This window comes from Macaca mulatta, chromosome 2 (genome assembly GCF_049350105.2).
Source record: "Macaca mulatta isolate MMU2019108-1 chromosome 2, T2T-MMU8v2.0, whole genome shotgun sequence".
Lineage (NCBI taxonomy): Eukaryota > Metazoa > Chordata > Mammalia > Primates > Cercopithecidae > Macaca > Macaca mulatta.
This window is the reverse complement of record NC_133407.1, coordinates 7,275,184-7,394,884: the sequence shown is the minus strand read 5'-3', so window position 1 is coordinate 7,394,884 and position 119,701 is coordinate 7,275,184. Positions and strand designations below refer to the sequence as shown.

Genomic DNA, 119,701 nt, shown 5'->3' with positions numbered 1-119,701 from the left:
CTTTTTATATGTTGCTGGACTGTTTACTAGTATTTTATTAGGAATTTTTGCATCTATATTTATAAGAGATGTTCTGTAGTTTTATTTTATATGTCACTGTCCAGTTTTGATATCAGTGTAATACTGGCCTTGTAGAACGAATTGAAAATGGTCTCTTCTAAGTTTTTGAAGAGTTTGTAAAGGATTGGTGTTAATACTTCTTTCAACATTTGGTAGAATTCAATAGTGAATTCATCTGTAGTTTTTCTGTGGGAAGTTATCTTGAAATACTGATTCAATCTTTTTACTTCTATAGATCAATTCTATTTCTTCTTAATTTGGTTTTTCTAATTTGTGTCCTTCTAGGAATTTATCCATTCCATATAGATTTCTAATTGTTGGCATTCAATTATTCATAATATTCCTTTATAACTATTTTGTCTCTGTAAAGTTGGCAGTAATATCCCCAAACTTGAAATTTGACTATATTTTTTAAATCTCTAAATATTCTGTCTCATCTTTATTAAGAAGAGCCATGAGATATACAGACATTTCATCCAGAAGGGGCTTTGATCTAGTGCGTGAGCATGGCAGCAGGAATTTTCAAACACAAACATGCTGTAATGTGGAAGTTTGGTCTATTTTCAAGTAGTATCTTCAATAGTGGTTGAAAACATGGGAGATGCCTACGTAGAAGTGACGGCCTGGCACAGTGGCTCATGCCTATAACCTCAGCACTTTGGGAGTCCGAGGCAGGAGGATCTCCTGAGGTCAGGAGTTCAAGACCAGCCTGACCAACATGGAGAAACCCTGTCTCTACTAAAAATACAAAATTAGTCAGGCGTGGTGGTGCACACCTGTAATCCCAGCTACTCGGGAGGGTGAGGCAGGAGAATTGCTTGAACCTGGGAGGCAGAGGTTGCAGTGAGCTGAGACTGCACCATTGCACTCCAGTCTGGGCAACTAGAGCAAAACCCCGTCTCAAAAATAAATAAATAAAACAAGTGAGTAGGGGATTTTGGTCCAGCCTGAGGATTTCAAGTCAAGGACTAGACATACCGTTCTATACTTGTATCACATGATGCAAAATAAAACATTATTTAGAATCATTACTTAAGGGGAAACCACTGAGCAAGGATTCATCTGAAATATAAAGGCCCTGGTAATAGGAAGAAAGCAAAAACTGGATTCAAGCTCCAGGGTATATTAGAAGATGCAAATTTAAATTAGCAGTGCCTTTGTAAGGAAAAAAAATTATCTAAGCCTAAGCATGTTGTAAGCAGCAGGAAACCAGACTCTCAGAATTAAGACCAGAAAAAAACTGTCAAGAAAATGATTTGTGACTCCATTTAAAGGATGGACTCCTTGGCCAACAGGAGCTATGAGCTGTGATAAATGTCCATGCTCTCACCTTCTTTCTTCAGCTTCCAGGGTGATGGTAATTCTAAAAAAGTTCCATCCTATCAAGGATCAGGGTCTCAATATGTATTCTTCCAATCTTCTCAGGAGATTTTATATTATCAATTCCTTTTATAGCTTACGTCTTTAATCTCTCTTTCTACATAATTTTCCCAACTATCATTAAGAAAAAAAAAAAAACTTGGCCATTACCCAAGTGTGTTGGCGGGCGCCTGTGGTCCCAACTACTCAGGAGGCTGAGGCATGAGAGTTGCTTGAACCCGGGAGATGGAGCTTGCAGTGAGCTGAGATCACGCCACTGCCCTCCAGCCTGGGTGACAGAATAAGACTCCATCTTAAAAAACAACAACAACAAACCTTTTGTCTCCCATCTTAAAAGGAAACAAAACACCAAATAAATTTTATTAGGACACTCATAATCTTCTACCTACTATGTCTAGTCTTTCCATCCCGTTCAGGCCAAACTTCCTAAAATAATTTTCTGCCTCTAATACTTTCCACATATTTACTCTTCAACCCATTTGAATCTCACTTTCACCTTTCCCTTCACTGAAATACTAAAATAGCCTTTTCTAAAAATCTTATTGCTGCTAAATTAAATAAGCACTTATCTGTCCTCATTTTCCAGGGTATCTTTGTAGTGTCTCCATTGCTGACAACAACCTGCTCTTTGCAGAACTCCCTATTTTTCTTGTTTTCTCCTACTTTGCTGGTTATTCTTCTTCAGTTTCTTTTACCATTTCCTCTTTCTCTGACCTTTAAAAGAAGAACTTTCTCAGGGTTTGATTCTAGATTTTCTTTTATTATCGTGCTTCAATATATTCCTAGTAGATACATGTGTTTAATCATCTTCTACATGTCAGTGACTCCAAAAGTTATACCTCTCTCCCCACCTCTTTAGTACCACACCTGTGCATCCAAAGACACTTTCCCATCTGGCTTTCTGAGAAGCTTCTCAACCATGTCACAAACTGAACTACTCATTTTTACCCTAATATATCATTTATTTTTCAGTATTCACTATCTTAGAAAATGGCATGGCCATTTACCCAGTAATTCATTCAAGAAACTCTTTCTTCTCTGTTGCCTCTTCTTTTCCAATCAATCACAAAGTCGTCAATTAAGTCTCTTATATATTTCTCAAACTTTTCACTCCTTCTATTTTACCAGCTCCCTAGATTAAGAAAGTATCATCTTAAACACCTGCACTGCTGAAATATCCTCAATAAGAAGTCTTCTCATATTCATTGTTTCTCCCCTTCATTCTCCAAAAAGCTGTTAGAGTAATCTTTTGGAAATGCAATGATCAGTCTGTAATACTACCATTTAAAATCCTTCAACTGTTTTCCATTACCCATAGAATAAATATTGTGAGTCATAACATGTTCTAGAAAGTCCTACATTACCTGCCTTCACCTACCTCTCAATCTCATCTAGATCTGTCTTCCCCTTTTCATAATTCAACCACAAATACCCTTCTTTCAGTTCTTCAAAAATGTCAAGCAACTTTCTGCCACAAGGACTTTGCACCTGCAGGGAGGCATACTCCCTTTCCCCAACTTAAACACACACATACACACATACTCCATTTTAAGCCTCAATTAAAGTTGTTGCTTCCTCAACAAAATCTCCCCTGATTTCTCCAGATTAAGCGGGTCATCCTGTCAGAGCCTTTCACTCCACTGTGTACATTTCCTGAACAGCTCACATCTCAACCGTAAATCAATTACTCTGTTTTTGTACAGTGTCTCTCTCCATTACACTATAAGCTCCAATATGCCACTGTGTATATTTACCTTGTTCATGATTGTGAACATATGGTTACTATCTCCAGTAACCACAATTCCTGGTCCATAATTGCTTGCCCAGAAATATCTAAAAACTAAACAAATGAATAAAGAAATAGAGTAAGAGAACACTTGTGGTTCTGTTTGTGCTTCCATGTCTCTCCTTATCAAACTATTTCAAACCCCACCTGCTGGAGGGAAGTCTCCTGACTATTTTACACACAAAAGAGGTCTTTCTTAAGAAAAGCGGGAGGATGAGTGTCTCCAAAATTAGGCAGGGCTGGGAATTTCAAATCCAGAATCTCATTGCCTAGAGGAAAAGATAGCAAGAGAAATCGACGGCTGGCATATTTAGCTGTTTTTCTCCTAAATGGAGGAAATAACTGGCGTTGAGCAAGAGAGGTAGAGAGGAATCAAACATGACTGTGATTATTTGATAGTCAAATTAACTAAAAATAGATGAACACCTCAATGCATTCATAGAACAGGCAATAAACTGTAATGATGCTTACTGCGCTTGGGAAACAATGTCAGTATCTGTGAGAAAGAACTGGAAAAAAAAAAAAAAAAACAACCTTTTCTTTAAATGAGAATAACTTCAAATGAAGAGCCTTCCTCTAACTTCTGTGCCTTCTCTCCTTATGTGTGCCTTTTGGATTTGGACTGTGGATTATCCTAAAAGTTTTGTCCCTGAGAGGTATGCGACTCACAGAGTAATATTAATACTTCTGTCCTTGGCCACTTTCCAAACTTTATTCTTATTAGGAACTAATTTCTTGAGTCTCATCTGCTCTTCTCTCACTTCAGCTTTTTCTTTTCTTTGACCCTGATAGCTGGTTTAGACCTTGCCTCACTGTGCAGTGGAGAGAGGAGAATGCTTTCAAGAGACCATTTCTTTGTTCAAACAATTCCCCTTGTCTAGAAGATCTTTATACTTCATTTAGCCTACCTGGAAAACCCATTATTTTAAAAATCTGAGATCCAAGGTCATATTTTCCAATAAATAATTCCTTGATCCTCTTTTTGGGACAACATTAATTACCTCTTCTTTCATATTCTTATAGCTTAATATAACGTGTTATTTTACCTGTTGCAATATATTTGTTAGTAATTAAGTCAAAGTCTGGGTCTCCCTCTAAATTCTGGGTGGCTTGAGGACAAGGATAGTAATTCCTCATTTTTCATTGCACTACATAACTTCTAGCCTGTGGTGGGGATTAAAGGAGAAAATAGATAATAAAATATTTAGCACAGCACCTGGCACATAGTGTTAGTTAAAGTGCATAATTATTTTATCATTATCCTAATTTAATCTCTGTTTACTAAGCAAATTAATTTTTTAAAAACCTTATTTATTGTCATAATGCACCTAAATCAATGTTTACCTTGTCATTCAACAGGTTAAGTGTTCTTGGTTACCTACTTTAGAAAATAAATAACACTTTCTACTTCTATCATATAGCATTGAGAATTCCATGCACTGGACTTCTGTCTGTAACATGCAAGATATTTAGGCTAATTACATCTGAGATCCTTTCCCTTTGAACACTCTGTGCAATATTCTGATGAACCCTTTCTTATCATCCACTGTTCTCTAGTTGTAGCGTATATATTCATTTTTTTACTTTTTAGGGAAAAAAGGTAAGTCAAGATTCTTATACATTCAACACCCAAGGTAGTACCTAGCACAGTAATAGACCCACAATAGCCTTGTGAAAAACGTATACATCGAATTCCAAAAAAAAGTCACTGCTTTAACTTGGAGACACAGTTTGGATTTTTGCCCCCACCCAAATTTTATGTCAAATTGTAATCCTCAATACCGGAAGTGGTTTCTGGTGGGAGGTGTTTGGATCATGGGGGTGGATTTCCCACTTGCTGTTCTCATGATAGCGAGTGAGTTCTCATGAGACCTGGTTGTTTATAAATGTGTGGCACCTCACCACTCTCTCTTTCTCCTGTTCTGGCCATGTAAGATGTGCCTGCTTTCCCTTTGCCTTCAGGAATGAGTGTAAGTTTCCTGAGGCCTCCCCAGAGCCATTATGCTTTCTGTAAAGCCTGCAGAACTGTGAGTCAGTTAAACCTCGTTGCTTTATAAATTACCCAGTCTCAGGTATTTCTTTATAGCAGTGTGAGAATGGACTAATACAGAAAATCAGTACCAAGGAGTGGAACTGGGTAACAAGAAGAGGTTGGAAGAGTGTGGAGGACTCAGAAGAAGATGTGAAGATGAGGGAAAACTTGGCACTTCCTAGAGACTTGTTGAATGGTAATAACCAAAATCTTGATAATGGTATCAATAGTGAAGTCCAGGATGGGGTGGGGTCTCAGATGGAAATAAGGAACTTATTTGGAACTGGAGCAAAGGTTACTTTTGTTATTTGTTAACAAAGAGGTTGGATGCATTATGCCCCTGTTCTAGGGATCTGTGGAACTTTGGAATTGAGAGTGATGATTTAGGGTGGCAGAAATTTCTAAGCAGTAAATCATCCAAGATGTAGCCCAGTTGCTTCTAACAACAATATATGCTCATATGCACAAGCAAAGAAATGATCTGAAGTTTGAACTTACTTTTGATTTTTTTTTTTTTTTTTTTTTTTGAAGCGGAGTCTCACTCTGTCGCCCAGGCTGGAGTGCAGTGGCACGATCTTGGCTCAGTGCAAGCTCCGCCTCCCGGGTTCGCACCATTCTCCTGCCTCAGCCTCCCGAGTAGCTGGGACTACAGGCGCCCGCCACCGCGCCCGGCTAATTTTTTTGTATTTTTAGTACAGACAGGGTTTCACCGTGTTAGCCAGGATGGTCTTGATCTCCTGACTTCGTGATCCGCCCACCTCGGCCTCCCAAAGTACTGGGATTACAGGCTTGAGCCACCGCGCCTGGCGGAACTTACTTTTTAAAGGGAAGCAGAGCATAAAATTTGGACAATTTGCAGCCCAGCCATATAGTAGAAAAGAATACTGTATTTTCTGGGTAGAATTTCAAGGCAGCTACAGAAATTTGCATAAATAAAAGGTAGGCAAATGCTAACAGCCAAGAGAGTGAGAAAAAGGCCTCCTAGGCATTTTAGAGACCTTTAGGGGCAGTGCCTCCCATCATATGCCCAGAGGCCTAGGACAGAAGGATGGTTTTGTGGACCAGGGCAAGGGCCCCAATGCCCTGTGCAGCCTCAGGAAACTGCTCTTCACAGCTCAGTTGCTCTAGCTCCAGCCACATCTAAAACAGCCCAGGTAAAGCTCAGGCTGCTGCTTCAGGGGGTGCAAGCCATGAGCCTTGGCAGCTTCCACGTGGTGTTAAGCCTATGGGTGCACAGAGTGCAAGAGCTGGGGCTTGAGAGCCTCCACCTAGATTTTAGAGGATGTATGGAAAAGCCTGGATGTCCAGGCAAAAGCCTGCTGTAGTAGCAGAGCCCTCTTGGAGAATCTCTATCTACTAAGGCAATGCAGAGGGGAAATGTGGGGGTAGAGCCCCCACACAGAGTCCCCACTGGGGTATTGCCTAACGGAGCTGGGAGAAGAAGGCCACCATCCTCCAAACACCAGAATTGTAGATACACCAACAATTTGTGCCCTGCACCTGGAAGGGCCACAGTAAATCAACACCAGCCCTTGGGAGCAGCCACCGGGGCTGAACCCTGCAAAGTCACAGAGATAGAGCTGCCCAAGGCCTTGGGAATTCACCCCTTGCATCAGTGTGTCCTGGATGGGAGACATGGAGTCAAAGGAGATTATTTTGGAGCTTTAAGATTTAATGACTGCCCTATTGGGTTTCGGACTTGCATGGTGCCTGCAGCCCCTTTCTTTTCTTTTTTTAAAAAATTTATTTTTTTTATTTATTTTTATTTTTTATTTTTTATTTTTTGAGACGGAGTTTTCACTCTTTCGCCCAGGCTGGAGTGCAGTAGTGCAATCTCAGCACACTGCAAACTCTGCCTCCCAGTTTCAAGTGATTCTCCTGGCTCAGCCTCCCAGGTGGCTGGGATTACAGGCGCCCACCACCATGCCTGGCTAATTTTTGTATTTTTAGTAGAGACAGGGTTTCACCATATTGGCCAGACTGGTCTTGAACTCCTGACCTCATGATCCGCCTACCTCAGCCTCCCAAAGTGCTGGGATTATAGGCGTGAGCCACCGTGCCTGTCCTATAGTCCTTTTCTTTTGGCCAATTTATCCCTTTTGGAATGGGAGTATTTACCCGAGGCCAGTAAATCCATTGTATCTTGGAAATAACTAACTTGTTTTTAGTTTTACAGGCTCATAGGCAGAAGGCACTAGCTTTGTCTCAGATGAGACTTTGGACTAACTTTTGAGTGAATATTGGAATGAGTTAAGACTTGGGGGACTGTTGAGAAGGGATGGTTGTATTTTGCAATGTGAGAAGGATGTGACACTTGGGAGGAGTCAGAGGCAGAATGACATGGTTTGGATCTGTGCCGTCACCCAAATCTCATGTCAAATTGTAATCTCCAGTGTTGACGGTGGAGCCTGGTGGGAGGTGATTGGATCATGGAGGTAGAATTCCCCCTTTGAGGCTGTTCTCATGATGGCGTTCTCATGAGATCTGGTTGTTTAAAGTGTGCGGTAGCTGCCCCCTCTCTCTCTTGCTCCTGCTCTGGCCGCGTTAAGATGTGCCTGCTTTCTGTTTGCCTTCAGGTGTAATTGTAAGATTTCCGAGGCCTCCCCAGAAGCTCTATGTTTTCTTTACAATCTGCAAAACCATACACTAATTAAACCTCTTTTTAAACTAAATTACTCATTCCCAGGTATTTCTTTATAGCAGCTTGAGAAAAAACTAATATACTTGGTATGGTTACTCTTTGTCCTCTATAAATCTATTTTTGTGTGCATTCCATTTTATCACTTTTTCTTCTTTTATTTGTAAAAGTGACTTACTGCCCTAACCAAAATACGTCACCTTCCTTTTCCTGCCTAACCCAGCCTGTTCCTCTTTAGGTGGATTTCAGCTGTCTTTCTGGGTGGTGAAACAGACTCCAGAATCTGCATAAGCTTTAGTGAAATCGGAAAAGATTTGTCTCATTCTAGCTGGTGGCCTAAAGATTTGAATGGAAAACAATACAGTAGTTCAGCCATCCCTGGCTTTGTAAAATGCCACTTTGCTCAGTCTTCGTTGAGTCATAATGCTACTACCTTTTCTTCCACAAGTTTCACCGTGTTTCTCACCACAAGGGTGTTGAACGTTTCACTGTGAAGATTCTTCAGTGTTATCAAAACATTGAGTATAGATGAAGTTAGATACTGAACAATCTGAATTTGTTTTATTAACTAAATTTTTGGTAATATTAATACATCTATGGAACTAGAATACATCTATTCAAAGAGCAGTGCTCTAGAAAGATGTCATTATCAAAATGAGATTTCTTCCTCTGACAGAATCTGTTAGATGGAGTCAATATTTATGGAGTTTTTATCCTGCTTGTGTCAGAGGCATTTGGAACAGAGTGACATCATTTGAATAGGGGCTGGGTAAAACTAGGCTGAGATCTGCTGGGCTGGATTCCCAGCGGGTTAGGCATTCTTAGTCACAGGATGAGATAGAAGGTCAGCACAAGATGCAGGTCATGTAGACACTGACCTGACAAAACAAGATGCAACTGAAAAGCCGGTCAAAACCCACCAAATTCAAGACGGTGATGAAAGTCACCTCCAGCCATCCTCACTGCCCATTGTAAGCTAATTGTAATGTATTAGCATACTAAAAGACACTCCACCAGCACTATGACAGTTTACAAATGCCATGGCAACATCTGAAAGTTACCCTACATAGTCTCGAAGGAGGAGAAACTCTTGGTTCCTCGAATTTTCCACCCCTTTCCCAGGAAACTCATGAAAAATCCACCCCTTGTTTAGCATATAATTAAGAAATAACCGTCAGCATAGCCCACCAGCGGCCCTCAGGGCTGCTCAGCCTATGGAGTAGCCATCCTTTTATTCCTTTATTTTCTTAACAAACTTGCTTTCACTTTGCTCTGTTGGCTCACTCTTGAATTCCTTCCTGGGCAAAGCCACGGACCCATGTGGCCTCCCAGGCTGAAACTCAATTCTGGGTTTCAACCTGTGACACTTGTATAATTTATAACTCCTGCCTGGATATAATGGTTTAGCTGAGCTCTTCGTTAAGTCCATTAACTACTGTCACAAGATAAACTCAGATTTATTGGCACTACTGGTTGCTTTGCTAAGACATGGAGGTTGAGAAGAAAGGATTCTTCGGAAGGTAGAGGTTGTAGAAACTGTTGGGACTAGAAAAATGATGCCACAGAGTATGGCACTTTTGTTATGCTGAGTGCTTTGAACTGAAGGAGAAACAAAGTCTCTCCAACCGTCTATGTTCCCCTAGTCTCTTGCTCGTCTTTCCCGCCCAAAGCAGGCGTGAAGGACTCTCTCTGAAGTTCCCTTAACTCACTGAGGAAAGTTCCTCTAAAAGGAATGCAATTGTCATGAGCCCCCTCCTTACAATATCATCAAACAGGGAAGACACTAACAGGAAAGGAGAAAAAAGATTGACGCCACCTATTCTTCTGTGGACTGCTACCTGAGAAACTTTATCTGCATAAAAACAGCATTTGTTCCTCGTGTGTTTCTTCCCTTCAGCACCCCATAACTTGTGGCCACCTGACTCCGGAAGTCCCAATCCCCTATTTCTTTTTGTAGCTCAAGATACCATGTAAACTTCAACCACCCAACTCTTCTGGGAGTCTCATACTTTGTGGGACCGACGTGCATAGTCATATGATAAATTTGTGGTATCTTTTCTCCTGTTAATATATGTACTGTCAATTTATTTCACAGACTCAAATTGTCAAACTTTCAGAGGCTGGAAGGAAAGTTCCCCTCATCCCTATAAAACTATCAATTTTGTTGTCTTCTGAGGTTCCGCTCCAATCATAGCTTTAATATGAGATATCACTAGCAGACATCCCATATGTCCCTTTGCTCTGAACATTTGCTCTGAAAAGGAAGAATTCAAGATAAAAATGTGAGCAGTAGTATCTGGAAACACATTTCCTTCAAAAAAATAAAAAATAAAACTCACTGTTAATTCACAAATGCCTATTTATCCCCACCATGTGACTATCAGTGAACTAAATGTTACAAGGTTTAAAATCATTCCAGAAGTCGTGTTCCTTATTGGAAAGAGCCTATCACTAGGACTCAGCATGCCTAAATGTAATCTGTGGTGCACTACTCACTAATATGACATTGGATGAGTTCTGATGTTTTTGTCTTGTTTCTCTCCCGATGTTTTTCCTAGTATTTCAGATTGACAGTACAATGAACAGTTCTCTGCAGAGTACCATATATGGTTTTGACCAATGTTCATGCCATTTAAGATTAGAGTCTGGCCACACAGATGTGGTCAGGCATAGAACAGGATGAGGCACACTTAGTTAGGTCCAGCTTGGTCCCAGACTCTTCACTGGGAAAGGATATATTGCAGATGAAAGATTCGGCTGGTGGATTTTTTATTTTTTATTTTTTTCTCTGAGATGGAGTCTTGCTCTGTTGTGTCAGCTGGAGTGCAGTGGCACAATCTCGGATCACTGCAACCTTCACCTCCTGGCCTCCAGAGATTCTCCTGCCGTAGCTGGGATTACAGGCCTGTGCCACCATACCCTGCTAATTTTTGTACTTTTAGTAGAGGTGGGGTTTCACCATGTTGCCCAGGCTGGTCAAGAACTCCTGACCTCAAGTGATCCACCCACCTCAGCCTTGCAAAGTGTTGGGATTACAGGCATGAGCCAACGCACCCAGCCTGGCTGGTGGCTTTTAAAGGAAACCCGAAGCAAACTTCATCTAGTGAAAGATCAGAATTTGAGAAATAAATATGCTGGTTTCCTTGATCTTCACTGGGGCAACTCTGAAATATGTTATTCACTATCATCCCAGTTCCCTAGTGAGATTATGTTCCAGTTGCCCACATTGGTAACTAGCTAGTTAACATATTCTATTGGCATTTTTCCTTTCCCAGGTACGTTTCTCCTACTCACCATTCTCTCCCAGTATTTCCTCCCAAATAAACTACTTCTACTTGAATCCTTCTGCTTCTGCAGAAAGCAAATTTATACAATGTGAATATAATGCTCTCATATCTTCTTTAACCTCAAATTCTATTGTACACAAACTCACCAAACACTAGCTATTTTTATATTGATTTTCATTTTTTCTTTTTAAACTTTTAAGTTCAGTGGTACATGTGCAGGATATGCAGGTTTGTTACATAGGTAAAACTGTGTCATGGGGGTTTGTTATACAGATTATTTCATCACCTAGGTATTAAGCTTAGTATCCATTAGTTATTTTTCCTGATCCTTTCCCTCCTCCCACCCTCAACCCTCCAATAGGCCCCAATGTGTGTTGTTCCCCTCCATGTGTCCATGTGTTCTCGTTATTTAGCTCCCTCTTAGGAGAACATGCCATATTTGGTTTTCCTGTGTCAGCTTTAGTTTGCTAACAATAATGATCTCCAGCTCCATCCATGTCCCTGCAAAGGACATGATCTTGTTCTTTTTCATGGCTGCAGAGTATATCATGGTAAATATATACTACATTTTCTTTATCCAGTCTATTATTGATGGGCATTTAGGCTGATTCCATGTCTTTGCTACTGTGAATAGTGACAATAAACATATGCATGCATGTGTCTATATAATAGAATGATTTATATTTCTTTGGGTATATATCTAGTAATGGGATTCCTGGGTCAAATGGTATTTCTGTCTTAGGTCTTTGAGGAATCGCCACTCTGTCTTCCACAATGGTTGAACTAATTTACACTCCCACCAACAGTGTATAAGTGTTCCTTTTTCTCCAGAACATCACCAGCATCTGTTATTTTTTGACTTTTTAGTAATAGCCATTCTGACTGGTATGAGATGGTATCTCATTGTGGTTTTGATTTTCATTTCTCTAATGATTAGTGATATTGAGCTTCTTTTCATATAATTGTTGGCCACATCTATGTCTTCTTCGAGAAGTGTCTATTCTGGTCCTTTGCTCATTTTTTAATGGGGTTGTTTGTTTTCTTGTAAATTTGTTTAAATTCCTTATAGATGCTGGATATTAGACCTTTGTCAAATGCATAGTTTGCAAACAGTTTTCTCCCATTATGTAGTCCGTTTATTTACTCCGTTGACAGTTTCTTTTGCTGTGCTGTGCAGAAGCTCCTTAGTATAATTATATCCCATTTGTCAGTTTTTCTTTTGTTGTGGTTGCTTTTGGTGTCTTTGTCATCAAACCTTTGCCCATGCCTGTGTCCTGAATGGTATTGCCTAGGTTGTCTTCCAGCGTTTTTATAGTTTTGAGTTTTACATTTAAGTCTTTAATCCATCTTGAGTTAATTTTTGTGTATGCTGTAAGGAAGGGCCCAGTTTTAATTTTCTGCATATGGCTAACCAGTTATTCCAGCACCATTTATTAAATAAGGACTTTTTGCCCCGTTACTTTTTTGGGGGGGTCAGGTTCGTCAAAGATCAGATTGTTGTAGGTGTGCAGTCTAATTTCTAGGTTCTCTATTTTGTTCCATTGGTCTATGTGTCTGTTCTTGTACCAGTGCCATGCTGTTTTGATTACTGTTGCCCTGTGGTACAGTTTGAAGTCACTGAGTGTGATGCCTCCAGCTTTGTTCTTTTTGCTTAGGATTGCAGTGGCTGTTCGGGCTCTTTTCTGGGTTCCATGTGAATTTTAAAATAGTTTTCTCTAGTTCTGTGAAGAAAGTCAATGGTAGTCTAATGGAAATAGTATTGAATGTATACATTGGTTTTTCTTTTCCCTCACTTACCATTTAAGATAAAGGAAGACTACATTGCTTCAAAGACATAAAAAGCACAAGTTAACTTCAGAGACATATTTAACTGGCTCACTATTTTCATCATTTATATTTAAGTATAATGAGGATTGAACCCTCACATTTCATAATTTTCAAATAATCCATCATCTATTTTGTAATTTATATTTATCATTTTAATCCCTCCTTCCCAAAATTTAAGTCAAGCATACAATAGCAACCACATTTCATTTTACTTTCAGAAATTGCCTAATACAGCATTGATAATTGTTCAGAGACATTGATAATGGTTCAGAAGACCGGCCTTGGTGTTCTTAAGCTGCTCTAACACCATGTAGTTTACCGTGTTAAGGAGAGGAATGGTAACTAGGGGAAATTTTGTTTTGTGTTTTTTTGTTGTTTGAGATGGAGTCTCTGTCACCCAGGCCGGAGTGCAATGGTAAGATCTTAACTCACTACAAACTCCACCTCCTGGGCTCAAGCGATTCTCCTGCCTCAGCCTCCTGAATAGCTGGGGTTTCAGGTGCACACCACCATGCCCAGCTAATTTTTGTATTTTAGTAGAGATGGGGTTTCACCATGTTGGCCAGGTGAACTCCTGACCTCAAGTGATCTGCCTGCCTCAGCCTCCCAAAGTGCTGTAATTACAGGCAGGAGCCACTGCGCCCAGCCAGGAGGGCAAATTTTGATGTTTGGGCTTGCTACAGATTTTCTCATTAACTAATCCCCTCCAAAACCGTGGTTCACCTCTGGCAGCACATAAGAGATGGGTTACTTACAGGAATGAGAGTACAGCCTATGTAATTAAACAAAAGAAAGGTTTTAGGAAATACGGGAAGAGAAGGAAACAGCAATATTCACTCCCCAGTTTATTAGTTAATGAATGCCTAGACAGGCTCTGAGTTACTTTACGTATGCAGAGCTCTGTTCCTAGCATTCTGTGTGAATACAGAATCATACATTCTTGGAAACTGAGGGTACTTTGAATCCTTAGCTTGACATTAAAGATTCTCCATGACCCAGCCTCAATCCATCTATACTTCTCCTCACCAATTGAATTTCCCTAGGCCCTTCCTATTCTAGTACCTAGCATCTTAACTTGAGACCTTTAGAAAGAAAAAAAAAAAAACTGAGGCAAATTTATATGCTATTGCTTTACTGAAAGGCACAAAGAAGCATAAGAGGAAAACGAAAAGTGGAGCATGGACAAAGGAAAAGCAAACACAACATGATGTATTTCTGTGCTGGCTGCAGTCTCACATATAAACAGTCGATTGCTGAGTCCTGCAGGATAAATTTGGACTGGCCATAAGAGATCAGTGCACCTAAGAACAGTTCATGATGGGTAGGATGTTCAAAGGATTCTCTCTTGCTTCCATCTCATCTTTTGTGACTGACTGGTCTACCTCATGGAGTGTTAACTTTCCTGCACTTTCAGGCTGTATTATTCTCCTCCCTGTTCTAGGCACCCAGCAGGGAATATGAAATCTCCTCAAGTTTGTTCTACCAGTACACCATTGCAGTGGCCTCTCTTCTTTGTCAGTCAGCACCTTAGGTAGGGGCTTTCTCTTCTCTTCTCTTCTCTTCTCTTCTCTTCTCTTCTCTTCTCTTCTCTTCTCTTCCTCTTCTCCCCTCCCCTCCCCTCCCCTTTTCTTTCCTTTCCTTTTTTTTGAGTCAAGAGTCTCACTCTGCTGCCCAGGCTGGAGTGCAGTGGCACAATCTCCACTCACCACAACCTCCGCCTCCTGGGTTCAAGTGATTCTCCTGCCTCAGCCTCCTGAGTAGCTGGGACTTTAGACACACGCCACCATGTCTGGCCAATTTTTGTATTTTTAGTAGAGATGGGGTTTCACCATCTTGGCCAGGCTGGTCTAAAACTCCTGACGTCATGATCCGCCCACCTCAGCCTCGCAAAGTGCTGGGATTACAGGCGTGAGCCACCACGATGTAGGCACTTTTCTTTTGTGTTAGTGGAAAAAGTAGAAACAGTTGGCCCTTTATCACAATGCATATGGCGAGAGCTATCGCTATAACCTCAGTGGCCTGGAATCCAGGCAAGTGTTAGGGCTAGGAATAAAGGTAGAGTTGAGCCACATGAATACGTCCTAAGTGGCAGGGCAGCTTTCACAGGACTTTGGATCTACTACAGAACCTTCTCTTGTACAGGGCCACATTCAAAACAAGCAGTCTTTAAGTCACTCAGTTAGGCAAAGTAGTATTACCAGTTGCTGTATTACCTTAACAATTCAAAGGGGTTCACATGCACTACATCTTTTTTTGTTCTTTAGGGGTTTTAAGATGAAGCATCATATTTATTATTTTAAGGCAAAGTTTCTCAATCTTGTAATTATTGAGATTTGGGGTTGGATAATTCTTTATTGCCAGGGGGCTGTCTTGTGCATTGTCTGATGTTTTGTTGTTCCCCTGGCCTCTATCCATTTGATGCCATGCCCCTTCTGTGATTTCTGACAGCCAAAAACGTCTCCAGACGTTTCCAAATTTCTCTTTAGGACAAAATCATCCTTGGCTGAGACCCACTGCTTTAGATGGAATGACTAAATATGCCCAAGGCCATTATCCCTGAATCTTTATGGGGTTTATTTCCACTTTCTACTCTATGTGTGTCTTACTAGGATATTGAGGATACTTGCTACTTCTTAGTTATGAGACAAATCAGAATGATCTTATCTGTAGAGTGAACCAGTATGATATTCAACAGAATGTAAAAACGATCAACATGGTCAAGATAATTGAGGACTATATTACAAAAGAGGCTAGGACCATTAACATAGTCGTGTAAAAGCAAACTATATTTGACCCTCTATCCTAAAGGGATCACTATTTTAATAATAGCATACCAAATGCCAGTAGGTGGGTTAATGTGCTTCAGTAACAATAATACATTTGCTGATGAAAGTCAATTCTGAATGGGTATCCAATGTTTCTGCATCTCTTGTGAGCGCAGGAACTGGCTTCCTTGTTTTGTTTTGTTTTGTTTTTTGTTTTTAACGGAGTCTGGCTCTGGCCCAGGCTGGAGTGCAGTGGCGCCATCTCAGCTCACTGCAAGTTCTGCCTCCCCGGTGTTCACGCCATTCTCCTGCCTCAGCCTCCTGAGTAGCTGGGACTACAGGCTCCCGCCACCATGCCTGGCTAATTTTTTGTATTTTTTTTTTTTTTTTAGTAGAGATGGGGTTTCACCGTGTTAGCCAGGATGGTGTGGATCTCCTGACCTTGCGATCTGCCCACGTTGGCCTCCCAAAGTGCTGGGATTACAGGCGTGAGCCACTGCGCCCTGCCTCTTTGTTTTAGACTGTGTTTTCAATTTAATATTTTCAAGTTTATGTTTGTATTACAAACAGTCTTGGAAGACTGATATGGTTTGGATCTATCTTCCTACCAAATCTCATGTCTAATTGTAATCCCCAGTGTTGGAGGTGGGGTCTGGTGGGAGGTTATTGGATCATGGGGGCAGAGTTCTCATGAATGGATTAGCAACATCCCCTCTATGCTGTTTTGGTAATAGTGCGTGAGTCAGTTATTGTGAGATCTGGTAATATAAAAGCACGTAGCACCTCCCCTCGCTCTCTCTTCCTCCTGCTCCAGCTGTATGAAATGCCTCGCTTCCCTTTGTCTTCCGCCATGATTGTAAATTCCCTGAGGACTCTCCGGAAGCTGATGCCACCATGCTTCCTGTTCAACCCGCAGAACCGTGAGCCAATGAAACCTCTTTTCTTCATAAAATCATCCAGTCTCAAATATTTTTCTTTTCTCCTTCCTTCCTTCCTTCCTGTCTTTCTTTCCTTCCTTCCTTTCTTCCTTCTTTCCTTCCTTCCTTCCTTCTTTCTTTTTTCCTTCCTTCCTTTCTTCCTTCTTTCCTTCCTTCCTTCTTTCTTTTTTCCTTCCTTCCTTTCTTCCTTCTTTCCTTCCTTCCTTCCTTCTTTCTTTTTTCCTTCCTTCCTTCCTTTCTTTCCTTCCTTTCTTCCTTCTTTCCTTCCTTCCTTCTTCCTTTTTTCCTTCCTTCCTTCCTTCCTTCCTTCCTTCCTTCCTTCCTTCCTTCCTTCCCTTCCTTCCTTCCTTCCTTTCCTTCTTTCTTTCTTTCTTTCTGTGTGTGGCAAGGTCTCACTCTGTCACCCGGGCTGGAGTACAGTGGCATGATTTCCACTCACTGCAACCTCTGCCTCCCAGGTTCAAGCGATTTTCCTGCCTCCGCCACCCCAGTAGCTGGGACTACAGGTGCACATCACCATACCTGGCTAATTTTTTTTGTATTTTGGTAGAGATGGTGTTTCACCATGTTGACCAGACTGGTCTTGAACTCCTGACCTCATGTGATCCCCCCGCCTCGGCCTCCCAAAGTGCTGGGATTACAGGTGTAAGCCACTGTGAGCGATGTGAGAATGACCTAATACAAAGATAGAGATAACATCCCCTTTCAAAACAAATAGTAGGTTTCTTTAGAGGCCAGAATAAGAAAGATACATCCCATAAGGCAAAGGTCAAGCACACTTAATGCCCATTATAAAAGATTAATGATCCCTAAGTTTGAGATCCCTATCCTATAACAAATCCTATTTAGTGTGCAAAAATCATTTGACCCTTATACCAACTTCAGGCCGTTTGAACTGACGTTTGGGAAAATGGTGCCATTGTTGATTCTCTGGCCATTGCTATTTCTGTGAGTAATGAATTGTAATTTGTCTCTAACCCAAGAATCTCATGTTTCATCCGTGAAACCGTGGCAAGCTAACTAACTTGCTTGCAAGTGGAATAAAATCTCAGATCCTTCATAGTTCTTGGCATCTGATGTAGTAGCAATGATCAGAGTGATAATTTGGTTAAAGTTATAGTAGCTTCCTGCTATCTACTATGATCCAACTCTCTTTTACAGAGATCGAACAGATGAATTGATCAGAAAAGTGCTGCTAACTTCCCTGCATCTCTTAAATATTTGACAGGGGGTCACATCTCTTCAATTCCTTTGAAATATATTATTTATTATTTGTTATCTTTAGGGTCGAGACGTAAGTTTCAGAAGCTGCAGTTGGCACTTTAAGTTGGCTTTTATTACAAAGGTCAAAGAAGCAACATAAAGGTTCTGCTAGTGTCTAAGTATGTCCATCCTGATTATACATATCTCGGCTATGGAAATAACTATAAGGTAGTCTATAGACACAGTGAACCCACTGAGCAACAGACTGGGATCAAAACTCCATTTAACACCTGTCCTCTGTAAATGCCCTTCCTCACCAGGTGTCTAAGATGACATTTCAGGTTCCCTGATAGCACTCAGTCCAGTCGTCACACCTAACAGTCTTTTAAAATCACCTAGGACAAGTTGCCTTGTCAAAGAGTTACAGGTTTCTGTGGGAAAATTTGGAGGAAATTTATTTGATGTACTTGCATGTATCTAGTTCCCCTTTCAATCCATAGGACCTAGGTCTGTGAACAGACTTAGATATGAAAACTGAAAGGGCTGTGATTTTCCGAAGTGGCATTCAGAGCAGATTGATATCTCTCTTTCTCTCTGTCTCCACCTATCTGTCATCCCGAGGAAATCCATGATCTATTGGGCATCACCATAGTTCTCTGATAGCCAAGGTTCTCTGATTGCCACTCCTGTATTTCTGCGCATTAACTTTGCATTTGTACTTCCCGTGGTACTATTCCAATGGCCTGTACCATTCCAGAGGCCCACTTTCTTCATACTTATTAGATAGCCTAGTTCTATAGCAGCATCTTCCACTGATGAAGGCAGCTACCACTGAGCTTCTCAATGATTTCAGCGCCTTCCTCACCTGTGCATTCATTAGTACCTTAGTGAGATAGTATCCTTGGGCGTTAGGTGATATTTGTCAGCTGTGGCCTAACAAATCCTTTCAAACATTTCCACTTCCCTGAGTCCTCTGACATTCCGCAGTAATGTGGCATGAAAATTTTGACATTTGGCCAGGCACGGTGGCTCACACCTGTAATCCCAGCACTTTGGAAGGCCAAGGCAGGTGGATCACCTGAGGTCAGGAGTTTGAGACCAGCCTGTCCACCATGATGAAACCCATCTCTACTAAAAAATACAAAAAAAAAAAAATTAGCCAGGTGCGGTGGCATGCACCTGTAATCCCAGCTACTTGGGAGGCTTAGGCAACAGAATCACTTGAACTTGGGAGGCGGAGGTTGCAGCTAGCCGAGGTTGCGCCACTGCACTCCAATGTGGGTAACAGAGCAAGATTCTGTATCAAAAAAAAAAAAAATGGCATCTCCACTTCATTTACTCTAAGCCATCACCAATGCCAGGCTTCAAGAAATCATCACAGCAAATTCTTGGGCTGTGCTTCCCTACTCAGGTTGTTATAAAAACTTGATTCAGAGTATCAGCCCTGGAGGCAATGAGGAATGAGAGTCAAGGATCCTGAGGACACCAAAAGTCATATTGCAAGTCATCTGCTTTGAGTGAGGTTATTACATGGTCTTTATGTTGAGCTGCTTTCTTCTGGCAAGTGGACAGGACTGATTCTGCTGGCTGTGAGAGCTCAAGGAATTTAGAAGTTCAAACTCCCCAAAAATCTTTATTTCTGGCCTCAGGGACCCATCAGGTTACTCACTTCTTTTTTGCAGTTCTTGTAACTTTGTAATTATAAACGCCCCTGTACAAATCAATTGCAACAGCCACTTGACTTTCTAATGCCCTTCCTTCTACCCACACCTCATTCTACTTAACCACAGGTGAAGTTTTTAATAATTATGATTCATTACAGGCCAGTAATTTTGCCACTTCACTTGACAACAGAAATGAAGTGAGTCCTTGTGACTTCCAGAATGTGGCTGATCTAACCCCAAAATGTCATCTTGAGGATTGGCTTTTGAGGCCCCCTCCTCTCCATATATCAATTATATTTGCCTGGGGCTATAAGAAAAGAGAATAGGTGGCAAAACCTACAAAGTGCTAACGCTTTATTGGGAGTTGTGAGAGCAGCAGGAGTAAAGAGAAAAGGATAATGAGGCACGAAAATGAATATAGGTGATATTTTCTTTGCAGCCTACATTTTTATGGGAAGTTCAAGGTCATAGGGTAAGTGTATATTTAACATTAATAACTGTCAAACAGTTTTGTTTTATTTTGTTTTGTTTTTTGAGATGGAGTATCACTCTGTCACCCAGGCTAGAGTGTAGTGGCATGATCTCGGCCTCCCTGGTTCAAGCAATTCTCCTGCCTCAACCTCCCAAGTAGCTGGGATTACAGGCGCCTGCCACCATGCCTGGCTAGTTTTTGTATTTTTAGTAGAGATGAGGTTTCACCATATTGGTCAGGCTGGTCTCCTGACTACAAGTGATCCACCTGCCTCAGCCTCCCAAAGTGCTGGGATTACAGATGTGAGCCACAGTGCCCAGCCTAAACAGTTTTTTAAAATGGTTGTAACTTTAACTTACAGTAATGTGTGAACTCTGGTTCCTTCCCTTTAAAGTTCAACTCCATTTTGAGACTAGCAAAGCACATTCCTTGCTGGTCAGGACCCACATTCATGGGATGTTATAGTAAAGGAAACAGCCTAATGATACCTGCAAGGAAACATTCCTACAATAACAAAGTCCAGGTGTCCCAATATCCATAACAATATATGTTTGTGAGATAATAACAGTTATGCTTTGATGTGCTCACACACCAGACTGTCAAAGCCAGGTCTCTTTAAGTCAATAGAGTAATAAATTTGTCATACTGTTTGGTCACCTGCACATAGACACAGCTTAGCTTAGTTTTTACATAGATAAGACCCCTATATATGAGAAACGTAAAACTAAGACAGTACATTCCTCCACTTGCTTTTTTTTTTTTTTTTTTTTCTGTCGCCCAGGCTGGAGTGCAGTGGCGTGATCTCGGCTCACTGCAACCTCCGCCTCCCAGGTTCAAGTGATTCTCCTGCCCCAGCCTCCTGAGTAGCTGCGATTACTGACACCCACCACCATGCCCAGCTAATTTTTGTATTTTTAGTAGAGACAGGGCTTCACCATGTTGGGCCAGGCTGGTCTCAGACTCCTGACTTTAGGTGATCCACCCACCTCGACCTCCCAAAATGCTGGGATTACAGGCATGAGCCACCACACCAGGTGCCTCCACTCGCTTTCTGAGGACACCCTTCTCTGTAATGGAGTAGCTTTTAATAAACTTGCTTTTTCCACTGCACTTTGTGACTCTTCTTGAATTCCCTCCTGCACCAGTTTCAAAAACTCTCTCTGGGGTCTGGTTCAAGACCCCTGTTTCCAGTGACAATTCATTCCCTACTCTGTAGATTCTACTTTCTGTTAAGCCTCATGGAGTTTCATGTTACATATATGCAGTACAGGCTTTGACCAAGGACTTGGGAGCCCCTGTGTGCAGCTCTGTCCTCTTTGGTAGCCTACTCCAAAAGGTCCAATTGGGTCAGCAGTCCTGCATTCTGTTCTTTGCCTTCCCAGAGAGACCCTTCTTGGACTCTACTTGCTTCGTAAACGTTGGGAAATAGGCCCCAAGTACAAAGTTGGCAAGAGTGTGGGAGGCTAAATCGCATGTGTTACTCTTCTCTCGTGGGTCATTGTGATATTGTGAAACATATATTTGGTCTTTGACCTTGTTTCCTGGCATACAACTAAAATCTTTAGATTGTTTTGTATGCTAATGATTGAGTAATGGCAAGCAGCCCCTGTGTCGCTTTAGGAGTGTGAGTGCAAGTTCAAGGGTGGGACTGGTAATCAGAAAAAAACATGTCATGGTTACAGGGTTGATATTTTCAGGGCCACCCCACAACCTCCAGAGATGGGGAAGGGACTGAAGGTTAAGCTCATCACCAGTGGCCAATGATTTATTCAATTATGTCTACATAATGAAGTTTCCATCAAAACCCAAAGGAGTGGCTTCAGAGAGCTTCTGGATAGCTGGACACATGGAGGTTTCTGGAGGACGGGGCTCCCAGGGAGGGTGTGGAAATTTTGTTCCCCTGCTCACTTGCATTGCCCTATGCATCCCTTTATCTATATCCTTTTGTAATATCCTTTATAATAGACTAGTAAGTGTGAGTGTCTCCCTGAGTTCTGCATGCTACCCTAGAAATGTTGTTTCTTTTAGATTGAGTTTCACTCTTTCGTCCAGGCTGGTGTGCAATGGCGCAATCTTGGCTCACTGCAACCTCTGCCCCGTGGGTTCAAGTGATGCTCCTGCCTCAGCCTCCTGAGTAGCTGGGATTATAGGTGCCTGCCACCATGCCCGGCCAATTTTTGTATTTTTAGTAGAGACGGGGTTTCACCATGTTGACCAGGCTGGTCTCGAACTCCTGACCTCAGGTGATCTGCTCACCTCAGCAGAGTGCTGGGATTACAGGCATGAGCCACCGTGCCTGGCCTATTCTAGAAAATTAATCAAACCCAAGAAAGGGGGTTGTGTGACCCCTGATTTATAGCTGGTTGGTCAGAAGCACAGGTAGAACAACCTGGGACTTGTGGTTGGCGTAGGAAGTGGAGGGCAGTCTTGGGTACTGAGCCCTGAGCTGCTGGATCTGATACCACCTCCAAGTGGATAGTGTCAGAATTGGATTGGAGTTCCCCCAGCTGGTGTCTGCTACAGAACTAATTGCTTGTGTGGTGTATAAGGAAATCCCTTCACACGTTTGGTGATGGAAGTCTTCTGTTTAGATGATTGTTATTGTGGTGTGAGAGTGGAGGAAAAACAGTTTGTATTTTTTCCACTGCCAGAGTCATGCCAGCTATTGCCTAGTGCTTCAGAACATTTGTCTCATATGTTCTCTCTAGCTTTTTCATCATTTTTGGAGAAGAAATTGTTTAGAATTATTTATTCCTTCTTGGGCAAAAGTTCAAGTCTAAGTATGTTTTTAAATTTTATTAGTTAGGTAATATTTCCAATGAAAAATTAAATAGTCACCAATGTACCACACTCAGATTCAAGGTAAACATGCTTCCATATTTGTCTTTACGTATATAATTGAAACATATTCTTTTGGTTATCTGTTGCTGCATAATAGAGCACGCTACAGCTTATTAGCTTTATACATTAGCATGTGTTTATTTATTCAAATTTCTGCAAATTGGGTAAGGTCAGAGAGCTCACCTTACCTCTGTCCCACGTGGCTTCTCTTGCCATAGCTCAAGTAGGTTTTGAAGATCAGTTTCCAAAGTGGTTGGCAATCAGCTAGATGTCAGCTGTCAATTGGGAGCTCCATTGAGTATGTTGGCTGGGGTGTTTGTTTTCTTCCGCATAGCCTTCCCATATAGCCAGTTTCTTACAGCATATTAGGATAGTCTTTTTTTTTTTTTTTTTTTTTTGAGATGGAGTCTCCCTCTGTGGCCCAGGCTGGAGTGCAGTGGCACCATCTTGGCTCACTGCAACCTCTGCCTCCCGGGTTCATGTGATTGATTCTCCTTCCTCAGCCTCCCGAAAAGCTCGGACTACAGGCATACACCACTATGCCCAACTAATTTTTTATATTTTTAGCAGAGACAGCATTTCAGCATGTTGGCCAGACTGGTCTCAAACTCCTGACCTCAGGCGATCTGCCCAGCTCAGCCTCCCAAAGTACTGGAATTACAGGCATGAGCCACCACACCCGGCCAGACAACTGACTTCCTTAAGAGCATGAGAACAAACAGAAGTTGCCCGGCCTTCTTATGTCAAGGCTTATAAGTCTCAGAATGTCACTTCTGCATTTTATTGGTTAATCAGTTACAGGCCCAGCCCAGGTTCAACAGGAGGGGAAATCGATTCCACATTTTGATGGAGGGTTATAATGTCGTACGGCAGGAGGGCATGTGTGATGAGAATCAATGTTGTGGTCATTTTTAAAGCAAGAATCTGTGACATGCATTTTCCTACATTCTGTTTTCCTTTCCTCCATTCTCAGAGGTAGCTACTGTAATCAATGTCTACATTTCCCATTTATATTTGTATAGTTTTACCAGACTTCTCTCTAGCACTGAACGCTCTTCATACTTTAAGCATTTTCCACATAGGGCAAAACAAAATCTTGAGGAAATATCGCAAATCTGAGATCACAAGAAAAGTAGCCTGTAGAAAAGGAATTTCCTAAACTATAGGCCTACTGCAGAAAAATTGACTGAATTGTTCATCCTTTAAATTGGGTTCCAATCTTTTCCAGCTTGAAGATCTACTTTTATTTATTTTTATCTTTTATTTTTGAGATGTGATCTCACTCTGTCAGCCAGGCTGGAGTATAGTGACACAATCTCAGCTCACTGCACCCTCCACCTCTCCAGGCTCAAGTGATCCTCCCACCTCAGCCTCCCGAGTAGCTGGAAGCACAGGTGCACACCACCATGTCTGGCTAATTTTTTTTATTTTTGGTAGAGATGGGGTTTCACAATGTTGCCCAGGCTGGTCTGGAACTCTTGAGTTCAAGCAATCCGCCCACTTTGGCCTCCCAAAGTGCTGGGATTACAGGTGTGCCTGGCTGCTGTGCCTGGCTGAAGATCTTTTAATTAAGATTTCCTCCATACATAGTTTTTTTTTTTGTAACTGTTGGTTGAAAAATACATAATTGCAAATCACATGATCTTAATAATATTTGTAAATTGTATATGTATTAATCACAGCTGCAGTTGTATTCATTGAAAAATTCAAAATATGCTTTATGAAAAACTTTTATATAGTCTGTAGATAATTTTTGATGCACATATACATTTGTAGAAATTACCATAATAACTCTATCATACAAGATGTTTGTAGCTAACAGGTTAGGAAACTTATGCCATAGCTCACACTTTGCTGAATTTTCCTCAGTGTTAGCTCATAGCCCTCCTTGCATTATGCTCCTTATACGAATCAGTACCTGTGCCAATATGTTTACTATCCCTAGATATGAAAACTGCTCTCATCCTACTCTAGTCCCTGCCAAGCCTCTTGGCAGAGATGCCTTTGCCCTGACTCCACATTGACCCACTTTATCATTGTCTCTCGCCTACACCCTTATGATAGCCATAGAAAATCTCTCACATGACAATAGCTATTGATAATCTATTTCTTATTTTACTTCTTTTTCAAACTGGACATTTATCTCTAATAAATAAATGGCTCATAAAGAAAAATTAGACTTCACAACATGTAGGTATAGCAAATGTGCCCTGAGGGCACAGCAGGAGATATCTCTTTTTAACTTAGTTGCTTCTCTAAATATTTTAAATTACACCTTCTGTCTATTAAGGTATACATTCTTTTTTTAAAAGTCCTTTCTTAAAAACTATTTTCGACTGAGCACAGTGACACATACTTGCAATCCCAGCAATTTGGGAGGCTGAGGCGGGTGGATCACGAGGTCAGGAGTTCAAGACCAGCCTGGCCAACATAGTGAAACCCCGTCTCTACTAAAAATACACACACACACACAAAATTAGCCAGGTGTGGTGGTGGGCACCTGTAATCCTAGCCACTCGGAAGGCTGAGGCAGGAGAATCGCTTGAACCTGGGAGGCAGAGGTTGCAGCAGTGAGTCGAGATCATGCCACTGCACTCCAGCCCTGGCGACGGTGCGAGACTTGGTCTCAGAAAAAAAAAAAAAAAAAAAAGCCACTATTTTTTTTAAAAACCTTACTTTTTGGAAAAGTATTATTTAATCAGCGTAGTCCAGATACACTTCAATTATTCTTTACCAAATGCTTTATCCAGCAATTTACTCAACACATATTTCATGAGCAGCTATTACGTGCCAACACTATTCTACGTACTGACAATTACAGTATTAAATCACATAGACAAAGTTTCAGTCTTTGTGGTAGATTGGACAGACATACAATATTGGCAGGAATAACTGACCTGGAGAGAAAAAAAGAGTGGGCAAGATATGGAATGACAGATTGGGTTGCTATTTTAGATAAGATCAGGGAAAGTCACTAGGAGAAAGTGACATTTGAGCAGACACTTGAATAAAATTGGAGGAGTAAATCACGCAGTTAGTGGCATAGGGGGCCTTTCTAGGAAGAAGGACCAGTTAAGTGAAAAGGCCTTGAAGCAAGACTATGCATGGCTTATTCAAAGAACATCAAGTTGGTCAATACGAGGGCAGGGCGGTGAGAAGGGAATGAGAGGAAGCACAGGAGGTGACTTTAGCAGATGATGCTAACCACTTTAGAATGTATTCTGAGAAGATGAGATACCACCCAAGGTTCATGTACAAATCCATGATATGCTGTGGCATGCTTTAAGATATAAGTCACTCTGGCTCCTGTGTCAGTAAACTCCAGGGAAACAAGAGCAGAAACAACACATTGCGAAGGAGGCTACGACCACAATCCAGGTAAGAGATGATGAGGGTTTAGACCATGGTGATAGCAGTCAGGAAATGAGATGTGGAATTTTTGTTTTATTTTAAAGCTTGAGTTGACTGAATCTGCTGAAGGATAAATGTAGGGTGTGAAAGAAAGTAAAGAATAGATGACTCTAAAGTTTTCGATGTGACGACTGTGTGAATACAGAGATGAAGTATACAAAGGAGCAATAGGTATTGAAGAAATCACGAGATCAGTTTTGGTTATTCATGAATAAGTGCTAATTAAATATTCAAATTAGTATGAAAAAGTAGTCAATTGGTGCTATGGTTTGAATGTGTCTCTCCAAAATTCAGGTATTATCAATTGATAGTATTAAGAGGCGGGGCCTATAAGAGGTGATTAGTTCATAAGGGCTTCTCCCTGGTTAATGGGATTAAGACTTTTAAAACAAGCTTCATGCAACATTATTCCTCAAAAAATCCTCCAGGGTAAGAATAGTTAGGAAGTAGAAGAAGTTTGAGAACTGGAGTACTGTCTGAATCCGAAACACTGTAACATTTAAATGTTTGGAAAATGGGGGCGGAAACACTCAAGACTATGATAAGAAATGATATAAGTGTGTGTGTGTAGGCGGGTGGGGGGTGGTTAGTTTTCGCGTACAGTACAGTGGCAGTCAGTTGCCTAGCTAGGAATTCAAACTGCAGGTAATGTAACCCAGATTGTTATCAGAAGGCTATACTCTAAAGGAAGTTATAATAAGACCTTTAGCTATTTTTAAAATCTTAGATTTATAATAGGAACTCTAAAGCATCATTTAATGAATGCAAGAAATAGGTTTTCACTAGTAAAATTGTGGGTACTCAAAATATGTGGAGCTCTATGAATTGCCTGAAATATTTCAAAGAAATTCTACACTTTTATTTGGACAAGGTATAAGCGCCAAAGGAGCTTTTCAGCCTTTACTTTTTGCAATGATTCCCAAGGCATGATTCCAAAATAATGTCTGTGTTTTCACAAATCTTTTATAGACTGTGTAGTCAGAATCCATAAATGATAGGAAATTGGGACTTCAACATTTTTCAAAACTGTCTTTATGATTTCTTTGTATCTATCTGCTAATAAATGTGTATGCATACATATAAATATGTGTATATATGTTATATAAAAATATATGTGACTAGGGTCAGGCTACGCCTGTAATCCCAGCACTTTGGGAGACCGAGGTGGGCGGATCACTTGAGGTCAGGTGTTCAAGACCAGCCTGGCCAACATGGTGAAACCCCTCCTCTACTAAAAATACAAAAATTAGCCTAGCATGGTGACAGCTGCCTGTAATCCCTGCTGTTTGGGAGGCTGAGGCAGGAGAATTGCTTGAACCCAGGAGGCGGAGGTTGCAGTGAGCCAAGATCATGCCATTGCACTCCAGCCTGGGTGACAAGAGCAAAATTCCCTCGCAAATATATATATATATATATATATATATATATATATATATGGCTATGTGTATATGTACATACATTCATTATGTATGTATAATATATGAACATTCATATATAATGTATAAATTTGATTTCAGACATACTTTTTTTGTAACCTGGTAGAAACATTTTAGGTAGAGTTGATAGCCCATAACTATTTCCAGTAATTGGCAGATAACACCATCTAAAAGAAACTCAAGTGTAGAGAATTCATTGACTTAGGTCACTTTTCCACAATGTGGTCAGTGATTTAGAGTTGTCTTGGGAGATAAGAAAAACACAAAATGAAATAAAAATAACAAACCAAAAGCAAAACAATGTTTCAGACATGAAAGTAGAGTCATCTTGGTTAAATGGTGACAATTAGTCAATAAAAGGAGAATGAGATTGATCTCTGTGTCAGCAACATGGAAGTCACTGCTAATGTTAATAAGAACAGTTTGTTTTTGGAGTGGTGTAGATAAATGTATGATTAGTATAGATTCAAGACAGAAGGAGAGAGTAGGAAGTACAGACCATAAGAATAGACAAATATTCCAAAGAGATTTGCTGTAAATAGGAGCAGAAAAATATGATAATAGCTGAAGGGGACTGGAGCTATGGCAAATGTTTGTTAAGGTGGAGGAATTACAGCAAGTTTTAGAGGAAAAAATAATGATGCAGTAGAGAAAGAAAATGTGGGGAGTAATATCTTTGAGAAAATGAAGAAATGGGGTCTCATCAGGGCTGTTGTTCAACAGACATGCACAACCAAAGCAATAATGACTGTTAAGATACTAACATACTTTCAGGACAGTTTGTAAATAATTGCTCTTCTGAGCCCTTTGAGTGCTCCCGTCTCCAACCTCCTTTCCCTTGGAACTTCCTGAACCTGCCCACCATCCAGAAACTATAGGGTAATAACTGGAACCAAAGAAAGCCCCACAAACTGCTTTGGTGCTATGTTCGTGCTTCTGCCATTCTGATTGTTAAATGTTTTGAATATCACTCAAATATCCAGTGTCCAAATGAAGATGTCAGTCTTAGGAGAAGTAGATGGGTTGATAGATTTGGAAAGGGTATGATGTTGAGGTTCTCTGTTTAGTGCTCTTATTTTATTTTATTTTTATTTTTTTTTATTTATTTATTTTTGAGACAGACTCTCGCTGTCGCCCAGGCTAGAGTGCAGTGGAGTGCAGAGTTTCGCTCTGTTGCCCAGGCTGGAGAGCTAGGCTCACTGCTACTTCTACCTCCTGGGTTCAAGCGATTCTCAGACTCCCGAATAACTAGGGCTACAGGTATGTACCACCATGCCCGGCTAATTTTGGTATTTTTAGTACAGATGAGGTTTCACTATGTTGGTCAGGTTGGTTTCAAACTTCTGACCTCAGGTGATTCACCCACCTGAGCCTCCCAAAGTGCTGGGATTAGAGGCCTGAGCTACCGCACCTGACCTCAGTGCTTTTATTTTCTCACAAATCTAAGACACTAAGAGTAAAAAGAGGCTAGGGACCTTGTAGGTATAAGGGAAGAAGGTGTGCTATCAGTGTGTTTTGGAATAGGAAATTAATTGATCAGGGCAATATGTAGAGTTTATAGTAGATTAGCCATGTTTTGCATATTGCTATGCAAGTAGAAAACAGGAAGACAGTGACAAGGGAATTGAGGGTATTGAGTAGGGAGTGATTATCAAAATGAACTGTCAAATTTAAGCCAATTAAGAAGAAAATGGGTATAGGGTCAAGTGAGAGGCAGTACCAGGGTGGTAGGGCAAACAGATTATAGGTTCTTGTGTAATTGAAAAATTGTTGAACTGGGGTACCCCTAGGAGTGAGTTGGAGAGATAGAAGTGGTACTTGGAAGACATTTGAAATTGACAAAGGATGAGTTTTTAGTAACGACAAATTCTAATGAATTACCCTGAGAGGAGTTGGTGGAGACGGTGCAATGGCTTGAATGTTGTGCCTTCCAAAACTCATGTTGAAATTTAGTCACCAACGTGGCAGTATGAAGAGGTGGAGACTTCAAGAGGTGATTGGGTCATGAGAGCTCTGCCCTTATGAATGCATGAATCCATTGCTGAATCATTAATGGGTTATCATTGGAGTGGGACTGGAGGCTTTATAAGAAGAAGAAGAGAGACCTCAACTAGATCATTTAGCCTCTTCACCATGTGATGCTCTGTGTCACCTTGGGTCTCTGTAGAGATTCTCCACCAGCAAGAAGGCTCTCACCAGATGGGACTCCTTCAATTGGAGGCATTCATAAGTGTAATAAATTCATTCATTTTCTTTACAAATTACCAGTTTCAGATATTCTGTTCTAAGCAACCAAAAATAGAGTAAGACAGATGGGATAGGGTGACATGGCTTGGCTGTGTTCCCACCCAAATCTCATCTTAAATTGTAGCTCCCATAATTCCCACATGTGGTGGGAGGGACCTGGTGGGAGATAATTGAATTATGGGGGCGGGTCTTTCCCATGCTGTTCTCCTGATAGTAAATAAGTGTCATGAGATCTGATGGTTTTATAAAGTAGAGTTTCCCCTATACAAGCTCTCTTGCCTGTAGCCATGTAAGATGTTACTTTGCTACTTATTCGCCTTCTGCCATGATTGTGAGGTCTCCCCAGCCATGTGGCATCCATTAAACCTCTTTCCTTTATAAATTACCTGGTCTTGGATAATGTCTTTATTAGTAGCGTGAGAACAGGCTAATACAATGGGGTATAAGCTCATCAGAATAAGGAAGTCAAGGCCGGGCGTGGTGGCTAGTGCCTGTAGTCCCAGCACTTTGGGAGGCTGAGGCAGGTGTATCACTTGAGGTCAGGAGTTCAAGACCAGCCTGGCCAACATGGTGAAGTCTCCTCTCTACTAAATATGCAAAAAATTAGCTGGGTGTGGTGATGCACTCTTGTAATCCCAGCTACTTGGCAGGCTGAGGCATGAGAATTGCTTGAACCTGGGAAGTGGAGGTTGCAGTGAGCTGAGACTGCACCACTGCACTCCAACCTGAGTGACACAGTGAGACTCCGTCTCAGAAAAAAAAAAAAAGCTAAAAATAAGGAAGTCAAGGAAAGAGAGATCAGGTTACCAGAAGGAATGACTCTGTATGTTTATGTATACACTGAAATTATCAAGTGTTCTGTGATGACAGACAGTGAGAAAAAAAGGTCTCATCTGTAAGGAATAAGAAGTTACCCAGAAGTGTACAGATAATTGCCATAAGGATATGTAGTAGGTGATAGAATTTGATGATATGAGCTTTAAAGAAGTTGAAAATATTTAATAATAGGAAAGACATATGTTCTAAAAAAGGCAATAAGATAAAAACAACCATGGCACCTCCAGGTCCAGTGGGGTCTGGGGTACATAAGAAGGCACAGCCTCCAATTTAGAGGACTCCTGGAAGAGCAATGTCCCCAGGTGACACCTGAGTTCCAGTAGGAAAAGAAGGGAAAGGGAATAGTTACAAAGGAGATATGAGGAATTTTGTGAGTAACTGATTATGAATTCCATAGGGCAGAGTGAGGGGACTTGAGCAACTGGGGAAATGTTATATGAGAGTCCAGACAAAAATGCCTCAAGGCCTGGAGTAAAGAGGCCTAAACAGGATGGTTGGATTATTGTCCTAATAGTCTCTATTATGAGCTGAATTATGTCTCCCTAAGATTCACATGTTGAAACCCTAGCCTCCAGTACTTCAGAGGGACCACACTGCAGACAGGGTCTTTAAGGAAGACATTTGGGTTGGCCCTAATCCAATCTGCAAACTAAAAATAGTGATTTCAGAAGAAACCAAATGTTCTGACACCTTGATCTTAGACTTCTAGCCTCCAGAACTGGGAAAACATACTTAATAATTTCTGTTAGTTAAACCATTCAGTCTGTGGTATTTTGTTATGGCAACCTTAGAAAATTAATACAGTCTTCTTGGTGAAAGTGAATAACAGTTCTAATTACATCCTCATTTTTGGAACTGCTCTCTTAGATGTATTATGCTGATGAGCTAGGAAGCAGTGGGGGCCAAGGACATGGACAATTCCTTCCAGAAGTATAGTTCTGTGGGTCCCCTTTCCTGTTTTGCCAAGGTCCAGTGTAATTTATTCTTTTGCCTATATTGTTTCTTAACTTACTTTTAATTTGTGATTCTTACTGATAATGAAATTGGATAACTATATTTATTTATGCAACAAATATTTATTGAGTGCCTATTATGTGCCAAGCACTATTCTAGATACACGGATATTAGGGAATGAAACAGATAAATCCCTGTCCTCACAGAGCTTACCTTCTAGTAGCTCTAACTAGGGGTTGCCTTTGTGGAATTTGATAGTTTTCAAACTGGAGTTTTCATTTCTTATGACCAATGTTTCCCTACTCCAATCCAAGTATTCTATTGTTACCAAATTCAATTTATAAAAGTAGAAAGTGTATCATGTAACTATCCACCTAGAAAAAAAACCAATTGATGCCTCCACATTGCCTTATAAATAAAATCCTTATTTCTCACTATGGCATTCAAGTTGTGCTTTGATGCTGAATCACTTGTTTGGGATCTGACCCAAATTAGGGGTCTGTATCCTTCCTGAGAATCCTTATGCTTTCTTTTTTATTGCAAAATGGACATTTCAGGACACCGAAAGATGTAAACTTGTTACAGAAATTCACCATATGTTCATTCCCTATAAATACTCAAAAGATACTAGCTCTTCCCCGTGTGACTGTCAGTGCTTTGCTAGAAGTTGCCTACTCTGTAATGCTGAGCTCTAATTGTTCGCTCAGCCTGGGGGCCTATACGGAACAGGTGTGGAGTAGGAGGAGGAAAGCCCAACCATGCGGTGGATTTCCAGGTCATCTGCTCTACTACCTGAAAAGGACTCCTGGTTTTCACTACTTTTTCTGGTGAAAGCAGCTGATTCTCTAAACAATAGTTGTGGCTATTATATATGTTTCCATTTTTTTAAAATCTAGACCAGTAATGTGGATATTTTAATGCATATCTTATTGTAAGCGTATCATATTTTTAAGCGTATCTTACTTTTGGCATATCTTACTGTAACAGTCACAGTTTAGGTAGGAAACAGGAGGTGCACTGAAAGTGATTTTACTGAAAAGAATGTAATGAAGAGACTATTTACAGAGGTATTAGCTGGGTTAAGAGAACTAGGGGAGGCCGGGTGCCGTGGCGTATGCCTGTAATCCCAGCATTTTGGGAGGCCGAGGTGGGCAGATCACTTGAGGCCAGGAGCTCCAGACCAGCCTGGCCAACATGCCAAAACCCTGTCTCTACTAAAAACACAAAAAATTAGCCAGGCGTTGTGGTGCACACCTGTATTCCCAGCTACTTGGGAGGCTGAGGCACGAGAATCACTTGAACCTGGGAGGCAGAAGTTGCAGTGAGCCAAAAGGAACTAGGGGAAGCCATTACACTCTAGGCCTGAAGGGGCACTGGAAAGAAATTGTATTATTATTGACCCATGAGAGCTGAAGCCATGGAAAAGAGGCCTCTAGACAGGCCTTGTAGTCATAGAGGGACAGGACTGTGGCCAAAATTTTGGGTTAAAGGAATGAAGCATACCCTGATATTTCTCTCCTTCCTTCTTTTGATTTTCTGCCAGTGCTTCCCATTAGTCAATCACAACAGGAAGCCACAGGTCAAGGGGGCCTAGTGATTTATCTATAGGCTTCCAAGGGCACGGCTTGGTAGAGAGGTAGAAACAACAGATTTGGGGAGGGAAACAGCAAATACTGCTATTATAAATATTCTCTAGACCACAGGAAGTTTAAAAAAAATCACTAGATTGCAGGACAATTAAAAAATCCCTATAAATCTACCTTTCTATTACCACTTCCTTCTTATTCCCACATTTAACTTGCTGAGTGTTATCTCTGCCCAGCACTGGGGTGGGTAAACGTTTTCTGTAAAGCATATTTTAGACTTTGAGGTTTAAGAGGCAAGGTTGAAAATATTATGTTCTATTTATGTAGTGATTTAAAATGTAATTATTTGAACATATAAAAAAGAGTCATTCAATTAAAAAAAAAAAAAAAGAGTCATTCAAATTCAGTGGGGTAGATTTGGTCTGTGGGCTATACTTTGCTACTCTCTGGCCTTGAAAGTCTTCTAAATTTTTGCTAGCTTAAAATCCACCTACTTTTCAATGTCAAGTTCAAATAAAACCTCCCCTATGTGGCCTCTCATATTGGGACTCTGAGCTGTGAGTGACAGAAAATCAACCATTACTAGCTTAAGCAAAACTGAGGATAAGTTGAGAGTTTGCTGGCTGTCGATCCCAGAATCCAGGAGCTGCGGAAATGCCAGCTGCTCTGGGGATATTCTGCGTTGCTGCTGTGGTAACATCAGAACCTGCCCTCCTCATCTCCCTTTCTCTTCTCTTTGCTTCTGTCTTCAGTTTGGCTTCATCATCTCCTAGAGGCAGACTTTTCCACAAGAAATAGAATACATATCTCTTTATGTGCCCAGGAAAGTATTCTGTTTGACCTGTCTTGGTCATCCAGCCACCCTTTGATGGACCCATGTCGATGGAGGAAGGGCGAAGAGTGATGTGGTAGTGTCGAGGTTCAGACATGGCACACGTTTGGGAGAGAAGCTCACCTCTGAGGAGGGGGGAAAGAGGCAGTTTCCCACAAGGAGGGTGCATTCTGTTGCCAGGAGATGAAACAGGAGAGGCTGTCTATTTCGGAGAGAGAGAAATGTCACAATTACAGTCCAGTGTGTGCAGCGCTGTAACAGAGATAAGTCTGACGCCTCGTTACCACCCGCAGTACCTAACATCACACTTGGTAGACACATTCATGCGATTTTGATGAATGAATGACTCAGTTCTCCCAGCTGATTGTGTACACACTCTACTCCACACTGGCCCGGAATTTTATCAGCTGCTCTTTATTCTGTACGTTGTATTCGGGGTTTTTATGGCCATCTATCATCTCTCTTCTAATTTCGGGCGCCAAGAGAGTGTGAGACAGAGGCAGGCATGCAGTAAACATCCTGTGTTAATCTCAGTCCCAGATCCAGACCACAGAACGCTGACTCCCCCGCTCCCGGGAACGATTGTGTTTTGGGTGACCCGTGTGGCCTTTTTGTTGAGGTCTTTAGGATACAAAGCCCCCACCTAAAGACGCGACCCTCCCGTGGGAGGGGGGCAGGGCCCGGGGGCGGGAGCACAGCGGGGCCCCAGCCTCAGGCGCGTCACTGAGCACAAAGGAGACAACAGAGAGGCGGCAGCGGGCGCTGATCTTCGCTCGCCAGCCACTTGCAATTGCGGTTACAGACCTGCAGCTCCCCCTCCCCCACCCGGCCCGCCCGCCCGCCTTTCTGTCTCCTCTCTCCCTCCGTACTGGACGGCCCCGGCCCATTTCCGGGCTCCGGGTATTTGGCACCGATTGGGGCCGGGGACGCGGAGCAGGTGGTCGCGGCGGGGCAGCGTGGTGGCGGCGGGGCAGCTGGGCCGCCAGCCTGGTGCGTCGGGGACCGTCTCCCGCTGCTTTGGTCACCAGCCCCTGCCCGCCCGACCCGCTCCCTTCTCCGGCCTGCGAGCCCTGCCGGCCGGACTTTGCGCCGCGTCCGGCGCTGCTGCTGCGCTCCGGGGCCCCGCTCGGCGCCGGCGGTGGCCTGGAAGCCGCGTTAAAGGGGCAACCGGGACCCCGGCCCAATATGGCTGAAGTCAGCATCGACCAGTCCAAGCTACCTGGAGTCAAGGAAGGTAAGGGCCGCGGAGGGAGGGCGCGCGGGACCCTCCCCTCTCGCAGCCCGAGGTTCTCTCAGGTCAGGGGCGTTGCCGTTGCGGCTCCCGCGGCCCTCGCCCGGCGCCCGTCCTGCGTTGGCCTTGCCTGGACGTGAAGGGAATTGAATTCGGGTTCTAGTGTGGGACCTTGGGCAAGTCACCGACGTTCCGAGCCTGTTTTTTCCTCCAGGGGGTGGTTGAGGGGGACTAGCACCACCCCCAGCAAGTGGCTGTGCCCGTGTTCTCGTGCATGGCAAAGCCTCGGTGAACGCTGAAGACCTGGGTAAATCTGACTTACCACGCTTCTTAAAAATCGAGGCCCAGCCTGGCTGGCTTGAAGGCTGGGAAGTGGGGAGGGGTTGACGTTCGGTTCCGTGTGGAGCCTTTGTTTTGAAACATGACTCTTTCCCTCCTTCTCTCCCTACTTTTCCTAGGCCAGCGTCTGGCTGGCTCACTGACTTTCCCACCTTCCTCAAGGTTTAAAAGTTTAGTCTTGGCTGTGTTCTGCGTGGTCGGGAAGCCACTATAAGCATTTTCTTACAAACAAAACAAAAAACACGGGGGAGCAGGGGACTGATGATTTTGCCATTGCTTTTTATACCAATGTCCGGGAAAATTGAGATTTGATCGGTACTGACCTGGTTTCAGCTGACAGCAAGTAGCCTTTTGACTTCCCTTCTCTGTTTTTCCACCAGCTGCCTCAGGACCTAGCTTTTTTTTTTTTTTTTTTTTTTTTTTTTTTTTTTTTACTGAGATCTCACGTGCTGGATCGCCTTGTGCCTTGAGTTATCTTTGTTTATTCTTTGATCCTAGGAAGCATAGACGTTCCAGAGTGCTACTGCAGACCCCTACGTTCCAAGGGCTTGCAAAGTCGGCTTTTGTTGGGAATGTCATTTGTTTCGACTGAATACTGTAGCCTGAGGTGACGTGGAGATGTGGAATTGAAAATAATATTTGCTTTCTTGGAACTGCTTGTTTTATTGCCAGCTTAATTTGACTCAGTTGGTCTTGTGTGTGCTCAGGCCAGCCCAGAAATCTCAAGAAAATTAGGGACTGCTTGATGGCTTTCCCAGAGTTTCAAGCACTAGGAGACTAGTGACTAGTGGTCACTGATTTGATGTAGAATTTCTAATGGGCCTAGTTCGGTCTTGTTGTTCCAGAAGGATGTTAAAGCTTAGGCGTGAGATTTTAGCGTTAACACTTTTCTACCTTTCTGTCCCAGGTGTGGCTTTGATGAAGAGTTAGGGCTTTCACCTGTGGAAAACAGTTTTCACTCTGCTGTCAAGACTGAGGAGCCTGAGTGATAGGAAAGGCAGATCAATACTTTGAGAGTTCTTATCTTAGAGATTGTCTGGTTATCCTTTGCTTTTGGATATAAGGGGTTTTTTTGTGTGCGTTTGTGTTGGGTTTGTCTCTAGAGAAAGAGTGATCCTTGTGCAGTGTGTAGTGCATGATGAGTAGAATGAAAATTGGAGTTCAAACAAAACCTGGTATGAATAGTATTAATCATATAGTGCTATGATTTTATCCAATCCCCTATTAATTTGAGTGACCTGGAAAAAACATAAAACTGTTTATATACATTTGTATTACTCTTAGGTCTTCTGATTTCTTACCAAGACACGAATGATTTATTTTAACGTATTGTTTCTCAAGGAGTTCCACAAATACCTTCCATCTAAAAATGCAAGATTTTCCCATTTCCACACTCTAGAGTCTAATACATTTAAATTAGCTTTCATTTTGCGTAATACGGTGTTTGGCGATCTCTTTTATGTAATCTGGTAAATTGGTAAGGAAATTTAGTGTGGCTCTTTCATTAAGTTAGAATTAAATATTTCTTACTTTTGAAGATGGTCAGGAATTGATGAGATCACTGTCTTTGTAAATATCTGACTTTTCTGGTTCCAAGATCATCAAAGGAAATGATGTATTATCCTAGGAATGTCCTATTAATGGTGGTGAAGTTTTTGATCTGAGAAGTGTTCAAGTCAAATAAAGTGTATCCTTCCTTAATATGACTCTTAATTATGGCCCAGTTACTCCCTAACAGTGTCTTTATCCTAATTAAAGAGAATGAAGCTGGTGCCCCTGATAGGGTAAAACATGCGCAAACATTGAGACTGTGGTAATACTGAAACTCCAACTGTATTTGAGAAGTGTTAGTAGTAGTAATTAGTTTAATATTCTGATGTAGATATTTGAAGCCCATTCAAAAAAATTCCTGTATCTGTTTACTCCTTAATTTAAACTTTTGGTAGATTTATATACAATTACAATTTATATTCAAGTTGGTATCGTGGGGTATATTTCAATAGAGATGACGAATAAAATAGTGTAGTGAATGTGTGCCCCTTTCCATTGCTGTTTAGGAGGGGATGGAGCACCCTGTGACCTTTTGTTGTGAACATTTCAATAGAGGTCGTGGGTAGCAGCTGACATTAGGGTAAGGAGATATTTAAAAATCTTTCCTAGGTTGAAATCTAATGCTTGCTTACTTAGTTTTTAAGGAAGTCAAAAATACTCATCATTTGGACAGACTTTTTGAAAATACACACGCACATCTATGGTAGTATTTATACCTTGTTAAATCTCTTAAACTGGGAGACGAAGGGAAATGGTTGAGTTCATATGTAGGTGAAAAGAATCAAGTCAACTAAGTGTCAGCACATCCTTTTTTTTCTAGTTAAAAGTATGTTTGGAACGTCTATATACTTTTTGTAATGGAAAACACTGTTGCCAATATTCAGGAATAATACTCTATTTCTTCTGAAACATTTGAGGTTCTAGATGTGAAATAATTTCCAGCCATTTTAAACTTCAGTAGATCTATAACTGAAATGCAAAATGCAATTTGCGAATGTTAGGGAAAGGAACAGTCATGTTTCAATAATATTCTGAAAGTTTCTTAGTTTAGAGTTCAGAGTTGAAAATATATTTTTCTAAAAATGAACACTTTTAATCACTTGACAAACTTATATTTTTTGGGGGGGTCACTTTTGGTTGCTGCTTTGAATTTTTCTTTTCTGAACAAGTAATCAAGACTCCCTACTTTACTTTTGCTCTCCAAGTTCCTGTATGGGTAAATGAATTGTCCACTTGCCATAATTTTGCCATTTAGCCCTCTCTAACCAAGGTGTTGATCGAAGCCTTTCTAGACATTTTGGCATTTCATCAACTTCTTTCCAATTTCTTAAGCATTAGAGCTTTACCACTTTTAGCCATGCAGTGCATGCTTTCAGCCTCTCCTATTTTCTCCAAGTGTTAATCTTTATTTTTCTTTCCTTACAGCAGTTCTCTCAATCTCGTTTTTTATGTTCTATTCTTTAGGTGGAAAGTTCTGCTGGCTCAAAGTTGGTGAACACTGTGTGTATTGGTGTGCATGTGTCTGCTTAACATGTGAAATCAGTTTACCTAGGAGTGACTTACTTCTTGAAGTACAGGTAGCTAGCTATTCTGGGAGCAAATCCTTTTTCTTTAGCGAAAGGTACAATTTAATACATTTTTAGAAATGTCTGTAAAAGGAGACATACCTAAAAAGCACTCATTTATTTTAGGTTCAGGACACTCCAGTGGCAAAATATGGTAAATTAAGTTAATGGCATACATCCAGAACTTCAAGGGGGAAAGACATAAGATTATGTCTGGTACAGTCAGTTAACCCAGTAGTCTAAGAAATTTAAAGCTTATTACATGCACACTAGGCATCTAAACAGATGGCAGTGTCCATGAGATGTACGTATATCTGGCTACAGGGCAAACTCACTTTCCCTGTTTTTCAAAATTCCGTAACAGTTTTTGTTTTGGTTGTTGCTTTTTAATGAGACCCTGGCTGGGTTTCTTTGAGCTAGGAGTTTTGTGTCTTAGTTATCTTGCTTTACCCTCATTTGGATGAAGGTCTTTTATGTAGTCAGCAACTATTCAGTAAATATTTGCATGTGTGAATAAATGAATGAGTGAATTGATGAATACATTATTATTCTCTGTTGGTTTAGGAATCTTATCTCTGGCATAATTATTTTGTATTCTTTTTCAGAGTATAAGCTTTTAAAAGGCAGAGATAATACCTTTTAAACCATGTGTATCACTTATCATTTATACCAGCATGAAATTTATAAAAACTTGGATATTTTTTCTAATTTTTTATGGGTATGTCTTATAAGTAGAATTCATTCAGCATAGATATGTATTACATAGAAAAATTAAGGAAAGTAATTTGTTGCTTTCTCTTCTGACTTTGGAGATAATCATTAAGAATAGAATTTTAGTAAAATTTTCTAAATGCTGGTTTTTGTTTTTGATTTTTCCTTGAGTAAGAGGTTTAATTTTTTGTTCTAAGTGCAAAGCAGTATCGCTCAGTTTGGGAGCAGGAAGGAATCTTACATGATTTGCATATCTGCTGTGTGCCGCGCGTTGTGTTGAGGGTATTTCCACAATAAAAAACATTTTCTGTGGCACATGAACATGATCTTTGCTGGGGTATGGAATGCATGGAGTTGTTGAGAGAACTTTCTGAATTCATATGTGCACCAAAAATGGCTTTCACAAAAGGGAAGAAAATAGTTCATTGCCATATGTAGACTTGCAATATTTTTGAATGACCAAGGGAATTTTCAAATGGATGTAACGGTTAATTTGTAAAATACATATATTTTTAAACTAACAGGTACTTAACGGACAGCTCACACGTGGGAAACCATAGTTAATTGGTACTTTAAAAAGAGATTTCAGAGTAGAAAGCCTTAAAAAACACTGTTCTAGGCCAACTTCCTTGTTTTCCAGATGAAAATCTGAGGGTCAGGGCGGGCAAGTGAGCTGTATTAGACCACCGAGGATGAGTAGATAGGAATTGGCACGTTGGGGCCTAGAATTAGAAAAGTTTAGAACTGTGAGTAGTTACTTACACAGCTTATTCTTCCCTCCTTTTCTTTTTACCTACCTTCTCTTTTCCTTTTCCTTCTTCCCTCTCTTCCCCTTCTTTCTTTTAAATTACTCTGTAGATGCATAAGATTCATTTCTGATGTGTTTCATTTATGTGATATGCCATATGTTTAAGATAGTAGAGTGAAAATAATAAGACTTTTTCTGAGGATAGTTATTTTAAGGGTAATGTATCATATGGATGCTGAGTTAACACAGGTTTAATTAAAATTTTTTACAGCTTTTATTTTTGATTCAGCAAATGAATTACTGAGTGAACTATAGGAAGTCACACTTTTGCCTCACTGTTTTTTCTACCTGAAAAATCTTGCAAAAATGCATGTCTTCTCTGGTATGTTCATTCTAAAGAGGCTAATATTTAAAGGTAGAAACTCTAAAATTAAACGTATTGGAGAAATAAAGTCGTTGGCCATGGTCTTTCCTCAGCCCTTGTTAGGGACATAACAGTTTTTGTTGAGATAAGTGAATTTTTCCTCAGTGACAAAAAGCATGTGATACTCTACCATTCATAAAGAAAACAGTTATGGAGACCACCAAACCTAAGCAAATGCTGCTTGAAATCCCGGTTCTCCAAGTACAGAAGCATATTTAGAAACGAATCGCTTTGACCCATAGAGGAGAAAACAAACATTAAAACAACTATATTTGCTCTTTCAGAGATAGCCACTGGAAGTGCCATTGGATTAATGTTTTTAACTGGTGACTCATTTAAAGGGGTCCTGTGCTTCAAAAATGTAAAACCAGGATAACCTAGATCTTAGATAAGACCCACGAAGGATAATTAGTTTTTATATTTAGAAAGACTTTGGGGATTACTTAGATGTTTGATTCTAGAATGTTCCAGGTGTTTGAATTTAAAAACCAGCACAAGTGTTCTCAGATGTTACTTTTAAAAGGACTGTTAAGCAGAAAACAATCATTATTTCCTTTTGTTATTTCGTTAAAAAAGCATACACACATACATTAAGTGTGTTTGCGTATAATAGTTGTTAGCCTACATTGAGAAAAAGGAAAAAAAAAACAAAACAGTGAAGACTTTCTAATAAACCAGAACCAGTGTATTACCAGTCTTGTTTATTTATCAGTGGTTCTTTGCTTTTTCTTTGTCGTTTTAGTCAAGTTCAGTGAATCATTTACATACAGTAAAAATTCCTTCTTTTTTAGTGTGTAGTTCTGAGTTTTGACAAATGTGTAGTCTTGGAACCACCACAACAATCAAGATACAGAACAGCTCCTAACCCCGAAACTTCTCAACCCCTGTTTCATGCCCCCACCGGCCACTGATGTGTTTTCTGCCCGTGTAGTTTTGCCTTGTCAAAAATGTTATATAAATAAGATCATATAGTAAGTAGTTTTTTGAGTCTCCGCAAACATACTGTTTATCCATTCACTCATTGAAGAACATTTGAGTTGTTTTCAGTTTTGGTGGGTGTCAGTAAAGTCACTCTCAACATTTGTGTACAAATTTTTTTTTGTATCTGTGTGCGTGTGTATTTGAACATAAGTTTTTGTTTCCCTTGAATGGACTTTCCGGGTTATATGGCGAGTGCATGTTAAAATTGTCAAACTGTTTTTCAAAATGGCTGTACCATTTTGCATTCCCACCAGCAAGCTATGTGAGCTCCAGTTGTTCTGCATCCTTGCTGGCATTTGATATTTTCAGGGCCCACTTAATTTTTTAAATTTTAACCATTTTAACAGGTGTGTTATATCTTATTGTGGCTTTAATTTGTATTTCCCTAATGACTCATGATGTTATACCTTTTTTCTTGTGCTGATTTGCTTTCTAATATTATTTGTTGAAGTGTTTGTTTCAAATTTTAGCTCATTTTAAAATAGACTGTTTTCTTATTATTGAATTTGGATGTTCTTTACATATTCTGGATACAGTTCTTATTAGATATACAGTTTGCCCATGTCCGTGGTTTTAAAAACCTTAATTCAATATCAGAATGATACGGGGGATGTAAACACCTTCCTAGCCCTAGTTGATATTAGCTAAATCTCTTAGAGATGGTTTCAGGAATCTGTAGTTTTTATACACAGACTATGTACTCAGACTTATGCACTGGCATTTGGAAAATACAGAATGAATATACTGTGGCCACCTCAATACAGGGATCTTCTCCTAATTTTTTGCAGTGACAGCTCATTTATCTGATAAAGAATGAGCAGTAATCCTCTCTCGTAGTTGGAATTTGTTGCAGGGACCTACAAACTGCTGCCACTTGTTTTATATAGCAAGGTAGTTCAGGATGGCTTTTATATTTTTTAATGATTCAAAAAAATGTTTTGTGATGTGAAAATTATATGAAATTCAAATTTCAGTGTCTGTAAGTCAGTCTACTTACATACTATAGAGGCAGAGATGAGTAGTTGTAGCAGAGACCACATGATTGGCAAAGCTTAAATTTTTTGCGACCTGGTACTAGACAGGAAAAAAAAAAAAAAAGATTTGTTTTGGAGCCATTTTCAATGAAACTTTCAAAAAACTTTCTTATTTAACCTTTTTTGGACAGTTCATTTATCGGTCTAAACACTGTTTATCATAACTTTGCTTTAATATAATGATGCCCTTGGGAATTATTGTTGATTGAACGCTTATGACAGCCTATTTAATTTTTGAAGTGACTTCAAAAAGTACAGACTTAAATCATTTTTCTTTCTCTCTCTTTTTTTTTGAGATGATGTCTAGCTCTGTCGCCCAGGCTGAAGGGCAGTGGCGTGATCTCTGCTCACAGCAACCTCCACCTCCCAGGTTCTAGCGATTCTCCTGCCTCAGCCTCCCAAGTAGCTGGGATTACAGGCGCCTGCCACTACGCCCAGCTAAGTTTTGTATTTTTAGTAGAGACAGGGTTTCACTGTGTTGGCCAGGCTGGTCTCAAACCCCTGACCTCATGATCCACCCATCTCGGCCTCCCGAAGTGCTGGGATTACAAGCATGCCTCTTTTTCTAAGAAGAAAAAAATTACACTCCCGGTAAATTTCTAGGGACTTTCAAAATCAAATGTAGGTAGAAATCTTATGTAAAATAAGATTATGCCGTATGCCAGCTCTGAGTAAGGGTGTGTGGGGCTTTCAGAAGTTCATGAGTATTCAACAGATTCAACCACCTTAAAATGTTTGCTTATTTTATTTTATTTTTTTAGCTTACATTGTTGGCCCTATATAAAACTTATTATAGATATTTGTGTGAATGAAGTATCATTTCATCTTTTTAGAGACTTGTATCAGAGGTACCTAGGCTGATATATCACCAGATTTTTCGTCTTGCCTGATGAGCATTTCCAGTCCTGATACAGCTCCTCGGTGACCAAATACCAGGGGAGTCTCCCCTGGACTTTTTTGGCTTTTGTTTTTCCAATGAGTCATAAAGGCTTAGTCATTTTCCATTAACTTCAGGAGTTTTAACTGCATACAGTAAAACTGTGAATGACTTATAAGGATATCTTTCCCTCTTCACTGCTTCCCCATCAGCAACAAATTCTGTTTTGTTTATTGACTATGGAGAAGTCCATGATTGACTTTAAGTATTATATTCACTAATTTTTGAGTAGCATCTTCCCACCAAATACTTTGAAAATATTAGATTTTTCTTTTTATGTTATGAAGGTCTGTGTAAATATAGCATATAAGAGTTGACAAATACTGTGAAAGACTCTTTTTGTCTAGATGGAATTCCTGACATAAAAGAAAGAGAAAGATAGAGGCTCACTTAATGTTCCACGTTCTTCCCATCTGTACATCTTGAGTTTGCCTTAATATCTGGATCAGTAGCTGTTTGGGAAAGGGCTATTCATGCTCAATGACTACATTTATAGATCGCTTTCTGGCTTTTCCTAGAAAATACTTTCAATTCTGTCAGTGATTGCTGGATTCTAAGTTGACATGTTTGCTTCTGTTCTTTTCCCAGCATTCTCTGGTCAGACCTCATTATTTCACATTGGTCTTTGGTGTATCCACAAATCGTTCCTTCTTTTTATAGTTTCCCCATTGAAGCTCCATAGAGCGAATCTTTGAAAGATCATTTTGCCTATGTGTGTATGTTAAAGGGGACAGACTGTAAGTGGAGACAATGGTTAGGGAGTTTTACTGTGCTAACCCCTGAATTCCAGGAATTTGGTTTCCGTGGCACCCAAACTCCCCAAAGTAGAATGACTATTGGGACTTAAAGGCAGGGTCACCAAATAATTTACAAGCCAAACCTAGATACTTTGTGAGTAAAGAGGGATGAGTCTAATAATTTCAACAGAATAGGTGTATTTTGGTGACCACCCAAGTGAAGGGGACTTTGCTGAAATACCACAGGAAGTTGGATATGATGACTGAGCAAAGTCACTGTTACAGAACTTTCTGACTATGCAAATATAAAGTTTTAATTGGCTCTTAAAACCCAAAGGGTACCTGTCTCCCATAGACTGTCTTGAGGTTCTTAATTTATTTTCTATTTCATAATTGATTACTAAATGAAACATATAATCTGCCCTATAGAATGTAGTTGAAATCATCGGGATTTTATTTATTCGTATTTAGTAGTCACAGAGTTTATCAGAATTCTATTTGGATAGCTTTTTTTTTGGTTCCCAATTTATAGGTTCCTCTATGTATTCCCCAAAAATGTGGGGAACAGATGTTGAACCTATTTGTGCAATTGAAGGAAGGTAAGAAATGGACACATTTCTGATTCCTCCTACTTGGCATTCATTTACATTTTAAATAGAAGTGTAACAGGCCACCTTTTTACTCTCTGCATTTCTGTTATGCATCTTTTCAGTAATTGAGCTCCTCCCAGAATTATTTTGCAGTATTTTCTTTAGTTTACCAATACATTAAATAATTTATGCATATTGAAATCTATCTTAGAGTATAAAATTCAAGTTCAACTGAGTAACTTGTTTGTAAAGGGAAGTACTTTGAATGTGGATTTGTAAGACCTGGTTTCACATCTCTTCTTTACTACTTATTAGCTGTAAGAACTCGGAGAAGACAGTATCTCTGAGCTCCAGTTTCGTTATCTGTTCATTGGAGATAGTATTTTATGTGCTTTGCGAATTAACTGAAGAACTGGATATGGAAACATTTTGTAAAATGCAGGAGTATACATTTTCTTTTGATGTTACTGTTCAAGTTGACCTGTAAATAATTCCACTTTGCTATCTTCCACACCATTGATCCTGTGAGCCCTATTAACTGTCTATCTAGAATTTCCTTCTTCAGTGTCCACATATATCCTACTTCTGTCCTACCTCCAACCCCTGGCCTCGCTCAAATGCCGTTTCTCTGTAAAGTCTCCTGCTTCTTTCCTGTGTATCTCTCCAGCCCTCCCTTAAGTATTTACTTCCTTAAGCAACATGTCTTCATGCTGTGTATCAGGCTGCTATTTCTCTCAAGAGGAAGCTGATCGCTGACTGATCTCGGTGTTTCTTAAAGGTCCTCACACATAGGAGCTATTCCAGAAAACTTAGGAAATATCCGATAATTTGTTCTCAGTGAGCACGCTATTCGAGGTAACCGAATTAATGACATGAGAGTAAGAGCTATGATCATTTGCATGAATTCCCTGGCATAGGAGGCCAGGACAAGGAGCAAGTGTTTTGTTTTTTGTTGTGTGAGTTGGTCCAGCTCTCAAATTTCTGTAGGAAGTTGATTGGTGTTGCGATGGACAACTCCTGAAGTCAGAGTAGTCTCCTTTGGAGGCAACAGTCTTCCTTGTTTAAGGATTAATTTTAGTTCTGTAAGACCCTAGTAATCTTTGTACACGTTCTAGTAAAGTGATATTGTCATTTTGTTGCTCTTACTAGAGTATTCAGTTAGTTTCTTAGATAGTATTGGGCTCCATCAGAATTTTTATGTGTGCTATTTTCTCTTTTAGATTCATTTTTAGATAAAGGGGGGAAGACTCTTACACAGTTTAAACAAGTCGAACATAGCGTGTATTTTTAAAATTCTTGATATAAGGGGAGACAATTGTGAAGAATCTGAAAGTTTTGGGTTGGAAACAATGAATGTACAGATTGCAAACTTGTCTTGGTTTATATTGAAAAGGGGAGAGAGCATGAGCAAAAGAATGAGCTGAAGCCTTTTTGCTTTGGGGATGATATGTTCAATTTGTACTTATTTTAGAATGGTCTCTTTCAGGTTCATATGGTGTATTAGAAGTTAACACTGGTTAAAAATATGCAGTGCTATGAAAAACAAATGTATGCTTCAAGGGAGTTATGATACAAAATTTTCTGAACCATCTAAATAATTTTGATATGAAACAAGTGAGGCAAGTGATTCCTTTATAGCAGAAAAGGATTTGGACAGCTCGTCTTCCTGTTCACAGATACAGGCTGCCCCTGATTTTCTTTCATTTCCTCTGCAGAGGTTATTACGTGTTAACCAAGCAAACTGTAGGTTGTACTGAAGCCAATTTCAGTAGCAATCGTAGAGAAATCTAGGGCATTTAGAACACGTTCCAGATGAACATAAAAAATTTGCTGATCTTCAAGAAGCCTTCTGAATATGGAAAGTGTTGACTTTCCCAGGCTGTACTCTGATCATCTGGCCCCAGGAAAACCTTTTAGTAAATGTCACAGTCCACATTTATATTCATTGGACAGTTAGTGACTGATAACATGGTCTCCTTTTACTCTGATAGTGAAGACCCTGTGAAAACTGTTAGTTGAAACAGGAAAAGCTCATCTTTTTAAAAGGCGCCAGATTGAACAAAAGATTAAAATTTATGGTTAAATATACTATACAGATGGATAGAAGCAGGTATTTGTTATCTTGGATGCTAGAAATAGTGAAATCAACAACAATGAAGAAAGCAGTATTTGGTGTAGGTGAAAGTTAGCATGACAATTACCCTAGATGAATAGGCTTTAATTATTACATTTTTACATGATGTGTAATACTTGTATCCAAGAGACAAATGTCTATCACTAACACCAAATCAACTACATTTCATTCTACCTTATTTTTAAGTTGGATAGATTCTTAAGAGGTAATTTAATCTGTCTCCTCACAGGTCAGGACATGAGGCTCTGATTTGGAAAGTGACTTGTCAAAGTTCATTCACTTGATAAGCTACTGACAGAGCCAAGACTAAAACTCTGACAGGTATCTGGAATTAAGAGGGCTCTTTATACTATAATTTACTTTTGCCTTATATACTATGATAAAGTCCTTATATTTCTGTAAATTGGGCAAGTAAATCTATATTACATTTAAGATGCTAAAGTGTCATGGAGATGTAGCAGCAAGCTTTTACTACAGCAACTCAAAATACAGAATTAGGAAACTACATTTAGATTTAGCTATGCCAAAAAGTTTTAATCTGCATGTTAATATGCTGGTTAGATTTTGGCCGGCTACACTTCTACTCAACAGTTTTCCTTCATACCCTTCTTGATGGTGATAAATGTGATGATTCTTCTATTTCAGTAAACTATAATTATATAATTTTCACATAGAATTCAACTTTCTAATCTTGGACATTCAGCTGAAAAAGTTTGGAGTGGCGGAGCTTATTAAACATTTTAGACATTCTGATTTCCGCGTAACTCAGGTGGACAATGTGTATAGGAAACATGTTCTCCCTCAGGTGGACATATGAGGTTAGAAAGAGCTTTAGACGTGCAGTAAGCTATTGATTATATTGTTATTCCTTGCCAGGAAACATTGCTTCAGATTCTATTTCTTTTTCTTCCAGAGACAGGGTTTCACTCTGTTGTCCAGGGTGGTGTACAGTGGTGCAGTCATAGCTCACTGTAGCCTGAAGCTCCTGGGCTCAAGTGATCCTTCTGCCTCAGCCTTCTGAGTAGCTAGGACTTCAGGCCCATACCACCATTCCTGGATAATTAATTTCTTTTTGTTTGTTTTGTAGAGTTAGGGTCTCACTATGTTGCCCAGGCTGATCTTGAACTCCTGGCCTCAAGTGATCCTCCCACCTTAGCCTGCACTGGGATCATTTCTGCAGATTCCTAAGAGCAAGTACTCACTGCATATTCCAGCACAGATTTTAAACAAGTGACTAGATCTGTGTTAATCAGTGACTTAGTGGGACCTCACTAGAACTAATACCTAATAGAAAATAACTAATTACAAGGATTTATTAACTTTGATGAGGCCAATAATAGGCTCTATTTATTGAGCTGCTGCTTAGTGAGTAGCAGATGCTTTCTTTGGCCCTTCATATACCTTATCTAATTTAGTCCTCACAACATTGATCCTTATTTTACAGATGAGGAACCTGAGGTTCAAAGAAATTAAATACTTGTCCAAGGTCTTTTAGCCTGTAAGTAAGCAGTATTTGAGTCCTGATCCGGACTCAAAATACTCGTAAGTACTTCTTAAACACTTAGCAAAATTCAAAACAGATCCAGGTTGTTGCTCTGTATATTCTGTTTATTTGTATATTATTGAAGTCTTAGCATCCTCCTCACTGGAGTCTCTCAGTATGACTGGCAGCAAAAGGTTTTGCTTTTCTATTCTCAGAGTGCTAGCTTGTTTTCAGCCTTTGTTGGGAATAGAGAACTATCAAGAGTTCACGTGTAACTTAAGTACCCATAAGGGGAATATAAATTTATTTCTTAAAAAAAATTACCCCACTCTTGTGAAACTACTTGGAGAGCCAAAGTCGTTGACAGAATCACTTATTAAAATCTATGTGTAACGCCCTGTTACCTATGTGGGGATTTTCTGGATGTACTTTGAAACACTGGCTGGCTTCCTCAAGTCTACTGTGAGGTCACCTTATTCTGTATAGACTGTATTTCCAGGGGAAGAAATATTATTTTAACATAAACTTACTTTTATTAAAATTAGGAAGACATAGCTCCTGATCTTCCGTGGAAGTGTCCCTCTAGATTGTATAAAACTGATTTGATTCTGGGAATGTACCCATGGTCTCAAGGTATCTTTTAGACAAACACATTTCTAGTCAGTGAACATGGCCAGTTACTGAGCATGTGGTGTCCTAACAGTGGAATTGCAGAAATTTCAAGACGTACACGTTTGTTTTCTGTTCCTACCTTATGATTTTCATAATCCAAGATTTCTAGAAATGTGTGTAGAGTTCTGACAGATGGTTATCACAATGGCATTGTGAGCATTGTGGTTTGCTTTATGGGAGCAAGATTTTAAGAAATTATTTTACCATGCCTGTTTATCCCGTGATTCTATCTAAAGTAAAGTTGTTGGGGAATTTTGAATATTGCTCTCATTTGTTTAAAGTTGAAATGAATTTACTAATTCTAATAAGAATGTGCTAGCCAAAGTATCTAGTTGCAAAAGAGAATTGGAAAATGGAAATATGTGACTCAAAGGATAAATAGAACTCGCAGTAGCTGGTCCTTAAGGAAGCTCTTTTGTCATATGAAGCCAATAAGCCAGAATGGGTTTTCTTCCCCTGGTGTAAACTTGTACTTAAGTTGGGCTGGAAGTGATCTTTGGGTTTTAATGGGCATGACCGGGTTTATCCTACAGAGGTTTAGGGAGATGGGTGGCTTTTCTTTCTAGGCTAAGGCAAACAGAGTACTGGCTGCCAAACCATTTGAGGGCTTGTGTAAGTGCCAGGAAAAGTGCCATTCAAATAGTGAAGCAACAGAAGGTTGGAGTTTCTTCAGGAATACATGGGGAAAAAAAAATGAATTCTTACTATCTGGATATGCTTTGTGAAAAATTGCTTTGGAAAACATTGTCTACTACTGCTTATATAATGGTATTTACCCTTTTGAGGATGCCTCATGGATATCAGTGGCCTGTTTTTTTCCATAGAATATCTGACTGCCTCCATGAGAATAATTGATAAGTAGCTTTAAAATTTCCTGCAGTGCTCAAGTACAGTTGACCTTTGAACAATATGGGTTTGAACTGTGTGGGTCCTTTTATACACGGATTTTTTTTCAATCAAGTGTAGATCAGAAATACAGTATTTGCGGGGTGCAAGGCCTGTATATACTGAGGTACTTTTCATATACCTGAGTTCCGCAGGGCCAACTGCAGGACGTGAGTGTGCACCAATTTTGGTATCTTTGTGGTTCTGGAACCAGTCCCTCTCATGTATACCCAGGGATGACTGTACTTAGGATGGTTATTATTTCTCTCGTATTATAGGGGCATAAACATAAGTGATGTTAGTTTGTTTAAGATTATTTAGTTGGTAAGTGACAGAGCTAGGATTGGAATCAAAGTAGGAGTTCTCTTGGTTACACCATGCTGCTTCCTTGTGCAATAAATATTCACTGAGTATCTCAAAGAGCCAGTGTTCTGTGCAGTGTACTGCAGAAGCTACTGTATAACAGTTTCATCTTTCTCTAAGTGTAATTTTAAGTCATCTCTTTATGTTTAATTATGAAATTTTATAAACCCATTTAAAAAGTAAACTGAACAATTTAAAAATAGCAGAAGTGCTTCCTTTTTACTCATCTTTATGATTTTAAGAGTAATTATTTAGTTGCTAAGTTCATATATTCCTGTATTGTTCTAAAGCAAAGCAACCATGTAAAATGCAGTTGTTTTTTAAAGAAGGTACGGGAGACAAGAAATCTAGGAGAATGTTTCTTCAGTTGTGACTTGTTTAACTTTAAGGGCCAGTCGAAATTCATAAATGTTCACATTTGTTCATCGGAATCCAGGGTACTTCAGTAAGTGTTCGGTAAAGTATTAGAGATTTGGTGGGTTTATTCAGTACCAGTTGTATTTCAAGAATTGAACTCCTCTAACTATGTTGAATACCTGGTTCGCTTTACTTTCTAATCAGGAATTGGTTCACTTTGTATCTGTGACTGTATCTGCACGATGGTTGCTAGATAAATGTAGGACAGCTCTTAACCTTTCACTCTACTGAGGTTAGCAAAACTATTACGTTAGGCCTGAGGAAGAAGCAGCATAGGAAAAATGTAAATATACAAGCACTTTGAAGATATATCAGTGGCTGACACAAGACCAGTAATAAACTCAAGACCCTTGGTTGTCTGAAATGGCAAAGCAAATTATAACATCATTGTGTTTGCAAGCTCACATGCTTGTGCACGCATGCACATACAGAAGGTTAAAATGGTTTTAAATGCTGTGAAGTCTCTAATTCAGGTTCACTGAGTGGTCCAGTTGTCTAAATTAGTTCTGTCGTACTGTCACGTTGTGATTATCGTCTAGAGCAGTGCTATCTAACAGAACAACTGTGATGATGGAAACGTTCTGTATTCTGCACTGTCCAGAGTAGTAGCCACCAGCCCCGTATGGCTATTTAGCACTAGGAATATGATTAGTGAAACTGAGGAGAGCTGAACTTTAAAAATTAAATTTATATTAATGTAACAGTTACATATGATTAGTGGCTACCATATATAGTGTGAAACAATTGTTTGTGACACTAAAGGATAGAATGATGTTGGATTGGTAGAACATATTGATTTTGGTTCAGTTTAAGGATGTCATTTCTGTTTGTTTGTTTTTGGAGACAGAGTCTCACTCTCACCCAGGCTGGATTGCAGTGGCACGATCTTGTCTCACTACAACCTCCGACTCCCGGGTTCAAGCAATTCTCCTGCCTCAGCCTCCTGAGTAGCTGGGACTACAGGTGCATGCTGCCATGCCTGGCTAATTTTTTGTATTTTAGTGAAGACGAGGTTTCACCTGTTGTCCAGGCTGGTCTTGAACTTGGGAGCTCAGGCAATCTGCCCGCCTCGGAGTCCCAAAGTGCTGGGATTGCAGGCATGAGCCACCATGCCCGACCAGGATGCCATTTCTAACAGATGTTCCATTGAGCATTAGACTGTGAGGAATGCACATCATTTGGGGTTTTGAAGAGAACCTTAGTGACTGCGTGGTGGGAATAGAAAGACAGAGCCCAGGAATCAATTTGTTGGGCACTCAGAATAAATGACCTCCTGATTGAGCTCATTTTGAGGTTATGGGATGTTTCTTGAGAAGAAAGGAAGCTTAACTTGAGTGCTTTCTGTTAATACCTGCGTCAGCATCTTCTAAGAACAGACAAGGTCTGAGTCTTAACTTTTCTTGGGTAGCTTCTGTTTTGTTACTCCCACCAAAAAAAAAAAAAAGGTTTTGGATTCAAAGCACCAGTCCATACAGTTGATTCCTTTAACACAGGAAGCTTGTGAGGTTGTCCGTGTTTGTGGGCATTTTAAACATCATTTATGGTAGCCGAATCAGATAAACCTTATATGGAAAGTTTTATCTGTGTTCGACAGTTTAACCAATATAAGTAAAGACTGCTCTATTTCTACCTTGCTACCTTTCCCCTGCTTTTTCACTGTTCCTCTCACTCCAGATCATTTGTCCTGTCAGATGGAAATTCTGACTCAGCCATTTTCTCTTTCCCAGTAAGTTACGCATTTACTCTGTGGTCGCTGATAATGATGTAGATGGTCTGTGATACTAAAGTGGTACTTCTGATGTGAGGACTTATATCATCTCAGCATTTTCAAAACCCACTTGCCTGCAATCTGGTATATCTGCGGTTAGCTATAACATATCTATTTGCCAAACAAGTGGTTTGGGTTACTGGGGTTTTCATTTAACTTTGAATTTAGGGGATTAGAAAAAATGTAACTCAGGAACATACTTTGATAAATTGCGTGAGAATGAAATGTTGGGATTCACTCAGTAGTTTTACTTTTCAAAATGATTCTTTGGAGTGTGTTTATTGAAGTGTGCATGTGTTGTTGGCACACAGTTAAAACTTATACTTACTACCCCTCTTGTAAAACTATCGATGATGCTATTATATAATTTAGTGCTCCCTATTTTAAGTTGCTACATGATAACTGAATTTACTTGTACAGTTGATACTAATAAAACATTTCTTTGCAGTGAAGAGCTGGTATAATTTCTCCATTCTGATAATGAAAACTGAACAACTTTTCCTATTTCTCTCCTTACATTGCTGCTCAGGAATATTGTTGACAAATTTGGGACCACATGTGGGCTTTACTTTTGTTAACGTTCAAAGGAGCATTATGAAATGAATCAATAAAATTGCTACTACTACTGATTTTCTTCCTCGTAAATATTTCTTATATTTACTGTTTAGATGCTTATATTAGAATAAAAACATGTATCTGTCTTTATTATGAAATAGTTTGAAGAGGATTATCAGGTTCTCCTTCATGGAAGACGAATTGGAAAAAACAGAAGTGTTTAAAAAGGAAGATAAGCTACATTGTAATCCCATAGTATATTGTTAATGTTAGAATTTTAATTATCCTTTCTAGTACCTTCTAAATTTAAATTGAATAGTCAAGTATTTCAGCTATAGTCAGGGTATACTATAGGGAGGCATAAGATCAGCCCTAGACTCAGCCTATAACATGGAGAGTACATTTGGGACTTAACCTGTGCATTAACCCATATGATATGCTACATGGATAGTTATCCAACAGACGTCAGAATATCAGTTGTTTCTACAAAACACCTACATATACTCTGGAGAATGTGAGTGCTTTGAGGCTGGAACTAGGAACCTAATCACCAGAGGTTGGCAGATTTTGTCCTTTCGAAGACAGTTTTACTTCTGGTTATCAGAAAAATGGGCTGTGTTTTAAAGTAAAGGGGGTTTCCAGTGGCTGAAACATTTAAAAGGAGTCCAGATGATTGCTTGGACAAGATAAGACTGAATTTGACAACTATTAAAACCCTTTCTGATAATGTATCTATAATTTTAATGAAGTGATAATTGGCATCTTTTTATGAACAGTGACTGAAATTTAGAAGTATTTGAGGAAACTAGGAAGCCTAGTCTGCCATTTAGGACCATTATTATTGGAAATGTTTCCTTGGGATTACAGATTCTTGATACTCTTGACAGTTTGGTACTGTAACCAAGAAGGTGACTTTAGCAGGTCAGATATTTGGAAGAAATTTGCAGAGAATCCTGAGTTATACTATTCTGGTGTTTGTAAAACTTTTTGTGAAAAAGGCAGCTTTCTAGCTGTAATGTTTATTGTAGGATAGTTAACCCCGAAAATGTCTTTCTGTTACTAGAATTTCTGAAGGATTTTCTCCTTTCTTCTTCTTTTTTGGATATCAACCTCGAGTTGTTTTTTTTTTTTTTCTATTCACTTTATGCTTAATTTATTAACACTTTTTAATTCTTGGGATGATTTGGCAGTTTGCAACTACAGGGGAGTTCTAAGGACGTGGGGCAGTTTTCTGAAACCAGTAATTCAGGAGACTAGCTCCAGATGGTGCAAATTCCTGCTAGCACCTTGGCACATGCTGCTTTCTCTGCTTTAAATGCCACATATATCCTAAGCACCCCATTGCATTGTTTAGCTGAACAAATATATCCATATGTGTACACACATTTTTCTTGATTCTGAGCTCTAATCTTAACAGTGCCACTCATTTAACTGTGTGATCTTGGGAATATTACTACAAATCTCAGAGCCATCATTTCTTTGTAAGTTGAGTGATCTGTTTAATTGTGGCCCAAAGAAACCAAGAATTGACCACGTGCCTGAGTATATCACTTTTCTAGGTATTCTAGGATTCTATTAGGCAACATATCCTTTCATTATAATAAATCTGAAATTCGAGGTGAAGGAATTTACTGTTGTTTGAGGTCGTGTTGATAGACATGTAGCTCCATAGCCTTGTTTCAGATAAGCTGGAGGATGTGGGTGAGTCAATATGCTGGATGGATGTGGGTGGAAAAATCCAACATTTCATGTTATGTCCTGTGCACTAGCCATCATTGTTCTAAGGATCTATCTTTTTCACAAACATTTATTTGAAAATCATTATCCTGGGCCCTGGGCTAAATGTTGGAGATAAAATGATCCATAATATTTTTCTTGCTTTTCAGGATCTAGAATGTATGCTGGGGAAACATGAGTAAAATTTTTTAATAGTATAATTAGTGCTACAGTACTATCCTGTAAACTACGTGCTATGAAAGTACTGAAAGAAAATAATAGATGAGTCTGCTGCATGTTTGTGAGTCAGCTACATAGGTGACATTTGAATGGGGTCTTGTAGGTTGACTGTGAATTTTCTAGATGGTAGAGAGGTGGATGGGTGCTTTGGGCAGATAGAACACAGTGATTCCCTCACCACCATCTGTGTAGTAATGGTGACTAAGCTTCTTGCCCATTTGCAGGGCTCTCCCATTCTCTGTGTTTCATTCTCACAACAATCAAGCAACCAAAAACAGAAACCAAAACCAATAACCATAAGAATCTCTAAACAGATGAAATATTGGTAAATATTGCTTGGTTTTTAGTCATCTGTATAAGGTGTAGAATGAAAATCTTCGTCTTTCAGAAAGGAATTACAGAAATTCTGTGCGGACTTTGTGGACAATTTAGTAGTGGGATTATTGTACTAAGGATAGTAACTACAAGACAGTGAATCTGATTTAATTGTATTATGGATCTCTGTTTAGAAGGATCATCTATCTCCCAGACAGGTGGAGTATCATGGCATATTGGAAAGAACAGGGCATTTAGAGACTTAATTAGAAAAGTAGCCCTGCCGTTGATTACTTTGGCTAGTAACAAAATAAATGAAGATGGAACACCTATTTAGATTATTTGCTTAACTTCAGCCAAAATTAGATGCCACTACCCTCCCACTGTCATACTGTAGTTAGATTTTGTTAATTTCAATGACACGAAAATTTTAGAACTCTAGAAAATGGAGAAGGATCAAAAGTTTGTGTTACCCTTTGTTCTCTAGTAAACGAATTGCTCACACATTGCTTAAGTGTTCTTTTGTTTTCAGCCTTGAGCCCGAAAGTGAGAAATTTTAGTTATCAGTGATCAGCAACTCAGAGCTATGTTTGCTTTTATGGGGCTCATAATTGGGGCATTTGAGTGAGCATAAGAGAGTGTCTGCTGTCTATAGCTAAGCATCTCTAAGCTCCCTACCTGCCCTGCTGATGGGGGTGGAGGAGGGGGTTGGTTTTGCTAATGGTATTGGTGGTAGTGATACTGATGTCATTTTGTTGATCTCTGTATAAACATTGCTGAGGCTGAGAATGTAGAGGATTTGTCATTAGGATAAGCTCTATTCAGTTTCTCTGAATCCCATTTCTCTTTTACTCAGATAATTTTATTAGAACTTTTAATAAAGAGAAGAAACTCTAACCGATTAGGGAGACATTTCTTTTGTAGGGCAGCATAAGAGTTTTACAAAATATGTTTATTGTTTCAAAGTGTCATTAATATATCTTAGAGACACGAGTCTAAAATTTAACAGTATCTTCTCCACCCAAGTGGAGGGAAACTTGTGGATGTTGAAAAGAGGGTTAGAGAGAGAGATGAGGGCAAGTGGTAGGTCCCAAAGAGAGATTTCCCTTGAAATTTCTCACTGTAGTCACCACCTAGGGTGTCCCGTAGGTTACTTAGGAAACACTGAAAGAATCGGAAGGATGGGGTGATGGGAAGAGGGCGAGAGATGAGAAGGTGCTTAATGGGTACAGTGTACATTATTCAGGTGGTGATAACGGTAAAAGCCCAGACTTCACTACTAGACAGTATATCCATATAACAAAGCTGCACTTGAACCCCTTACGTATATACAATTAAGGAACTTTTTATTGCTATTTTTTTCGGGTGTAAATACAGGCTGACTGTGATTGCTAGAAGTCTATTTTTGGGAGATAATGAGGCAAAGTAAACTAGGTCTCATTTTTATTTGCGTTTTGGGGGACCTGGAAACCACTTTCTCAATGTGCCATCTTTACTAAAAATTACTTTTATCCTTGATTTTAAAGAACTTACTGCACATTTATCTTATTTTAACTAGTATTTCATAATACCCCCTCCCCTTTTTTTTCCCTGATACTCTAAGCAGAAATATCTGGGGCCAGAAGAGGTGGATTTGATTTCCAGTTCATTTGTTTTATTTGTTGGGTAGTCTTGCTCAAGCCGTTTTATTTCTCTTGAGCCTTAGTTTCCTTGTAAATAAAATGGGGATGTTGATAAAGCCTTTATCCTCAGATGGTTAGGAGGAATACATGTGAAAGTGCCTTGTAATCTATGAAGTGCCGTATAAATGTCAGTTGTGGCTGTCTGTTATTACCAGACTTTCACAAGACAAAATGTATCTCTTGAATATCTTTCTTGTTCATAGTAGATGTTTTCATGTATGTAGAACAAAGGAAAGCAAGCATAATCCCTGCTTTCAAAGCAGAGTATGTAGTCCATTTGCTATTCGTAGCATTTACATAAAAAGAATAATTCACAAAATTCTACCATTCTATAAAAGGGAAAACAGACATAGGTGAAAGAAATAGCCTCTTGTTAATGTATTATTAATCCGGGCATTTTTATGTGGGTGGAAGCTTGTAAAGATGAATCATGGCAATTGTAATTTCAGAAAGTCTTAGGATGTAGGTAAAAGAACAAGGGAAGGCGAATGGCTTTTTTTCCACTTCCTTTTTAGGTTATGTAGAATTAGTTGGGAAAGCACTGGGAATGTGCACATTATTTGGATAATGTATGAAGGGAACGTGTAGCCACTCACTGAATCAGAAATTTCTGGGTTTGGTTGAAATATGTACTCATTCTGCTTACTTGACTGAGGTGAAAAAAGGAGTTCTTGATAGCAGGAGCACTGTTCACTGTTTAGATTTAGTTAATCTTGTGCATAGCTTTTAAACTTTGGAGCAGAATTTGTTTAGCAAAATGTCCCCCACTAAGTTTTCTTCTCACTGGCGTTGCCAGTATAAATACAAGTTAAGTTCTTGATTCTTGTCCAAAATTTGAGACTGTGTTCATTTAGTGGAAGAGTAAACAAAATTTCTGCTGCCCTTAGGGGTATGTGTGTATGTGGGAGATGTGGCAGGGGTTGGGAGGGGCACTTCTGTTTGTCTCTGAGAAAAAGATAAGGGAATTCTAAAGACTCTTACCCCATCACTTGTCAGTCTGAACCACCTCTTTGAAACAGGCTTTCGAAAGATTATTTTGTTTCTGAGTGAGAAAGAGAAACTTGCTATAAACGAGCTTTCTAAAATAACAATCTTAAATATGTTTTATGAAAAATGCCTAGTTTACTTATTTCTTTGTTGGTGAAAGCTGAGAAGATCTTAATCTGGTACTGTTAATGCCTAAGAAAAAAAATGTTAAAGACTATTTTAGGCCTCCAAATTTGTCATTTGGGCCCGAATTTTAAGAGACATTTAAATCAATGTTGGTTTGTTTTTTTCTCTTTTCTTTTAAAATGTTGAATTATTAAAGTATACAAATTTTGTCTCTATTTTTCTACTAATTGCCAATGGTAGGGCAGACAAGGGTGTTACCTGTAGAAGGAGAACGAGTAGTTCTGCATCGAAGTTTATGGAAAGCTCCTACAGTTATTGGTAGGGAATGGGGGAGTGGGCTGTGTCTGGAGCTGGAGGGGTGAAGTTGGCAAGCAGATGTACCTGGAAAAAGGTGTGTGAGGAGAAGCAATAAAGTGAAAACAAAAATGAGAGACTTAGGAAGCAAATGCAAAAAGAGAAAAAGAAACAGTATGAGAGGTCGAGTTTGGTTGGCGTGAGGTGGAGCGGGGTGGTGATCACCCGATTTTCCTTGGTACGTTTCAGGTAAGTTGTATACCTGGAATGCCTAGAGAGGAACCAGTTCCTCATGAGGGTGCACCGGGGCTTTCCCATCACATCTCTTGCTGTAATTCCCTTTGGGGCGTCTGTGCCCCAGGCACACACAACTCCAGAATGGCCTGTGGATTTTCATCTTTTTGGCTTTGTCCATAATTGGCCTCTTTGCCAAGAATGTTTACCACTTCTGTCCATAGGAATTTTAACTTACCTTGAGATACATTTGGTGTTAATTACTTTAAGGTTTCTTGATACAAAGTTTCTGGATGCATTCTGTTTAAATCACCCCCACTTCTTACATCTGCCCCCAATTAATAACAAGCATAACTGCTCCAGTGTTTATGACTTCAAAGAATGTTCTTTAGTACAACAAATTGTCTTTAGTACAGTGTTTATTAACTTACATTATACTTGTTTTCCTCTCTGATATTTCACCTCATTGATGGCTTGGAGATGACTCATTCATCCTGAAATAGAGTTCAACACATGTTTATTGAGTAAATGAGTGTTTATTAGTTGCATACGATGCCATTCATGTATTTAGGGGGAGATCAACATCTCAATGAAAACCATTCTTTAAGGAAATGGATGGGGGGTGTATATATGTACATATTTATGTGTGTCAGCTAGTCATCCTTTCTGTTTCTGAGACCTGCTCGGCCTATTGTAAATTAATTCACCGTATACTAATTTGTGTGTACAGACATCCCTCATTTTATTGCACTTTCCTTTATTGCACTTTGGACAAACTGTGTTTTACAAATTGAAGGTGTGTAGCAAGCATTTCTTAGTAATAATGTGTTTTTAAATTTAGGTATGTACATAACCTGTTTCGACTGAATTCCGTCGCACATTTAATAGACTATCAATAGACTATTAATAGACTATAGTGTAAACATAACTTTTATATGTTCTAGGAAACCAAACAATCATGTGATTCATTTTATTGCGATACTTGCTTTATTGCAGTGGTCTGGAACCAAACCTGCAATATCTCCAAGGTAGGCCTGTATTTAGATTAACATATCATTGAAACTCCTTTAATGAGAATGGGGATAGGGTTCTAGTTTTATGTAGTTTGTTTATTGCTAAATTTTTAAAATGATATTTGACATATCTTATGTGTGTTATGCTGTCATAATAGCAGAGTTTAATTCTGTTTATGGTATTATTTTCTCCCTTTCTCCTACTCTTGTTTGACTTTATGATCCAGCTTTTTTTTTTTTTTTTTTTAACTTCTTTCGATTAATGAGCACACGTTGTGTGGAAGGTGCAGAGTACACCCATCAAGTCCCTGCCATGAAGAGCTTGCAGCTGGATAGGAAAGCAGCTGTGTGCTCGAATTTCAGAGCAAAGTGCATTTTTTTCTGTTAATGCTCTTCTGAGCAATGAGGCAGAGTTGCACGGCTTTTAATGTTCAAAAGAGACTTAGCCACCATCCGTAACACTGGGAAAATGGGCAGGGGGAGAGCCTACAAGACACTTGAGATCTGGGTGGGAACAAAGGAGAATAGTTGTGTAATTGACTATGGCGGGAAGCTCATTTTAGTAGCAGGCTGGGAGTAGTAGGAGACATTGATAGGGTTGGCTTATGGCAAGAAGGTCAGCCTGAGTTCTGGATGAGTGAAAGTAAACATAGGAGGGAAAAAGTTTGAGAAAAGGGAAGGTGAAAGGTGGTTCACCTTAAAGGTGCCCACAGGGAAACGGGGGGAGACGAGTTTATGCCATTTATCCTCAGTGGACTGTTTATACTGTTTACATCAAAGGTAGAGGAGGTTAGAAAAGGAGAAAAGTTCTCTTCAGGCTCTGAGCTTGGCCTGGCTGTGAAATAGTTTCTGTAATTCTCAGTCTGGTTACCGATTTACAAAGTGGACTGGATATGTGATTGTTTTCCAGGTTGTACTAGAATACTGATGCAGGGAATACAGAGGCAAATCTTGAAAAAAAATTTAGAGTGGGTTCAGAAGAAATTATATATTGGGCAAGTAATATTTCAGCATAAATGAGATTATATGTTTGGAAACTCCTAGTAAACTCTGAAGGGCTGAGTCAGTGCATTTGACAGTGCAGCTCTGTGTGTATGTGTTTGTATACTTCCTCATAATCACTGAAAACCTTCTAGATCCTCTTGACTAGCTCAGGCCCTGCTCTTATCTTTTGGGTACTAATTCAGCTTCTGCAGATTTAGGGACAAATCACGATAATAGAATATACTTTAGTCTTGCTGTTTAGATACTAAGAAATCATTATGAGGAGTCATCAAGGTAATCAGTAATTCATAAATTTCTCACACCTATTATAATGCGTCAAGCCATATCTTCATGTTCATTGTTTAGCAATATGTGCTATTGACAACATGAAATTAAGTTAATTTAATTATATAACTTAAAATGTAATATTTAAGACATTTAAAAAGCACAGGAAATAGAGAAACCCATGAACCTACTACCTGCATCAGATGTTAATATTTTGCCTTGTTGTTTGTCTTTTCTGTTTTTGCTTTTGAAGCAGTAGAATGGCTTGTGCAGCCAAGGCACTCATGCCCCTTTTCTTCTTTCTGGATAGAGAACTACTGTTTGGAGTTAAGTTTGTGTCAGTGCCATATTATTAAAAAAAATTTTTTTTTTACCATAGGTATACCTGTCCACAAACAGTATATTTTAATGTTTAATGTTCTGCTGCCTAAAGTTAAGAAATATTTTTAAAATTATTGTACTTCTTCACATGATTCTCCACATGGAAAAATGTAATAATTTCATAATTTTTAATTTTAGTTAGCATGGTGTTCGAAACATAGAAAATATATTTTTGGCATTAACGTTCTCACCTAATAACGTAAATTGAAGTGGCTTTTAAACTTTTTGTAATCTATAGAATGATGTGTGTTTCACATTTTGACCTAGTACCTATCATCTCTGTGTATTTCTGTGATCTGTGTATATATAATACTGGAAAAGTTTCCCCAAACTAGTTTCCTGTACTGTGTGTGATCTGTAATAGTCCCTTGGTATTTGTGGGGTAGGGTGTGGAGTTGGTTCCAAGACCACATATGGATACTAAAAATCTATGGATGCTTCAGTGCTTGGTATAAAATGTGTTAGTATTTGCATATAATTCATACACATTCTACTGTATACTTTACATTGTCTCTAGATTACTTATAATATCTAATACAGTGTAAATGCTATGTAAATAGCTGTTATACACTGTTTCGTTTAGAGAACAATGATAAGAAAAAAAGTGTGTACATGTGCAGTACAGCCACATTTTTTTTTTTCCTAAGTATTTTTTATCTGTGGTTGATTGAAACCATGAATCCAAAACTCAGGGCTATGAAGGCCAATTGTCTTCTGTTATTCTCTAGACCATTGACTTTTAAAATGCTTTTCTCAGGCTTAGTAAATTGATTTTTTTGACCTGATAATAGGTTGCCACCCATAATTTGAAAATCATTAAGATTAATCTTAAAATTTGATCTAATCATAATCTAAAATTAAGACTGACTTTAATATATAAGCACAAGCGTTTCCAGTATAATAAAGGTGTTTTAAATGATAGGTCAGTGTATTAAAATAACATTCTTTACACAAGATTTGATTATATTTATTTTAGCTGATTCATTAATTTTTATAAATTAAGTCCATGTATGTCTTACGCATTTAAAAATCAGATATTAATTAATTGAAGTGTTTTAGAGAGTATATACTGGTTAATGTAGAATATTTTCTTTCCATCCATTCTGACCATGGTTTACCTGGAGGGAAGGAGGGCCGTCATTGTGTCAGGGAAGGGGAAAGAGCTCTTGAGCTCTTGCTGGCTTAGACTTTGACGCCAAGCCCTGTCACCAGTGAACTCTGTGCAGCCTTAGAAAATCCCTTCTTCCTTCTGGCTTTCAGTTTCCTCACTTATTAAATGAGGATGCTATCTAGCTCATCTTGAAAGTACTTTTATTCTGTGAAATATAAGGTAACTAGGACCTGGGCTTCAAGATATTAGAATTCGTTGAGAATATAGCTGATGAAAAAGAACAGGGCTTTCTGTTCGAATTACTGGTTTTGCTGTTACGTTTGAGTGAGGATTAAGCAGATTGTATTCAGTTTAATGTAGTTCTTGGGCAAGAATTATTCCTCTGTTCAAAACCATTTCAAAATAATCTTGACCTCCCCAAGATCTCCCTCCCTTGTTGTGGCATTATCCCTCAGTAGTGAAGGACACAATTATGTTGAGTGTATATGTGAATATACGTAAGTGCGAAGAACAGCAAAGGAATGTTCTTCATTCTGTTTCAGTTAAGTGTGCTCATAGGCAAATCCAAAGCTACAGAAAAAAATCTACCACTTTTCCTAAGCTCTAGGGACTGTTTCATGAGTCCTACTCAATTGCAATAATCTGAGGCTTTGGGGAGTTTCCTTTTTTTTTTTAAACATGAATTACATGCTTGGAATAGAGTGAGAACATACCACTTAAACTACACGTTCTTAAAACAGCACTTTCCATGATGAATCCTTCATGTTTTGTCTGTTTGTATATTTACGAAGCAGGAGTTTAAATTGCAGCTTGGGGTAAACATGGATGTTTGAGACTTATTTCTTCCCATTTTGCTTCTAAGAAGACAGGTCAGGAAATACCCTTGCCTGGATCTTCAGGTGGAGGCAGAGTTGGGGCGGATTCCTGGTTTCTTTCAGGCTTCCCATTTTCTTTTGGTTTGTAGATTATTTGGGGGCAGCCCAAGGTTTAGAGGGACCTAGAGACCTAGTTCCAACTCGTGTCCCTGGGGATTGACCCACTAAAGAATGTTTAAGAAATTGAGAATTTTTAAAGTAGAACTCTGCCCTACCTGAGGGACTAGTGAAAATATCTTTTTCCTTCAGAGACACCAGGGTGGACATAAATTGCTGGGAGAGGATCGTCTGAACCACAGAGAAGTGTAGGTTAGATTTCTTTTAACACCTCTAATTACGCAGTTACCCACTTCTCTCTCAGTAGCAATATGCAAAGGATGATTGATACTTCTGTTATTTCAGCAGCACTTACCCTCCTTTTATGGAAGTGGATTGGAATTTCTAGACCTCTGGAATCTGATTCTCTAAGTGTTCTCACCTCAGGCCAGGGGCCAAGGCTAACCAGTGTTTTGTGACACCCTGTGCTTGGCACTAAGCAGGATTTTTGTGACTAAAGACTGCATACTTAACTAGTCACTATTTTATGCATTGAGAATTATGAAGTTTGTCATTCTGAAATATTAGAATTGATTTTTTTTAAAGTAAAAGAAAAGTCCTTCCCTTTGTATGTTAAAGTATTACTAATGAGCCTTCCTGTCTCTTTTTCCTCCTTCATCTTCTGTAGTGTGCCGAGATTTTGCTGTCCTGGAGGACCACACCCTGGCTCACAGCCTGCAGGAACAAGAGAGTGAGTAATACCTCTCATTTCTGCTCCTTCAGTTTTCTTTTTTTAGTGGTAGCTTGAGGCTGGTTTCTTAGGGCTTAGGTAGGGAGAGAGCACAGTCACTTGGCGTCACCATCCGTACATTCTGAAGGATTTCTTTAGGCAAATGATGCCTGGGTGAGCAGTGAAGTTTCGGGCATGTTTAAGTAAGACAGGCTGCCAGGGATTAGTAGACTGCTGCATCTCTAGGAGGAAAAGAGGGGTTTGAACCTTTTTTCTTGCCTTTTGTTGTAGGAGGGACACAATGATTGTAGATTTATCTGGGGTGCATGTGTAGAAGAATCTATTCTTGCTCCTAGGATAGGGACCTGAACAGTTTTCCCAGGCAACCATGGTATAAATGAGATCACATTGTGGATTTTTCTGAATCTTTTTTTCCGTGTAGTGATGGAAAGTAAATCTGAGCTATGCATGTTATGTTAAAGTACATATTTGTGAATATATGATTTGTGAATTCACATATAAATACAAAATTAAAGTTTTGAAAAATGCAGTTAATAAATAGAGTGACAACATGTAGTAGTAGAAAGAGCATTAGCCCTGGCTTTAGAATATTCGTGTAGATGTCCTGGCACTGCCACTTTGTTGCCGTGTGACCAAAGGCAAATTATTTAATCTTTTTGATCCTCTTTTTACTTAATGGAAAAGTGGGGATATTAATTCCTTGCTCTTTATTATATATTGTTGTTGAGACAATAAAAGGCGAAGTGATGGATGCAAAGCTATTGCTGTGGTAAAGCTCTTAAGATTATTATGGCATTTATTACTAACAAACTAAGGCGTTATTAATTCCTGTCCTCAATCTTTTTGTTCCAGTTGAGCATCATTTGGCATCAAACGTTCAGCGGAACCGTTTGGTCCAGCATGATCTCCAGGTGGCTAAGCAGCTCCAAGAGGAAGATCTGAAAGCGCAGGCCCAGCTCCAGAAGCGCTACAAAGACCTGTGAGGATTTGGGAGGTGGGAGGGGTAGTGTCAAGACTGGTTTTCTCTGTGGAGCTAGCAAACAGGGCAGGGGAAAAGGAGCCTACTTCTGTTCCTCTGATTCCTTTTACTGTTAGATTACAGTCTTACAGTGGATATCTAACAGTTTTTTTGATTTGAAAATATTTTGTTGTTGTTGGAACACTTGACCAGGTTTAAGGACATGTGGATGATGGTGTAAATTCTAACATTTTTTTAGCTGTATGACTTTGGGCCAGTTAGTTAACTTCTCTGAATTTATTTTCCAATTTATTTTCCTTCCCCATAACGTGGGGAAAATAATCTCTGTCCCCTCTGTCGCGTAGTTTCTATGGGGAGTCCAGTGAAATAGTGGACATCAAAGAACTTTGTGGGTTGTGTTGGTTCCTTTACTGTGTTCTAGCTGTGTTTGCTGCTCTTACTTTCCTTGCTTTTCAGTACATGACAGAATGTTCTAAAAAGCTCTGAAGTGTAGACTCAGTTATCTTCATAACTTCAGTGTCTGACAAAAGTTCTCTCTAGTAGCCTCCTTTAACAGACAGATAAACGGAAGTGATTATTTCTCAGGTTTCTTTTGGCACGGTGACTTTTATACTGTTTCAGTGTTATAAAGCTCCCAGGATACATTTCTTGTTTGAGAGTGGCTCTTACATCCTAAATCTTTAATGTGGGTAGATTCAATCACAGATACTGTGTTGAGGAGGAAGGGGTAAAGGAAAAATGGAAGGAACCCCTTAATTTAGTTTAGTGTCATATTCAGGTAAAAAGGGAAAGCCAGTCATTTTTGCTAACTTATAGGAAGGGTTTGCCCTTCTGTTTATTATTTGTAGAGAGGACTTTATTAATCATTTTGTTAAGCTTCCTTGCTTTGTAAATAAACACTTTTATTGATTCATGCTAAATCTGGCACCATGAAAGGAGACCAGAGATATGAATAAGACAGCTGTTACCTTTAAGGGCCTCAGGAAAACACCTTGAGCATTATATATCTAGAGATACATGCATGAGTCAGAGATAATTGAAATGTAAATTTCATGCCTATTTAGAGAGAAGAGACTGGGAAAAGCTTCACAAGACAGATGATATGTTTAATCTGAAACTTGAAGGTTAATTAGAAGTTTATAGTGATGGGGAAATCCATTCTAGCCAGAAGGAGCAGCATGCATAAGGGCAGGAGGTAAAAGGACTTGGAATCTCATGTTAACTGCAAGAAGTTCAGTATTGCTGGAGTGGAGAGTGTATTTACGGGCAGAAGTAGGAAGTGAGGCCAGAAAAGTAGTCAAAAGCTGGATCATAAAGGCCACGATAAGTTATGTTAAAGATTTCAGGTTTTGTAGAGTTTAAATTATAAGGAATGGAGAACCATTGAAGTAGTTTTAGATTTCCATTTTGGGATCTTATTCTGGAGAGTAGGTGGGTAAAGGCTTGGAGTGGGCAAGATTTGAAGACAGCTATTGTGAGCAATGGTAAAATTAAGAGATGATGAGGCTTGAATGAAGACTGGTGGTAGTGGTGGTAGTGAAGGTCATGGTAATAGAGATAAAAGAGGAAGAGAGATATTTGAGATGTTACGAGGCTCAGTGTCACAGGTTAAGGTGAGAGCCAAAGCTAGAATGTCCTAGAGTTCTAAATTCATTGCCCTTTACGTTATTCACTATTCTCTGTTAGAAAGGCCAGTTCTGAGGTTGATGCAGATGTTTAAAATCCTGAATTAGGTTAATAACAGTATAATGAGCTTATTCAGAAATTATTAAGACAAATCACTCAAATATAAATCAGTAGTAGAGAGTAATATTTTATATGTCCTAAATGAGAGAAGAAGCAGGTATTATATTTCTGCCTGAGACTTCAAGGTTTTAGAATTGTTCCTGGATGAAATAAGTAAGCTGGAAGGGAAGACTTTCAGTTCACTCCCTGCAATTTGGAGAGCTGGACATCTCAGGAAGGATGAAATGCTGCCGTTCTCATTGAACTGGAACCATTTATTCAGTCTGGATACCGGGGCTACTGTCCCAGGTCAGGATTGTTGCTTGCTTACTGCTGCTTTCTCCGTTGCGCTTTCCCAGGAGTCTGTATAATTAGCTGACTGAACCAGAGCTGGTACTTCTTGGAAATACGGTTTGAAGTCATTAAGCTCAGATGAAACTTCACTTACTTATTTTCTGTACCAGAAGGTACATCTTCTGTGTCACTTGTGACCTTTAACACTTCATTTGGGTTTGCCTTCTCTGCGGTGCTTCTCCTTTCTTCCCACTTACTATCACATCCAATGTAGTTATTAGTCACTTAATTCTATACAGATTTTTCATTAATTTGGGAGTTTCGGGTAGATGCTTGAATGAAGAGAGAGAGAGGCCTTTGAAAACTAAGTCCATGATTTTGTGTATGATTCTTAATTATTATAATGAGTGAATAAAGAGAAATATAGGAATTGCTCTGAGTAGATTTTCATTTATTTTCATTTCTTTGGTTTGAATAGATAAGAATAGTATGATATTAGACTTATAATGTGAAGTTACTAAGTGTAAACTTTTATAGCTTATAAAATGGCATGACAGAATGATTTGTGGTTATTAGTGGTAGAGGCAGGACCGAGAACAGGCCCCAGTGGGGTGAAGTGATATGGTGGTATAGAAGAGGCATGGAGTTTTCCATTGTTGGGTGTGATGATGAGATTCCAGTTCTACCACATATTTTCGTTGTGATCTTGAGAAAATGATTTAACTTCCCTGGGCCTTAGTTTTCTCATCTGTAAATGTGACTGTGTGAGCCTCTTTGCATCTTTATCTTGAAGATAAAGTGAGAAAAATAATGTACTTCTCATATAGTGAGTATTCAATAAATTGTATTTATTATTTTTAGGAAATACATTATTTTTTATTTTCCTTATTCATGTTTTCACCTTTGCTTTTTAGTGAACAACAAGACTGTGAAATTGCTCAGGAAATTCAGGAGAAGCTGGCTATTGAGGCAGAGAGACGACGCATTCAGGAGAAGAAGGATGAGGTATAACTTAGTTACTGCCCCTCTCCCTCATGGAGAAAGGGGTGCTCAGCTTTAGAGCAAAAACTTTCTGTAGTCACGGGCTCAATGAAGGTTGCTGAATGGGAAGCAGAATGCCTCTTATTTGGGCTGCATTTTCCTCTGTGGACCATGGTTTGTACCCTCTTGACTATGTAAGTGGTAAAAGTCTTGAGAGATAATGGATAATTTCACATATGATGTGAGTTAATTTCCTATGACTGCTGTTACAGATTACTCCTGCAAACTTGGCTTAACAGAAATTTAGTGTCTTAGAGTTCTGGAGGCTAGAAGTCTAAAATCTGAAGTGTTGGCAGGGTCACGCTACCTCTTGGGAAGGATTCTTCCTTGCCTTTTCCTAGCTCTTGACTCCTGGCAATCTTTGGCATTCCTTGGCTTGTATCTGCATCACTTTAGTCTCTGCCTCTATTGTCACATGACTTTCTTCTCTGTCTGTATCTTTGTGTCTTCCTGTCTTCCTAGAAGGACATCAGTCATTGGATTGAGGACCCACCCTAATTCAGTATGACATCAGCTAAACTAATTACATCTGCAAAGACCGTTTCCAAATAAGGTCACATTTTGAGGTTTGGGTAGAAATGAATTTGGAGTGGGCACACTGTTCAGCTTACTACAAGGCGTCTGCCCCTGGGTTGTTTTTGCAGCATTAGAGAGAGCCGACTTTTGAGTGGAGCCTGCGCAGGATGCAGGGAGTAGTCCTTGGGAGAGGCCAGGAGCAGGCATTGCTCTCATTCTTTCTCTTTTTCTTAAAGGTTTCACTTTCCTGTGATCCATTGGTTAAAAAGACTGATCAGTTTGATTCTCTATATATATTTAAGTCCTATTGTTTAAAGGCTGAAAATGACTAAAATTACTAATAGTGTTTGGTTTGTGAGAAGACTTGAATTTACCATTAGCTATTATTTCCATTTGTGTTATATTTTCAGCACTTCTTTTTTTTTTTTTTTTTTTTTTGAGATAGCGTTTTTTTTTTTTGTTTTTTTTTTTTTGTTTTTTTTTTTTTTTGAGACGGAGTCTCGCTTTGTCGCCCAGGCTGGAGTGCAGTGGCCGGATCTCAGCTCACTGCAAGCTCCGCCTCCCGGGTTTACGCCATTCTCCTGCCTCAGCCTCCCGAGTAGCTGGGACTACAGGCGCCCACCACCTCGCCCGGCTAGTTTTTTGTATTTTTAGTAGAGACGGGGTTTCACCATATTAGCCAGGATGGTCTCGATCTCCTGACCTCGTGATCCGCCCGTCTCGGCCTCCCAAAGTGCTGGGATTACAGGCTTGAGCCACCGCGCCCGGCCGAGATAGCGTTTTGCTCTATCACCCACGGTGGAGTGCAGTGGTGTGATCTTACTGCAGTCTCCGCCTCCCAGGCTTAAGTGGTCCTCTCGCCTCTTGAGTAGCTGGGACTGCAGGCACACGCCCCCACACTTGGCTAATATTTTTAAATTATTTTTTTGTAGAGACGAGGTCTCACTGTATTGCCCAGGCTGGTTTCAAACTCCTAAGCTCACGCTATCTTCCTGCCTCAGCCTCCCAAAGCACTGGAATTCCTGGCATGAGCCACTGTGCCCAGCTTAGTTTCAGCACTTCTTATGGACAATTTATTTCATTTTACATCATTCCTATGCTACCTGCTTTCACACCTGTTATGCCGTACTTGGTCACTGTCTTGATTTATAATAAAGAAGAAAATGAGTTATTATTTTTAATAGTTGGATGACAATATAGTTTGTTATGCACCCAGAAACACTTTTGAGGGTTATAAACATGGTGTTAGTAATTACATAAACTGAAACTGTACTGCGCAAACTGGCATTTATGATCATCCTGTTAAATAGATATGATCAGGGTCATCAGTAAACAGCCCACATACACTGCTACTCCTACTGAGCCAGTCCTGTTCCTGGGGTACTTCCTGTTCAATGCCAGATGAATGTGAGACACCTGGTATGAGTGTAGTGAGTTGTTTCTTAAAGAAACAAATCATGATCGCATGATAATCAGAACTGCAAGTAAAAATTAGGGATTATTTCTGATACTTCCTGTAATACACAGGAGGCTCTTTCTTAGTATTCAATGTGTTGCCTCTTTATAGTAAAGACTTTGCTTTGGGGATGACACTGGGAACTAAAAGAAGTGATTATATTTTGTAGACAGGAACGCTTCTATTTAAAAAATACCAGAGTAATGAAGTTGGCTTCTTATAAATGCTACTGCTGTCCTGTGGGGTTTTTTTTTCTCCATTTAGGGAAAAACAGGATAGAAAGAGAAAATAAAACACTTTATTTAAATTATGTAGAATCTAAACAGTAATCACAGTAAGTAGTCTCTTGGTAATACTATATAAAGTAAGCAGTTCAGTGATTAACTCCAGTTTCAAGATGTAGAAATTAAGTATTAAAGAAGTAAGTGACTGATTCCAAGTTATAAAATGCCAGAGAAATGTCTGTACAATTCAGGTCTCCTGACTGCTTCTGACTTAGACGTACTGTGGCATACATGAAACATGTGGACTTTGGAGTTACACTCACCTAGGTTTGGATTTTAGCTCATTAACTGTTTAGCTGTGTGATTTTCAGCATCGCACCTAACCACGCAGAACCTCAGGTTCCGAAATGGGTTGACTCACGGTAGTTGTGCATACCCTAAAGGGCTGTCGTGAGGTAAATGAGTTGAGGCACTTCGAGCACCTGGTGCATGTTAAATTTATAATTGCCCTTTCCTTGATTCTGTTATAGAGAGATGTGCTGCATAGGGCGGAATTCAGCAGGCCTCAGTGTGTTTCAGTATGGTGTGCTTTGAGAGGTCCTCAAGCATTCACACACTTGTCTTTACAGGTCTCCCACTAGCTTGCCCTCAGAAGAGTGCAAAAGTTAAATGAGAAATCCGGTTGTGTAGGTGTGTTGACTAGACAAGCCTATATAAACTTCATTCAGACTTTTTGACTTTTTAACTCATAGCTCAGATGAGAAGATGGCTACTGTGCCGAGGTGGTCTTTTATCATAGAAAATTGTGACTCTCAGCTGACTAGTATGTTGTCAATATTAAATGAAGAAAATTTGCATGAGTTAAGTTTGTCATTGTGAGATATATGAAAATGCTTGTTCATTTTAGTCTGTTGGTAACAGGGTGCCTGAAAGGGAGAGGAAACTAATACTGAGACAGTAGTGCTAATTCTTCTGGCCAATTTTTGAAAAAGAATTGCTTGTTACTCATGAACTCTCTTAGTTCCTTTTTTTCTTTTTTTTTTTTTTTTTTAAGACGGAGTCTTGCTCTGTCTCCAGCCTGGAGTACAGTGGTGCAATCTCCGCTCACTGCAACCTCTGCCTCCCGGGTTCAAGCGATTCCTGTGCCTCAGCCTCCCAAGTAGCTGGGACTACAGGCGCCCGCCACCATGTCTGGCTAATGTTTTGTATTTCAGTAGAGATGGGGTTTCATCATGTTGGCCAGGATGGTCTCGATCTCCTGACCTTGTAATTCACCCACCTCAGCCTCCCAAAGTGCTGGGATTACAGGTACAAGCCACTGCACCCGGCCTCCTTTTTTTTTTCTTCCCTTTTCCCCTCAATGCTCTTCTGCTTCCCCGTAGAGTCTACTTGGTTAATAAGGATTTATTCAGCAGCAGGGCTGTGGAAAATCTCTCTGGGTTTCCACCCAAATCTCTTTTAGAGATTTTTGGGGTCAGTTTTCCTGGGTAGTTAACACCCCATGAAATACCAGATGTAGAGACTGAGAACCTTTTTCTCTTGGAACAGAGATTTTTATTTTTATTTTTATTTTTTAATTTTTTCTGAACAACATTGTGTGTAAGAGGTAGTGGAGTTATACAACCTTGCATGTGTAAATTAGCATTTCTAGCTTTGTCATAGTATAATTTTATTGTGTTTGTTAACAAAGCACAGATGTAAGGAAAGTGGCATTTCCATGCAGGAGACTGATGTGGAAAAGTTAAAAAAAAATTTTTTTTTTTTTTGGTCTTTCCTCACCTTCCCTCCCCTTCCCTCACCTTCCCTTCCCTCCCCTCACCTTCCCTCCCCTCGTTCCTCCTCTTCTTCACTTTCTTGCTCTCTCACTCTGTCTTGCTCTTCTGTCTCTGTTTATTTATTTTTAGCTCTTTTACATAGTTTCTCGAGTATAGTAGTTCTCTCTAGGCTTCCTATTGGAAGGAGCTTGTTGACTTTGGGTATACTGGACGCTATGAATTAGTGGTTAATAAAAATGGGTTAAGGTTAATCAGTTAATTTAACTTAGTTATTCTTAAATAAAACTCTAAAAGTGTGTGTGTACCTATGTGCATGACTAGATGTGTGTGTGTGTGCGCGCATTTAAACTTAGGTTTAAAATATATGTGAATTTGCAGCTATTTTAGGGAAAAACTTTTTTTTCCCTTAAATAAATATTAGCATGGCCAAACATGTCATGAAAAGTTTGTGGCACTAGTTTAACTATTTGAAGCCCTTTATAAAAGCATCAGCTGCTCAGGGTAAGCCTAGTAACCAATTCACATTAAAAAATGAATCTAGTATGAACCGTGGTACTTACACATAGCACTCTTAGATTAGAATTTCATGTTCCAAAAGAATATTTACACATTATTTGGTAATATTTAGAGGCTAGATCAAACAATACCGTTTAGCTATTAAAATTTTTCCTATGTTGTAAGTATTGTAAAAATAAATTTTTATATATATATATATATATATATATATATGAATGACTAGAAAGGGAGATGGGAGAGAGATGGGAGGCTTCTTGTTGAGGTCTTCCTCTCCTTATTATACTGATGTTTTTACATCCATAGAATTGATATTTTCCTGTTTTATCGAACAACCCCTTTGGATTTATACCTGCCTTGACATCCCTACCGAGTTAGATGTTAATTGCTAGTTAATAAGTTTAGCAATTAAATGGAATGATTTTCTTTTTTTTCTTTCTGACAGTCATTTGATAGTCACATTTTTAAATCACCTTAGATTGTTTTTAAATTCCAGATTTCCTCTTTTTGAAATGCACTGCCATTGGAGGATAGAGGTGAAACGTTGAGAAGTAACCCTCTATCCCTTATATATGTATATGATATAATCCTCTATCCCTTATGTGTTTATATGATATAACCCTCTATCCCTTATATATTTATATGGTATAACCTTCTATCTGTTATATATTTATATGATATAACTCTCTCTATCCCTTATATATTTATATGATATAACTCTCTATCCCTTATATATGTATATGATATAACTCTATCCCTTATATATTTATATGATATAACCCTCTATCCCTTATATATGTATATGATAAACCCTCTATCCGTTATATATTTATATTATAACTCTCTATCCCTTATATATTTATATGATATAAATTGTATACAAGTTGAGCATCCAAAAATCCAAAATCTAAAATGTTCCAATGAACATTTTCTTTGAACATCATGTCTGTGCTTCAGAAAGTTTCAGATTTTGGAGCATTTCAGATTTTGGATTTTTGGATTAGGGATGCTCAACTTGTAAATGACAAAAATACCCCAAGGAACTCAACACCGTGTTTCAGTTACTTGTCATCTACTTGGGAAAGATGTGTGGGGATCCTCTGGGTGCCACTGCACCTTGTTTATATTAATGCTTCTCTTAAAGCCATGTTTTCACGTCTTACATTATGCTAATTGTTTTACCGCAAGATAAGAACTTTAAGAATATTTACCATATATACCAATCCCCTAGTGCTCATAGCACTATTCTTTAAAGCTAAAGAGTTTGGCACAGGGCACCTGTCTGGTCTACTGAAGGGAATCACTACATCTGTGTTTTCATTAAAATTACCTTTCTCTAGTATTCTAGAGATCCTTAACTGTTTCCTTTCTTATGGTTATAGTTTCAAATTTTCCAGAGTTAGCTGAGCTTGGGTAACAGAAGGGAGAGGTGAGATACAATGGTAAACTCCCATTTCAATTAATGTGTTTACTAGGAAGTCTTCTATTGAACAGGGTTATTTTTACATATCAGCCCAGAAGTCTATCTCATTAATTAAAATATAACTAAAAATGACTTTAAAAGAGCCTAAGAGTTCATTTAGATTTGTTTTCCCAAGTTATGTAGAACATTAATTATCTGAATTTTTTAAAAATGTGAACAGAAGCTTCTGTCATACATTTGGAAAATTACAGGTTACTGGAAGATAACAGGTGTTTTTTTTTCTTTTAAAGTTTTAAAATTTGCTAATATGCATCTTGAAGAGTTAGATATGCTGCATGATTTCTATTGAAAGTTGTGGTTTTTTTTTTTTTTGGATAAAGTTTTGAGACCAGTGTTCTCAGGAACAGGCTTGGAAAGTGCTCTTCTAGACTTACCATTAACAGGAAGGAAGCTGAGGACCAAGGAGATTGTTTACATCAAAGGTGACTAAGCTGGTTAGCTACATCCAAGTACTGTGACTGATAATTGCCATCTTCAGCTTGTTGCAGGGGGATTTACTTTATATTGAAATTATCTAACAAAACTCATTGCATAGTAATGTTGGAAAGCAGGGAGGAGAGCGGACTTGTGCTAAACCTCAGCTATAGTATAGTGGCAGTTTTCCATTGAATTTTTGTCCTTTCTTTCCTCAAGCCTAGCAGACCTTTTCTTTCAGAAAAGAGCTGAGAGCTTAAAAGAGCAAAAGAGTTTGGGTGCTAAGGTGCATGACATATTATGATTATTATTTTTTTGACTTGATTAAAAGCACTTTCTTTGACTAACTAATGCATTATAAAGAAGGGGCATAATTCTTTTTTTCTCTCCTGGTTCTTTACACTGAGAGAGTGGCATATTACTATGCTTCCATTAGGACTAAATTCAGTAGCAGGAGGGCAGTTATAAGCAATTATATGAATAGAACTCTGAATTTCTGAGACTTTGATAGAAAAACTATCCCCTAAATCTGAATGTTAAAATGAATCTCTTCTCTTACAGCTCAAGTTAGACATGATTTTAAGAGACACTGGGAGATAAATAGTCACTACTAATATCAATTTTGGGGGGAACTTCAATTCTTTATCTGTACAATGGAAAGTTTGAACTATTCAATCTTAAAGCCAAATGTCTTTGACTCCTTAATTTATCATTTTAATAAAGCTGTGTCTACTAGGTCCGTGGAGCGTAGTTTATAATTTTTGCTGGAAGTTGGACCTGGTAATTTTCCTTTATGTTTTCCTCAGTTATAGTGGGGGAAATATTTGTTTACTGTAAAGCAAAACACTTAGGAAAATATAGTTCTGGTTGCTTAGTAAACATACAGCTCAAGGAAATGTTTACATTTCTTTCTACTTCTGTAGTAAACATTATAGAAATTTGGAAAATTCTTCTGTAACAAATAATAGTTTTTTGGAGAATAGGGTATCTGTCCCTCTCCTCTCTTCCTGATTGATACATTACTTTGTAAGATATTAAAGCTAAAGAATCTGGCACAGGGATTGGCACCTGGTAGACATAGTTGTTAAAATGATACATTAGGGAGTCAAAGATATTTGGCTTTAAGATTGAATAGTTCAGACTTTTCGTTGTACAGATAAAGAATTGAAGTTCCCCTCAAATTCCTATTAGTAGTGACTATTTCTTTCCCAGTGTCTCTTTAGGCCATGTCTAACTTGAACTGGAAAAGAGATTAATTTTAACTTCCAGATTTAGGAGATAGTTTTTCCATCAGTCTTAGAAATTCAGAGTTCTATTCATGAAAAGTATACTTGTGTTAAGTAGGATTATGTTATCTTTCACCTCTCACTCTGAGTTGCAACATTTTGTGAGTGCCCACTTAAGTGTCTGACACTGTTGCATGGGCGTTTACATAGATTACTTATCAAAAAGTATGTATATATGTGTCAGTTACAAGTGTTTTAATGGTACATTTTAAGTTTGTATTTGGCATAAAGTCAGATTTGTCAGGCTATTTGGATGAATAGTTAAAAAAACAGCTGAGGATATGGATAAATATTGCTAACTACCTAGATTGAGCATCCAGCTTGTTTCTGCATAGATGTGAAAAAAATTAATTCACTTAAATTTTTTTTAAACTGTATATTGCCATCTTAATGTATTTTTCATTTGCACCTATTCATGAAATTTGAAGAATAGTAATTCTTGCTTTAAATGAACGTTAACATTAACATTTAGTACTTCTTGTTTCCTTATTGATAAATATAAAGAAGTAAGTACCTCAAACTACCAATGATTGTTATTACCATTTGTACCAGTGAGTATCGTTCCCATATTTGTATGAGCCTTTAAGAATCTGATGATAGCTATAGACTTCTCTCCTTAAAAGTGTGCGTGAGCTTATAAGTTTATAGGCTATTTTATGGGGCTTTCACAGAAGTAATCTTCAGATTCAGAACATTGTCACACTGCAGCTCAAAACCTTCAGTAATCCTTCATCCCCTATGTTACAGACACCAGACTTCTTAAGATTGTCTAAAAGGAATTCCTGTGATCCAGCCTTCGATTGTTTTTCTAGCCTCAGCTTTTTCTGCAGCACTCCGTATCTCATGTTCTAATTGAACTATTGGCTGTTCCTTAGATAGGTGCCCATTAAAATGTTCACAGCTTTGCTGACGTTTCCTGTTTCGACTTTGCTTGTTGGAATTCAGTTCTCTGTTCAAAGCTGAACACAATGCAGAATCTTATACTGATTCCTTTAAGCAAAAATCGTATTCCCTCTTTTGTACTCCCATGGACTTTTTTTTTGAGGCATTTACAATTTAATTTTATTGTAGTTATTTATTTATTTAAAAGTTTCTATGAAACTTTTGTTTTCATAAAAGGATGATGATCTTTTACGGAACATTTCGGAATGTTATTCATCATTCTGTGCCTCACAGTGCCTCTCAATAACTGCTAAAAATTTGCCTGGGGATGAACAGGTGGGAGACAGAAGGAAGATTGTTTTCTCTTTTTCAGTTAAGACAGTGGTATTCTAATGCAAAGTGAAATCAAAATCCCCATAAGAGTTCTTTTCAATAGTTTTTAAATTAAATTATAATTACAAAGTTTTGTAGATTGCTACATCCTGCCCCATCTAGACTTACTGAATCATCAGCTTGAAAAAAGGACCCACAAATATGTGTTTTTAAAATTCTGTTGCGTAACTTGCTTTAGGAAGTACTGAGTTTTGAATGTCTTTATATTGTGTTAGATTTAAATTTCAATTAAAAAAAGCCTGTCTCACTTATCTAGATCATGTGCTACTCCTGTTGAGCAATCATCTGGCGTTTGAAGATGTGAAATTAATGCCAGAAAGTCTAGAGAGCCATGGACAGAGCACATACAAACTTGTCAGTGGAATGTCACGCCCCACTGTATGGAGTTTGTTTGTTCTTTGGTAATGCATGTTTCCATTCTATCTTGTCTTTGCAGGACATAGCTCGCCTTTTGCAAGAGAAGGAGTTACAGGAAGAAAAAAAGAGAAAGAAACACTTTCCAGAGTTCCCAGCAACCCGTGCTTATACAGATAGTTACTATTATGAAGATGGAGGTAACAATTCCTGCATCATGATCTATTCTATCTTTAGACTCTACCATCAAACACTCCTTTAATTTTGTTCATGAAGTGACCTTAGGGATCTGGGAATGTTTCTCTTATCCCCCGGCACTGGGTACATTTAGATATGTGGCAGAATTCTATTTGAATCTAATAAATTCATGTTTTGTTTTGCTTTGTTTTGTTTTGTTTTTGTTTTGTTTTTGAGATGGAGTCTTGCTCTCTCACCCAGGCTGGAGTGCAGTGGTGCTATCTCAGCTCACTGCAACCTCCGCCTCCAAGGCTCAAGCAGTTCTGCTCCCTCAGCCTTCCAAGTAGCTAGAATTACAGGCATGTACTTCCACGCCTGGCTAATTTTTGTATTTTTAGTAGAGACGAGGTTTCACCATGTTGGGCAGGCTGGCCTTGAACTCCTGACCTCAAGTAATCTGCCCGCATCAGCTTCCCAAAGTGCTGGGATTACAGATGTGAACCACTGTGCCTGGCCTTATCTGTTCTTTAGTTGGACAACCAGAGCCACTTTCATGACTGCTCAAATTTGAATATGATTTTGTAAGAATTGGCATGCATTCTTTTAAACTTCAGCAACTTGGAATGCTTTATTATAATCTAAGCACATAAATGGGGTGTGGAAAATGGTGGATGAGTCTCTGGACTTAACCTTTCTCAAGAAGTCTGGGCGGTACTGTTTGAAGCAGGAAAGTGGCATGAAGAAAGAAGGTATACCATGCATCAGTTACTGGGTAACGAAGCTTTGTTCTGTGCTTTCTTGTCTTTTAAACCTAGGCCAATGGTTTAGCCTGCTGATGACAAACAATATTAAATTTTAAGATTTCCGTGTTCATTGTTTTTCTTTTAATCCTTTCTTTGCTATTTGATTACCGTATAGTATGATTTCTGAGGGAGTGATTCCCACAGTTTCGCCTCTCTGGTGCCTGCTTTGCAGTGTGGTGGTGGTGATGGTGTGGTGGTGGCAGTTGTGGTGGTGATTATTTATCTTAAAAATGTGTTGGGAAATGAGTATTTGCAAGTATTGTGAGTCCTTTTCAAAGACCTGTCAAAGCAAAGACGTTCCTATAGTTTCAAGTGTCAGTATTTAATGAAATTCAGCTTGAGGACCAATACTTAGGATCGCAAGTGAACAAAACCTAAAGGCAACTTTTAGAGAGGAAGGAATTTAAGGTCAGTGATCCTAAAGGGCCTTGCAAACCAGTCATCAACTGCTTTTCTGTAATTCCATTATGAAAGGTAAGTATGTGTTTCTCTGATGAGTAGAATGAAAGCAATGTATATGTAGGTGATGGGATTATTATAGTTTGAGTGTAATTTTGCCCAGTACCATTTTTTGCTCTAAATTTACCATAATCAGTAGAGCTCAGCCTTTTTAGTCAGCAGGCTGATTCTCAATTTATTGCTTGATGTGTTCTTCCTCTGTATATAAAACACTCATCTCTTTTTTGATAGCCATTTTCTTTTTGCTGGTTTTTCTGATGAATCTATATGTTATGTCATTTAAAAAGAAAACTTACTGCAACATTTTGCTATACTAAAGATCAGAAAGTAAAGTGTTACTCTTCACCTTCAACTTAAATCTTAGAAATGTGGTCCGGTGTTTTTCTCTTTTTTAAAAATTCTGCTTTGGAGGTGTATTCACTGTAAACATTATTATTTTAAACTGTTCAGTCTACAAAAGCATAAGGATGACAAGGAATTAAATAAAGTATTAATTTTAGGATTCCCCTCTTAAAGCCTTATACTGACTTGAATTGAGATCAAACCTGTCTTTTTGATCAGAGTACTGTCATCCCGATTTGTTTCTTTAGGGCAGGATACTATGTTAAGAGTTCATTGGTTTTTCAGGGACACATAAAAGCTTTTAAAAGTATTCTATATTTATTTTCATTACTCTGATAAATTTGTAGAGAGTAGCATATATGCTTGTTTCTTTGGGGAGAGACAGACTTTGGGGGACTATTGAGGCACAGGAAGTGGTGACCTCCTGAACATGTGCATGTAAATACTCAAATTTCTCTTGCCTCAGCTGTGGTGTTGGGAGATTATATATTGTTGAACATAGAGTCCTTATGAATATACCCTTGTGTTAGACCAAGTTCAGTTCCACAGAAACCATATTACAATTCAGCTCTTATTTACAAAACAATCCTTCAGTTCTTTGCAGTGGTCCTTTTCCAACACATCTGGGATATTCTCTCATTATACTTCTCTGTGTGTCTTTGTATATCTATTTGATTTTTTGCCTCACTTGCATAGTAATCACAGTATATCATTACAGAAATGGTGGATTTTTCAACTTTGATTTAACTCGAACTTTAATACATTATCTGTTAGAATGATTATTTATAGATTTTCTACAAATTTAAAATTGTATTAAACATTTGTCAAATTTATATCAACTCTTAAATGACATATATTATTTATTAGTGAATCCATGTTTTTCTTTCAAAGCCTCTTACTGAAGTCATATTAGTGATTTTTTTTTTTTTTTTTAAAGTCATGGTCTTTGGAGTCATAAGACTGTGGTTCAAGTCCTATCCCCTCCTTAGAACAATATTAATTTTAATGAAGTTATGTACTAAATAAAATGGAGATTATAAAAGTAAATCCTTCATTTGCATGTTAAGAAGATCAAATAATGCAATTTTGGTAAAGTACTTATCGTTTATACATATATCAGTGTTATATGTGTATAATGTAATATTTTGTATATCTCTCTTGTTTTGAAAGCCAAACATGGAGGCACACATATAAAATGCAGATCTATATGTGTATAAATATATTGTGTGTGTGTGTATATATGTATTATGTATATGCCAATACATAATACCTATATATGTTTTGGCAGTGAGGGAGTAAGTTATATTTGCCAAATAACTTGGTCTCAAGAAACAAGTCTCAGTCCTCAACTGTATGAGGTTTTAAAGCATTCAGATAGATTCCTCACCTCATCTTTTTCTTTCCAAGATTTAAAGCTGTCACAACAAATTTATTATTAGAGAATAAATTTTTTCCAGTCAGCTCTGTAAAAATGTAGTAACAGCTCTGTAATAATTCTGCAACTTATTTCCTAAAAGTAAAACTATGAATATCAATTAACTATTTAGAAGGAATTAAAAATCATAACATCACAAATTCATGTCAAAACCCATTTCTTTTTGTTTCTTTTGAGCTGGAAGGTAGGCTTCACTTGTGCAGCTCGTGAGTGAGCCCATTTTTATTAGCACTGTAAACCATTGTTCCCTGGATGTGGTCATTAAGTAGCTGGTCTGTATTATATAACTTTACAGCAGTAGTCACTTGATTCTCATGTTGTCATGATAGACTTAAAATAATAGTTTATTTAAAAGAGCAGGTAATTTTTTTTTATCACTGGGTAATTCTTCTGTTTTGCTTTTGATTTTATGTAAAATATAAACCATAAATGATGAAGATAAATACTTGTACAGACTGTTTAGAAAACAGATTTTAATTTAGTATTGTCTTTGGAAGCAAGCTTTCTTTTCTTCTGGAAAGCTCAAGAGGAAACAATTTGAGGTTTTTAATGGAAACTTACATCATTGGTACATTTAGCACATATCTCTTTCTTGCTGTATTCCTTTAACAGATTAATATCAAATGAAACAGTTTAAAGGAAAACATATAGTTTTTTACTTTCTTTATATCTCATCAACTTACGGCAGCTCTTTGATGCAGTTCAGCGAGTGGTTAATGCCATCACGAAATCTTAGCTATCAGAGCAATTTTCCATGGAATTGGGATTTTTTTTATTTCTAAAACGTAGTAAAAGTTTTAGAAAATGTTAAATCAGTATATTCTTGTAAAGTGCATATGAATTTGCTGCCTTTGTTTTCACATTATACTTGTGCCTAAAAACGACCTGAAAAAGCACTATATTTGTGCTGTTTTTGAAGTTTATGTTAAATTTGGGGACATATACTTAGCATATATTGTATTTTTATACAGATAATACAGTTTTTTGAAATGTATTTAGGAAGCAACTCCTTTTTATATATTCCATCAAAGCAACCCTTTGAATTTTTTTCCTTTGCCAAGTTTCAACTAAGATTGATAACAGTTATCTGAAGATAACAGGGTCACGTACTCACTTAAAATTCTCATCTACTTGACCCTCTTTTACGTGGAACTGTAATAGAGGGCTATTTTCTGAAGTGATTGGGTATGTTTGCTTTGGCCACATAAAGTGGACAGATGGAGGAATATAAAAATCTGTGGATCATTCCTCTGAACTCAAGAGAAACTAGCAATATTCTGATACAGTTTATTGACATTTCCAGTAAGAATATTTGAAAGCCTCTGTCTGAAATTACAAAGCTTAATTTGTTTGTTTTACAAGATTTCTCAACCTCTTTTTACTCTATATTAGTTTCAAATTGGTTTATAAATAGAACTTAATGTTTAATGGCTATAATTTTGTTATTGGCAAATATTAAAGTGTTGTTAGCTCTACCTAATCATGATCAGGCTCTTCTTTCACATTTGTTTCACTTAATCTTAGTTTCTTACCATTTTGACTGTATACCCAGAATTCTTTAGGTATGCATGAACTGTTTCAGTAATGCTCATCCCCTCTTCTCAATTTGTTAAGTTGGAAAAGCAGTTTTCTCCATTTTTAAAGTACCTTAAACTGGGGCCCAGACTCTCCCCTGTGTAATGAGTTCATACTCTCATTAAATTAATCTGCATTTTTATTTTTCACATCCCTCTGCCTCCACTCAGACCAACCAGGGTCAAGGAGGGCCAGGGAATTGGGTTCTGGATTCTCAAGACCTTGTAGACTCCAAAGAGATGGAAAGACTGTGAAGCAGAAGAAAGAGAAACCAGAACATCCACTGGAGAACTTGGAAGAGCCAGAACAACATCGTTCATCAGAGAGATCCCTGTCATCCTCTAGCTCTGGCAAAGAGAGGGACAAGCCCCAAATTAACAATGAGCAGCATGAAAGGAAACGGTCCACTCAGGAGAGGCCCCGGAGACCTCTGCTTCCCACAATCAGTGGTGAAGTGTTTCTGAACACTGAATGTGATGACTGGGAGACTAAGAATAACCATCAGACTCGAAATTGGGAAAAACAGTCTCGACACCAAGATCGACTTTCACCCAAGTCCTCACAAAAAGCAGGGCTTCACTGCAAGGAAGTTGTATATGGGAGGGACCATGGGCAAGGTGAGCACAGAAAAAGGAGACACAGGCCCAGGACTCCTCCATTCTCAGAGAGTGCAGAGAGTGAGGAGCAGCTCCACCTCCATGACCCAGGTAATAGAGGACAGTCTCGATGAAGTCCTGGTATCATGTATATAACTACAAACCAATGAATTTAATAAGTATCTTAAGCAGCCTTCCTTTCTCTCCAGTTTGTGCTCATGACTTTGAAATAAATCCTAGAGCAACATATTGTAAAAGGTATACACTTAATCTCAGATCTGTAAGAAGAAGGAACACATTTGTCACTTTTTCCTTCTGTGAGAATGCACTGATTCCTTGGAGAGTTATTCCAGGCCCAGGCTCTATTAGAGGTACCCATTCCAGATGTGGTTCTTCATTTACTGAGACTGTGTATCAGAGATTCTGACACCAAATCAAAACTCCCGAATTTCTGGTTTTACTTCAGTGAACCCAGAAGAGCTGATGAGCCTGTCTTGATAGTGTTTGTCTAACCAAAAGGCCGATAGAGCCGGAAATACTCTTATTTTTTAGGCCTCATTGAGAATTTTACAAATTCTCATTTGTAAAACGATGAATTGGATAGGCAGTCTTCTAAGAAAGTGTTTTTCAAATAATATGCCTCAGTTCATTTTCATCAGAATCAGCTGTCAACTAAAAATGGAAATTTCTGGGTTTCACATATATTATCATCTCTGGAGTAAGGCCTGGCAGTTTGGACATGCTTTAGACATGGAGGTGGATTCTTAGGAACTTAAAGTTTAAAGTCACTGCATTAAGTTACTTTTTATGCTCTAACTTTCTCCAGCTCTAACTCTACAGTTGGTGTTCTAAAGTACCAATACAGGTAAGTTATTGGTACCTATGTAAGAATGAGGTAAATATTATAGATAAATCTCAAATTTCTGGCACCACTGAGGCTTAACTCTGAAGTTCATCATTGACACAGTAATGGCTCTGTTTTCTATAAACTGCTGAGGTGGTATTTTCCATGTGGCTGTAACACTAGGAATCATAGTACCAAGGAGCCAGTCGAGCCCTATCTGTGGTCAGAGAACTTGTTTCTAGGTTGTGGATTCAGGTTAAGTTGGTTTTTCCTGTCATGTTATTTCTTATTAAAGGACTTGCTTATGCAGAAAATTAAAATTTAGTTCCAGAAGCCATTGTGAGTAGCTGCCGCAAATATCCTTGTCTTCGGCTTTGTGCTTGGATTTCAGCCAAAAAGATGGCTTTGTAAACAATTCCAAACTAGATACACTTTGTTAGGGAGGCACAAAGAGCTGTGGAAAAATAGAGGAAAGTGTGATATAATCTATCTTGAGTAGGTTTATGAGGAAATTACACCATTTTCAGGTTTGGAAAGACATTTTGGGATTCCAGAGGCGTGGGGGAAGTATGGAGGAAGAATGGTGATACGCTGACCTCTACGTTTCTGCTTCTGTGAATCTGACTTTCAGGAGTGCTCTGAGGGCTAGTTAGGCTTTATGGCTTTTAGTTATGCTCCAGGATATTTTAAGTAGACTTAGGAAGCATGACACTAAACACTGACTCACAGGCTTCACTACTAGAATTGCAAATGTTTTGTTTTGTGTTTTATTTTGCCACCACAAGGGATTAAAAAACCGTGTTACTAGGCAGATATTAAAATGACTACAACATGAGCTGCTTTATTTCTATCATTTTATATTCAGCTTGCTTTTTACATTTTACCTTTCTAGCCTCTGTAGGCATTTGATTTTGTAACTTCCTGGAAAACAGGTCAGAGGATTACATTAAAATATAATTACTAGGCAGTGGCATCTATTCTTGCTGTTGTAAAAGCACAATTCTTAAAGTTGTTAGGACAAGCCAAAGTTACATTTAACTTAATAACGAAGAAACTAGTAGGATGACAAGCAGCTGGTTCTAAGAGCATTTGCGGAGCAGCATTAATAGAATCAGTTGAAAGGGAGTGCAAAATGAAATTTTAAATTAAGTATAAGATAACTATCTACAGGGCAATAGGTGTACCTAACCTTTCAGAGTTACTTCTCTGTTGGAGTATAAGTTCTCATTTTCTGCAGGTTAACTTCTCAACTCATAGGGCCATAAAATATGTGCACTTTTCTGCTGTGAATTGTTAGTCAGATATACTGTGGCATTCCCTAAATGTCAGACTGGCTTATTACAAATACTCTTACATGATACCAAAAAAAATCTATCATTTTACCTTATTCCAAGCTCAGAATAAATTTATCTTGAATATCAGTACTTTAAACAATTTTATTCTGTAAATTTATTTAAGGCTGAAGTTTTGTGTTCATTTAGGGATGTTCTTGTGTTCTCCAACTGAAGGATGATGAATGGAAAAAGAACAAGGAAGTGTTAAATTAAGATATATATGGAACTTGAAAATACCACTCACCCACTTTTTTGAAAGCTAGTTTCCAGAGTCTGTTTAGGATACTGAGATGACGGAAGCTAGTCTGTTAATTTCCTTCATTAATTACATTAAAAAAAAATTTAGACATCTTTGTTTTGTTTACTGACGGCCTTACACTTCTCTGTGAGTTCTTTTTCTATATCCTTACAAAAATTTTTATCACCTTGGGTCCAGAGGACACTGCAGAGAATGGACATCCTGACAATGCAGAAATTTAGTATTCCAAGCTGTGGGGATTTTCTACTTAATGAGATTTACACATTCCAATGATACATCAAGGGTTTAAATAAACCGTTTCCCCTCTAAATATTTGCAACTGAGAGATATTACCTCAGATTCTGACTCTTACTGAGTCATCATTCTCTTTTTAACTGCCAGAGGTTATAGTGTTATCACCCTGTCAGACTGAATTAGACTATTCAATGGAATATTGCCTTTGGTAGAATTTAAAACAATGTGTCTTTAATAACATTGAAAGTGAAAAATCTTCTTGGCTAATTCTATGGTGTACTTAAGAAGGCGTAATAGTGGAGAAAATTTGGTCTCTTGAAATTTGAGCACATCCCACTGTATTATTTCCCTGGATGACAAAAGTGAAGGAGCTAGGCATGTTCCGTCATCCTTAATTAAGCTTTGGGCTGCTTATTGAAACATCATTTTTTCTATACATTGGAACATGGTATATATAGCAGACTATTTGTCCACTGACATTGCCCAGTACTGAGTTCCATATCTAATTTCATTTTCTCTGAAATCTGCCTTCCTAGTTATGACTAAGCTAAATAACTCAGGGAGATTTATAGTCTATTTCAGATGGTCCACTCTTGGGACTATGCCACTGTTTTTTTTTTTGTTGTTGTTGTTGTTGTTTTTGCTGTCCCAAACCACTCAGAAATCTACATTAAGCCCAGCCCAGCATAAGACTCAGTGGCTCTAGAGATGCTTTGAAGTGGTCTCTGCAATCAGGTTCTATTAGGTCTGAAGCTAAGAAAGCCATGTTTACTAGTCTTTGAAGGAAATACAGATGTGTATGAGTCTGTGGCTTCTGAAGCCACAGAAGCCAGGTTGAAAGTTGTACAAAGATAGGCTTCACAAAATACTTACATTCTCATCATTTGCCCAGTGTTTGCTTGTATTTTATTTTTTTTTAAATTAATAGCAAGTGAGTCAAGTGTGGTGAGGGATTTTGACAAAAAGCATTTTAATTTACAGTAATTTTAATGGATATAATACACTAAACAGGTGATGCCAATATTAATTGCTAGTAAGAATCAACTGGGGAGTTTTAAAACAAACTTACCTAAGGACAGGGCACACCCAGGGTACTTAATTTAGAATCTGTGGGGTTGGGGCAAATGTTTTTATATGTATTCAAAGCACCCTCATGTGATTTAAATATATAGCCCTGGTTGACAACCACTGGCATAAAGAGACAATCAGGAGTACATTTTCTTTGTCCTCTGAATAGTTAATTTACTGAAATGAACTGTTTCAGATGAATAATCTTGTTCACTGTGTTCAAAATTTTTATTAATTCTAAATATAATACACTCACACTGTCGAGTAAAATTTTAAGGCCAGAATTGCTTTATAGGAATAAATTGGAATAGAACTCTGATCATTGTGCTCTCAATATAGCTCTGATGTTATATTTCCCTAAGATGTCACAGTGCCATCAGTCTGATCAAAGCTGTGGGGAAGATCTAAAGTGAGTGGGTTTATTTACTCTCAGAGCAAAAGCCATGGCAGGGCCACTGCTTGTCTAACAGGTATTATCACGTGACTACCAGGTGCTGCTGTTTCTGCTCCCTCTGAAGTAGTAAGTTTGCAGACTGAGATAAATAGAAGCCTCTCCTCTCCTCCAGCCTTGACAGTGTAGCCTCTTTTAAACTCTGACTCTGTAATTTGCTTGTCTTTAAATTCTTTTTGTTTTCAATGACTTTTTTTTTTCACTTTGTGTTTTTCCGGGGCCTCACTTGCAACTTCTTAGATAATTTTCTGCTGTTGCAGAAACTGTGTGAGAGTGGACTTTTTACCAGGCAGGCTTGGTTAGATATCTTTGTTTAAATGCATGCATTGTCTACATTGCCACTTCCATTCCTAAGGCAAAAATATTTTTAATGTGCCGCACCCTGAATTCTGGAGTGGAGGTCTTATGGTCATTGTTAGCTGTTAAAGAAAATGTCCTTTATCTTAAATTCATAACTTTTCAGAAAACATCCTCAGTTGTTTTATTACATTGAGTTTTTTTTTTTTTTTTTTTTTAAGGAATTAAGCCAAGAGTGACGAAAGAAACTGTACCTGCTCCGTCACGAACGACCCACAGGGATCAGGAATGGTATGATGCTGAAATTGCCAGAAAACTACAAGAAGAAGAACTCTTGGTGAGCAAAGTTGAAGGCAAAAGTTTAGATATATTGATGGGTATTGTTTTTCGTGTGTGTGAATTTAGTCCATCTTGAAATTATATTAATAGTCCTCTATCAATTGAGAAATCTTTTTTTTTTAATGAGTGGAAAAATCAAGACAATATGAATAAAGTATCCAATTTTGCTTAGTGAGTAAGCATTAACAATGAAGTCCATAACTCCATCTCTCCATCTCCACGATAGTTCTCCATGAACCTGCTGTAGGATTTCATAAAATCTAGAGTTCCTACTCTGGTTGGTGAAAGCCTACCAACTGATTATCAACCTCAGGAACGTGTGTCACAATTAGTTTCATAAACCAGCTTGATTTGTACAGGATATTGAAAATGCACAACATAGACTCCAATTAAATTCTTTGTTTTTGTATTTTTGATATCATAGGCTACCCAGGTGGACATGAGAGCCGCTCAAGTAGCTCAGGATGAAGTAAGTTAATGAGTTTAGCTGATATTCTTTGGAAATATCCTAGTATATTTCTTTCTGCAACTCTGCAGTTAATGATATTCACTGTGTTTTGTTTAGGAAATCGCTCGACTTCTAATGGCTGAAGAAAAGAAAGCTTACAAAAAAGCCAAGGAGCGGGAGAAACCATCTTTGGACAAAAGAAAGCAAGACCCTGAGTGGAAGGTAGAGTGTGTTTTGTTTGTTTTCTAATTAGAAATAACATTAGAAATGAAAAGGGGACTCTGCTTTTAAGTTAAGCTCTGCAAATATAGTTAGGATATATGGATATATAAATGATCTGTATTGCATATGTGAATCTGATCTGTGAAGGTTCCATCAGCATGAAAAATCTCTGAATTTTTGAAAATATGTAAAAAATTACTGCTAAGATTGAAAACTCATTCTGTTCCCTTTAAGACTGACTGAAATGCAAGTGCTTCTGGTCATGAACAGTCTTAGTTTTCATATACAGTACTTTGATTATAGAAGAATGTAGCATTTTCACATGCTTTCATATTTTCACATGCTTTCGTATTTTCCACAATGAACTTCTCTTCCCGTCTCTATTTTCTTTGTGCTTACATTATCTTTCATCTCTATCATGTACCCGTTTCTCTTTCCTTTGAAGTAACATGGTTTGTGGCAGACTGAAAGATACATACTTATCACCACAATTATTATTTATGTCACAGTGCAAGACCTATCTAGAATGAGTTTGACTGTTATCTTTCCCCTCATTAATCAGAAACTGTAGACAAAATAAGCAGTTACTGCAATTCATTCTGCTGTGGTAGTTGCAAGTTCCAGTTTAGCAGGCTTTATTCATCAGTGACAGTGCACAGGGCAACACTTTGGACCTCCATGGAAAGACAAAGACATTTCTCTGATAGTAGTGTAAAATGTACAGAGGAAGACAAAGCGTAAACAGCTAACAAATAGAAGGTCAAGCTAGGTGGAAAAAGAGTGGAGGAATAGGGAGAGAATTTGTACAATACAGGGTTTTTAGGGAGGGAGTTTAGGCCCAGAAGAATGAAACCTAGGTTGTGTATTCCTGATACAGTTGGTGTTTAGCACCGGTCTCTCTTGAACCAATTCCTCCATTGGGCTTCTGGTCCCACCTCACAGTCTCAGTAATGGTTGTGAGGAAAAAGAAGGTGTAGAAACCCTGCTAATAGTATTGCTGTACTCTTTCCTGTTGCTCACCCAAGTGTTAGTCTCAAAACAATGAACGTATTATTCTCATATTAATTATTTATATTTAGCTCTCTCTTTTAACTAACTCGGTAATTCAGGATTTTTTCTAACATACTGTTTTAGTCAAGGATTCCCAAATACTTCTGTTAAATAAATTAAGCCACAAATAATTGCCCAGGAGTTACTCAGATTCTTTGCTACCTTAACTAGGAAAGGTTAAGTATTTAAGGATTATAAATCAAGTGTGTCAGAGGGCAGTGGCCACATCTCTAGCAAGTATCATGACTTCTGTAATTTTTATTTTATAACTGGTACTGATACAGTTCCTCTCTTGGAAAAGTTGACTTGAATGTGCCTTAGTTTACTGGCTGGAAATCAGCCTAAGACAGGTGTGCGGAAAGAAGTTCGAGTGCACAAACCTGGATTCCGTAGACTCTGGGCGTCCACTGGTTCTTGTCAGTTACCGTGTAGCTATTATGTTAATAATCAGTGGCCGAGCACACCCATCTAGGGAAGCATGTTCCTGTGTGTTTAGCCCATTCTTCTGGCTGCTCTGACCAAGGCTGTCAGATGAGTGGGCTAAATACACCTTCCATGTAAGCCCAAAGCATACCTTTGCAGCTATAAGTTTTTTACCTCTGGAGTGGCTATATATATAAATATATTATGTTGCTCAAGTAAATATAATTAATCTGAAATTACTGAGGAAGAGCTTGGCATGATAAACATATTTTCTAAACTTCATCTTTCCCTTTGATGATTCTGGATTGTGTATGTTATTCCCTTTGATGAATCTGGGCTGGATGTGTGTTTGTGATTTTTTGTTGGTTTGTTTGTATTTTTGTCCATAGCCCAAAGCAGCTAAAGCAGCATATTCAAAGTCGAAAGAGAGTGATGAACCTCACCGTTCTAAGAATGAAAGGCCAGCACGGTAAGATGACACCTGAAAAGGAAAATGAGGAAGTTGACTTTGGGGTGAGTAAGGAGATGTCAGTTGCCTAAGAAGAGTGTATGTTTTTTGGAGAGGAGATCCAAAAGTCTGCATTTGTGAGGTGGTGTCAAGATGTTCAGAGTTGTTTTTCAAACTTTATTTCCAGTCTTAAATTGAGTTGTGCACATCAAATCAGGATTTTACAAAAGTTGGGGTGGATAAGGAAGGATGTACTTTTTGTTAGGACTGATTCTTACCTCTACATTCACTGAATTTATGCTTTCAGCTTGGGGAATGAGAGTCGTTTTTTTTCCTAAATAAAAATTTCGAGTTGTAAATTTTTACCGGGTTTCATAGCCACACCGATGTGTGTGTGTGACATTTGTACATGCTCAAACTCCTTTCTTTCTGAGTCCCAGTGCCCTTGACAAAATCTTGAATCCTTGCAGACTGTCTAAATCCTGCTTGGCAGATAGGTGTGGCTATGGTGTACATACTTTCTGATTTATCTCAAACAGTCATGCATCATAGTTATGGAGCAGATGCTGTCTTTCTATCTCACGTTGTCAACATTTAAGTCTCTGGGGAAGTAACCTCTTTTTTTTTTAATTGCTTTTTGTTACCTTTCTAAGGAAATCATGATTGGAATGTGAAGAACTGTTAAAAACAAGACAAAAAAGTAACAATTTAACATTTTGAAAACTCTGAATTATTCAGATTTGAATTTTATTCTTGATTATTATTTATCAATTCTTACAATGTTTATTTCATTGAATAATTGACACTGTTGTTGCTACTCATGCCCACACTGAAGTTCCTAGACTTGTTTCCTTCAAGTGAATGTATTTAGTGTCCTTAAAAAGTCATCCTCTATTTTAAAACTCATTTGCTTTCAGAAGATAACCCTTCAGAAAATTACATTGGGTTTGTATTGCTCTGAGAACAATAGTGGCATATTCTGTCTAGTTATATAAAATCTTTCTTTTGTAGCTTTTGGTTAAGCACACACCAAACATTTTTTTAGAACTTTGTAGGGTTAGTACATTCCCAAAGTATCCAAGTAAAAGCAGCAGCAGCTAATCTGTTCTCACTAAGTAAATACATCTGGATTATTATCCTTTTTTTTAGTCAAATGAATTTAAATCATCTTTAGGCTGATTCTGCGGTCTTCAAATCCTTGGTCTCTTTAGAATAGTAATACCATTGACAGCATATATGATGGAACAGTATTGGATGATTTCTTAAGAAAGTTTATTAAAGTCTGAAAATGAGTTTTTGGAATGTAATACATACTTCAGAAATATTTGGCATACTGAAAGAGTGAATAATCAAATGATCCTGTATTAAAAATGACTATTATAAGTGAATGAAAAGTGACTTACAGCTAGTAGAATAGAAATTTTTGTTTTTATCTTAGAGGAACATTTGTCTTTAAATGTCATTTTAGAAGGATTGTATATATGACAAAAAAAAAAGTAAGAATTTTATGAAACCTGTGTTTTCATTATTGAACGTTAAAGCTTATATATCTTGCATATGTAGATACCTTGCACAACTAATATCAGAATGTATGCTTTCTGGTTAGAATCTGTGGTTTTCCTCTTTGACATTTAATCATGGTGGGAAAGTTTAGCTAGCTAGCTATACAGAAAGAGTTGGTTTCAAGGATTGAAAAACATGGCACTTCCTAGGTCAAGATGTTTATTACTGAAGTGTGGTAATAGTAGTAGTAGAGGAGAAACAAATTCTCATGTACAGTTTGTAATACTTATGGTCAACAATCCAATTTCTTTGTCTGTTACAGAATTTTCTACTCTTTGTGTATGTGTGTTTAACTTTTGTTATTATTTTTCAAAAATTGCCATTTTTATTTTAGATTCTGGGGATACATGTGTAGGTTTGTTACAAGGGTATATTGTGTGGTACTGAGGTTTGTAGTTTTGACTTTGTCACCCAGATAGTGAACAGAGTACCCAGTAGGAAGTTTTTCAGCCCTTGCCTCCCTCCCTCCTTTTGGAGTTCCCAATGTCTATTATCCACATCTTTAAGTCCATGTGAACCCAGGATTTAGCTCCCACTTATAAGTAAGAACATGCAATATTTAGTTTTCTGTTTCTGTGTTAATTCACATAGAATAATGCCCTCCAGAAGCATCCATGTTGCAGCAGACGATATGATTTCATTCTTTTTTATGGCTGTGTAGTGTTCTATAGTGTATATATACCACATTTTCTTTAATTAACTGTTGATGGGCATTTTGGTTGATTCCATGTCTTAGCTATTTGCCCAGCTAATTTTTGTATAGTTAGTAGAGACAGGGTTTCACCATCTTGGCAAAGCTGGTCTTAAATTCCTGACCTCAGGTGATCTGCCTGCCGTGGCCTCTCAAAGTGCTGGAATTACAGGCATGAGCCACCGTGCCTGACCTGGACATTTTAACAATGTAGATTCTTCCAACCCCATGAGCATAGAGTGCTTTTCCATTTATTTGTGTCATCTTTGATCTCCTAGACTTGATAAACAACTTAAGCATAGTCTCAGGAAACAAAATCCATGTACAAAAATCAGTAGCATTTCTATATTCCAGTAAGGTTCAAGCTGAGAATCAAATCAAGAACTCAGTCCCATCTACGATAACCACACACACAGAATACCTAGGAATACTTCTGACCAAGGAGGTGAAAGATCTCTATGAGGAGAACTACAAAACACTATTGAAAGAAGTTTTCTACTGTTTTTAAGGAAATAGAGGATCACTTAGCAATCTGAATTCTAACTCTTGTAACTGGAAAAAATTTCAACCCGTGTTCCAAATTGTTTTAACTATAGGATTTTATAATGGTAATATTGTTATTCTACTTACATTTTTTCCTTAGAAAAAATAAATATTTTATAAATCTCATTTTATTCCTTAAGCATTCTTATGGATGTGAAATACATTTGTCTCCCATTTTTCATTTATCCAGTATTTATTGAGCATCCTAATAATTGCTCACACGTAATTGGGGTACACATCAGTCAACAAGAATGAACTCTGTCATGTTCTCATGAGTTTGTAATTTAAAAAAATAATTATCCAAATAACTATTACGATTGTGTTAAGTACTATGGATGAAAAGTACAAGATGATAAGAACATAGGGAGACATCCTGGTTTAAGTGTCTAGGAGGGTTTCTTAAATGAATTTTGAAGTGAATTATGAAGTATTTGGCTATATCACTAAGTTAAAGATGTAAATTATTTCATGAGAAAGGTAGGAAACAGGCAGTCTTAATACAATAAACTATACAACAAAGTGTTGGTTAATAAGATTTTTCTAACTTGGATATATAAGCCCTTAACAGTTGTCTCCGGTATAACAAAATAATTTGATGTAGGACTCCTGGCAGCAAGATTTGTTCTCTGTGTAACACGAAACTAAGCAGAACAGTATACTTAAGAGCACTGAAGCCATTCTAGATTGATTTGTTTATCCTTACATGGACATGCTAGAAAACTTCTGGGCATCCTGTACTTTGTTTCATAACTTTAGCATGCTTTTCCGTGATGATGAGTTGATGGTGAGGCAATAATCATGGATTGTTTTTGTGAGTCCCGCTCAACTTCTGTTTCCTGATTTTTGACTGCCTAATGACATTAATAAAAGAGAGAGCAACAGACTGGGTCACTCTAACTACTAACTCTGTTTTCTTGGGCCTGAGTCACTTCTTAAGCCACTTGTTTGCTTTTTGAAGCTAAGTTCTTTAATCCTAGAGTCAGATTGATTTGTCTCAATTTTTCTACCAAGTCTTACATTGTTTTTTAAAGATAAGTGTTATAAATATCAGGTATTGAAGAAAAACACTATTTAATTTCCAATATTTGTAAACAAATGATTTAAAAATAAAAATTAGAAAAATGTATTATTCACTGTTTCCATTACTTATATGTATACAACAAATGCATGAAATGATATTTGAAAGTATAAGTATAGATACTTATGAAAGTATACTTGTGAAAATATACAAATGCGTATATATAAATACACATATATACATATAGTCTTGTATACAGATGATGCTCCTCCTGATAAAAATACACACGTATGTAGTAGAGCATACTAGAGTAGGTAAGAACACTGGTTTTGAAATCCAGTTGAGTTTGAGGCCTGGGTGTGCCACTTAACAGCTGTGTGAACATGGACAGATTATTTACCTCATCTAACCTAATCTGACTCTAAAATACGTATGTGATAGTTAGCATGTAGACCTGTCCTGAAAGTTAATTGAGATAATCTGTGTAGAACCTGTAGCATAGTCCTCAGCACGTGTACCACTTTATATCCCATGCTGACCTCTTCTGGATGCCGAATACCCAGGGAAAGATTTATTGCTTGAGGACAAGATAAAAAATTTGAAAACACTTGCTTTTATTTTTACATGACAGAGCCCGTTGTACCAAACCAATTTTAACTTTACAAACCTCAGAATACTTATGGCTTCTAGATTTTACATATAAATATACATAATGGCCTACAGTATGGTCATATATTTGATAAATCTTAATCTGGTGCTATCCTTTAGTGCAAACTTTGAGTACACCTTTGGGAAATAAAGAATGAGAGGTTTTCTGCTGCAGTGCCACATGTTTGCATAAATCTATGTTAAGTAATTAATAAAAAGTTTAGAGTAGTAAAAATTTTATTTTTTATTTTGTTTACAAGTGTATTACATAGAAGTTGCAAATATATTAAGATCTGTTTTGCCACCTAGTGGATAAAGGAACCTTGATCATGAAATTTTGTTTCTGTTTCCTCCCTCCTTTCTGCCTCCTACCCTTCCCTCTTCTCTTTTTTTCCTTTCCTTTCTTCCCTGACTTTATTATTTTCTTCTTTTCTGTTCTTTATTCTTATTTTTTCTTTGACTTGGGAAGATGCACCAAAACAAAGTTTATTTCTTATAAATGTCAGTGGTCACATCATACTAATCTTTGTTTATCTAGCACAGTTCCTAACATGTGTCAGTTGTTGAGGAGATACTTGTTTTTATTGAATTATGACATCAAAACAAAGGAATGGGAAGATAAATAATTTATTCAAGGCCATGCAACTGTCCAAGAACTACAGTGTGAATTCTGAAGCATTTTGGCTTTTGATTTCGCGAGAAAATGTTTTTACCTTTCAATCCAATGAGAGGTGGAGTTATAGTAAGCGTTACTTAGAATGCCCCTTTAAATTTTGGCTTTCTTTTAGGCCACCACCACCTATCGTGACAGATGGTGAAGATTTGGATTACACTCATTTTACAAACCAGCAGAGTTCCACACGGCATTTCTCAAAATCAGAGTCCTCTCATAAAGGTAAGAAGAGTGTGTATGGTCAAGTTTAGGATCTTTTTTTAAAAAACTATAAGCCTCATGTTGTAGTGGAAAAATCAAATTCTGTGTTCCACTAGAGTGCAAAAATAAGTTACTCTCTCAGCACATTGCTGTAGCACTCCTCATTTATTAAAACAGTAACAAGACAAAAAACAGAAAACAGAACACTCTAAATTGTATGTAAGATATTCTGTTTATTTACATTTTCCTCTAGAAGCTTTCATCAGATTCACTTGTTTTTTGAGACAAGAGTCTCACTCTGTCCCCGACGCTGGAACGCAGTGGCATGGTCTCAGCTCACTGCAGCCTCCACCACCTGGGTTCAAGTCATCCTTCCATCTCAGCCTCCCAGGGAGCTGGGATTACAGGCGTGTGCCACCATGCTCGGCTAATTTCTGTTTTTTTTTTTTTTTTTTTTTTTGTAGAGATGAGGTTTTACCATGTCACCCCAGACTAGACTCAAGTAATCCCTCTGCCTCGGCCTCCCAAAGTGCTGGGATTACAGGCATGAGCCACCGCACCCAGCTCTTTCATCAGATTCTTAAAGGGTGATGGTGACCTCCATTTAGATCTGCAGGACTGCATTTTCTAGAGTGGCTCTTGTTTCCTATCTGCCCATGACTCTTATTAATTAGATTTAAAATATGCATGCACAACTCCCACGTAACTTTTATGCAAAAGAAAAATGGAACAAAGCATAAAGAAAAAATAGGGATATCTAAACTGGATGAAACCTTTAAAATGTGTTACCAGAAAGGGGTCCCGGTTCAGATTCCAAGAGAAGGTTCTTGGATCTCGTGTAAGAAAGAGTTCTAGGGGAATCCATAGAGTAAACTGGTAGAAGCAAGTTTATTAAGAAAGTAAAGGAATAAAGAATGGCTGCTCCATAGGCAGAGCAGCAGTGTGGGCTGCTGGTTGCCCATTTTTATGGTTATTTGATTATATGCTGATTAATACAAGGGGTGTATTATTCAGGAGTTTTCTGGGAAAGGGGTGGGCAAATCCTGGAACTGAGGGTTCCTTCCCTTTATAGACCTTATAGGGTAACTTCTGATGTTCCCATGGCATCTGTAACCTGTCATGGCTCTGGTGGGAGTGTCTTTTAGCATGCTAATGCATTATAGTTAGCATATAATGAGCAGTGAGGACAACCAAAGTTCAAATTTGTCACCGTCTTGGTTTTGGCCAGCTTCTTTACCACAGCCTATTTTATCAGCAAAGTCTTTATTACCTGTGTCTTGTGCTGACCCCGTATCTCATCCTGTGACCTAGAATGTCTGACCTCCTAGGAATGCAGTCCAGCAGGTCTCAGCCTTATTTTATCCAGCCACTGTTAAAGATGGAGTTGCTCTGGTTCAGATGCCTCTGACAGACGAACAGTTGGGTTATATTTGCTCTTGCAAGGATCTGGGTTCACTTATGTACATATTTATGAGAGTTGTAAAATGAAATGCTGAAAGAGATAGTTTCTTATATTGATTTCCTCCTCTACAAAATGGAGGCAGTCTAAATGGAAAGCGTCAGAGTTGTCAGGATCATGAAAGATTACATATGTAAAAGAAGTTTGCAGAGTGCAGTAGACTTTGCAAATATATTAGATCTCATTAATTGATGCGTTTTTTGGTTAGGATTTTTGAAGACTTAGGTGATACTGTTATTATTCATTTCTAAGTCTAATAATAATGTCCCGAAATGTCTTTAAATTACATTTTCTGCTGTTATTTAAAAATACCATTGCAAAAATGACACTCTAGAATACTTAAATCAGAATCTCTGGACGGAGGTTGTCCAGCATTGGCATTTTTAAGAAAGCTTCCCTCCCCACCATTCTGACTTGCATCCCATACTGAGAAGAAGATAAAAGACATTATTTTAAAAATAAGGTTAGTTGGACATTATAAACATCTTCATCAAAACATCCCACCTCAGCTTCCATCAGTTGGTGGCATTTTCACTGTTCCCGATTTAACAAAGTAGCTCGTATTTTTCTTTCTCAAACTACATGTATCACCTTTTGAGGGGGACCTTACTGTCTTAGACATACATTTGATGCATAATACTAAACTAACACATTGATTCTGTATATACGTCACAATCAAGAATAAAGTACCATTTGAAATGTATAGAAATAAAGTTATTTTACTTGGGCAAGGAGAAAAAGCTGTCTGAGTTTCAAAGGTTTTTCCTTAATTGTGTTTCCTTTTTTCTTCCCCTCCCCAGGTTTTCATTACAAGCATTAAAAACCTAGGAATCTGCCTTGAAAATGGACTCACTATAGCAAATATTACTGGGTGATACAGAATGAATTCTACACTTATTTTTTTCTCCTGTGTTTGCATTCCTGGGATTTATCCTCAAGTGTATTTCTGACCATAAATAATTTTTAAATCATTTCAAATATTTTGGTTATTTGTAATCACTTGGGCAGTATAAGAAAATGTAGCTTCTGAATATTGGCCACCTCTATGCTGCATATATCTAAGAGCTCTGTAAACTGCCATTTTGTTAGGTATGGAATTTGGTATCTAGGGAGTAGGCTTTAATTAGCAATTCAAATTTTATGGAGATGAATGATTAAAGTAAAACAATGTTTGGATGCAACGCAGAATAAAAGAATATAGGAAATAGCTTTTTGTTGCATTAGTGTATGATATTTTGAAGGAGAGAGGCTTTGCTTTTTGTATTCTTTAGGAAAAGAAAATCACTACCATAAAGTATTTTCAAAAAAGAAACTCTTGAAGCAATTGAAATATGTTATTCTGACTAGATGGACTATAGAGGTTTTGCATATTCCTTCTCAGCCCTCCTGGGGAGATTGACCTAGATAGCATTCTTTAACAGTTACTCAGCTTTTGACTCAGTAGCAAGACTTTCCGAAGCCCCTGGGCAATGGACCATTTATTGGTATTTATTGACAAAAATTTAGTTCTCTGAAATTTTAACTCAGATATATGAAAATCTTTGTATTCCATCTCTTGTTTTTGATTTACTTGTAGAGCCAAGGAAATGGAATTGAAAGATGATTGCATAAGTAATGATGCCATCCTTCTCTGGCTGTAGACTGAGGTTTTTCTCTTGCTTAAAGTCATATCTGTATTTGTTGATAACCTCTCAATAATGTTGTGTTTACATACCAATAATTAGATTAATTCAACTTGAAGTTGAATTTGATAAAGTGGTTATTTACCCAAGTATTTTTTTTTTTTTTTTTTTTGAGGTGGAGTCTCACCCTGTCACCCAGGGTGGAGTGCAGTGGTGCAATCTTGACTCAGTGCAACCTCCACCTCCCGGGCTTGAGCAATTCCCCTGCCTCAGCCTCCAGAGTAGCTGAGATTACAGGTGTGTGCCATCACGCACAGCTAATTTTTGTATTTTTAGTAGAGAGGGGATTTCACCATGTTGGCCAAGCTGGTCTCAAACTCCTGACCTCAAGTGATCCACCTGCCTCGGCCTCCCAAGGCGCCGGGATTACAGGTATAAGCCACTGCATCCAGCCAGCCAAGTATTTGGTTTTAAACATTAGTATTCCTTTGTTCAAGGGATTGTATTTTGTACAAGACCTTCAAGCCCCTCTTCAAGAAATTGAGTCTTTGTGTAGCTGCTGACCTTACTGCCATATTTATTTTCCCATACTGCTTAGCTGACAAATGGCAATCAAGCTCACTTGTACTCCCTCTCTCTCTCTCCCCCACCTTCATATATAACTTGACTTGCTATTATTTTTCATTGTGTAAATCTGAAATTCTTGGCATTTCAATATGGCTTTTGTTCGGAAAGAAATATATAGGTCACTAGAGAAAAATGTTAATTTTTTTCCTACTGGAAATTGCCTTCTGTTTGCCTTATCTTTTCAGATAGTCTTTAAAGTTGGACAATATTCAAGCAGCTCATTTTGAGAAAGATTTGTAGTTTCATAAAGTTTGTGTATTACAGGAATTTAAGTAAAATCATCTGAATTAAGTGTTGGGCAAATGTTAATCAGAAAGATAATCTGCATCCCTTCGTTATATAGTTATTTTGGAGAAATGGAGGAAAAGGAAAATAACAGGACTTTTTATAGCTATGATAAAGAAAAACCTCCATTTAAATAAGGAAGTTGGAGACAAAATGGAAGGTCCTGGCCTTAAGTCAAATTCCAGATAGTGGTTTCAATATCCAAAGCTTAGGCCTTGTTTATTTATAGTAATGCTATATTTTTCTTTATCTGCCCTGTGATTTTGTTTCATGTCCTTCAAAGTTTTTTTATTGTAATTTTAAAGGAAAAAAAGTGTATTTTTATTTGATAACTAGGCAAAATCATTTGCCATTTTTTATTTCATAAATATTTATTTTTCTATCTCATACAATGATCAGTTTTACTTTAAAAATTCTGCATTTCTCTTGCCTCTCATGTACTTCATCCAGTTATTTATTATTGTAAAATGTTAACTGGAGGTACTTTATTCAAAAAAATTTCATACCACTTAACACTTCCCCGGAATGCTAGTGTTTCAGCTGTCTTAGTAAGTGACCAAAGGTGGTATTTCCCTTGTGATAGCTAATTCAACATCTTTATTGAAAATTTATTACTTTTTTTAAAGGTTTTTAAAAGATTACAATTTTAAAATATTTTATGTTTATTTTATTTTTGTGTAAAGCAAACACTTTTTAAATAATAGAGTAATTATTACCCTATGAATAAGGAGATAGAAATGCAGTTCAGTCAGTTAAATCCTCTTACTCATTCTCATTCAAATAATGTAATAATGTTTGAGACTATAGAAGCAACTCGTGTATTTTAATGAACTGCCAGACACTTTTCACTGTGTTCTCTGCTTTTTACTTGGTCATTTTTATATAAATGTGGAAGCAGTTTAATTTTTAGGCCCACAATGTATTATGCTTTAATGTTGTGATGTAAACTAATACTTCTGGCCTTGGAAAACCTTTCTATTTCTGTATCTTTGTCCTTTGGAGGCCAGGCCTCATTAACACCTGTATTGTTGAATAAGCACAATATGTTATGGAGCCTTATCATAAGGCTGCTTGACATAGACACCCACTCTCCTCCACATTTTATAAATCATTGTTTGGAAGTAAAGTTAGATAAGAGTCAAATTAAATGTTTTGACTTGAAAAATATTTGACTTTTGCGTTCAAACCACTATTAGACATACATATTTTATTAGACATAAGTATTTTATTTTGGGACTGGACAGTTGCTTTACATATATTTAAAGGAACATTGTGATTTTCAGAAAGTGGCTTTGCATACTATTGAATTGCTATTTCCCAAGTTACTTTACAACCACCAGCAGCATACCAATAAGTTACAAAAACAGAAAATGAAAATTAACCCTAGGTGTTCTGATGATAGAGAAATAGCTGAATTAGAAAAGAAAGATATGGATAGATGCTCTTAGGAGGAAAACCTTTTTAGAATGGCAATGACTGCTTGGATCTAGGTCAACAGATTCCAAAATATGTGACCTTGTGTTTGTGTTTACTGAACTCACTCTAGAAAATTCTGGACCCAATTCATTAACCCTCCTTTTCTTTAATGTGTACTGAAGCTGAGCTGGATGATGAGGGAATTCATTGCTGACTGTTGCTCATCACTTTCCCTCAAAGTCAGAACTTTTCAGTATAAAAATAATTAGCTTTTAACTGATTATTAATTTTCTTTAGTACTGTGAAAACTTGTCTGAAATTCGTGTTGTGCCAGATTGGAAATACCTACTGTAATATGGTGCATTCATTTTACCCCGTAAGTGGTTTAACATTTTAGGTCCTAGATTTTTAATGTCCTGTCTTTGTGTAAACATCACTTTGGGGAGTACCGAGATGATTCATTATTCAGTGATGATTTTCTTGAAAGATATCTATGATGATTGGCTGTAAAATCTTCAGCCTAATAAGGAGTGAGATCTCTGTGTGAACAGCCTTCTGAGGGACTGATAATAGAATAGAACTTGTAGCCAAAGGCTTTTCCCTTTTGAGAAGACGGTATCTGTGTAGGGAGTGCTAAGGTAGACTTCATTGTATATTGAGGGCCATATTCTGATGCAACAATCATAACAAAATCAAAAGCTCATGCTTCAGCAAAAAGGAAAAAAGATCTTTAAATTACTTTGTCTGTTACTGCTCATAGAGAACTATATAAAATGGTCGCATTTTCTCATTTCTGGTGGTGCCTGTGAGTCTTAAAGCCATATCTGCTTATCTTACTGTTGATAGAATACTTTTTTCTTTTTAGCCCATGGTAAGTAATATGGGCAGGTAGAAGCAAACTGGAGACTGTCCTGTTAATGCTGCATGGGGCACAGTGTCATTCAAATTATTGGTGGAAGAATCTCTTTTATCCATGGTGAGAGGTAAGAATATTAAAGGAAAGAGTCAGGATATTGTTGCTCCTGGTATTTAACAACTGTCATTAGAAATGCTGAAATTTAATTCTAGAGAAGTCAAGAAAGAAGGAGTAAACTGAGAAAATCTTACTACTGCAGAGTAACTTTTACAATGAGACCTGCACTTTATGCCAGCGCTGTTTGTGAGGAGCAGTACTGCCTTAAATTAGTTTGACTCTGACCGATGTCAGCGTACGTTCCTTCCTTTATGTGACTGACAGTCAACTTTCCATTGAGATCTAACATTCACAGATGATCCCCAAGCATCCTTGTCATCAGAAGCTTTGGACCTTTTCTGCCACTGACTTATGGCTGATCTGTAACACAATAAATACATAATTTTATTTCATGTTGTCTGTCAACCTCTGAATAAACAGTGGCATGACCAAAAAGACTGGTAGAAGGAGAGAGAATTTCCTGGCCAAATCCTTCATACCAGGTGGCCACTTCTTGAGTAATTGAGAGTTGACTGTCTTCTATGGTGACGATATAGAAGATACTTCCAAAGGTTCTGTTATGCAGTGAAGACATTCAGATTATTTGTAAGAATTTCACCAACACCCTTGTGTATTGAAGTGCTTAACCATTAACAGAAAAAAAGGAGAAAACCAAAACAGAGACATTTACTTGAAATGGAAGATTTGCTAATGTGAAGAGTGTTTCTATTTTATTACTTTTAAGAGAAAAGCAGGAAAACTTTTGCTGTGATAAGAAAGACACCAGAGTGGTGATTCTATTTGATACCACAAGCTAACACAATCGTGTGAGTACTCATGTTGAGTTGTAGAAATATGTGGCTCTAAAACCATTCTCTTTCCCTTACATATACATATGTGAACACTGCCTAGTAACATTTTAATAGGTTTAAGATGCATTTGTACATTCTCAGCAAACTAGAAAATGTTTTTTCTCTTTTTGAGTAACTTCATAGCATAGGGAACCAGCACTGTGCAGGTTTCAGCATTTCAGATAAGGACAGAATTAATTGTGTAACTTAGTGCCCTGTTATTCATTGCTGAGGTTCCTATATAAAGAACAGAAAAATTGAAAGATGGGTTTGAGCAACATTTTCTTCACAAAAGATCAAGGAGTAAGAACAAGTAAGGGAAGACAGCTAAGAGAACATACTATGACATACAGAATTGGGATAAATTTTTGTCGTGCTGGATTTCAGGCTATAATTGCTAAAATAATTTCTAGCTATTAAATTTGGCAACAGGGTTTTTGACATCAGAATTTTTGTACTTCTGGTCAAATTGGCCTTGGAAATCCCTATGGTCTCTAATTTCAGCTCTTGCTGTAAACTGCAAGCCAAATGCTGTTTCTCAGAAAGAGCTATATTTTTCTCTTCTTACAGGCAACCCAGTATTTATTTCATAAAGTGTTATAAATATTGAGAGGATACACTGGGGAGATAGAATATAAAAGTGATGCTCCAAAATGAGAATTCTCTGTAATGGGGTTTTCCCTAAGAAGAATCCATCCCAGCACATATTTTGAAAAGGTGCTGAATTAAAAAGTACAAGAGTTTGCTCATATAAATCAAGTTGCTCAGGAAATCTGAGGTGATGCTGTCATTTGTCTCATAATTTAGAAAAGTGATCTCTTGAGAGAGAGACTACACGTTGCCTGGGCACTTTCAGATTCTTTAGTAAGTGCCACTTTGATATTTGGAATGTGGATATGTTTATAAAACAAATGGATCGTTATTCCAAATGCTCATGGATTTATAACCAAGCCCCAGAAGAATATGCAGCTTTGAAACAGTTATTTCGTGGAATTGAACAGAACCTTGATGGAATATAGTTGCCTGTGTGAGGACAGAAAACAAAGAGACTGCCTCAAACTACATGCCTATCTAGACATTAAGTGAAACTGTGAGGGACATTTTGTGGATGCCTTAAAGGTGACCAGTGGTGGGTTCTGATGGGAATATACACACCCATCTGGACTAGGCCAATGGAAGCAGAGTCTCTTTCAGTTCACCTCCATACAGCAGAAGTTGTTCCTGCTCATGACCTCATTGAGGAAAATGAGAATTGTGGTGCTGGTGACTTCCTGTGTCTTGGGAGGTTCAGGTGTTCAAATCGTTAAGGCACTCTCAAAACACAAACCTCCTCTTTTAAATGCCAATTGTACATCTACATTAATTCATCTATGCAAGCTTGTGTTTTCATGGTTTGTTTTTTACACCATATTTCTCATTGGGTTCTTTAAACATCAAGTTTAATATTGATATTATGAATAATTTTTAAACCAAAGTATTCTCTAAGTCTTTGTGCTTTGTTTTCCTGGATGGTTTGACCAAGGTAAATATCAATCTTGTCCTTCTCTCTTAATAAAGTCATCCATTTGTTAAGTCAGTGGTCTCTGTCTCATGTTTTTGTTGTTTCTTTAGAACATTCAGGGAAAGTTACGTAAATAGCAATCGTAAGTATTATTATGATTGTTATTTTTTACAAAATGACCCTAATAGGTCTGTTTAATAACAGTAAAATTTTCTCTTACTCCATTTCCATATACTTTCTGTAAATATGTATAACATGATAACGATGCCTGGTGTATTGAAATTCTCAATAAATACTGCCAAGTATGGATCAGTTGGAGAAGTAGCTTTGTTTTGTGTATGGTGTTTGGTGGTTTGATTGATGTATTTGGGAGAAAAAAACAGGTAAATGGGTATTCACACAATAATTCCAGTGATTAAAGACCCCATGCACAACTCTGCGCTGTACCTGACACCTTGTGGACACTTAAATGTATTTTGAGAAAATGGATATTTTTAATAACTGATTTATTCAATATTTTACCTTCATAAGAATTTTGTTATCTTATTTGGTTTGATAGAATAGCCATGATGTCGGAAATGATTCTGCAAAAATGTATCAGGTATGTTAAAAAAAATAATTTCAATGACTACTAAATTTATTTATAAAGATGTCACTATTTAGCCATCCTAGAGCAGATTCTCTAGGCCTCAGATTCCTCTATGGCAAATATAGCAGGGAATCTAAATGATTTCTGTAGTCTCTGCTAGATCTTGAGTAGTACTAATGATGTGCAGGTGATACTGTTTTATTTGGTTGAAGAAGATTGGTATGTTGATTTCAACCTTTGATCTCAAATACTAAAGTTGCCAGTGGAAAAAGTTGATGCATCTAGAAGCCAATTAAAAAATTAAATATGCAAGTAAAATAGCTCCCTTTAATCTGTGGTAAGAGGTACTCAAGGTGATAGGGTGGTTTATGGGGAATATGATTTGAGTCTGATTGTCAGGCTATGGCCATGTGGCCATGTGAAGAGGTAGCATACTAGAAAGTTCCTTAAAGCAGCTAAGAAGCCACCGTCCACCTCGCACACCTTACCTTAGAAATTTGGAGAAACCTTTAAGAGGGTTTTGGACTACTGCAAATCCTAGAGTCACAGTTTCAAGACAATTTTGCCTCCATTTCAAGGGCAGGAAGACCAACCCCCCCACCCCCCATTGTGTTTGGGTATCATTCTTAAATGAACGAACACAAAACTAAAGTCTGCTGCAAAATCAGTGTAGTAAAGAAATCTACAGGAATAAGGAGATATGGGGTCCTAGTCCAGGTTTTGCTATGAGCTTGTTTCAGGAACTTGGGACATCATTTATCCTGCTGTATCTCAATTCACTTGCTTGAAGCACTCCTTCAGGTATAACATTAGAGGATTCCTGCTGTCAAGGGCTGCTGGTTTCTTTTAAGATGTTGCCAGGAAGAGAGCAGCTTTATTCACTGTTGGGTGCCTGCAAAATCACAAAGACTTCCTAGACATTCCATCATGAAAGGCTTCAGCCATGATCTTTTGTTCTTTACTGCACTATTTTGCTACTTCTATCTCCACATCCAGTAGATTGTCATTAACTTGTTACGTGTTTTTCTAACCAATATCCATCTCTATGTTTTATTCCCAAGGCTGAAATTTGAGCCTCTTTCCTCAAATGGTCTTTGGATGTTCTTGTAAATTAACTCCACTAGTATGTCTTGCTTACCATACTTCCAGGACACACCCACTTTTCTTATCAATTCCTCGGCCTAATCATGCAAATTTGGTTTTGGTCATGTAGATCATAACATACCCTTAATTATGCCTGCCATTTTAAATTATTTTGTGTCATTACCTGATCTTTGCCATCACTAGCAGTGTTCTTTGTGCCTAACTAATCTTTTTGAAACCTTTCCTGCTGACCTGTCAATCCCTCATTCCTTCACGTCCCTGACCAGGCTGCAGGGCTCTCAAACACAGGTGACTCTGTCATTGACTCTAAGGATTTATGTATGTATGAAAACGGCCTTTTCTGGTCTGGACAGTACCAATTGGTGTATAAAATTTCTTTTATGGATTATTATTTGGTGTCAAGCCTAAGAACTCTGCGTAGCCCTACATCTTGAAGATTTTCTCCATTTTGGAGTGGATTTTTGTATAAAAGTGTGAGGTTTAGGATAAGCTTTGTGTTTTTTGCCTGCACGTTCAATTGCTCCAGAACCATTTTCCTGATACCTTTTAAAAATCTCCCATTTCTAGTTTGATTCTGTTGTGGTTAAAGAATATACTCTGCATGATTCCAATTTCATTAAATTTGTTGAAGTTTGTTTCATGGCCTGGGATATTGCCTATTTTAGTATATGTTCCATAAGCACTGAAAAGCACATGTGTTGCTGTTGGGTAGTGTGTTCTATATACTCATTCTCCTTGACTTATTGTGGGGTTATGTCTGCATAAAGTCATTAAGTTGAAAGTGCCTTTTCATGTTAATATTTTCAATTTATGATAGATTTATCCAGATTTAACACCATTGTCATACAATCAGGGGCCATCTTTATGTTAATTAGATCTTGTTGGCTGTTGGTATTGTTGAGTTCTTCTGTATCCTCACTGATTTATGTCTGGTTATTCCATCAGTTGTCAAGAGAGGTGCTGAAGTATCTACTTCTGGATTTGTCTATTTTTTTATTTCAGTTGCTATCCATTTTTGCTTCACATATTTTGCAGCTGTCATTTGATACTCCATATGTGTACGTGTGTATTATATATATGTATATAGCAGAGTTCTCCAAAGGGACAGAACGAATAGGATATAAATATGAAGGTGTTTATTACGAAGAATGGACTTCCACGATTATAAGATGGAGTTCCACTATAGGATGTCTGCAAGCTGGGGAAGAGAGAAGCTGATATCGGCTCTGTCCAGGTTCGAAAGCCTCAAAGCCAGGGAAACTGACTGCAGCTTTCAGTCTGTGGCCAAAGCCCAAGGTCCCATGGTAAGCCACTAGTACAAGTCACAGAGTCCAAAGGCCAAAGGAACCTGAGGTCCAATGTCCAGGGCAGGACGAATGGAAGGAAGCATCCAGCACAGGAGAAAGAAGGCAGCCATAAAAGTCAGCAGGCAAAGTTGATCCCATCTTCTTCCACCTGCTTTGTTCTGGGCGCACTGGCAGCTGATTGGATGGTACTCACCCATATTGGGGGTGGGTCTTCCTCTCCCAGTCCGCCGACACAAATGTCAATCTCCTCTGGCAACACCTTCACAGACACACCCAGAAATACTTTACCAGCCATTTAGGTATCCTTCAAGTTGACACCTAATATTAATCACAGATACATACACATTTAGGATTGTCATGTCTTAGTGGAGAGATCATTTTATCATGGACAGGTGCTGGTTTTTGGCCTGTCAGGAATCAGGCTGCACAGCAGGAGGTGAGCAGCAGGCCAGTGAGCATTACCACCTGAGCTCTGCCTCCTGTCAGATCAGCAGCAGCATTAGATTCTCATAGGAGCGCACACCTTATTGTGAGCTGCATGTGCAGAACATCTAGGTTGCTGTCCCCTTATGAGAATCTAATGCCCAGTGATCTGAGGTGGAACAGTTTTATACCAAAACCATCTACACCCCGCCCACCTACCCTTGTCCATGGAAAACCTGTTTTCTACAAAACCAGTACCTGGTGCCAAAAAAGTTGAGGACTACTGGTTTTGAAAACTTTGTAGTTTTCTTAGTCCGATATATATAAGAGAACAAGAAAGCCCAGGGAAACCATATTCCTTAGGTTCCGAAGTTCCTTGACTTATTTATTTTTTATTGAGAGTCTAATGTTGGTTTTATAATATGATGTTTAGGTGTTTTAGTTGTATTTAGTGGGAGGGATAGGGAAAAGTATGTCTATTTTATTTCCTAGAAATGGAAGTCTCCAATATTTACATATTTTAATCTCATTTTAATTAGGTTTTGAGATTTATTTCACTAGGAATTCATTTTGATGTAATTACTTATTTTCTGTTCGTTTCTGCCTATGCTATTTATTAAACAGCCAACCCATTTTTTATAGATTTGAAGTCTACTTGTAATAGTTCTAATTCTATACATTTTCTGTTTAAAAAATTTTCTTCTTTGTCTAGTGCCACATTTTAAATTACTAAATTAATGTGTAGTGAGACATGTTCATTTTTATTACTCTTTCAAAAAAAATCTATTGGTAGTATTTCATATTCCTCCAGTGGAAAATTAAAGCTATTTTGGCAATTTCTTTTCCTTTTTTTCTTTTAGCATGTTCTGCATTTATTTATTTTGCTGGTGATTTTTTATAATGAAATCTGCATAACAAAGTGTGAAATTTTACTATTTTAAGTGTACGATCCAGTATTAGTAAAATAAAATACTAATTTTATTCACAGTGTTGGTCATTACTATTTCCAAAACTTTTCAATCACCCAAAATACAAACTCTGTACCCATTAGGCAGTAATTCCCCATTCTTTCTCTTCCCCAGCGTCTAGCAATCTAACCTTTCTGTCTCTATGAATTTGCCTGTTTTAGATATTTCATAAAGGTGGAATCAACCTACTTCTCCTTTCATGTCTGGCTTGTTATACTTTGCATACTGTGTTCGAGGTTCACTCATGTAACATGTATCAGCAGTTCGTTCCTTTTTGTGGCTGAGTATTCTAAGTATCACATTCTGTTTATGCAGTTATCTATTCATAGACACTAGATCGTTTCCACCTTTTGGCTATTGCGAATAATGTTTAAATGAACGTTGTAGTACAAGTATTTGAGTCTCTGTTTTCCATTTCTTCTGGTTATATATGTAGGAATTGCTGGGTCACATGGTAACTCTCTGTTTAACTTTTGGAAGAACCACTAAACTGTTTTCTATAATGAGTGTACCATTTTACATTCCCATCAGCAGTTTCTCCACATCCTCATCAACACTTGTTCTTTTCTCTTTTTTTCCCTAATAGTCATCCTAATTGTGTGTGAAATAGGGCTCTAACTTCATTATTTTGCATCTGGAAACCTAATGTGTGTCTCAGCACTATTTGTTGAAAAAATTTTCTTTTTCTCATTGAATCAACTTGGCACCTTTAAGGAAAACCAATTGGCCATAAGTTTGTGGGTTTATTTCTGGACTTCAGTTCTGTTCCATTGGTCTATATATTTAGCCTTATGCCACTACTACACTATTTTGATTACTGGAGCTTTGTAGTAAGTTTTGAAATTGGGGATTGTGAATCCTCCAGTGTTTTTCTCCTTTTTTTTTTTTTCAGGATTATTTTGGCTGTCAGGGACCCCATTGCAATTCCAAATGAATTTTAAGATTAGCCTTTTCATTTCTACAAAAATACTGTAGCAATTTTGATAAGGATTGCATTGAATCGACAGGTCTTTTGGGTAACATTGCCATCTTAACTATACTGAGTTTTTTTCAATCCATGATGATGGAATGTCTATTTATGCTATGTTTAATTTTTTTCAATTATGTTTTGTAATTTATTGTGTATAGTCTTTCACACCTGTGATTAAATTTATTCCTTATTATTCCTTGGTATATTAGAAGCTATTGTAAATGGAATTGCTTTCTTAATTTCCTTTTTTGATTGTTCATTACTAGTGTATAGAAACAACTGATTTTAATTTATTGATCTTAGAATCTGCAGTTTTGCTGAATTCAGTTGTTAACTCTAGTAACTATCTTATGGATTCATTGGGATTTTCAATATATAGGATTATATCATAGGCAAACAGGTAGTTTTACTTCTTCCTTTCAAATTGAGATGCCTTTGTATTAGTCTGTTTTGCATTACTAGGAAGAATTACCTCAGGCTGGGTAATTTCTGACAAAAAGAGGTTTATTTGGCTCATGGCTCTGCAGGCTGTACAATAAGCATGATACCAGTATCTGCTTCTGGTGAGGACATCAGGAGGCTTACAGTCATCGTGGAAGGCCAAGGGATAGCAGGTGTGTCATGGCAAGAGAGGGAGCAAGAAAGAGGGAGGAGGTCCCAGACTCTTCTTAACAACCAGATCTCATATGAAATCATTACTGTGGGGAGAACACCAAGCCATTTATAAGGGGCCTGCTTCCATGACCCAAACACCTCCCACTAGGTTCCACCTCCAACATTAGAGATCACATTTCAACATGAGATTTGGAGTTGAAATCTAAATATTTATATAATTCTGCCCCTGGCTTCCCAACTCTGATGTCCTCACATTGCAAAATACAATCATTCCTTCCCAATAGTCCCCAAGAGTCTTAACTCATTCTGGTATCAACTCAAAAGTCTCATCTGAGACTCAAGGCAAGTTCCTTCCACTTATGAGTCTGTAATATCAAAAGTAAGTTATTCTAAGATGCAATGGTAATTCAGGCATTGAGTAAACATTCTCATTCTGAAAGAGATGTTGGCCAAAAGAAAGGGGCAATAGACTTGGCAAGCAAGTCCAAAACCCAGATGGGAAGACATTAAACCTAAAAGCTCCAAAATAATTCTTGACTTCATGTCTCATATCCTGGGAACACTGGTTCAAGGGGTGGGTCCCCAAGGCTTTAGACAGCTCTACCCCTGTGGGTTTACTGGGTGCAGCCTCTGTGGCTGCTCTCCTGAGTTGGAGTCCAATGTCTGCAGCTTTTTAAGTTAAAGGTGCACACTGCTGGTGACTAGCATTCTGGGGTCTGGAGAGCAGTGAACCCTTTCCCACAGCTGCACTAGGCAGTGCCCAAGTGAGGACTCTGTGGAGCTTCCAACTCCACATTTTCCCTTGGCAGTGTCCTAGTAGAGGTTTTCTGTGGACGCTCTGCCCCTATAGCAGGCTGCCTGGGCACCTAGGCTTTCTGATACATCCTCTGATATCTAGGTGGAAGCTGCCAAACCTCCTCCACTCTTGCATTCTGTACACCTGCAGACTTACCACTCTGTGGATTCTTCCAAGACTTACAGCTTTTATGCCTTTCAGAATGGCATCGTGAGTTGTATCTGGGTCCCTTTGAGCTTTGGCTGCATCTAGAACCACCAGAATGCAGGGAACATCTCTCCAAAGTGGCAGAGAGCAGCAGGACCCTGGGCCTGGCCCCTGAAACTATTCTTTGCTCCTAGGCCTCTGGGCCTGTGATGCGAAGGGCCACCTCAGATATTTCTGTAATGCCTTGAGACCTTTTGAAAAATTGTCTTGGCTATTAGGACATGACTCCAATTTATTCATGCTAATATCTCTAGTAATGGTTGCTTGCTCAACTTCCTCACCTGGAAATGCTCTTTCCTTCTCTACCACATGGCCAGGGTGTAGATTACCCAAATTATTATGCTCTTCTTCCCTTTTAATGATAAGTTCCAACTTTAAGTTCTTTCTGTGCTGCATATCTGATCATTGGCCATGAGAAGCTGACACACCACATCTTGGCATGCTTTGCTGCTTAGAAATTTCTTCCACCAGATACCCTAAGTCATCACTCAAGTTCGGTCTTCCACAAAGTCATAGGGCATGGGCAAATGTAGCGATGTTCATTGCTAGGGCATAACAAGAGTAATCTTTGCTCCAGTTCCCAGTAAGTTCCTCTTTTCCATCTGAGACTTCATCAGCCCAGCCTTCACTCTCCATATTTCTATTAGCATTTTGGTCACAATCATTTAAACAGACTAAGAAGTTTCAAACTTTGTCTTCCTATCATCATCTGAGCTCTCCAAACTATTCCAACCTGTGCCTACTACCCAGTTTTAAAGCTGCTTCTGCATTTGCAGCTGTCATTATCACAATGCCCCACTCCTTGGTACCAATTTTCTGCATTAGTCAATTTTGTATTTCTATAAGGGAATGGTTGAGGCTGGGTAATTTATAAAGAAAAGAGGTTTATTTGGATCATGGTTTTGTAGACTGTACAAGAAATACGGCACCAGCATCTGCTTCTGGTGAAGGCCTCAGGAAGCTCCTAATCATGGTGGAAAGTGAAGGAGAAGCAGACATGTCATATGGCAAGAGAGGGAGCAAGAGAGAGGGAGAAGTTCCCAGACTCCTTTTAACAACCAGATCTCATGTGAATGTATTATTATGTGGAGAGCACCAAACCTTTCATGAGGGATCTGCCTCTGTGACACAAACGCCTCCCACCAGCTCCACCTCCAACACTGGAGCTAATGCTTCAACATGAGATTTGGAGGATACAAATATCCAAACTATATCAGCCTTTTATATATTTTTTAATCTACTTTTTTGGCTGGAATTTACGGTACAATATTGAATAACAAGTGAAAGTGGGCATGAAAGGGCAATGCTTACCTCTTAGAATGAGTTAGGAATTGCTACCTCCTATTTTTTGGAGGAGTTTGGGAAGGATTATTTTCCATTCTTATTTGTTTAGAGAATTGACCAGCAAATCCATCTGGTCCTATACTTTTTTTTTTTTTTTGAGATGAAATCTCCCTCTGTTATTTATGCTTGGAGTGCAGTGATGCTATCTCAGCTCACTGCATCCTCCACCTCCCGGGTTCAAGCAATTCTCCTGCCTCAGCCTCCCGAGCAGCTGGGACTACAGGCGCATGCCACCACGCCCAGCTACTTTTTGGAGTTTTATTAGAGATGGGATTTCACCGTGTTAGCCAGGATAATCTTGATCTCCTGACGTCATGATCCACCCACCTCAGCCTCCCAAAGTGTTAGGATTACAGGCTTGAACTACTGCACCCAGCCTGGGAGTGTTTTAATTACTGATTCAGTTTCTTACTACAGGTCTGTTGGGATTATGAATTTCTTCTTGAGTTGGTTTAGGCAATTTGTGTCTCCAGGAATTGGTTCTTTTCTTCTAGATTATCTAACTTATGGGTATACAATTGTTCATATTATTATAATCCTTTTTTATTTTTGTAAATTTGAGATAATCCTTTTATTTTTATAAGACTGATAGTAATGTTTCTACTCTTATTTCTAATTTAGTCATTTGCTGCTTTGCTTTTTGTCAGTCTTAACTAAAGGCTTATAATTTCATTTATCTTTTCAAATAAACAAGTTTTGGTTTTGTTGATTTTGTTGTTTTTCTGTTCTCTATTTCATTTATCTCTACTCTGATCTTTCCCCCCTTCTAGTTTTTTCCTGTTTCCTCAAAGTATAAAGTTAGGTTAATGGTTGGAGATTTTTCTCTTTATATGGGTATATACAGTTATAAGTTTCCCTCTGAGTATTGCCTTTGCTTCATCCTATAAGTTTTGGTATTGTGTGTGTAAGTGTGTGTTTATCTTTATTATTTTCTATTTCCTGGTTTACCTTTTGATTTTTTTTCTTCATCCCATTGGTTTTATAGGGACGTGTTAATTTTTACACATTTGTAGTTTTTCCATATTCATTATATTGACTTCTAATTTCATTAAATTGTGATCAAAGAAGATACTTTGATTTTGATTTTATTAAATTTATTAAGAGTTATTTTGTGGTCTAACATAGTCTGTTCTGGACAGTGTTCCATATGCACTTGAGAAGAATGTGTGTTGTGCTGTTGATGGGTGGAGTGTTCTATATATGTTTGTTAGGTTTAATGGATTTATAGTGTTACTCAAATCCTCTGCGTCTTTATTGGTCATCTGTTTAGATGTTCTCATTAATAAAAGTGGTATATTGGAGCCTCCAACTATTATTGTAAAACTATTTTTCCCTTCAATTCTGTCAGTGTTTGCTTTATATATTTTAAAGCTATGTTTGGTGCAATATATGCTTATACTTTTTGTACTTTCTTGATGAATTCACTTTTTTATCAATATATAATGTCTTTATTTATTTTTTGTAATTTTTTTAGACATGAAGTCAATTTTGCCTGGTACTAGTATAGCTATCCCAGGTCTCTTGATTACCATTAGCATGGAATATCCTTTTGCTTCCTTTCACTTTAACCTATTTGTGTCTTTAGATTTAAAGTGAGTCTCTTGTAGACAGAATATAATTGAATAATTTTTAAAAAATCCATTCTGCCAAACACTGCCTTTTCATTAATGAATATTAATCCATTGACAATTGAAGTAACTTTTGTTAAGAAGGACTTCTGCCTGTCTGTCTTCCATATGGATAATGCCTTTTATTCCGTTCCTCATTTCCTCTATTATTGTTTTCTTTTGTGTTTAGTTGATATTTTTAAATGAATTGTTTTGCTTCGTTTTTCAGTTTCTTTTATTTTTTTAAATATTATCTTGGTGACTACAATGGGGATTACATTTATCATAATAAATTTATAACAGTCTAGTTTGAATTGACATCAACTTCAATAGCATACAAAAGCTTTGTTCTCTTTACACTTGGACACAGGGTGAGGAACTTCACACACTGGGGCCTGTTGTGGCATGTGGGGAGGGGGAGGGATAGCATTAGGAGAAATACCTAATGTAAACGATAAGTTGGTGCAGCACACCAACATGGCATGTGTATACATACATAGCAAACCTGCACATTGTGCACATGCACCCTAGAACTTAAAGTATAATTAAAAAAAAACTTTGTTCTCTTTATATTGCTGTGGTGACATATTATATCTTTATACATTTTATGCCCGATAGTATAGATTTATAATTATTTTTATGTTTTTGTTTTTTAAATAATGTAGGGTGGGGATTCCCAACCCCTGGTACTGGTCCATGGCCCATTTGGAATTGGGCTGCACAGCAAGGGGTGAGTGGTAGGCAAATGAGCATTAACTCCTGAGCTTCACCTACTGTCAGATCAGTGGTGGCATTAGATTCTCAACAGTGTGAACCCTATCACGAACTGGGCATGCGAGAGATCTAAGTTGTATGCTCTTTATGAGAATCTAATGCCTGATGATCTAGGGTGGAGCAGTTTCATCCTAAAATTATCCCCACCCCTGGTCTGTGGAAAAATTGCCTTACACAAAACCGGTCCCTGGTGCCAAAAAGGTTTGGGAATGCTGCTGTAGGACACAAAAAGTAGAGTTACAAATTAAGAATACTGTAGTGCTGGATTTTACATTCACTCATGTAGTTACATTTATCAGAGCCCTTTGTCTCTTCACACAGTTTTGAGTTATTACCAGTGTCCTTTCATTTCAACCTGAAGGTCTACCTTAGTATTTCTTTCAAGACATGTCTAGTGGTAACAGACTCCCTCGGTTTTTGTTTACCTTGGAATCGCCTAATTTCTCCCTCATTTTTGCCTGATACAGAAATTTTGGTTTTCAGTCTTTTTCATTCAGTGCTTTAAAGATGTTGTTCCACATGCTTTTAGTTTTCAGTTTCTGACAGGGGAATTGGCTGTTAATCCTAATGAGGCTCCCTTGTACAAGGGGAGTTGTTTCGTGTTGCCGCTTTCGATATTTTTTGATTTTTGAGAGTTTGATTATAATGTGCCTCAATGTGAGTGTCTGAGTTTATCTTAGTTGGGATTTGTTGAGATTCTTGGATGTGTAGATTCATATCTTTCATATTTAAGACAATTGTTTTAAAGTCTTTGTAGACAAAGACTTACTAGAGTAAGTCCACTATCTGGACTTTCCCAAGGATAGTGTCTGTTCATTTATTTTGTTCCTTTAAGTAGGCCATATTTTTCTGTTTCTTTATATATCTTGTGATTTTTGTTGAAAACTGGACATTTGAATATGATAACCTTGGAAATTAGATGCTCACACTTCCCTGGGGTTTGCATTTTCTTTCTATTTTTATTGTTGAAGGTTGTAGTAGTCCATTGTCTAGTGACTTTTCCAAACTATTTTGGCAGAGACTATATTGCTTGTCACATATAGTTTTTTTTTTTTTTTTTTTTTTTTAGTCTTGTGTTTGACAGAGATTTCCTTGAACATCAAAGGTGGGGCCAGTGTCAGGAGGCAAAAAAGTACCTCTTTCAGGCTTTGCAGATTGGCTGTTTTCTAGGACCCTTCCCTTCTTGAACACTTAGCTCTATTTTCATTGAGACAAGAGATTCACCCAAGGTGAAACTTAAGATCTTTTGAGGTCTTTGTTGAGCATGATTGTTGCCCTTGGCATATGTATGGCATTCTAAATTCCCCATAAATATGGGTACCTTTGATTGCTAAGAAACTCTCTTTCCAGGTTTCTCTCTTAAGCCTTGTTCTGTTTGTTGTAGGTCTCAACTTTAATCTCTTGTCTTAGATGTCAGTGGGTTGCTTATCCACTTTGAAGTGTTTTCAAATAATGCCCACCGCGTTTCTGGCCTTGATGATTTTTTCAGTTAGACCCACTAAGATAAGCACCTTACATGACTCTTTCAGATCACCCTGTCAGGTTAGAATAGGCCTGTATGATAATTTGCATATAAGATTTGCTATACTTCCTTTGGTATTAGGGACCAGGATCCCATACTGGGAATGTGGATTGCTTTCTTCAAGAGTGTTGCTGAGTCAGGAGAGTGTGGGGCATGAGCAAGTAAAATGCCAGAAGGCTTTTCAACCATTTATAAATTAGCTTTTCCTTGATTCCATGTTCACTAGGTTGCTGTAAGCCTTTGATTGTTTTCTGGAGTTCTGATAATGTTGGTTCTGAAAGTTTCTGCTTGTTTTTTGATTTGTGTGTGTGTGATTGAGATTGGTGGGGGGCAAGGGGTTTGAGACTGCCTACTTGGCCCTTTTGCTGATTCATTAAGGAAATTGACTTATCTTGTTGATTGTTAGAAAATTTATCTTAATACTTTTAATGAAATAATTGTTATTAATACATTGTGGAGCACTGTTTAGCTTTCAAATGAAGAAGATCTCAGCCATAAAGTGATCTACAGGATATATATTTAAATGAGAAAAGAAAGGTGGAGAAAACATGAAAGTTTCTCATCATGTATCTGGAAAAGGGAGGTTGGGGGATCATGCCATTATGTGTGCATATTTGCTTATATTAAGGAAAAGGGAGTAACAAAATTTTTGAGTTTGCTATAGGAAGGGAGGAAATATGTGTGCATGGGAGATGTAGAATCTAGATATAATGGAATATTTCCTTATTTTGTAGATTTGATATGAGAATTAGGTATTTCAAGTAATCATGAAACAAAATTTTACAAATACAAAGCAAACTTTAAAAGTTAGTGTAAAATGAAAGACATGAACTTAATTGTATACAACTGGTTAACACTCATACAGAAATGAACTATTTAAAATGACCTTATGTCTCTGTCTCCCTCTCTCTCTCTCCCCCTCGCTCCCCTCCCCCTGCCTCTCTCTCTCTCCCCCTCTCTCCCTCCATCCTTCCCTCCCTGTCTGTCTCTCATCTCTCTGTCTCTCAATAGACACATCCACATATTTAAAAAAAATCTTCAACTGTGTTTGTCCGTTGAAAAGGCCTAGAAACAGTGGGCACACAATAGCAAGGTCAGACATGCAAAAATGAATAAGTATAAATAAAAAGTGTATAGTGGTAAATATTAATGAATATTGACTGTTTAAACAATATTGCATGGGTTAAAAATGTAAATACATGAAAATGATATAAAAATTATGAAAAAGTAAAAAGATTCTGATTAATAGGTCTGGGGTGGGGATGGAGATTTTGCATATTTTTTCTATTTCTTTTAAAAATTTCAATGGTTTTGGGGGTACAGGTGGTTGCTGGTTACATGGATAAGTTCTTTAGTGGTGAATTCTGAGATTTCAGTGCATCTGTCACCCAAGCAGTGTACATTGTACTTAATATATAGACTTTTTTATCCTTTAAAAAAAGTTAAATTTTTATTTTTAGTTCTGGGGTACATGTGCAGGATGTACAGGTTTGTTACATAGGTAAATGTGTGCTGAAGTGGTTTGTTCCACCTATCAACCCATCACCTAGGTATTAAGCCCAGCATGCGTTAACTGTTTTTCATTTTTAACAAATTCCCAGATTATTTTTACTCTTTCTGTCTAAGAAAACATGGTGGCTAGCAAGGCATAGTTTCTTCAGTATCTTGGAAGAAGTAAAATAGTATTAGACTTTAATATGTCAGGTGTGACTGATATAATCATTATTATAACTGTAAAAAGAGTAGTAAAAGAATATAAAACTACCTGTGAAGCAGATTCACTCTTCACTTGTCACCTGACTCTGGTGAGACAACACACTCATACACAAGTTACATGAAGTGGTTTATTACTTACCGACAGGCATTGAAGGACAACAGTAGCCTAGGATTCTTCACAAGCCAGTCCCCCAAAAATCAGGAAAACGGCCTTGGACAGATGGAGTCTCATCTGTGTGGGTCTAACTTGCAGCACAGCTGAGGGAACCTGGAAAGAAGCTCACCCTGAGTTTTATACCCAGAGACACTGTGTTTCACTGTGATTCAGTGCTAAGGCACTGAAAGACATCCTGTTTCTCTGGGAAGACTGAACAGAGCCCAGGCTCTTATGGCCAGGCCCCCCATATCTCAGGATGCTGCATTTCCACCACATTCTACAGTTATTCTTGAGAACTACAAGCAAGAAAAAGGAGAGAACTGGATTGGTCCAAGGCCATCTGGACAACTGTCCTGCACTCTGAAGTTAATAGTGAAGGAAATGAAATAATAAAATATAATTGGGTTGAAAAGAACTTAAGAAAAAATGGAAGAAATAGTAGTTAGATGGTAGACTCAAACCCAAATATTTCAGTTGTTAAATGTTTGTGAACTAAATGTTTCAATTGAAAGACAAGATTGTCAGGCTGATAAAACTATATGCAACTTTATAAAAAATATTTAAAATATATGACAAAGAATGAAAGTAAAGGACAAAAAAAAAAAAAAGATGATCATGGAAACTAACCAAAAGAAAGCCATGATAAATACCAGAAAAAGTAATCTTTAATGAAGAATGTTACGGCCAGGAGTGGTGGCTTATGCCTGTAATCACAGCACTTTGGGAGTCCAAGGCCAGCAGATCACTTGAGTTCAGAAGTTCGAGACCAGCCTGGCCAATATGGTGAAACCCCTCTCTACTAAAAATGCAAAAAATAGGCTGGGAGTGGTGGTGCATGCTTTTAATCCCAGCTACATGGGAGGCTGAGGCAGGAGAATCGCTTGAACCCAGGGAGGCAGAGGTTGCAGTGAGCTGAGATCACACCATTGCACTCCAGCCTGGGTGACAAGAGTGAAACTCTATCTCAATAATAATAATAATAGTAATAATAAAAGAATATTACTGGAGAAAAATAGAAACATTTTGTAAAAGTAAAAACTTCACCTGGAATATTTGAGAAAC

The 119,701-nt window shown here is 38.2% G+C and overlaps 1 protein-coding gene across 3 annotated transcripts; it reads left to right on the top strand.

Moving 5' to 3' along the window:
* The first annotated feature begins 5,093 nt into the window (after positions 1-5,093).
* Positions 5,094-104,615, top strand: CCDC50 (coiled-coil domain containing 50). Of its 3 annotated transcripts, none has more exons than XM_077994129.1 (12): positions 5,094-5,454; positions 64,289-64,351; positions 65,204-65,330; positions 68,264-68,354; positions 77,769-77,886; positions 82,648-83,184; positions 87,782-87,897; positions 88,324-88,368; positions 88,465-88,569; positions 90,432-90,511; positions 95,742-95,848; positions 98,087-104,615. In XM_077994129.1, the coding sequence occupies exons 1-12, from the start codon at positions 5,415-5,417 to the stop codon at positions 98,104-98,106; spliced, it is 1,449 nt and encodes a 482-aa protein (XP_077850255.1). In that variant the 5' UTR covers positions 5,094-5,414; the 3' UTR covers positions 98,107-104,615. The 3 variants fall into 3 exon arrangements, with proteins under 3 accessions (XP_077850255.1, XP_014987993.2, XP_014987995.1); XM_015132507.3 differs by lacking the exon at positions 5,094-5,454 and adding an exon at positions 35,128-35,430; XM_015132509.3 differs by lacking the exons at positions 5,094-5,454; positions 82,648-83,184 and adding an exon at positions 35,128-35,430.
* Positions 104,616-119,701: the final 15,086 nt, after the last annotated feature.

Coding starts and splice junctions, on each gene's coding strand:
- CCDC50 (XM_015132507.3), top strand. CDS start 35,382: ATGGCTGAAGTCAGCATCGACCAGTCCAAGCTACCTGGAGTCAAGGAA. Junction 87,898..88,323: donor TACAAGAAGAAGAACTCTTG/GTGAGCAAAGTT, acceptor TTGATATCATAG/GCTACCCAGGTGGACATGAG. Junction 88,369..88,464: donor CTCAAGTAGCTCAGGATGAA/GTAAGTTAATGA, acceptor TGTTTTGTTTAG/GAAATCGCTCGACTTCTAAT.